Source organism: Opisthocomus hoazin, chromosome 7, assembly GCF_030867145.1.
Source record: "Opisthocomus hoazin isolate bOpiHoa1 chromosome 7, bOpiHoa1.hap1, whole genome shotgun sequence".
Classification (NCBI taxonomy): domain Eukaryota; kingdom Metazoa; phylum Chordata; class Aves; order Opisthocomiformes; family Opisthocomidae; genus Opisthocomus; species Opisthocomus hoazin.
Window position 1 is genome coordinate 69,235,598 of NC_134420.1, and position 117,098 is coordinate 69,352,695.

The following is a 117,098-nucleotide window of genomic DNA, read 5'->3' on the forward strand; positions in this document are numbered from 1 at the left end:
TTTTATCTGTATTGATGGCACCTAAAAATAAAGGAGCCCAGAGCACCTCCACCGTCCCACCCCCAGAGCCAGGACCAGCACAACCACGTGCGTGTTTCGGCTGCCAGCGGTCCCGGAGACCCCAGGCGCGGGTTAACCAGGTTCCACCGCCCGCGTTTATAGCAGCCGAGCTCTTAAACACAGATGGTGATTTGGATCCGGCAGCACAAAAGCTGCAGTTTTTTTCCACTGTGCTGTCCACCTACGCTGGATGGGAAATAAGCTCTTCAGCAGATGAGGGTTTTCACGAGATTCGTGCACAAAGCCAGGCTTGGGGCTTAGGGTTATTTTAAGTCTCCTGAAGTGGCATGGTCCGTGTCCCTTGGGAGCAATCCCGCTGTCTCCTTCCAAGTGGGGTGCAAACGCTGCTGACCCTGGCAAGCAGGGGCTCAGGCAGCTGGGACTGGTCTGCGCCCCGATGCTGCTCCTGGAGAGCTGGGGGAATTGGAGGCAAAGCCCCGCAGCTGGGTCACGGCTCTCCTCAAGGAGCACTGGGATGCAGGGAATGCCCAGGAGCTGTTCTGGAGCCAAGGGGCCAGTTTTGGGCGCACGCCTACTGGCTGTACTCACAGCCATGTTCTGGGAAGTCCATCCCCTTGCCCAGCTCCACTCGGCTGAGGCTGGTTATGGTGGTTTATCCTGCCCGCAGCATGCTGTGATTCCAGCTAAAGGGAGTATTCAGGGTGGTTTAATGCCTCTAAGAGCAGAAACGCGAAGCCCATCCCCACAGCCCAGCACACCCATCATCCACGGGAACCCTTCTAGCTGATGGCAGATGCAAGTTTGCATGGGACAGACCTTGCAGCAGCAGCAAGCAGTAGTAGGGACCAAGTGACACCCGCTCTGCCGCAAACCAGAGCCCCCCAGACCCAGCTACTGTGGCATAGCCAACCCGCAGCAACCCCCGGACCCCAGCTGTGCCGGCGCAGGTGGGCGAAGGCTCGGCGTCCCGGGGCAGAGAGACCTGATGCAACGGGGCTGGGCTGCTCCCCAGAAGGGGATGGCTCCCGCAAACCCCATTACACCGGCTGGCAGGGAGGGACCGGGGAGAGGGCGCCAGCTGGCAGCTGCCAAGGATGGAGAAATCCTCTCGGAGCATTAAAGCAGCACCCATTGGCCCAGAGGCTGTTTACAGGCATCTCGCTGCTGGCCCTGTCCGCAGGGACACACAACCGGGCAGGGCTCCCTGGGGAAAACACCCCATGGAGGGGATTTTAGAATCATAGAAACATAGAATCACAGAATCACAGAATCACAGAATGGCAGGGGTTGGAAGGGACCTCTGTGGGTCATCTAGTCCAACCCCCCTGCCGAAGCAGGGTCACCTACAGCAGGCTGCACAGGATCTTGTCCAGGCGGGTCTTGAATATCTCCAGAGAAGGAGACTCCACAACCTCCCTGGGCAGCCTGTTCCAGTGCTCCGTCACCCTCAGAGAGAAGAAGTTCCTCCTCATGTTCAGACGGAACTTCCTGTGCCTCAGTTTGTGCCCGTTGCCCCTTGTCCTGTCACTGGGCACCACTGAAAAGAGCTTGGCCCCACCCTCCTGACACCCACCCTTCAGATATTTGTAGGCATTTATAAGGTCCCCTCGCAGCCTTCTCTTCTTCAGGCTGAACAAGCCCAGTTCCCTCAACCTCTCCTCGTAGTGGAGATGCTCCAGTCCCCTCACCATCCTTGTAGCCCTAAATCATAGAATCCTTAAGGTTGGGAAAGACCTCTAAGATCATCAAGTCCAACTGTCACCACAACAGCACGCTTCTGCTAAGCCACTTCCCGAACTGCCACATCTACACGTGTTTTGAATGCCTTCAGGGATGGTGACTCCACCACCTCCCCAGGCAGCCCATTTTAAGGAAAGTCTTCAGCATTTCACGACGTGGAGCAAGGTGTGGGTGCTGCAGAGCTCACCCCAGGGTGGAAGCATGGAGCCGAGATCACTTTTGTCATTTTGGTATGAAAGTGCTTGGGATAAGCGTGGTCAGGGTACAGATCTCACCTCCGGTGGTGTAAATCAGGAGCGTATCCACTGCCGTCTGCAGGGACGTGGGAGCAGAGCAAGGCCGTGCCGTTTGTCCAGAGGTGATAAGAAGCAGGGAAGATGCTTTTCTGTACATCAGCTTGACGAACATGGTGTTGTGGTTAAGAGATGTCCAGGAGAGCCCTGCGAGGGGAAGGAAGAGAACATCCAGGATTTCCCGTTTATCAGCTGTAACCACCTCCTCCATCACCGCTGTCAGACAAGAAAGAGTTTGCAGGAAGGAGCTGTGGTCTGGGCAGGAAAGGGATTTCGTTGCCGTCACATCACACTGCGGCACATCAGGCCCCGCTGGTGGTTTGCCTGGATCGGACACGCTTTGCCCGGATCAGGCTCCCAGCCACGTGTGTTTAACTGCAGCGGCGTCGCAGCCGTGCGGATTACCCGACACGTTCACCGGATGGATATCGAACCTGGAGTCGAAACCAAAAGCCCACAAAGACAGAGCCTCTTGACACACTCCAGCTTGGCTCTGCAACCCGACTCGTTTCGTTCCTCCGGAGACAAAAGGCTCAAGCCCTGTGGCTGTTTAATTCACAGAAATAGGATCAGGACCTAAAAGTAGCCATTAACCCCCCTCCAAAAAGTCCCCGTGGATTAATTTTTGTCGCTAAACACTCTCCCCCTGCTCCCCCTTCCTCCCAGTATCCTGTTGCATGGAGAGCTCTAGCACAAAAAAATGCACAGCTGAAAATGAAGCATCCGCCCCCTGAGAAAACAAGGAAACCAGCCCAGTGGTGAGCCCTTCCCTTTGCTGCCCCATGTGCTAAATCCATTGGAGCTGCGCAGACCGAGAAACCCCAGGACTTCCCACTCTCGCGCTCTTTTATGACTGCGCATCCCCGCTACGAGCAGGCGATAAAATCCTGCAGCCGCATCAGCACAATTAGATCAATTCCACAGTTCCACATCCGCATTTAAACCTGATCAAATAACTCCTCGCCCTAAGGAACCTGGGGAATAGCTCTTTATAGGGAGAGCACGAAAGGAGCCAGAATCGAATTAAAGATTCATTCAAATTAAAAGGTTCAATTTTAAAAGAGGCAGGGCCGAGCGAGAAGGAGCTGGGGAGCGCGTTTCTTAATGAGCTCGGTGGCAGGAGTATCTTTAATAATAGATCTGACGGGGGAACCCTGTAACCCAGCAGCGCACGAGGCATTTCCCTCGGCTCGGCAATAAACGGAACGGCGTGTGTCCCCCGCGCACAGGTGGTTGTTAATGCTCCGTCTGAGCCCGAGATTAAATCTCGGTGACCGGAACAAAATCGCGGCGCTGGTCTTATGGACAGGCGTGATGATGCTGAGCCGATAGCACGGGGGAGAAAGTGCCCTAAAAAAGGGGAAGATAATGAATAGTTGTGAAAGAAAATGAGTATTTCTACAGTAGGATGAGGTGCCCGGTAACTCGGCTGTGCCCCTGCCTGGTCCTGATTTGAAAACAAAGTCAGCAGGATAAATGCTGCCTTCTTCAAAGCGTGGATGAGGACTGAAAAAAAGGGGAGGTTTTTCCCCCGGCTCTGGCCTTTACCGCTGGGGCAATCTCAAGGCAGTTACGACATGGACAGCCCTTCTCCTCCATATAAACAGATCAGGGTACACAAGGTGCTTGCTGTGATGAACCCTCAGAGCGTTAAAACCACTCGTGTATCACTTAGACACATCATTTCCCCACAATTTCATTTTCAAAATGAGGTTTCTCTAACTTTTTCTAGGTGGAGGAGCAGAAAATAAAAGGTAGTTTACAGCTATTATAATTTTTTTTTTAATGCCAAAATTGTTTCCATTTCAAGGAAAACACAAGATTTGAATAAAAGATTTAGTTTAAGTCCCTGGTGAGGGGGATGAGCTGGCAGCCTGGGCTGAGGGGGTGATACCTCTCCCTGCCCCGTTTCGGGAGCGAGCTCCCCAGCAGCCCCTCTGCCTCCCGCGAGCCCTCGCCCCCATCAACACCCCTCCTCCGGCTGCCGAGAGCAGGCGACGCCGTGTCACACAGAAAGACAAGGCAGGGAGATAGCTCTGGAGAAAAAAAACCCAAATAAATTACCCAACCGCTTGTTTCTAACCCTTGCAGGAAGCAGGGTCTGGTTTTAAAGAGCTTTGGGGCATTTCTCCGGCGCCCCAAGGCTGCCCAGAGGATGCTGCCCAGCACCCAGCATCCCTGCCGGGGACGGGGCCGGGGGGCTGCGGATGCTCACAGCTTTGTTATGGTTGTTACAGGCAACTTCAGCTCCACCACTGCAGCTCGGTTCTGCAGCTCTCCAGGCTTTTTTCAGTCAGTTGGATCAAAACTTACTGCCTGACACTGCACCCCGAAGCAGCGAGAGCTGCAGCCCGGCTCGCGGCCGTCTCCCTTTCCGGGCCGGCTGGGGAGCGCAGGAGAGGGCAGCGAGAGGAGACAGGCACTCTCTGTGAGCGGGAGGCGAGATTTATGTGAACAGTTCTGGGAAGGAGCAGAGGGAGGGCTTTGGGGCTCAAGAAAATCTACGACTGGGTTTTTTCCACAGCCGGCTCCCTCGCCGGCTGCCGGCAGCACCACCAAACTCATCATCACCCTCCTGCCACGGGCACGCAGGGGCTTTGCAGGAGGTTCCCAGGCACTGGAGAAGTGCAACAGGCTGCGGGAAAGCAAGCTGGCAGCAAGAATGGGCAAGAGCTTGGCCAGGCAGACAGGCAGGTGGCAAAATGGGAGGAAACGAAAAAGAAAAGCACTTCGTGGCCCCACATCTCCAGCTGCACATCAGTCCTTTTTTTTCTGTTCCCCTTAACTTTCTGAGTTGACTTCAATATCCTTCTCTCTTTTCTCGGCAGAGTCTGGCTCATTTTTCGCTCCCAGGGGAGAGACAGACTGCCCATGTCGGCAGCTGCCTGCAGGCAGACTGACTGCAATGTATAACACACACATATATATGCATTTATATGTATATCTATAAATAAGTGGTGCCCTGAGACCCCCTTAAGACGTGGGTATCCAAGGGCATGGTACCACATCACACCCCACCTCAAGCTTCTCCCTCGCCTGCCCCGAGCTGGAAAGCATTTCAAAGTCAGGATTAAGGTCTTCAATTGCTCCACGGCACTGGAAGACTTTCCTGCTTGCTGGGAGTGGGGTCTCCACGGCGGCACCACAGCCCTGGCATTCGCAAGCCCCACTCAGCCCAACACAGCACCTCTGTACAAACCATTTATAGCAAACACTGTGGCAACCGATTTATGAATGGGCAGGGTTTGGAAAGAGGCCCGATCTGGAGCACTGGAGTTTTGATGTTACTTTATGAATGGCAGCAAAATTGGAGCCCAGCATCTCTGTCCTGGGAATGAAGAAGTTCTACCATGGATGTGCTGTGGGTGAATTAAGCTAAGAAAAACCTTAGAGAGACACCGCACCATGCTAAAACCCGATACTTTAAAATGTTGAAACCTGGGATAGCATCAGAGTGAAGGGCTCAGGACATTCACAAAACTCTTCAAAACTAAGTGGCTTAGGTGCCACCATGCCCTTAATGAAGTGCCCCGACCCAGGACCATATTGTCACCATGTCCCACCAGTCGCTGACCACAAAGAACATCCCAAGTCACTTGCTGCCATCAAAAGCATCATGGTACGTAGTCACTGTGTTTAGCGCAGCTGTAAAGCATCGCCTGCCAGTCTTGGATGGCATCGCACCAGCTCCCGTTAACAAAACGGAGCAAGACTTTGGCTCTCATCATTGTGGGGTGAAAAACACTGGAAGCACGTTGGCCCATAGACCTGCAACGCCAGGAACAAATTGAGAAGCACGAGAAATCCTGCCCTTACACAGGGATTTTCTTATCCCAGCCTTCCACGTGTTTTTTAAGTTGTTACTTCTGGGGTGATACCCTATTTCTCGCTTGTTTTATGATATATGAGACCTGGAGGGTCACCAAGGAGCAAATGTCATAAAGTCTTTAGGATCCACCAGGATGGGGATGGAGCACCTGGGATGAATCGCCCAGGATGGCTGGGTCTCCAAAATGCCAACATCTGACCAGAGCATCAAGGAACAACTTTCCCCGCTGATGCTTCGCTTTCCCAACATGATCATCTACTGAGTTCTTGAGCTAAAGGGGATTTTTGTACTTGTCTAAGACTTCTTTGTCCTCAGCAAAGCACTGTTCAGGGCTCCGTGGTTGGGAGTACCCCATTCCCATGCGCTGAAATTGCTGCACTCTAAAACAAAGATTTTTAAAAGTTTTGGCTGCTATACGGCAAATGCCCTCAATCCCTACTTGGGGTAGGTCCCTTGGAAAGCAGTTTCTGGTGAATTTTGCTTTTTAATTAGAATGTGGCTGCATAAAATATCATAAAGAGGCTGCTGTTAAACTGTACTTTTTACAGCTGTGCCGTGGGGAAAAAGCTCTTGCTTTAAAGCAGGAGGAGGACTCAAGTGGGTAAGAAAGGCGATAGCTTCTCCGCTACTCTCCTGATGAACTCAGGGCAGCTGAGCCCGGGGGAAATGCTAAAACAGGCAGCTTGGCTCCATCGCTCTTGCCTTCACCTGCCCAAAGCCACCACCCTGCCCCCACCACGGCCATGCATTCCCCACCTTCCCCCCTGCAAAGGATCTGCCACACGCTGGCTTCCACTCAGGGATGGCTCGGGAAGGCTCGATGCAGCAACAGACGCAGGCACACGATCAATCACGTCGTCACCTCCGGTTGTGCAGCCAATGATTCCCCTTTCTCTTGCCGGTCTGCGTTTGCCAAGAGCAAATTGAAAAGTTACAAAGAAAAATAATGGAAATTATTTATTCTCATTCTGTAGAGGATCCGGGGGGTTTCAGGGACCCCCGTCCAGGTACGGCTGTGCTGCTGCTGATACCAGCCTGACTGAAGGTAGGCTTTGCCAGAAGTTACACCACTGGTGAAAGCTTCAGAAGAGCAGCCCAAGTGCATTTGTCCATCGCTGGTCACAAATGCATCTTTGGAGGTTGTGCAAAATCTCTCCCGGCATTTTTCTTTTCTTTTTTCTATACCTCATAACCACATAAAAACCCTTCTTTTGGAGGAACAGGGGTCTTTTTCTTTGTTCAGAGGTGAGGAGTGGATTGTCAGGGGACAAGGCAAGGACAACCCCTTGCAAATGACTCCCCATGAACCAAGCAAAACCTGCAGCACGATGGAGGCAGAAGTCTCCCTTTGCTGGCTCTCTTTGGAGAAATAAACGCAATAAATATGATTTATATAGCAGCTCACATGCTCTACAAAAGGCAGGCAAGACATGAGCATTTTCCCTGCTCCTGAAGGTGAGAAATCTGTTTGGTTACACTCACCCCCTTCCCGAGTTGTTGGCATATCCCAAGGAGAGCGTGATATTCCCATGTTTCATGGGAGCAGCATAATATGACAGAGACATCTAGAAATCAAGGACCAGCACAAAAGCAGAAAATACCAACCACAGCGCTGAGCCAATTAGCGAAACAAGAGAAAACCAATTCAGCCTTGGGTTTTCACTTAAAGGAAGCAATGCCTCTGCTGCAGCCTGGGAAGTTCGCAGGCATTGGCAGGTCTCTAAATTCACCTCGTGTAAACTCAGCAGAAAGATGAAAAATACATTCCTGCTCCAGGCAAAGCTGCCGAGAAGCTGCAAAGTGGCTGAAAGAGGAGTCTGCAGGCAGATTAATGCAGGGATCGATGAGCAAGCCAGAGCAGCCAACTGAACTCAGCTGGACATGTGAGTGGGTCAATAGGGATACGTGACCAGCCCCGAGCCCAGCCGGTTAGCGAGAGCCTGGGAAACGACAGGCCACCTGGGTCAAAAGCAGCACTTAGAAAACACGGCCAGAAAACGTGCCTGGAATCAAGGCTGATCGTTTCTCCTTGCTGTGTGAGGAGGAACCCACTACAAAAGGCAAAGCACCCAAATCACTGTGGTACTTGGAAGGCGCTTGCACGGCAGACAGTGGAGAGAGCACCGCAATATCCTACACAAGATGTACACGAAAGCACAAACAGAGGTTTTTGTGCCAGTAGCTCTCACCCCTGATGGAGGGATATCTTACAAGTTGGGACTTTAGTTCAATTCCTGAATTTCTACACAGGGATGTCAATGTCTGATGCCCCAAGAAGCAGCTGCATTTTGCCTTTATTAACCCATAGACAAATAAAAGGTTTTAAATCAGCTTTTACACAAAGCTCCTGTATCACTGCTTGTTGGCTGCAGAAGCCATGGCTCTTCTGAAATGTTCTTCAGCTAAAGAAGGCACCAGGAACTGGCTCTGCTGCTGCAAGAAGCTGCCCTGCTCCAGAAGCTCCTGAGAAACCTCTGCTTTCAGTGGGAGCATCAAGCCCAGCTAGCAAAAAAATAAATTATTTTCATTTACGTAGACATTTTGGCATTGCAGCCAGTCTTCTTCAGTAAGAGCAAATCTAATCCTGGTGAATTCAATGCACCTTGCTGAACAATGGGCTTCGAAACTCCTGCTGGTTCTTCTGTCCGTACACCTACCGCCCTTGAAACACAGGGATATGTGAGGTTTAAATGAGGTTGTGCTGCACAGCTAACTGCAGCCCCAGTCTGCGGAGCCCAGAGCAGCCCAGCCCGACCTGAGGGGAAGCAGGAGCACGAAACCCCGAGCTGGCATGGAGGAAGGCTCGGGCCGATCTGAGCACCCCAACGCTGGGCAAAGGGCCTGGGGAGCACCAGCATGGGAGGGCAGAGGTGACGGCAAGCGGCAGTTAAACGGGCTGAACTGGTCACCTAACCACAGCCTTGCGAGAGCCAGTATTTGTCTCTCCGCAGGTATCTGGGCTGGCAGGTAATGGCAACACAGCGCTGGCATCAGCTCTCAATAAAGCATAGTCTGCAGGAGATCCCTAATCCTTTGGTGAGCAGAGAAGTTTTCACATCTGGGGATTTGCTCTGTTTAAAGCTCTCCTAATGGTCCCCTCTGCAGACTCCAGCTGAGAGCTGGCGTCGTCCCCAGACAGCCGTCAGCTCCCGCGGCCGCAGCACCTCTCGCCAGGATGCCGGCAGCTCATCCGGGAGCTGCTCCGCCGACCTGGTCCATCACGTCTCCAATATCTTTGATCAGGAGCTCTGAAATTTAAAATACTATTTTAAAAAGTTGTTTTCAATTGGAGAAGGGTATTGCCTCTTCAAAGCCGGACTGGCCACCAGCCCTGCCGTGCAGGGCAGTATGCAGCAGCAGGGACCCACACTGTCTGGGCAGCAACGGGGGAGCCAGGATGGTTTGCTCCATCCTCTGACAAAGCACAAACCCAGGGACTTTCAGCCATTGCCCATTACCTCCGGTGGTGTCTGAGGGATGCACGGAAGGACCAGACGATGCCGGCAGGGAGGCGGGAGCAGGAGGTGGTCTCGCAGCCATTTCGCAGCTCGGCTGGAGCGGGCGGTGGTGGGGCTTTGGCACGTTCATCCTCCGGACATCGCCCATGAGGGGTGCACTGGAGCCGAGCACACCTCCCTCCTCGTCTCCCAGCACGGAGCGCTCTCAGCCACTGCCACCATCTACAGCAACCCCCTCGGCTGGGACAGCAGCAGAGGACAGGGAGTGGCAGGAGAAATGATTTTATTTCCTCTCCACTGCGAGCATCAGGGATCCGTGTGTAAACTGGCTTTGCAGCAGCAGCACCTCTAAAGAAGTGTTTCTTGGCTGAGCGAGAAAGCTTTCTGTTAAATAATAGACTTAATAAAAGACAGCTTTCAAACTGTCTGTGTCTAACTGAACGACCCAAATTCCCAATTTCTGCACACAGTCGCTGCCCTAAGACGCAGCACGTAACGCGTCTACAAACACCGGCACGCAGTCTGAGAGCTGAAACACTATACCCATCGGTTTGTCTGAGGGAGGAAGAGTTACCAGATTAAGGAGCACCAAGATTTAAGACCTGGTAGAGGATTTATCACAGAGGTTTTTGCACTCATCTGCTTTACGTACTCAACTGGGATTTACTCAGAGTTGTCACTGTTTGGGCTCTGAGGAGGAAGCGCACAGAGTCTTTCCACGTTTCTCATTCAGTGAGACATCTGAGCCTGTGCCTAAATTTACTCAAGAGAAGGGTCTCACTGAAGCTGGTACAAGTATTCATATGCTTAAATGTAGGCATGTGTTTTAAATATCTTGTGAAACTGAGGCTTGGGTGCGGTAATCCAAAATACTTTCACGTTTCTAAGCTTGTCCCCAGCCCTGCTCCTTTCAGAGCTTCTTTCAAGTTGCTCAAAACCTTTGCACAATAAAATTTTCCATTTTGTGTGGATACTGTGTCAGTTTTACTAGCAGTAGCCCAAAGAATTCAAGTACTCCCAAGGACAAAGTCACGGAAAAACAGCGTTTGACCAGGTACTTGGGCTGCATCAGAAATATCTGCGTTACCTTTACTCTTATTTATCCCTTGCTGTAAGACTTCGGCTTTGCACCCCTTAAACTATCCAATTTCTAAGCACTGTTTTCTTCAGATGTTTCATTTGCCATGCAAAAGTGAAGTATCACAGCTAAAAATTCCCATTACACCAAACACCTTTTGAAAAAAAACCCCTGAAACCACCTTTTTTTCCCTAACAAAGATACCTAGCAAGATACAGAAATAGCTGTAAAAACAACAGATGAAGCGTAGCGGCTGTCCTGCATCCATCTAGTTTTGTGTTGTGTTTCTGGTGGTGGCCACCAGCAGATGCCCACAGCACAGGAAACATCAAATCCGTGACAACTGTCTCACATTTGCTGAAAACGGTCTGAATTTCCAGCTAATGACCTCATGCAAGAACTGGCCTTCTAAGCCATCTCGCAGCTCACGAAATGCTCGTGCAGACAGGAACTGGGAAAGAATATTTTAACGCCAGTAAAGGCTTTGCAAGAGGACGGAGCTTCCTCGTGACACAACGCCCTGCCTAGAAACTCAGATCAGTTTTTCTCTGCTTCTGTTTAAGAGCAACATTCCCAGGCTGCGTTTCCAAGAGGTTTTTGGTTTTACAGCTGTCATGACAGTAATTTTCTCAGCTTTGTGAGGTTCCTTCATATCCTGTTCGAACCAGCTTATCTCTGTTTAGAAGCGATGTTCCTACACGGCGTTCTTCAGGAACAGATGTTCCAGCTGATCCCACACTGCAGCGCTCAGCGTATTACACAGCCCCGTCCTGAAACAATTAGCCTGTCACCGCTGAAAGAAACCTAATGGTTGGCTACTTGTGCACTTTTGAAATAAATTAAAAAAGAAATCAGAAGTAACCTACAATTTACGCCATTTTCCAAGTGTGCCAAGATGCTCTAAATTTACAGATCATTAAAATGGCAGCATGCCCTGGTTCCGCTGCTGGTCCCAAGGTTTGTTATCTGGAGAAACGAAGAAACAAATCTCTGGGCAAAGCTGCTGGCAAAGAGCTTCCCCAGTCCCACAAACGACCAAAAAAAAAAAAAAAAAAGAGATAATCTTTATTTACACAAATTAAAACCCAACGAATTAGCGAGGAGTGTTTAAAGTAGTGCTGTCCGTAGCTTTTAGACCACAGACTGCTGTCAACACACAAAATTTATTATGGGATACAAGGCAGTCTAATTACTAAGCCTTTAAGGGAAGATGCTCTGGAGAAGATGGCAAACACCCAGCTGAGGGCCACGTACCCGCGGCTGTGACTGCAGCCGTCTGCAGACGGCAGCTTGGGAACCCTCCGTGCAGGGTGCTAGCGCAGCCCCAGTAAATAGCGGGATGCACTAAATGGCTGTAGGGCCATAAAAGTCAATGCAGCTACACGCAGATTTATATCAGCTGAGAATCTGATCCCCTACGTTAAGCGGCAACAAAACCCACAAAAAAGGAACTTGCAGGCTGCTGTAATAAAATTATCTCCCTTTGAACTCAATGAGATTCCTCCAGCCTAGTTCCACTCGGAGAAATCGATCTCACGGTCACACAGACCCAGAGCAAGCCCAGCGAGCGCTCAGCGCAGAGCCCGTCTGCTGCCAGCACACGTCCCCTGCTTGTCCCTGTCTGCTTTGCACCTTCTCTGGTACGATTTGTAACCCTGCTTCTCGTCCTTTCCCTTTCCCTCTCTCTTCGGGGCACACACACCCGGCGACGCGGGCGGCTGAGCTGGCAGCCCTGTGGCGGACGTTCCCTGGCTGGCACAGGGTGCAGGTAACAAGGAAGACGGCCAGGACCGAGTTTCCAGCATGGAGCAGCTGCCAGGCCGCGCGTCCCCGCTGACATGCAGCCTGGCAGGGAGAGGTCCGGGCTGCCAGGAGCAGGCTGTGCAGGAAGAGCATCTCCAAGAGCAGGCTGAGAGCCCAGGCAGGAACAGCATCTCCGGTAACAGCTCAATAGCAGCAGATGGAGATAGGAGATGAGCTGAGGGTCAGGAGAGGGCTTGCAACAACCACGAGCTTCAATTAACTGAAAACAGCAGAGGCTGCGTGAAATAAAGCTCCTTCTCCTATCAGCCGACACTCAAGGCAACTGCATTTTTGACCATCAAAGCAAAATCGAAAAGCTTTGCTCTCTGCAATTGCTCACAGACCTTCGCTGGGAAGCAATCCCAACACTCAAAACTTGAGCAAGAGAAATGCTTTCTCAGGCTCCTGGAAGGACCACACGGCACAGACACACCAGAGACGTTCCCAGGTATTACACACGCGTATCAGATACGAACCTCTTCTCAGTCTCGAGCAGACAGACCTTAGAATAGGAGTAGCCGAACGGAAGGGCAGGAGCAGAACAGGGAAATGTTCTCAGGGACCCCTCCAGGTCACTGCTAATTCCACATACACATTTAGCAGCACTGAAGAAAGGCTGGGAGATGAGGTCTCCTCTCCCGGAGGCTCTTCAGCCAGCGGTGCTATTGGAAAACAGCCCTTGGTGTGGGTGCATCTCTGCCCCCTCCTGATCCCTGCCACCCAGGGGTGCTGAAGGGAAAGAGCCACCTTACCCCAAAGGAGGTGTCTCCAAGCGCAGAGCTGGCTCTTCTCCAAGAGGGCCTGCTCCAAAAACCACAGGGAGGCACAGAGGGCTAGCAGAGATGTGGACAACTTCGTTGCCAGCAAACCGAATCACTGAATCCCACCCTCAGCAGAGACACGGCGACAGGACCTTTTGCAGACACAGGAACAGTTTTGCAACGAAAAGCAAAGCACGGACCCAGCACTTCTTCCCTCTGGAATATTCCTACAAGGTTCATCACCGATTAAAGTGAGTTTGGCCCCCCCACACCCTCCAGAGCGGCCTTTCTGCCGCCGGGTGTGTGCACATACCCAGGAGTGCAGCACTCGGGGACTGAATTAGCAGGGTTATAATTCTTGGCTGTGTACTTTTAACTACAGCGAGGCACTGGCAGAGCTCAGCACACTAATTCACCTCCATGTAAACACGATTATTTTAAATGAACTCCAGACGAGGTTTAACTGTAAAAACATCTCCAGTTTTTGAAGCAATTTTTAAACGTTGAGCTTGCAGTTGTTTTCGTTACGGCAAGAACTTACCCTTTCTTCAGTTTACAAAGAATATTTTCAGAATTAATGGTGTCCTAACACCCCCCCCAACTATAACGCGAGGCTTGAACAAAAGTCACAAATCTGAAAATCAAGCTTTACTGGGATTTCACGGTCAGGATTTTCCCTTTCTTAGCTGGCTGTTCCTTTCCTTACAAGCAGGAATGCTTTCTGGTTTCAAAGCCAAGTCAAAGAAGAGAAGTGAAAACAGTAAGAGGTATTCACTTGGCCGCGTTTCTTTGAATGTTTCTGGCGCAGGGTTGCCGTTACAGCTTGCAAGGAGAAGTGGCAGAAGAACATTGTGTATACATCGTACTGGTTGTACTTTCTCTGAACAGACATGCTTCCAGGAGGCAGCAGATTAAAGGACTGGTGTTACTTCAGACAGAGAAGAATAACATCTTGCCACTTGTGTTTATTTGTAGGGACCCATGATTTATGATTTCCCAATTGTAGAGGGGCTGAGAGAAATGGATCACATGGGCTCTGTTCTGATAATCCCTGAGGAAATTCAGAGTACATCAGGCGGGGAGAGACAGGGTTTGTTCTTGCAGATGAGAGAGGCTGGGAAAAAGCAGGGAGATGCGAGATTTCCTCAAGATCCTGGAATGAAGTTCAAGGCTCCGATTTTCTGAAAAGATTGAGTGTGGGTTGTGAGAATGAAGCAATTGAGATAACAACAAAAATAGTCCAGGTAGGCAGGGAAGAACTGTCCTTTGCTCTTATTTACTGGCCCGGTGCAGAGAGAAGAAAAAAAGAGACTTCCTCCTTAAAGGATCTTTGCCTGTCAAACAGTACAACAAGCAGATGCAAAACTGTTGCTACAATCACGAAAGAGGGATCCGTCACCCTCCGACCCACGCTCCCGCTCTTTGTTTTCCATAAGGGTGCGCCTTTGTGGTGTGGTGCCCATCTCACCCCTCTGCACCCTCCTGGTTTTAGCAGGACTTGCAGAAACCAGCCAGTATTGTCCCAGTAAAGGTCTGTAAGAACCTAAACCAAACCACTGGCATTCCCTGCCCTGACAAACAACCTTATCGAAACGAGAGGAGGCAAGAGCGCGACTGCTTTTACTTATTGCAAAGACGGCTGTAGGTAATTGATCTGGGGAAACAAAGCAAAGCAAAACAACATCAGCTGTTCAAAGTTCGGCATCGAAAGAGGCAGCAGCACAGCAGCAGGGGCATGGAACGGGAAATCCTCCTCAGTCTTGAGCTGCAAAGCTTATGGGCCAGAGGAATCCCTTACTCCACGGCACCTGGCACCATACTGCCTAGAAAGCGGCATTAAGCAATCGGCTTTAACAGACCTAAGTGCTATTTAAGCAGATGCCGGGTTTCACGGCAAGTAGCGTGTTTGATCCGTGGCTCGGTGCCCGCTGCTTTGCCATAGGTGCTGATTAGGGAAAGGCAGCAGGGAAGGAGCCACGACTCCGCAGCGCGGAAAGGGAAGAGGGTATTTATGTGAGAGATGCAGGATGCTGAACGCCCTTCTCCAAGGGCACATCACGCGGGAAGAGCACAATTTCCAAGACTGTCATAATAAAAAGATTGGGAGGGGGGAAATGACAGGTTGCCACTCACCCAGCAAAATCCTGTCACTGCAAGAATCAACTCCCAGAACCTATTAAAAATAAGCTCTAAGTCATCATTTCAGTGGCAAGACTTTTATATGGTGATCAAACAGTTGGCTATCCAGGTGATAACAGGCTGCAGGGTAAATGCAACTGCACAGGTATCAAGGAACAGGCACCAAGCGGGGGGGAATTTTTCAACTGACAGTAAGAAATCGGAGCTCTGAGATTTGTTCTCAAGAAAGAGAGATTTCTTCTTCCCCTGTAGAGCAGGCAACAACCCCAGCACATCCCTGCGCAGGCCTGCAGCCCGTTCAAGGCAAAATGAAATGTTAGCAACCCTAATTCGCAGGGCTGGGAACTCCTGCCGGGAAAAGACAGAGCGAGGGAGGGCCTGAAGAGTGCGAGCTGCCGCCTCACCTGCCATGGTCATTCCTTCCTCCCAGAGCTCCCTCCTGGCAGCTGCCCGGGCCTCCAGCTCCTCAGCAAAGCAGACAGCAGTTGCAGGATTGCTACTTTCGTAGAATCATAGAAAATTACACGTTTTTTGAACACCTCCAGGGATGGGGACTCCACCACTGCCCTGGGCAGCCTGGTCCAATGCCTGACCACTCTTTCAGCAAAGAAATTTTTCTTACTATCCGATCCAAACCTCCCCTGACGCAACTTGAGGCCATTGCCTCTCGTCCTATCACTAGTTACTTGGGAGAACAGACCAACACCTGCCTCACTACAACTTCCTTTCAGGTAGCTGTAGAGAGCAATAAGGTCTCCCCTCAGCCTCCTCTTCTCCAGACTAAACAGCCCCAGTTCCCTCAGCCATTCCTCATACAACTTGTTCTCTAGACCTCTCACCAGCCTTGTTGTCCTTCTCTGGACGTGCTCCAACCCCTCAATGTACTTCTTGTAGTGAGGGACCGAAAACCGATAACAGTATTCGAGGTGCAATTTCCAGTTGGTTTTAGTTTTAGTGAAGTTCTTCACTCAGCACCCGCTCACCTCTTCAGATGAATGATTTTTGCATCTCTCTTTTTTTTCCCCCAACTATTTTTCTGAGAACTGGCCTAGAACTGCAACAGCAGCTACACGGGAAAGAACCCTACCAGCTTTTAGTTGAAGCCACTTCATGGTCTTCATGTACCTTTCAAGGTACTCAACAGCTTCAGTGCAGGGCCCACCAGTCTGGAAGAACTACGGGCCTTTGGGGTGAGGTCTGACCAGAACAACGATAGTTCTCCGCCCTAAGCAAGCTCTACAGAGGGGTGAAAAAGTACCTCTTCTCGAAATGACCTTTTCTTGGACTGGAAATATTGGGGAACGACATTCTCCGTGAACAAAGTGCCTCACAGGGTTCTGACTACACTTCTGATTTTACCTTTCTCTTACCTTCTGGTTTCTAACCTAAATATGAAGCAAAGTACAAGGAAGAAAAATAACCCCTAAACTTTAAGAGTCCACTTTCTGCACTCACTTCTCAGGCAGAAAATGAGAGCAAAAGGCCAAAGCAGGTTTCACCTTCTACCCAAAATATAACAACAGCTCTAGACATGGACACAGATGTTGTGGGTTTGTACTATTGCCATCTCAGGAGCAGGGCTCAGAGCATTGCTATGGCCATCTCACCATAGTGAGATTTCAATTTTTTTTCGAGATTTCCAACAAAACATTCTGTTGCAGTTCCCTCACCTGTCTCTGTAATGAGGTGTCAAAAGAACAACCCTGGAGAGGCAGAGAAGAGCTGCATCTGGCTGAAGAAGCCCCAAAGAAGTGACCAGAATTCCTCCTGGCTTAGCATTATCTTAATGTGTTGTAAATAACCGTATCACTGTCTTGACAGAAACAAGAAAACCCTAAAAACCACAATGCTGTGGCTCAAGGATGCCACAACACCGAGGTCTGGATAAACGATATGGCCACACTTGCAGGAACAAAGAAGAAAATCACATTCAAGACCTGGAAGGTTGGGGGAGGCATCAACACACAATCATAATAATGAATGTTTTAGAGACAACTTTTAAAGACAGGTGTCTAAATCGGGAGAGCAGCAGAAGGAGGGGAGGGGGAAAAAAAAAAAAGAGAGCTCCATAGGAACACGCCTGCCAACCAGTACAAATATTACAGTGCTTATACAATAGCTTTCAGTCCCACACACAAAACACTGCTGGACACCTACAGAAAGGATGAACTTCTCGTGTCGTATCAATTCCATAGGATGCGATCCTCTTGCCTTTCTGTCTTAAACTCTTGTGTCAAGTGTTAACAGCAAGCTGTTAAACAGCTGCAGGGTTCCAGCTCTTAAAATGGCTACGTTTCAGACTGGGATCCAGCACATTTTTGCACATCTGTAATTTTAAACATCTGAGCACTTAATTCACAGGGAGGAGGCTGGCACATACATCTTTACCCAGTCAGGACAGAAACATTATCCTGTAGCGATGTGTAAAGGACCTTGGAAGGTTAGCACGTGTTTTTAACAGCTAATTTTGACAGCTTCCATCTCCGAGCTTTGAAGGTGAATGGGAATAATACAAGACTCACTTTATCCAATTTCCCACAATTCAGATAAGATTAAGTGTGCACGTGAAATATTCTGCTTCTGCAACCCGAGGTAACTCAGCTGAACAGGGGACGGGTGACGCTGGCATCAGACAAACTCCCGACCAGCTTATGGCTGGAGTCCCGTCCCTAGCGCCTGTGCTGGCCTGGGAGCCAGGACCCCCACCCGTGCCAGGAACTGCAGGATGTCCCCGCAGATCCAACCATTCTCTTTATTGCTGCCACCCTCACCATACAGCATCTCTCTTTTTTCTTCAGGGAGGAGGAAAGGAAGAGAAAAAAACCAAAACACCTGGATTTTGAGCACCTCACTTCCAAACTGCCAGACTTTACTTACCAAAGCCAGAAAAAGATGCTCTGCAAACATAAACACTTCTGACATTTCAGTTTTGCTCTCTCCTACACTGCAAGTTCAATCCATGAACAAACACCCTTGTTCCAGTGCTTTCCTAATGTAAGACATGAGCAAGCTTCAACCAGGAATTCAGTCAGACCAAAAAATAAAGCCAGGGTTTTGGTTTCCACACTACAATCCTGAAATCCAGTAACACCCCCCTCCCCCCCCCCAACTCTCTGCTGCTGAGAAATAACTGAAAAATATAGCTGTATAGAGGAGGGGTTTTAATACTTTTCCTGGATGGAATTCTATTTGATGCTGTTAAGCTTTGATGACATACCCCAATGACTTGCTTGGAAGAAATCCATTTAGCAAGCTTGCAAATCATGCTGTTTCAGTTCTGTGAGTGCCCATGAGAAATGTGCATTTTCAATCATAAAAGCCATAGAAACAAAATGGAACTTGGAGACGCAGACAGACAAATTCCTTATCACGGCTTGGCTGTGTTCACAGAACATGTGCTTACCATTTCAAACTCCGGAAAACTATTTAGAGGAATCTGAAATACAAGACTGAATCCAAAAGTAAGAAATAGATAAATTTCTAGAAGATACATTTTTTTTTTCCATTTCAAAAGAAAAATGGAAACTCTGATTAAAACCACAGCAAACCCTCCCTCCCCTGCCCCAGCCTTTAGCTTTTCCTAGGAATATAAATACTTGTAATATGATCTATGCACCCGGTGCCAGATATACAGAGGTCCCCTTATGTTTATATGGCAGGATACTTTGTTTTGGAGAATGAAAAGCAAATAGTTTGCACTTTTTCACCTCTCCAAAATTCTTTTTGAATGGGAATAGCGGAGGTTGCAGTGGGGACACACAATTAGCACATCCCACTGCCCCAGCGTAATCCCCACCAGCTGCAGACCTTTGAAGCACAGTGCCAGGCACCCAGAAGCCTCCAAAAAGACCCATCAGTCACATCGAGTTGGGAGAGAACGTAACTCTGCAGGCAATTTTCAAAACTGTTTGAAAATGGTCTTGACTGGGAATTTGCTCACATATTTTCCTAGAAACACAGCTCACCTCTTCAGGATTCACTCAATAACGATGACAACACCTTTGACTTAAATCACAGAATCACAGAATGGGAGGGGTTGGAAGGGACCTCTGTGGGTCATCTAGTCCAAACCCCCTGCCGAAGCAGGGTCACCTACAGCAGGCTGTAGAGGACCTTGTCCAGGCGGTCTTGAATATTTCCAGAGAAGGAGACTCCACAACCTCCCTGGGCAGCCTGGGCCAGGGCTCCGTCACCCTCAGAGGGAAGAAGTTCTTCCTCATGTTCAGATGGAACTTCCTATGCTTCAGTTTGTGCCCACTGCCCCTTGTCCTGTCGCTGGGCACCACTGAAAAGAGCTTGGCCCCATCCTCCTGACCCCCACCCTGCAGATATTTATAAGCATTTATAAGGTCCCCTCTCAGCCTTCTCTTCTTCAGGCTGAACAAGCCCGGCTCCCTCAGCCTCTCCTTGTAGGAGAGATGTTCCAGTCCCCTCACCATCCTTGTAGCCCTCCGCTGGACTCTCTCCAGTAGCTCCTCATCTTTCTTGAACTGGGGAGCCCAGAACTGGATGCAGTACTCCAGATGAGGCCTCACCAGGGCAGAGTAGAGGGGAAGGAGAACCTCCCTCAACCTGCTGGCCACACTCCTCCTAATGCACCCCAGGATCCCATTGGCCTTCTTGGCAGCCAGGGCACACTGCTGGCTCATGGTTAACCTGTTGTCCACCAGGACGCCCAGGTCCCTCTCCGCAGAGCTGCTCTCCAGCAGGTCCACCCCAAGCCTGTACTGGTGCATGGGGTTGTTCCTCCCCAGGTGCAGGACCCTGCATTTGCCTTTGTTGAACCTCATCAGGTTCTTCTCTGCCCAACTTTCCAGCCTATGCAGGTCACGCTGAATGGCAGCACAGCCTTCTGGTGTATCTACCACACCTCCCAGTTTTGTGTCATCAGCAAACTTGCTGAGAGTACATTCCAACTCTTCATCCAGGTCGTTGATGAAGAAGTTAAACAAGGCTGGGCACAGTACTGACCCCTGAGGGACACCACTTGTTACCAGCCTCCAACTAGACTCAGCGCCACTGATGACAACCCTCTGAGTTCTGCCATTCAGCCAGTTCTCAATCCACTTCACCAACCACTCATCCAGCCCACACTTCCTCAGCTTCCCTAGGAGGATATCACGGGAGACTGTGTTGAAAGCCTTGCTGAAGTTGAGGTAGACAACATCCACGGCTCTCCCTTCGTCTACCCAGCCAGTCATGTCATCGTAGAAAGCTATCAGATTGGTCAGGCATGATTTCCCTTTGGTGAATCCATGCTGACTACTCCTGATAACCTTCTTTTCCTCCACTTGCTTGTTGATGACCTCCAGGATAAGCTGCTCCATCACCTTTCCCGGGATGGAGGTGAGGCTGACCGGCCTGTAGTTCCCTGGGTCCTCCTTCTTGCCCTTTTTGAAGATTGGAGTGACATTGGCCTTCCTCGGGCACCTCTCCTGTCCTCCAGGACCTCTCAGAGATGATGGAGAGTGGCTCGGCAATGACATCCGCCAGCTCCCTCAGCACTCGTGGGTGCATTCCATCAGGGCCCATGGATTTGTGGATGTCCAGATTGCTTAAGCGATCCCTCACACAGTCCTCCTCAACCAAGGGGAAGTCATCCTCTCTGTAGGTTTCCTCTCTTACCTCCGGGGCCTGGGATTCCTGAGGGCCTGCCTTGGCACTGAAGACTGAAGCAAAGAAGGCACTCAGTAGCTCTGCCTTCTCTGCATCCTCCGTCACCAGGACACCCGCCTCATTCAGCAGCGGCCCCACATTTTCCCTAGCCTTCGTTTTGCTGCTGATGTAGTTGAAGAAGCCCTTCTTGTTGTTTTTGACATCCCTTGCCAGCTTCAATTCCAGGTGGACTTTGGCCTTCCTCGTCACATCCCTGCACGCTCTGACCACGTTCCTGTACTCTTCCCAAGTGGCCTGCCCCTCTTTCCACATTCCATGGACCTTTCTCTTCCACCTGATCTCTGCTAGAAGCTCCTTGTTTAACCATGCCGGTCTCCTGCCTCCTTTGCTCGATTTCTTTCTCAGGGGGATGCACCGCTCCTGAGCATGGAGGAAGTGACATTTAAACAGCGACCAGCACTCATGGACCCCCCTGCCTTCGAGAGCCCTGGCCCACGGGACTCCTTCCAGTAGCTACTTGAAGAGGTCAAAGTTAGCCCTCCTGAGGTCCAAGGTTTTGATCCTGCTTATTGCCCTGCTTCCTTCATGCAGGATCCTGAACTCGACCATTTCATGGTCACTGCAGCCGAGTCTACCTCTGACCTTCACATCCTCCACCAGTCCCTCCTTGTTTGTTAATACAAGGTCCAGCAGAGCGCCTTTCCTTGTTGGTTCCTCCACCACTTGCATCAGAAAGTTATCATTGATGCTCTGTAGGAACCTCCTGGATTGCGCCTGCCTAGCTGTATGGTCTTCCCAGCTGATATCAGAGTGGTTGAAGTCCCCCAAGAGAACCAGGGCCTGTGACTGTGAGGCTGCTTGCAGCTGCCTGTAGAAGGCCTCATCAATTTCCTCCTCCTGGTCAGGTGGCCTGTAGTACACACCCACCATAATGTCACCCATGTGAGCCTGTCCCTTAATTCTAACCCACAAGCTCTCAACTCCTTCCTCATTTGCCCCCAGGCCAAGCTCAATGCATTCCAGTTGCTCCCTCACATATAGAGCAACTCCACCACCTCTCGTTGTTGGCCTGTCTTTAGGAACCTAAAGAGTCTGTAGCCATCTATGACAGCATGCCAGTCATGCGAGTTGTCCCACCACGTTTCTGTGATGGCGACCAAGTCGTAGCCGTCCTGCTGTATAATGGCTTCCAGCTCCTCCTGTTTATTGCCCATGCTACGTGCATTGGTATAGACACACTTGAGCTGGGCTGTCAATCTCACCCCTGACCCTGGCACACCAAGCCTGGGCTCATCCCTAGTGAGCTGGGCGATGTCCCCGTCCCCTTCCCCTTCCCCCTTCGAACCCAAATGCTTTGGTTCCCAAGAAGAGAAAAAGAAGAGAACTGGAGCAAAACGTGAGACCATCAAACCTGACACAGTTAGTTTCCCAGTACAATGAGATGACTGCCTCTCCCACGGGCCAGGGCTGTCTCATCCCTTCCCGTGCCCTCTCCTTGCCTGCATATCCATCTGCTGTCTCCTGTCTCATCCTCACTTTGTCACCTGCCTGGAGGTTTTCAGTTTGATTACTGTACTTTGTTTAGCAAAGCGCAGCCCCGATCCCGGCTGACAGCTCTGGGCACAAGAACAGTGCAGCTCATTTGCTATTTACGCTGCAACAAAGCAGACCTAAATTATGTATCAGCATCCTAAAAAACCTAGCAGATTGACAGAGCGCTTGGAACAGAGTTTCACAAAGGTTTTCTCTTGCAGGAAAGCTGGTTTAAGCAGCTCTGGGTCTCCCCACTGCATTTTGTTACCCTGTCAGTTGCTCTAGCGCAACCACCTGATGCCTTGCCGTAGCAAATCGATGCAGGGTAAAAGAACATCTCCACCAGCCCCAAAAAGGCTGCTGTTTTCTAAAGCACCAGTTGTGTCAATAGCCTGGTTTATAGCGCAGTCACGCAGACAGCAGCAGCCCAGCCTCGCAGACACTCTCCTCTGCAGGCGGCTTGTCACAGTGTAAGAACGTCTAGAAGCAGCTTTACCACTGGAGACAATGTTCGCGGCATCGTGCGCTGAAAACCAGCTCCCAGTAATGCCATCTCAGTTGTACTTCTCCTTTTCCTCCAGTGATGTTGCATTCTGCATGAGGCCTGCCATGCTTTTACCCCCCACTCAAATCTGCTATTTACACGTCTGTCACGACAGACAAGAAATCAACTCTGTAGCATGCTAAAAAGACTCCCTTTAAAGTTGAATCCTCTGGATATTACTGACCTTGAACGGTCGAAGCTCTCTTATTTTTCCATTTACCCTTGCAGATTCTGCAGCAAATCAACTGCACCTTGTGGTCAATGAGCTCAAAATAAAACCAAGAGGAACTTCTAATCTTTCTCTGTTATGGAGAGATGAAATCAGTGCAGGCTCCATAAAATAAAGAGTAATGGGAGCTGTTCACAGTTACGCGTATCTGCAACAACAAAGTGCCTCTCATAAGTGATGCAGTGAAGCCGTGCAGATGAAGATATATGCTCCAGTGTCACAACAATGTACAAGTCAACCAAAAAGAGGTACTTTTTCCTAGCTTTTGAGAGATGCCTTTATGCCCCATGTCTTTGGAAGTACCACAGTATCTCCTCTTTTCCACAGATATCCCATGAAAAGCTCAGACTGGATGAGGAACAGAGCAAAAGCTGTGTTTGCCCCTCTTGGAGAAGAGTTCCTTTCCTAGTTTTCCTACTGGAACATGCCTGAATTCCACTTTTTTATTTCATTTAGATGCTGCTTGGGGCAGATGATCCTACCCTCCTCCCCAGCCTCTGCTGGATCAACCACATCATCTTGATGGAAGCAATAAAAAATGGAGCAATCCCTGGGAGGGAGACTACAGATTATTTGGCTTCTGAAAGGTTGAGACTGCAGCAACTAGCTCTGTCTCATGAGAAGGCATTTACATTAAAAAACGTAAACAAGTAACCTTACCCACACAATCTGTCGTTCAGACATGATTCAAGATGGGAAAAATCTCTAGGGAAATAAACATCAAAATACTGAAAAATTCTTGTCATTCTAAAAAAGGAAATTCCTCATAATAACAATACTAACTCTAATGGTCTCTTTTACATACCATTTTGAATTACTGTCTTCTGGTAGTAGTCTTCTAAGGATGAACGAGGTCTGAATATATCTAGGAACACAATTTTCTAGCAAACTTTGGTTTCAAATATATTCTCCTCTGGTTACGCTTTTCAACAGTAGTGACATTATATTGAGCCAAGCATTTTTTTCCATCAGTGAGGCAGACTTTTGCCATGGGTTTTAATACCAATCACTTCCACGTTCATCTGTACAAACAATAAACAGTTAAATGGCCTTCACCTTCATTGACTTCAACTCACAACAATTCTGAAAGATTTGCATTTTATTTGCTTAAAAATATTTTACATATTCACAAACAGAATCATTTTTTGATAAATTGATAAATCATCAATTTATAATTTATCAATTTATCAATTTATAATTTATCAATTATTTATCAATCATCAATTTATAATCATAACAAAATTATAAGAGAAATAGTAGAAAAAACACAGTACTGAAAAAACACTATTTTGATGGAACACCGAGACTACCACACTAGGCAGACAAAAGTACCAATGACAAAATCTTCAGACAGCGACTGTCATAAAAAGCCGTCAGCTTCAAAACGTATCCGTCCCTGAAGAATCTATACTACTCGTGCTCTGTGTCTGGTTATCTGTATTCATGGAAGGCAGCTTCACTGACACCTTTGCCGCAGAAACATGTGAACTTAAATGTGGGGCAGCATCCTCTCCTGAAAAAGATCAAAAGCAGAGCAAACCACATTATTTGCTGTCTAGGACAAGCAACTGAACTGTACTGAAGTCACCTCTGTATCGCATCGCTCTGGGTCAACACAAAGACACAGACAACCCTAGTGTCCACATTTTTGAGGCATTTCAAAAAGTGCTGGTGTAGCCATCAGAGTTCTCTTTATCAGGCAACAAAGGGCTGACTTTCTGTGCATATACAGACTGGGTTGCATTTACAGACACCATACCTACACACACACGCACACGTGTATATACATAATCTCCAGTAGGCCCAGAATAATTTCAAGTATGCATATTGGTGTTTTCCATAGAAATGAAATGAAATCCGTAGATACTAACAGTATTTCTGAATTCCGTCTATACATGTATGCCTGTTTGCATCAAACCCTTAGAAAAATTCAGGTTGTTCAATATCACCTACATATATATCTATATAATCATGAAAAGCAAAGGAATCCAAGTTGAAGCCATTAGCTAGAAGTCCTATGGAGAAAAACACCCCACCAATGCTTCAGCTGCCCAAAAAACAAGCGAGAAGTTGCTTTAGCTCCTTCCTATCTCCAACCCATTTCCCTGACTCATTAAGGCTCCTTCTTGCTACTCCTTTTTTGTTTATCTCCCTTCTTTCATCCTCTGACAGACTCCAGAGAAAGTGTGCACAGTCCCCCCCGGAGATGTGGCTAGCAGGACTTCACAAGCCACGTTCATCTTCCAGCAAGCCTGAGGTGGCACCTTGCCACCTCCCATTCTTGCAATCTGACCCTGCAAAGCGTGGGATGTCCTAGGAGAGCGACAAGCCCCCACACAGCCCAGCCACTGCCATGCTGGCAGCCCCTGCAAGGGACAGGGATGTGTCCCTCAGAGCTTCCAGCAGCACTGGCTGTGGAGCAGCTGTGAAGGATCCCTGCAGCGCTGAAGAGCCTTCCTGTCTGGGAACCACCGGAGGGTAGAGAACAACCTGTAGCCAGACACCAGAGAGGGGAAGGGAGAAAGGTCATGGGCAGGAGTTACTATATTTAGCCAGAGGAAGCAGACGAGCCCTCAGCACAGGACAGACATAGACATGTCGGAGCAGGGCCAGAGGAGGCCACGAAAATAATCTGAGGGCTGGAACCCCTCTGCTGTGAGGAAAGGCTGGGAGAGCTGGGGCTGTTCAGCCTGGAGCAGAGAAGGCCGCGGGGAGACCTTAGAGCAGCTGCCAGTGCCTGGAGGGACCTGTGGGAGAGCTGGAGAGGGGCTTTTGACAAAGGTGTGTAGTGATAGGACAAAGTGGGATGGCTTCAAGCTGAAAGAGGGGAGACTTAGATTAGACACAAGGAAGAAATTTTTTACTCTGAGGGTGGAGAAGACCTGGCCCAGGTTGCCCAGAGAAGCTGTGGCTGCCCCCTCCCTGGCAGTGCTCAAGCCCAGGTTGGACGGGGCTTTGAGCACCCTGCTCTGGTGGAAGGGGTCCCTGTCCATGGCAGAGGGGTTGGAACGGGATGATCCATAAGGTCCCCCCAACCCAAACCATTCGATGATTCTGTGACTCGAAGATGAATCAATGCATGGAGCAGGGGCAGCAGGACATGAATCAGGCCACACAGAATGAAGGAGGACAGGAGAAATGGCATTGGATGATTGGTACAACATTCACAAAACTACAGAAAGAGTATTTTGAGATTATAGTTGTCCTTGGGACATTTAAGTGCAGCAGCTATAAGCAAAACAAACATATATGAGTCTGTACACCACAGCAAAGGCTGTCTTGGAGTTTGTTCTTATTCAAATAAGCTATAACAATTCTCCCTTCCTCTGTGATAGACTAGGTAATTACAACACTATTTTCCCAATAAAACCAAGAAGTTAAGCTTGCTTTCACCCCAGCTAATTATCTACTATGTCACTGTAGTAGTAATCTGCTTTCATCTACCTTGTAGCAAAGCACACTTCAAATGGCTAATTAAAACAACAAAAACCCACTGCTAAAATTTCATCCGGCATTTTTCATGCTAGAACAGCTGCCAACAGCCTAGGAAGTCACAGTAAAGACAGCAGTTGGAGCAGCCTGTGCCAGGCAAGCCTCCCGCCCTGCGGGATGGCAGGGCTCTGGAGAGGCAGCAAGAGCACAGGAGCATTTTCCGTGTCCCCAGGGAATCAACACGTCACCTGCCCGCCACAGCCGCTTACGCACACTTGCAAGGAGCAATGCCCCTAGTTTTACTAGACTGCCCTGGTTCGCTGGGCAGCCTTCATCACCCCCAGCCCAAAGCCCTCTGCAAAGCACAGCTGCCAAAGTCTGGGTTGGCATGGGCCTGAGCAAACCCAACACAGGAGCAGTAAGAAGACATGAGAAATCCTACATCTTCTGAACATTACTCAAAAGCACATTATGATAACACCACAAAGATGTGCAAGCAACAGACGTGTTTTGTTTTTCCAGAAGTACTTCCACGAGCTTACTCTGTAGCCATGTTCGCACGATAAAAATAGGTTATTCAGAAGGAGAACTGAAGCAAAGCAAAGCATTTACTTGGCTAGATGTGAAGCTGACACACGGTAAAGACGTGAATGCATAATGCCCGAGGAAACTTTGTAAATCATCTTAGACGCCACAGCCACTCTCCAAACACTATATGGAGTTTGATGCTTTCAAAGCTTGACTTTGTTAATAATTTCTACCGTCATGTCACACTCCATGATGTCATTGTTTCAACAGCTGTTTTCAGGTTGGGTAAAAAAAAAAAAAATAAAGAAAAAAGAAAAAAAAAAGGAGGTGAAAAAAAGAAAATTCCCCCATCCCACGGCTCTGTAGTAACTTCGCAAGTATTTGATTCTGGGTTGCTGAAAGAAAGTATCATATTAGTCTACATTCTTCCTAACACATACTCTAATATATTTTACAGATGTACTATTGTTCACTTTTATGATAGATATAACATTCTAAAAGGATAGACAAATTAAAAGAATAATTCCATCTACTTGCTCAACAGAAAAGTTACCAGGTCCTGAATTACCTAAATATCCTTAAAGGTAAGCTTAAAACTATTTGAAGTAAACATTTCCCTTTTTTTGAAGACAGAAATCTAAAGTCTCTGACTTTTAGATGCACGCAGAAAATACAGACCTGGATTTCCAGCATTTTATCTGTAAAAAAACCTAGGATATCCATATTTCAGCTACATGGGAGATGCTGCTCCATGACTGTAACTTTCCAGGATAGAAAGCTGCTAGTCCTGAAACTCTACACTGGTCCAAAGATACAACTACTAAGTTACTCTCACATGTGCTTTGTCATTATTACCTGTTGCTTAATCCAACCTCGTGCAGGCACACTGCATAAGACACATTCATATATACATACAAGGAGGGGTATGTGAATAAATACACAAATACAAGCACAGAGGTTTAAGTGCTTGTATTCCTGCTCATAGATATGTTATTTACTGATGTCTGTATCTGCCTTTCGCTGTACACCAGTGATAGCGCATGTGTAGTCCCTGGCCAGGTCCTTCTTTAACAATGTGATATTCCATTTTATTTCTTCCCCCCATCAGAGAACAGCTCATAACCAATACTAAGATGGTCTCCTCTTAAACACTGCGCTCTTCACCACCACAAATATGCAAATTGCAACGGTGCTTATAATATTTTGATATGCCACAAAAATGGAACAGAAAATTCCTCCATTTACAAAGCAGGGCAGGAAGGCAGGTAATCTTCACAGCTTTTTTCCCCTCTTTAGAGGCTCTGGAAATACTCAGCACAATTTGGTAATCATGTACTTAGATGTATTTATAAATTTTTCCTTGTTAAAATCCAATAAATGGAGCATGTGACCTGAGGTGACCTCCAGTTCTCCAAATCCATTGTCACCGTGGAACAGAACACATCCACATAAACTGTGAAACCTGACACTCCTAGTGACCGTCTAAGGGTCCCTGACTGGCAGAAACTCAGCAGTCACTGAAAACATCTAGGTGACCCACTGATGGAAAAGGTCAGATTTCGGATTATAGATTTTTCCTGTTCTTGGCAATCTATGACAAATTCATGTACGGTACTAAATTTCCAGATCTTTGTGTAACAGAAACATAAAAATTAACGGTGTGTCAACCATCCGGTGACCTGCGAAGGGAGTTTTTCTCTAAGAGGTACCGTCACACGGAGAGTACGCTGTATACGAGTGAATTGTGAATGTATGCCAAATGGAAAAGGAATTAAACACATTGAAGGGAGGTTTGGTTACTGATACCATATGGCAACAATAAGAACAAAGAAAAACGTTGAAAACTTTCTTCTAAAATTTTTCTATTTGGCAAAATCAAAAGACTAAACAAGTCTGACTTTTAAGCCAAATGAAAAACATGTGCTTTAACTCCTTCAAGTTGGTGTCCATGCATTAAATAAAACTTCTATTTTTAATCTATCCGGAGGTAAACCAGACCCATATATTGTAAGTGAATAGAGCTATCTCCAAGACAATAACCAGGGAGGGGTTTGAAGGATCAGGACCCGGGTTATTGTTCCAGTTTAAAACCAGAACCGTAATTACTGTCATTACCTACACACTACTTCCTGAAATTTAAAAACAGCCACCACCCTCAGCGACCCTCCCTCTACTCTCTAACGCAACAACTGAAGCAGCTAACTTTTAGAGGAAGAATAAACTTCCAAGCATATGTAAAAATAACTCCAGTGCAGTGCTCTCATTCCTTTAATAGCACAGGTTGACACAAATGGCTTGTTTCTACTTTTGCCAGATTCCAGCTGCTTCACTTTGTTTATTACTGACTTCAAAGTTTAAAACACTGTCCTGTCCCAACAAATAACTGCCTCCAGATGGCATTATCTCAAGAGTTCAGAGCACTGGGGATAGCACAGCACCTGCAGGTCTGTAACTCAGCATCTTAAAATCTTCAATGAAAGTGCCTTTTTTTTTTTTTTTTTTCTCCTGTGTCATTCCCCCATTTTGCTTTTTCCCTACAAAAAAAAGAAAGATGTACGTCTGGGATATAGTTACAAAGACCGTTAGCAGGGAAACAGAGTTGTCAGAAATTCTTTACAGTAATGACTGTAAATTAAAGCAGAAAAATACCTACAAGCCCAAAGGTAACAGAACCACTATCAGTAGAAACGCTTTATCTGCTCCTCTTACCTGCGAGTGAAGATGTGAGATACATATTTGTGCTGATGGGTGTCCGATCCAAGTCTCCACGGATATCTGTACGGTAGCAAAGAAACATTCAATCATCTTCACACAAGGTCGTACAGGCAAGTTACCAAGTAGAGCAACCCAAGAAGCTGTGTTTTCGGCAAAATCAAAATTATTCCAGACTTGCTGGGCTAATATATACTAATAAGAAACATCTGTATTTGGATGTAAGCAATTCTGATGGCTACCCTGAAAGGAGAAAACACACTGCAATGTCAGTCACATTACTAATTATAATTATATACAGTATTTCCAGTTCAGACTCATGTCTAGCTATACCCTGCGTATCGGCTACATAAGTCAATGCTTCTGGAATTTAATGGCTTACACAGTTGAAAGTGGGTATGGTAAGGAGCCAGTCACATGGCCTCAAGATGGTAAAGAACACAACATTCTCAGGAATAAGCAGGACCATCAACAGTTTCTCAAATAATCCAATCATTTGAGTAAAATCATTCTCCATTCATTAGAAATCATAGCTCCTCCACTCTTCCAGCCCTGGCCACCTTGAACTATATGCATGTTTATGTTGGGGTGAAGGTGTCCCTTCTCAGCTCTGCCAGGAAAGAAGCAGAAATGCTTACGCGTGTGTGCTCTTTAAGGCAGGGACTCTCTACTCCTTGTGTAAATGCTTTGCTAAGCGCAGGGACCCCGGCTACAGGTCAGACCGCTGCCTTCCACTAGGACAAAAATACAGAAAGCAAGAACAAGATGCTCTGCAAATGCACGCAGTCCTGTTTTCGTAACTCAGAACCAGACTGCCCCTAAGTTAGCCGGTTTCCTGACAAACAGAAAAGACTCTAGGCAAACTGAGGCCAAATTTCTAGGGCTGAGTTACATGAAACGAACAGATTTACAATTAAAACACTTCAGTTGTTTTACAGAAATGGACTGACATCTGTAGGAGTTGAGCCAAAAATGTCTGGATTTAAAAGCATGAGTCTACTGCCTGAGCTGAAAAAACACAGTTTCATTCTCAAAGGCTTCAGCCAACTCATAAACCTCCATAAGTGCACCACAGACACCAACGGAGACAGAAAACTCTATAGTATGAGTTCAAGTTTTGACCTAAACTTGGCAAATTCCACCTTCCCATGGTGTAATGTACTTACAGAAACTCTGTATACAAGCACACAGAAAATAAACATGCATACACACACGCGCTTTTCTCTTTTTGTTTGTTTGTTTAAACCCTAATGTATATCCTAGCTATAAATATTTCTGAAAAGAAAATAAATTCAGATCCTGAGTCAGTAAAGGAGGGTGGGACACAGGCTAAGCAGCTAACAAATATTTCAAAGCAGATTATTTGAAAATGATTTTTCCTCCTCTCGAGTCTGAGTTCAAGGTTCAGTGGTTTTCCAAAACACGCTATATTCCCACCAATAGCAGCACTAAACAGAACAAAAACTAGAAATGCATAAAATAAACTAGAACCAGATTTTTTCAAAATCCTAACACAGAGACTGGTAGGGAAGGGTAGAAAGAAAGCAGCTCTAAAATCATCTAGGAATGAGATTGCAGAGTTTACTAAATAAATATTTCCTTTTGGTGCCTCAAATCTACTCTGCTCCTTCAGATCCGGCACATTTTGCTCTGTAAGGCATCTCACTGCTTAACAAGTTCATTCCCTGGCTACAACTCTTACTGTTGTTTCCCAGCAAATCACTTCCAACAGGTGTGTAATGATCTCTCCAAATTACTACTATGATTATTAAGACTAAAAAGAAATATTAAAATTCAACTTGATTTTTCCATCTAGATGCCTGTGATTTTTGGATGTGCAATTGGCTAGAAACAGATAGTCTTCTCTTAACTTACAAGCTCTGCTGTTTCTTGACTGCAACCATTTTCTGTGGAGGACTGAGATGAGAGGTCTGTAGTAAACCTCGAAGCAGCAGCTTTTATTTCAGAGTAAAAAAGGAGAAGCAGTTGGTTCATTACTGGTCCAGAGTCTTTGAAAAACACCAGGAAAATGTTTATCTTGTGCAAGGGCTGGGGGGAGGAGCAATCTCTAAATTCACGAGAGACAACCTAGGTAAACAGCTGGTGGCATCAGGAGAATCTGACAAGTGATAATTAAAAAAACTGCATATCTAATTGTGTAATTAATATTTTATTTATGCTGTAAAACTAAATATCACCTACATACCAATCTTTTTTCTAATTTTCTGCAAAACCTAACTGGCAAATAGACAGGAAGGTAATTTTAAAAGTATGCTTATATAATATATTCAGCTCTGTTATTCACACCTTCCTGTTTGGGGATCCAAAAGACATTTTAATGCCAGCGTCTGAAGTGGAATAAATAAGCTCAAAAAGAAAATGGACTTGAATGATCGATAGCAGGAATTCACACTAAATTCTAAGATAAAGTTATACAGACTTCCCTCAGGATGCAGAATCATTCACTGCAATTCCAGTAGTAGGACTGGCTCCACTGAGACCTCGTATTTTATTAATATTAATTGCAGGAATACTGCCTCCAGCTTATCTATGTCGTACCACAGCGCTAGACATAATAGCATTCATAGCCTACATGGGGAGTGGCAAATAAAAAAATAAATCAAAGCGTCTTTTTGATTCTCAAAAGTTACATGGCTTGTTTTTATTTAAAAATAATTAAAAAATAATTTACACGAGTAATTAAAGTTGAATGAACAAATTCAATGATGTTTGAGCATAAATTAGGCTTGCAGTGGGTTTGAAAATGAACGGCTTTCCAGTCACGCTTAAAACGAAGATGGGTTTCCCAGTGAAGGGATTCCCTAAGTAAATCATGTTCTTTTGTAAGTTAGCGCACTGACCAGAATACTTGTTGGATTACTCGCAAATTTTGCTCAGATCAGTCTGGCCCACACGGCTAAATCCTCAACAGTTACTCCAACGTGCTGCTCTTACGCAGTCTTGGATGCGTGGCTGTCCGTATCACTTGGGATGCAGGTGATTCGGGGCAGATGACAATCTCGACTTCTCGGACAGGTTCCGTATGTGGCAGGTTGAGATGGAGCACGTTATCTGCACACGCTTACTAAGCACTGCACGCTACCCAGCCCTATTAACTCCTCAGCTACGTGACTATTAAAAATTTTTTTAGAAAGTAAGAGGACTGATTTCAGTGAATCAGTGTGAGAAGTCACAAGCTACTTTCTATTGCCTAAAAGTGTGATGGGAGACCCTGATGAGCTCTCCCTCAAAAAGACAAGAGGATTTCCTGGGCAAGCAGGTTATGTCCCCTCCAGCTATGGCAGCAATCTGCACCTAGATTTGAATGAAAGCTAGCGAATGGGCATCAGGAAGAAAAAAGAAAGCTTTCTGTACCACACGGCTCTTCAAGCAGCACTGCAGGGCAGGATTTTCTCACTGCAAGTCACTCTTCACATATAATAGTCACTAAACACATTCTTATAATAGAAAAAATTAAATAAGATAACTCAGCATAAAAAAACCCTGTTTTCTCCTAGATGGCCATGAATAAAATAGCTGTAGTTCTCTATTCTGACTATTTAAATATTTACCTGACCCTCTTCATTTGTTTTGATGATTTTCACTTACAAAGTCACGGGATTCTCCATATGGAAAGAGTTTGCCAAGACTCCTATTACTGTACTACAAAGATCTGGCATATTAAAATGCCTATACCTACAGCAGAATTACTCAATTTTTGTAATTACACCTTTTAAAAAGGAGATTATAAATGTTTTTCCCAGGAAAAAACAAAACAAGACAGAACAAAACCAGCCCTGTCCAGTTAGCATTTTCCAGTGATGCATTCTAATAAGCACCAGAACGTCTCTATCCACGTTTCTAGCACACATGCTGGCAAACATGTTAAAAAGACCTCCTTTAAAGACATTTGTTAAACAGCACAAGATGGCCATTAATGGTCTTACCATTTGTGCATATTAATTAACTTTGAAAAATGTATTAGGAATAAGCCATTCTAGGAAGTTTAGAGAGGCAAGCGATTTTTCTATTAGCTCAGAAAGAATATTGTAGTAATCTATGTAAGTAAGCATACATTAAAATAAGGCAAACATCACATGTCTTTAATGGAAGATCTACTGGGAGACAGCCATCCAGACCCTACTTGGCCAAGGATTGCCTAAGCCTTCTCTTTAAATGAGCACCCCACGTGACAACAAGTAACACTGCCTCTACGATTTAACGCCTGGGACCAGAGACTTGGAAGGGTCTGAGAGTAAATATATGTTTTTATCCTGTGCTATTTTAAAGTTTGTTAAAATCTAAAATGTTTAAACTTTGTGTGCTAGCGATAAGCATTCCTCCTTGTTAAAAAAACCCACACAATCCAAGAACCTTGGCCTGTTACATGGGAAAAAGTGAAAACCAAATTCCTTTGCAACACTTGGGTGAATCTGAACTCTAAATCAGTAGAATAAATGAACTGTAAACATGTACTGCTTTACATCTATGCTACATATTCAGCACACCACACCACCTTCTTAACTCTCTCTTACGCACATCCCCACTTATTTTAATGACACACACCTCCATCTCTGCTAACCACTATAAAAAGCGGGGAAAACGCTGCAGACTGCTCCCAGCAACACTGTGCCTCTTTATGATCGCACTACTGACTAACGGTTCCCCAGCAGCAACAGTGCAACCAACAACTATTGTTAGCAACCCAGAAGCTGCTCTGCACAAATAGCAGCAGTCAAGCAGTGCCTTCTGAGACACTGAACATGCTCGTTTACATTAGGGTCTCACTTGGGCAGATGTTCGTTACCTCTGAAGCTGCAGAGAACACACGCAAGTTGAAACTTTGAAGATGTTGGCTGCATTAACCGATGGTGACAACTCCTTCTGGTATCCACTGCCAACTCATTTTAGAAAGCACCGCAGCACTTTGACACTCCCTCTTCCCAGTTCAAGCTGTTGGTGCCAAAGCTGGTTTGCACTCAGTTCATCTACAGCTTTCTTCATTGCTCTGGGCCACAAGCATGATTAATACAGCTTGTAAGCAGCCTGAACGAAATTCATTTATCAGTTGTCTGGGTTTAAATATTCCTGGCCACAGTACAGGGAAAACTGCACTGGAAAGGAGCAAGCATGGAAATTCAGCGGGCATGAGTGGGAGCAGCTTCCTCGCAGAGGTGTGGGCCACTGCATGTTGCTGGGACGCGACTCGTGCAGGTGAACGGCACAGCCGCCTGGGTCTGCTCCCCGCTCCACAGCACACACTGCAACTCCTGAATATAGGAGTTGTATAGCACTCACAGGAAGAGCAATTACAGAAAGCTCCTTAAGAAAGCAGCTTTTGCAAACCCTCCATACACCTGACAATGACATAAACCCAATTATTCAGCACAATCAGAATCTGCCACAATGACACCCAGTGTGTACTGCTATGAAAAGCACACAGGCAAAAAAATCTTATCTCATGTGTCTCATGCAATTTAATGGCTCCCCAGTATTATACTTGAAGCAAATTCATTCACATTATTTACAGACACATGCACTCCCAAGTCCAGGAACGCTTACACTGCAAGTATAGGTAAATCAATCTGCTTTCTAGCTGTTTCCTGCACACGCTCACAGTGAAATTTAAAAAACTTTATCCATTATTTTCTTTCTCTCCCTCTCTTAAGTATCATGAAAGAACTGAGTCCAGAATATACTTAAAATTCAATACATATACAAGTCAGGGAATATACTTCCCCTCATCATTACTCTGTCACTAAGAGTTACTTGACTACACAGCCTACACAAGAGCAGAAGAGAATGAATGCTTAAAGATAATCTTTCTTTATACAAGACAACACTAGAATGACACTAGATTAATGTTATTTGAGGCAACTGTTTTTTCAAAATCTTGGAGGGAGAGAACACGCATGTTGCAAGGTCTCTCGGAACAGGACTGTCTCCTGCCAGGTAGGAAGCCTGCCAGAAAGCACCCTGGGTCACGCCTGGGGCCTTTCAGTGATTCCGCACTGCAAACCACAATACAGTTATACTGCCCAGGTTACAGAGTTATCCAAGCCTTTCCTGTTCCTTCAGAGGAGAAATCAACAGGTTAATGCAGCATTGTCTATTGGTCTGTATTTTTAGACAGTGAGTCGCATAGCAGCCAAGGTGTAGCATTATTCACACAACCTACGTGTACCATACACAGGAAGTTTCTTGGAAATATATTTGAAATCTGATAAAAAAAATCCTCATTAAGAATCATTTGCTTGTTTAATTTTCACTTATTGGGCTTTAATGTACCATAAAAGTAAGTAATAACAACAGCACCTTAAATAAATATTGCTTGCCTTGTACTCATTAATGTTTTAGAACACAAAACTGCCTCTAGATACAGGAAGCTGCTGGAAAATACAAAATAACTAATCATATAAACTGAGAGCTTTAAAGAATTTTTTGTTGAACATGGAGTTCAACAAAAATGTATTCTGTTCACTGTACACACGACACCAATGGGAATAAGAGCCAGTTCAAGTTCTAAGTTACCATTACTTGGGTAATAGTTTCAAGCTGCAAGGCACAGCTGTATGGGCCCAGCCAGACAGGCTATCACAGCAATGCTTTGATAGCATGGGGCCCTTAAGTGTCAGGATATAGAAAAGGCAGCAGTTGTTGGCTGTGAAAACAGTCTGATACAAACCAGATGGGGACTTACTTGATGGGCAACACAAAGGAAAACAATTGGCTCATTCAACAAAGTCAGGCCACTGCCCCAGAGAATTAACAGAAGACAATAACAGTCAACCAGAGTTGATGCAAACAAGAAACAGCCATGTGGTTACGGTTTAAGGAATTGTTTCTCCTCAGACTAAACATATAGTTTTGATTTCTAATTCTTATATTCATTAATTTCAGTCTCATTTACAAGCCCCCTCTTCCTCCAAAGTCTTCCGTATAATTCATTTATGTAGCACCAGCCTTCACACACCTACTTGAACAAGAACAAAACTGTATGACAGAGGCAGCTATATTAATCTAATGATTAATTTTTCTTTTCCTGAAGAATGCCAAGACCACAGACAACTTTCTGAACGGTGTCAGAACAACATTACGGATACACAGCACACAGTGTGTTATTAGACACATTTGCATGCATATGGCAGTATATTTACTGATTCTTTTTGATTTGAAATGCATAAAGCCCAATAGGTCACGTGCTGGGTTACCGGAGTACAGATGTCTTCCAGTTTTGTGAAGAATTCTTCTGGTTTCTTACTTAACTTTTTTCAGAAACAAACTTCAGATCAATTATGTTACCACATAACAGTTTTGTTTGTCAGGCTACAGTTAAAAATCTATTAAAATAGCTGTTACCAAGCCTTTTTTAAAGCAATCAAAAATTTAAAAATTGGCTATTTCAGAGCCATAACTTAAAAAATCCCCAACCCATTCATTTTTAGAAGCTTGTACAAGATTATGGTCCAAAATCTTAATTGCTCTTGCTGTTTTATTACAGGAAATATAAAAGTGACATGTGCAAAGGTATTTTGATTACAAATTACTTACAGAGATTGCACAATAAGTCAGACCTCTAAGGGCCTTCTGCAATTTCACTCTCAGACGAAAAACATCTGAACTTTCTTTTCATATACTTCAAAATATTCCCTCTGGCAGGCTCTGCACTGCGGTGCTCTACACGAATGCAAACGGTTGGATGGCACATTCCGAAAGGCAGTCACATACTCAGATATGTCTACAAAATGCAGTGGCACGCAGATGTCCTGGATGCCTTATAAAATCACACTGTCCCGGGACCCATCAGCTTCAGCACACCGCCACACATCCCCTGAGCGTCACTGCTTCTGGAGACTGCTTGATGTTCACGGATTTCTGAGCTAGCGGTGTTGCATGATGTAAACAAGTCCTAAAGACATTGCTCAGACCTACGATGGGTACATACGAACCCTGCTCTTCTTTATAAGCGCTTTACTTTCCACGCAGACTTGCAAGCAGCTGGGTTAAAGAACTGAAGGTATGACTCTCATTTAACAGCCCACGTTGGACAGACAGAGCAAGGGAGTTTGTCCTTAAAGAAAAAGACCTAGTGAATTTAATAAAATGTAGAGTCAGGTCCTAATTGCCATCTTACATGGTTCTAGCTTTTAGCTGCTGGGGTGCTGAAGCCTGTGAGTTTTACTTAAAAAAAGACTAAAACGCAGCCTTGGCTGCATTCAAAAGAACCACCACGTATTGTAGGTAGAAGAGTAAGGTTTTTACTGCAGTTTCCGGCCATAAGCACAGAGCCAACACTCCAACAAAGCCAGTGTGTGCTGCACGCCGTCTGTGCTAAACCATCTCTCCGGCAGAATCATGCGGCTTATTTCCAAAAGCGCAGCCAAATTCTGGAAACCTCCAATGAAGGGGTGGGTTGTCACATCGTAGCAGAGAAGATTTTGCCTGTGGTGCTGCTATTATTCATTTTTCACACCATATGTATTGAAGTCAGAACATACTTTTTACATGCAGCTGAAACTGCAGGACGAGTCTCTTCGTTAGGCCGTTTCTAGAAGGTTATGAATCTTCGGAACAGAACAGCCTTTTTATCAAGCCTTAACCTCAGAGATACTGGCTGTCACAGACTTATATTTAAAAACAGATGAGAGAGGAGCAAAACTCTCTTTAAATCCCAGGTCTGCCTGCACAGACAAACCCCAAGTGCTCTTCTAAAAATGGTTTTGGACATCGTTGGTCAGAGAACGCCTCCACAAAGGACGGCATGTGAAGGCCAGCTGGAGCAGGGGGAGGCAGGACTGCCCAGCCTCCCTGACAGCGAGGACTCCAGCAGGAAACTGCTCCCCCCTTGCTTTTCTCTCTCTCTTTTTTTTTTTTTTAATCAGGAAGGAAGCTTCATCTCCAGAAACCAGCATTCCCTGTGTAATCTCCCTGCTTGCCTGTCCCTAGGAGCGGATCCAATTACTGAAATAAGCAACATGCACTTCTAAGACATTAATCGTGTATTTACACTGTAACTCCAACTAGTAAATATTTCTCATTTATAATTTTGATTTACGTAACAGGGCACAATGGCAGCTGTTAAGTAAATAAAACTATTTTCTCCAGATCTGTAATTATGGTTTCAGGATTATAAAAACAAACTAAAAAAATCAGAAATTAAGCAACTGCCAGCAAATTCCACGCTTTTTACTTCTACGGAAGATACAATGGCCTGACAAGGACAGAAACTGCAGCTGTTACACTGCCTTTAAATAAACACAGCTCTGCCCAAGTCTTGCAATATGTACAGTGCATAAAACAAGGCCACGATATGCAACCCTGAGATTATTACTGTACTGTAGCAACCTGAGTTAGGATGGAGGGCTGCAAGCTGACCGTTTTTAAGTCTAACCTGCTCTGATTGCATAGTTTTGAGCCAAAACATAAATGTAATTCTACCAGACCCAGAAAATGTGAGATACGCATTTTCATTGTTTGCACACGGTTGAAGATTATTTTGTACTAAAACTACTTGCCTCACTGACATTGAAAGAGTCGATGAAAGTTGTGCCATACACTAACAGTTATCTTCCTATGGCCAAGCATTGGGGAAAAAAATGTGTTTTACAGAACTGTTACATTTTTTGTGTCACACTCAACAAGTCTTACTCAGGTTGTTTAGAACTGTGCTCAAAACACCAGTTCTTTCTTCTTTAAAAGCAAAACATCAGTTTTAGATTAGAGAAGAATGACAACGCAGATACAAAGGTTCTAAATCTAAATTAAGTTTTTCGAGGTGTACTTTTTTCTCCCTGAATGACAGCACTCCTGATAAAAACCAGAACACAAATAGTCCACAGACAAAAGTTAACCCATCTCCATCATTTACTACTGTTCCTTGCAAATGCAATCACCAAAAGCACATTTGCCACTGGTATTTCAGAGATGAGGATTTGTTGTGTTTTACTTTCAAAATTAGTTTTAGGGAAGAGGAAAAGTGTTTGAAGCGATTTGACATTTGCAGATGTTCTTCAACACTATTACAAAATGCAGTCCCATATGCAACCTCAGCAGTGAGCAAGAGGTCATGTATGACCACTTTAACCTTCGCTCACCAGTCCTCACCCTATTTTTAAGAAGAAAGCTACCTTGGCAGGCCACATTTCTCAAAATCAGCATGTTATCAAAGAGTAGCATTACCATTATTTATATAGTATTCTTCATTTCGAAGACATCCTAGATAACACTTGCTCCATGCTGTTGCCTTATTTGAAAGTTTTCTGGGCTCCTAGTCTTAAGAAATGAATCACATGGGCACTGGAAATGTATATTTAATTATAGGCAGCCTTTGTATCACTGTATTGAGAAGGTGGTGCTGGAAAAACCTGGCCTCTCTTCAGTGCATGAAGGAGGTCTGTTTACTCCTAAAATATCTAGAAAAATAAGCAAATAAAGTACTTGGGTAACAACATTGTTCAAGAGCATGGAAAATGCCAGTAAGTCAAGCCCTCTCACAATGTAATAAGCAGTAAAATTAAAAAAATAACATTAAAATTTGACTGTGGACACCAATCATCTAAATATGTGCATTGGTTAGTTCGGTTCTATTAATAACTTTACAGCTATGTCTCACCTCTGCTAGCAGTGCAAAAACTTACAAAGCATTAAAAAAGAAAAAAGCTTAATGGCTGAGAATGACAGCTTTTGTAAATCCCCCATCTCCTTCATAAAAGAGGTTTTGGGGGCAGACAGTCAGAATCTGTGGGTTACTCATCACTCACATTAAGCTACCTCCACTCAGCACGTACACTCTCCTCCTAGTAATTTCTCTTCTGCCCAGTCACTCTCCACACAAACAGCTGGCTCCCTCTGGTTTTTATGCAGTGCTTTAAAAAGCTGAATTGAGAGCTCTTTAAGAACAGGTAAAGCTGCAGGGAATCCAGCTGCCTCTGCCCAAGGATCACCAAAACCAACACAGCAGGGGAAGCAGAAGCTGTTCCTTCTGTTGCGTTGCTCTCAAACATGCACAAGCCACTGAATTAACATCTGCCTTCCCTGCCAAGTAGAAAAATAAAACAAACTCAGCGCATACTGAAGACAGAAAGCCTACATTTCTCCTATCGCAGTGCTATATATGTTTCTCCAAGTTGACATATGTGTTTGTAATACTCCTTGTCTTCACCTGTCACCATACAGTATCCGTACAATGTGTTGCCAGCACCCAAAGGCATCAAGACTTCCTGGTCTGATACCAATGCCTTTTATAAAAAGAAACACAACTTTCACACTACAACAGAAATGTGAGATAAGAGGCCTACTTAATCCAAGTAAGGATGGTCACCCTAAAAGATCCTGTGGTGCATCTGCCAACCGAACTAACACAGAGTCGGCAGCAGGTCCACCTGAGGGAGCTGGAATGGTTCCCGACCCCAGCTTAGCTGGCACTGATGTACCAGGCTGAAAGCGATGGGGACTGAGGAGTGTCAACACGTCTTGCTCAGGAAACTGCCTTTGCAGGCTGTAATCTCTGGCAGAGGCTGCAGCATACTCCCGAAGGTAGTAACTCCAACCAAATGCTCTGCTGAATAAGACAATGCTATTTCTTACAACACATCTTGTTATAGGGACATACTGAGGCACATCGTTTGTAACAACTAGGAATCTCAATTTAAATGCGTTTGCCATCACCGCTAGCAAATAGGCATGTGAATTAAAGTAGTACAAGACCATAAAAATCGAATGCCTCTTTACAACATTAGGACAGAAGATGATGTGTAAAGGGACTTCAGACTCAATTATATGTGTATCAATGAGTAGCAGGTTCAGGAGAGACTATTCTGATCTTTTTCCATGACCTACCACAACACACAGGCCACCAAACAGCTAAGTACGCTGACTTTCTAGATGTGCATCAGTTCTTTCTTATTAAACCATGGGCTCAGAGCTGTGGAACCACTAATTTGTGAGAAACTTCTCCCTCCAGAGAAGAGCTAACTGGAAACAGCCCTCGGGCTGATGTAAGCATTAAGTACGTGGGGAGTCTCTGTCCTTAGGTGGCTTGCCCAAGCCCATTAATTTTTTGTGTGTGTCCCCCATTTATATAAGCAATGTTTGCATGAAAGGGGAAAGCAGGTCAGCCTAGCCAGCTTGCTACCATCTGCTTTTATTCAGAGTCACTCAAGATCAGTGCCAGTGGGATCCGTGCCCATTTAGGGGGTTTATTGTGCGTGTTTATTTTTTGCTCTTTACAATGAAGGCAACAGCAATTACTGTAAGTTTGTAAAAGTGCATACAAATCACAATACACAATACAATGCTGCTTCAGTCAGATCCTAGCGTGTTTACGAATCCTGCCCAGGCTGTGAGAAAGACTGCTTTGGCACAACAATTTGGATAGACTACTGAGGAGTGTGTTAGTGTCCAGGAGATCTGAGACTGTATTTAACACTTGCTATCAAGACCATACCCTGCTTGCAATGCACAGCGACTCCAGCTGATTCACCACCCCATGAGAATCTCACACAAAAGAAAAAGCATCACATTCCAGCCCCCAGACAAGCTGACAATAGGTGGAATTATACAGCTGGAAACGGGAACTGGTAAAAGATCAAAGGCAGACTGCCAAAGGGGAAATAGCAACTTAGGGCTCCCAGCTAGTACATCCCAACTCATCAGAGGGGATACGCAGCAGCAAGAGGTGTTCTCCTCTTAATGGGAATTCTGCCTAGAATCTGCCTGGCCACTCGAGGCACAAGCTACAAAAAACCCCAACCCACACCAAAAAAAAAAAAAAAAAACAACAAAAAACAAACCCAACCAACTGTCAAAAAAACCCCTAAACTGGAAAAAAGGGGGGAAAATGGAAAATATGGAGAAATCCACGCTGCAGGGATGAGGCAATGGTGCCGCATGCAGCTTCGCAGAACTGCCTGGAAGTCTGGACTGCTTTGGTTCCAGCAGAGAGCCACCAGTGTTCTAAAAGCATTTACTAATCGATTTTTTTTTAAGAAATTTAATAAATTTGGAAGTAAAAATCCTTTACATGATTAAGATATGCTTAAGAACAGAAGATCCCCAGAAGCCTCTGCTGTCTGTGTGACGCGAAACAGACGGCTGATGCTCACCAGTCACCCATACTGGGCACCACATGATATTTTGAGGCAAAAAGAACATACAAACTCCAGAATGTACGCTGGATGCTTGATGCAGCAGTACCTTGGGTTTTCAGCTTAAAAAAAGGACTAGTCCCTCATTATTTGCACATTACAACCCCCATGTACGAGTGAAATACCAGGCTTAATTTTGTCATTGCCCTGAACTTCAGGTTTATGATACATAAAATGGACTCTGAGGGATGCCACAGGTCACTGGATTAGATCACATGCAATCCTTTAAAATCTAGGCTTGAAGAGGGAATCAGATGAGATTTCTGGATATTTACCTTGAGCCCCAGTAAATCTGAAAAAAGACAAGTAAAAATCCAAGTATTTGACAGTCTCCAGAGGAAGTAATCCTTTAAGTAGTGATCATGTCAGTTTGAGTAAGAATTTCTTTCCCTTTCCCCAGAAAAAAACCAACCGGTGCTGGAATTTCAGTGAAAATCGCTGCTGTGTACAGACCAAAGGAGGGACTTGGTACAGGAATACACCCTGAACCTCAGCAAAATACATGGACTTTAAACACAAAGATCTGACCAAATGGGAGCAAGAAGTAACTGTGAACTGCTTTCACCTGCTATAGATGCCAGCCTCACCTCCTGAACTTAAAACCTCTGAGCAGAAACACTCCTTCAATGGAAGTTATCCTGCTTTATTCTTTTTACTGCATGAAAAGTGCAAAATATCTTCCCTCCAATGACTAACCATACACACATCCAGCACGGAGCGGAAGCTGATTCTCATGTGGACTGTACAAGGGAAACTTGAACACACACAGAGCTGTGCAGATTTCACGATGGGTGTAACGCATCATCTGTACTGGCACCAAGGGAAGACTAAATGGGGAAGTTTTCTGCCTGTGCACATACCTCCCCCAGCAAAAGCCTCGGCACAAGGTCAGAGAAATGTCTTGGCAATACTGCAGCAGGGAGAGCACTGTATACCTCTGCGCCATTTAAGGAGGCATGTAGTAAGAGGAGAACTAACTCTCAGCTTCTTAGAAGAAAACTGCCAAGCGAACAAAAACCTCATGCGTACAGATCAGTAAGTAAAGGGCCAGGTAATACGGGGTGTGGCACTGGACTACAGAGGAGAATGACTTCTACCTGAGCATGCCAGTCAGTAGGATATCCTCAGACTGCAAGGCAATATAAGCCTGCTTGGCACAGTTTTCAAGTATAAACTGGGTTTTTTAGTTTTTCACTTCTCCACCTGATTACCTGGATTTCAATTAAGATGCCTGAAACAACCAAGTGACATTCAAGGAGTCTAAAAAACATACCGGGGAGATTTGTGCTTCATGTGCTCTCTGAACTTGTTAGTAGTTCCTCTTGTTCGCTCCTTTTGCACAAATAAGCAAGGGAAAGAAAGGTCTAGGAGACCGGAGGATCATCTCCCAGAAAGAGTTCTGTTGGGAATGGGTGCAAGGATGTGCACAGTCCCACGAAACCCACAGCAGTTCCTGGTGCTCAGTTTCTCAGGACCAAAACTTGAAGCAGCAGAACACACCCTCGGCAGCACAACATCATTGTCTACAACAACAACTCTACACATGACTTTGCCTTAAGCTATTAAAAATCAAAGTTCTGTTTTAACATTCTGTCTGAAAAATAACTGAAGTAACTCAGTGGGGAAAAAAAGCAATCATAGCTATAAATGGCACTTCTTAACAGATAAATAATATTTACAAAAAGTCAAAAAATTTAAAACTCCCATTCCAAGTGTACTGTAAGACAGCTCAATATTGACTTACAGTAATTCAAACTAGAAACTCTCAAGTGTGGCTACTGAGGATTTTATGTAGGGATATTATGCAAAATGCATTTTTATTACTCAGATGCATGTTTTCTAATGCATGAGCCATCACATAATTGCTCTGGCCACATGTGCAGAAAAAGCAAAGGAAAACTCTTTGAGAACTGGTGTTCTAAACCACCTGGAGTACCTAAAAGCTAATGACTGCTTACAGAAAAGACCGTTTCTGTGGGAAAAATAGCTTTGCATTTCCTTACTGGCCCGAATGTAAAATACATTAACTGAATTACGCCAATGAGCCATCTGATATCATGGAGAGGTGACTGTATAGGAAAAACAGCGTCAAAATAGACCAGAAGTAAGATTTCTCAGGAAGCACTGAAAAACTTACATAAACCTCTACAGCACATTTGCTTGTAAAATGCCCTAATTAAAGCTAAGTGATTTCATTACTTCCATTTCCAAGATCTTCTCAGAAATTAGTCAAATTCAGGAAGCAATGTAGGTTATGCAAACGATTCCTACCTCTCCTCTCAGTTTGTCGTGGTACTCTGTCTACAGTGTGAAAGAATAGTTCTGTTTTCTTCACTAGCTGCTCTTTTCAGGGTGGTATAGACTGTCTTTAGCAAAAGCCTTTAGCGAAATTCAGTCCAAAAAAAGAACCAGCAGGATATTAAGGAGACCGTAAACTTTCAGTAGAACAGTTGTTAAGAATTTGACCAAAACAGTTCCAGTTCCAAGAAAAAAAATAAAGACCTTTAGCCTTATCCTAATCTTCTTCCTTCCTTGAAGCATCTGTTAGAGATTTGCCTCATGCCACAATAGTTTTAAGAAAAAATAACCCAAAACCTAACTCAGAGCAATCCCTGGCTGAAGAAGAGAGGCCAAGAAGTTATTTAGTTATACCCATATCTTCAGTATTACAGTTTTCAATAAAGCATAATGTCAACGTTAACACAGAAGTAGCCCTTTTTCAATACCAAACAGGGACTCTGGAAGCTTTATTTTTTATACAGATTGTTTTAAAGGTTTCTTGCCTTCTTATTTATTTATTGCACAGATCATCTCCTCCCACGAGCAATTGTGCAATCTCTCTGTGGCAACAAAGCCAATTGCTTAGTGTCCCAATATTACTTTCCCATGTACTTATGGCTGCCTGAATATAATTCACTAGCTGGAGATAAAAAGGAATTACTATCATGAAGTTGTGCTCTCTAGGCCACGTTTTGAGAGTCTGTGCTGTAGAAAAATAATTAAGTGAAGATACACCTACCTCTTGGTTCTGAGCTGCTCATATTAAAGTTTAAAAACGCTCTGCAGTCAAGCATTGCCACCTGTTCTTTCATTTTAATTAAAAAATTCTGAATCATGTTAATGTAAGCCTGAAAATGCTTGTATTCTGGAAAGATGTGCATTCACCAACCATAACAATTATTATCACATTAAATTTATGAAGATATATGAAAGAATGGTACAAAGATTAAAGGGTATTATAAAGCCAAAAATATATATGCATGCATATTATATACTACAAATATATGTTTTCAAACCACTGTCTCCACTATGTCTAGAGAAGGCACACATTTCAATTAATAATACATTCAGGCTTTATTTTCAGTTGTAACTTTCAGGAGACATTACCCTTTCAGGCATGATATTGTAACAGTCCTACTGAACTTCAACTTTCATTAGAAGACATCAATCAACTTTCTTTCAGTAAAAACACATGTTCACTATAGACCACAAAAATTTCTAAAACAACAAGAGAAAGCTCTATCATATATATATTTGCCACCATAGACAGAAGAGGAATCAAATCTTGTCATGTATATATCAATTAAATTAAAAAAGGCGCTTTTTTCACATCCAACACTAAGGCCAAAACAATTTCCCTTTTCTCCAAACACCCTGAATCCACACTTCATTTCAGGGCTCCAGATTTTCTAAGCTCTAATACCAATAAACCATTTACCCTTTAAACACTGAAAAAACACCTAACTGATCCTGCCTCTGAAATGCTTCTCCGTTTTCAGGCAAGTACTCATTGTCCCTTGCTATCGCAGTAAAGGCAACCGTCTGACATGAAGTTTTTATAAATGGGGTGCTTTGAACTTACAGTAACAGATGCTCATAATTTTAAAACGTTGTATTTACTTAAACCTATGTATACTTATCATATTGCAAGTTTTCATTTTTCTTTCAAATGACTGCTATTAATTTTTACCCTCAACTTTTTGACTGATTAAGTTCACCATGGTGAAGCTTCTGGAGACAAGACCTTCTGGTTAAAACTGACAGACAGTTGTTTCCATTTGCAAATCCTATAGATTTTTATTGGCTCATTAAATATGTATACTTTGAGTGAGATTTAAATTATCCTGGTATATAAATCATCTTTTTTCCCTATGTTCTTCTCAAAGAAAATTGACTACTGCCATCTCGTGGTCAAACATCTTCCTCTGACACACAGGCATAGCTAGACTGTGCCCAAAAACCTTGTATTACAGTATAGGCAAATTATTTTTTAATATAAATATTCCAGAAAACAACAGATTAGATAAAAAAATATTTTACTCCATTTCCATCCCTCTCTAACACCCCACTCAATGATAAAGGCTGGAAGTGCTGTCTTGTCAACACTTTGAGACAGAGTCGAGGTGTAAAAGCATGAAGTGTTAGGAAGCGTATCCCCTCCTTTCCTCCTTCCCTCTGATGCTTGATAGGAAATGTTGGAGAAGACGAAGAAAAGGAAGATTCCTATAACCACTATTAAGAAAAACTGCTTTTAAAGTTGGAAACAAGTTGACCCTGCAAGGCACCTAATTTCCTTTTTGGAAATTTAAAGGTCATACTCAACTTACTGGAAATTCACTTTCCTTAAGCAATTTGCATTTTCTGAACACCAGAGGAAAACCACCATTTTTACTACTGGAAAAAAAAAACATTGCAGTATTTTCCACGAGTATTACATAAAAGAGTTAACCCCCATTTTTTAATAAATTAAGTTTTTATATCCCAATTTTAAAAACTCACATTGATAAATGTCCCTACAACAGAACACAGGCATGCACTACGGTGTGCCACTTCAGCTTTGTAAGCTTTTCTGTTAATTGTCCGCAGAAGCTTAAGTTTTAGATTATTCGTAACTTTCTTCATATATAAAATTAGGTTCCAATTCCCACAACCAGCAACATTGGTCTAGGGTTCTTCTTACCACTTATAAATAGTTGAAACAAAATAATTCCATCAGAATTATAATTTGATTATATGTTTTAAAAAAATTAAATGGAAGAAGTTCAAAGAATGATTTTTAAAAGGGCTTGAAGGAAGAATTTGTCTATGCTAGGGTGGAGCAATTATAATTGCATATTTTGTAGACACCCAGGTTTTTAGATTTCTATTCTTAGCACGCATGATTAAAACTGCTCCATATCTCACTGTACCACCTCCACAAACCCATTATCTGCTAAAAAAAATTATATCGCAGTAACACGCACAGTTTATGTTATTCCAACACTGACTTGAGCTACAATAAATAAATGGAAAAATTTCTCCTCATGCAGTATCCTTAACACTTTCAACAAACACTGTTAAGTAATCTCAAAAACCAGCATGGTTATGCATAGATAATACCCAGTGTCCTTCACAAAAGAAAAATCACTGTTACTCACTAGCTTGAAGCCCATCTCAAACCAGGCCATTTTAACACCAGAAGTACCTTTCTTTCGTATTTGCGTGATCTTAACTTTGTATTATCTTTCAGTTCTCCTCTAGTACCCTTGCATTTTCTCACATGTATGAACCACTGCCATCTATCATTACATTATGAATATTTTGTTTGCTGAACAGCATTCTATAAAGCAATTAAGATTCAGCTGACTACATAACACGCACATTGTAATGCTCTTGGCAAATAAAAATTTAAATAAATACTGAATTGCAAGGATTCTGATGACTTACACACAGATGCATTTCCAATCCTTTCAGTGCACCCCAACAATATCATAACTATGTACACAGATTTATACACACTGTATATAAACGTTTGGAAATTTCAGGAATTTGGTAGTCATGAACACAAAATTTTTTAAAAATCAGAATGCTATTATACATGAGTATAAAAAATATTTAGGAGTGACAGGCTTCACTGAAATAACTATGTTTGCTTATTGATACTGATTTACCTTCTTGTTGCATCTCTTCAGACTTCCTTCTCACATGAATAACTCGGGGTCTCACAGTCTCAACTTGTGCAGCTCCTCGGCTCTCCTCCTACATATCATACATTAAAACCATGTTACAAATCTGACTTCTGATGTAGAAGCACAGTAAAATTATGTGGAGCTTCAAGAAACATCCAAAGATGTTTTTAAAGATTCATTAAAGGATATGCACTTGTTCTTCTTCCTTTTGGGTTCACAAGAACGCAGACATGAATTAGCCTACTGCAATGCTGTTTCCTCTAGACAAACATCCTGGGAGCGGTAGGTATGGCAAAGTGCCATTTAAATCTGAAGACACATGAGACCCTCAATTTCTACTCAAAGCATGTGGCAGAAAGAACATAAGATTTCTCTGGCTTTCTTCTATACCCAGGACTTCTCCCTAGGTATTATCCTCCCAAGTAAAAAGGGAAAGTTGAAAATGGAAAGAAAAAGAAAAAATTCAGCACGCAGGTTGGAAAACCCACGCCAAGTATAAAATCTATTTGCTTCATCATGTTTTTCCACTCTTCCTGAAATTCGCTTCAGGACCTAGGTCTGCAGCAATGCACTATGCAAAAACAGTTTCTTAGAAGAAACAAACACTTTGTGTGTTAAAAAGGGAGACACCACATTTGTCAAGTACACTTGTTGTCTTATGCGTTAACTGGAGCGGGAATTGTGGCCAAGGACATTCCACTAAGTGTAGACAGGAAACATGAAAAGTCAAAAACAGAGTCATGGCGACCTACAAGGCTTAAGCATTCTCTAAGACAAATAAATTTGATTTCTTAAGTTATTCTGCTGATCTCACAGATGAATGTAACATTTTTGAGGAAGATTCTTAAAGAAGGAAGAACATGGGAAAGATCATAAATGTTTGCATATCTCACTGCATTTGGAGCCTATGGACAGAACTGCCGTATCACTTCTGTGAAAATTATTTTCCCTGAGAAGCAATGGCATGGATATTCTCTCGAAGACCTGATGACAGTATTTTACTCCTCAAAAGCTGAAGAGGAAGAAAAGGAAAGTATGGTTCAGTTCTGCAAGAGAAACCCTCCACTACTGTGGGGGCCACAAGCAGCCAAAAATATAAACGAAAAGAAGAAAATGTTTATGTCTGGCAAACAATAAGCATGGTGCCAACTACGCAATCAGGGCTTTCCATTTCTTTCAGCTAACAACTGTCTCCTACAGTAACACAAATCTCAACCATAATGATACTGCTTCTCATGTACTCAACTATCATTTAAGCCAGTGTTGCAAAAAACAGCGGGAACAAAAAGAGAACCTGTTCAGTCACTGTCTTTTCCTCAGTGGCTGCATGGCACATTTACACTCCCCAGTGAACAAAGCGTAGAGGCCTATGGTTGTCATCTCTAACAAGCACCAACAGAACCTCACCAGCACAGCAGTGAGCTTAAGCTGACAAAAGTGAATATGCACACATCTGAGATCAAGCTGGCATCTTCACAAGGCACTATGGTCATGGATAGACCAGTTAGGATTGGCACTAACTCGGGTACCTCTACACACTGTCATGTTGACCAACTCGGTTCATTGTTCCCCGCTGACAAGGTAAGAAAGAGTTGAGATGGTGTTCTGAAAGCAGGAAGCTCTCATGGAAATGTGACCGAAAGCTACCAACGTTACAGAACATTAAACGTAAGCATGAGTCCATTTGAAGTCTTTGGTCTGTTTTGGATTTTTCATAAGACAAACCAAAAACCAGTTTAAACTGAACTGAGGTGCAAACAGAAGTTGAGATAACACATAGATTCATAACCTGCAATTACATATTCCTAGAAGATTAAAAACCCATGTCTTGAAATACTGAAAAAATGAAAGGTAATGAGAATACCAAAGTGACAATCCCACTTTAAAAATGTTGATTGTATAAAAATATTCATACTTATATAAGAGCATAACGAAAATTTTTCACAACTGATTTTCTAAGATTTTAACAATGGATTTGAGACTTCAAATTATTTAGATTTATCATATTCAAAATGTTTAGCCACACAAACATGACTTTCAGTGTTCACGTCCCTCCCGATCAAAATGATTTATCTAGAATAGGAAAAGCCCAGCTTCCTCCTAGTCATCTCTGACTTCTTACAGCTGAGAGCACAGGGGCAAAGTGGCCACAAATAACAGTTCATTCCTGTATTGTTGCACAAGAATGGACAGAAGGGGTCAAACCGAAGAGGCATTCAGTCTGGCATTCTAACAGTGGCTAAAAGCATATATAAATCTCACAAAAATCCAATGCCAGAAATGGAGGAGCAGCCAAAGAATTTGGGTAGATAAGAAAATTCCTGTATGACTTAAGCCATTTGTTTTGGAGTGAGTGACTACAGAGACTTCACTTTTCGTGACTAAAAGAAGGCTTTTGCTCCTGCCCTACATGAAAAGACAATGCTCTTTCTGTTGGTCAGAATCTGATCCACACACCCGTGCCAGGGAGCAAACAAGCAGCACGTATACAGCAGCTCCATGCAACTGCCCACAGCCTCTCTCAGAAGAGGGTCCTGCTCAGATAGATTACAGAAACCACCCAAGCTTTTCCATAACAAGCCCTAACATCCAGGAGGATCATTCCCAGTTAAATCACAGCAAAGCTCTACCAAACCCAAGGCCCAGCTGGACCCCATCTGAAATACTGTGTATTTTCTCTGGCCTCTCAGCAAACACCATGAAAAGCCTAGTTTTGCTCCTAAACAGATTAGTCTTCCTGCTTTGTATGTAGCTGATACATCTTCATTTCAATGAAGGCAAAACACTGCCTGGGGATGAAAAACAAGATGTGAAACAGCTGATGTGAGTGTCAGTGACTAAGTTGGGAGAAAATCTTTTAAGAAGTTTAAAGTGATTATCGCCTTAAACATCACATAGAATGAATCATTCTGAAAGCCTGAGTATCTCTTGCACTCTTAGCTAATATTATGTTACCAGAAAATCTGCTTCCTACAGGCAGGTGACAAAGCAGATCCAGCCACAGATCTGAATACAGATGCCACCCCTAACTGAAACTAGGGGAAAGGTTCATCATTGTTACACAGTAGATAGACGCTGTCAAAACAAGCTTTCAAATCATCTGGTATGGGGATTTTTTTTTTTTTTTCAGAGAAGGATGTACAGATCCAGTAGAGAGTCTTGTGGAGCATGGCTTTGCCTCAACCTGGACAGACATTTACAGTGGTTATTGCTTACAGGTATGGTCACATCATAGAAAAGGAAAAAAATCAGCCCATGAGAAACAGTGATTTGGAGTTGTATGTGAGGAACATCCACACACAGGAAGACATAATTTTGTTTGGGGAGTAAAAAACAAACCAGAAAAAAACACTCACACAAAGCTCAGGGGCTGATTTCATTGGTTTGGAGGGAGGGTGAGATTTACGTGTCAGCAGGCAAAAAACCCCACAGGGTCAGATGCAAGAAAACGTTTCTGAAGATAACATAATATATAAACTACCTGTTTATTTTCTATGCAAGACACTGTATCAGAACACATTCCATATCTTGCATAGGTAAGACTATGTACATGAGTAATCTTACACGTGGTACATTATCATTTGCCTGTACCCAGGCAAGCAAAAATCAACCCTAACCCCATCAGCTAATTCTCCAGAGCATGAGACGCAGGTATCACTGGGTTCTTTATCACAGCTAATGGTGCTAAAAGAAGGAAACATGTTTTACCCTCTCCGTCCCTTTTACTTCTGGCTAGTGAAACAATAACAACGATACGAGCTTCACCCCAACAGAATCCAGTCTTGCCTGTGAACAGTCATTCCAAGAAATAACATGTTCCGGTGATCTCAAAGTGAAAGAGGTATGACATTTAAAATCCTCTTTGAAGATGCAACACATCACTTCAGATGACATATTTAAGAACTGTTCAGACACCAGTGGCACAATACACATCGAGGCTCAAAAACATTAAACCAAAGACAGGTTAATATAAGATACCTCAGGTTATTTTTAATATAGAACATCAGGGAAGGACAGAATGCATCCATGAACATAGCAACCATGGTAAGTATATTATTACTTTCAAACACGCTGTGAAGCTTAACATATTAAAGAGCAATCTGCTACCTCATTTTTAGCTTTTGCCACTTGCTATTTGACTTTATCTTCAGTTAGTGAGTAAACCATCATCTCTAGGCAACAGCACATACATAAAGTAGCAAGATTAACTCTATAGGTTTCAAGAAGAAATCAACAGGATCTTTCTCTACCTTCAAGTATTCTGAGGTACCTCATCGTTACCGCCTTTCCAACCCTGCCCCTACGAGGACAACTGAGGCTCCTGAAATGCTGAGTCAGTGGGTTACAACTGGTGAAGCCAAGCCTCTGTTGTTGCTTCCTCTCCCATATATCCCTCACATTATTCTTCAGTATTTGAAGCACTGTGCCCCTAAAACACTGGAATGCCCCATGTGAACTGAGTATGAATAGTATCAGAACCTGTGAGACCAGTGAAGCTGTGAGGAAGTGCAAAAAAAAGCAGAAGAGAAGGTCCGAGCTGTAGAAACTCTTTGGTCTGGACTTCTGTGATGTCAGGCACCATAGCGAAGCAGGAAAACTTCTCTTCCTAGGTTTCAGTTTGCACTTTCTGACCGGTCACAGAAAAGATCTTTTGAGTTTACCTGGGACAGATCCTCTGAGAGCGATGTCCCCCTGCAGCTTGGCTGGGCTGCTTGCAGAACAGGATCTGAAACTGGTTGCGATTCCAGTTCGGCCATAAGCATTGGACCACGACTTGTATCTCCATCTCCAAGAATTTCTGCTGAGAGAAAAAAATAATGAGAAAAAAATTCCTTGATGAGCTGGAGCAATAATCTCCCAGTCAACCCATGTGTCAGGTTGTAGAGCCTTTTAAGATTCAGCAATGGGACATGCAACATTAAAGAGAATTATTTCCTCCCTACATGGCTTACTGTATATCCCTTAAATTGTTCTTATGGGGAAAAAAGAAATAAGAAATACATGCCTGTGGAAATTGAAAAAAATAAATCAGTTTATCATCCGTAGATCTCTAACATGGCAAGCATTTACGATAGCTTCAGAGCTGTATACTTCATCATACCATTATATGCTTAATGAGCTTTATCACGTGTATTGGAAAGATATTGGAAAGACTTCTTCATGAAAATGTTTCACTGTTGTCTGAATGAAAAGAAACCTGTATGGAGTCTTTTTTAAAGGGATAATTTGCTATATAATCCAGCATTTATCATGCCTTTGCAGCCTGCAAGTGTGTAAAGTATGTTTATGAAAAATGTACTGACAGCTCACGAACTAACTTTAGCCTTCTGCTATCACACAGAGCCAAAGAATGAATTTTAGGCCTAATTACCTATAATTATTTCTTAATTAACTGTAATTATTGTTCACTTTAAGACTACATGTGCCACATTTCATTTGCATGTTGGTTTTTATATCCATGACTTTAAACACTGAAAACAAGGATTTACAAATGAAAGACTGATTATCAGGATGCTGTCATACACCTGCTTGAGCAACATCTTCTCCATCCTACAAACAGACATCATGTTTCCATCATACAAATAAAAACTGGTCACAAAACTGAAGATACCCATAGACACACAATCCCCAGAATTAGTACAGATATATCTGAGTGACTCATTCTGACAGAGAAACTGAGTACACACTGCAAGGTTATATGTACAGAGATATACACTCTGAAATGTATGAACTTGTACACCCACTGGTGCAACAATTATTTAATTTTACCCCTAAAAATCATTCTGAAATAAAATTATGGACCTGCATTGTAATTGTTGTGGCTACCAAGAAATAGCACTTTGTCCTGACTTGCAGGACATGCAATCTCACATACCAGTGGACGGACAAAAAACATCTGGAAGAAAACTGGAAACAATCACAGACCATTCCTTCCCCCTTTCCACCTCCCCACAAGAACAGGTGGTTTCCTATTCAATGCTGACTTTGCTACCAAAAGGACCTGGAAACAAGATTTTGTGTTCCTCCTTGATATGAAAACACTCTTGTCTCAAATATAGATCCTATCTTTTATACAATGACATTTCCTTTGCAATGTCAATGAACGCTGTGCTGTGTGTTCAGAGGTGGGCAGGGAGGGAAGCAAAGTTAAAAAACATTAGAATGCAAAAGAACTCAGCCTGGGATTATTACAGATTATGTAAAAGCATAGGGCATTCCCCCTCTGGTAGTCAGTCCAGGGTGTTTGCCCCCTCCGAAAAAAATGCAACAACAGAAACAATAGTACAAGATTTAGAGAGATGAGCATAAAAAAATTACTAGAGAAACACACTGTTTCTAGATCATCATCATCATATACAGGATCTGGTTTTGAAAAATGTTAGGTATTTACAGGACAAAGGGCATCCTACATTAAATTAAATAAATTTTTAAAATAGATACAGAGGAGATGCAAACATCTTATGCCAGATACAGCTAGGGATAGTCTGGCTGAGAAGGAAATACTCCTAGCAGACAGGTTCACCAATTAACGCGCATCTTCTAACTCTCTGTACGGTCCTGAGCACTGTTAGAGATTTACCGCAGATTGATCTAGATCACTAATTTATTCCTACATCACGGCGTTCCTAGTGCTGACTGTCCTCTAACAACACAGTGTTAAACAAGTGACTTCAAGAAATGTCTTAAACCAGGGAGCCTAATGTAACCAATCTTCAAACAACATTCAACAAACGACTTTCAAGTAAAATTTTGATATTATATAATGTACCAGAACTATTTTCAAGACTGCCACCTGTGTAGCTGGTCCAGAATGTTAGGTAACAGCTAGCTTAAAAAGCTTACTCTCTGTATAACCAGTTCAAATGTGAATCAGTTCAAAACCAAGCAAACTCTTATTCCTCTGAGATTATTCTTGCCACGTGTCGAACACATTCAATTTCAATCCACTTCCTACTGGTCAAAGGGTGAGATATGCTTCTCTTGTCAAATTGATAAAAGTGAAAATTAAAAGGACAGAAAACCAGCTGTTTAATCACTTTAAACAAATTTTGATGAATCAGTGCAGCCACATTTGTGTTGTAACAGCTTAATAACTATTTCAGTTTAGTGTTTAGTGTAATCATATTTAAAACCACAGTCTACAAAATGAAGAGTTTCTACATGCTTGCAGCAGCTTAATTAAGCAAGTATAGAAGTACATTTTCAGATAACAATAGAGAAACTGGGATAAAAAGATAAGGGAGAGGAAGGATGGGCCATTGGTTACAGCACTAGTTTCAAATGAAAAGAAACAAATTAATTTCCCTGCTTTACCACAGCAACCTACAATACTTTGTACAAGCCACTACGTGTGCACCTCAACTACCCATCTGGGAAAAAAAGATTTTTCATTTTGTTATAGGAATATATGGAGCTAAAATACATTACCGATCATGAGACACTGCAGACTCGAGACTCCTTGATGTAGTGATGAAAACAATGAGTAGTGCTGTGTAAGGGGACAGAGCGAAGCAGCTTGAACTGCCAGTGTTAATATCTGTCCCATGGAAACCAACTTGAAGAACAGTCAAACTTAAGTGTTTCTGAATTTTACTTGAAAGAATAAAACACATACTTTACAAGTCAACTCTTGAATGGGCAAGTGGGTACTTGGCATGAATTTTGTTCAAATTGTAAAGTACTACAGACAAAGAAGAGTGAAGACATAGCTTGAATTAAATCCAGTTCTCAGAATAGGAATGCTAATCATTTTGTTTCAGCAACTGCCTGTAAATTTTTAATACTGGATTTTGAACATACTCTCTGAAATTATTTCAGATACTGTTACAGAAGAAAACTCAGAACCCAGATAACTATCACAGAGAAGAAATAACAGTCTAACTGTACCTCCAATTTGGGCAAGCCCTGGCGATGGAGACCGGAACCCCTGGTGTGGTCTGTTCTCAGAGATCCGAGCAGTTGGATGATCCATATAAACTGAACGTCCCATTAGGATTCTTTCTGCTGCTCTGGTCAGCCTCGGTCTTTGACCTGCACTGAGCTCCCCAGCACTACCATCAGAATCCTACATAGAACAGCAACATCAGAGCAGCAGGTATCAAAAACTCCAATGTACTTCTTCCAAAACCAGGCACTGTTTTCTAATGACATTAACCCTTACAGCATACATAAACTTAAGTCTATACTATTAGCATAGAGGTATCATCTAACTGGTTTTGAAAGCAAGACCTACATTTATCACTACGGGACAGAAAAGAATCACTTACAGACCAAGAAGATCCCTTGTTTTGTTAGTGGTATCCCAACGTGATCAGAACCTTAGTTATATTTTTAGCACATCAAGTCTTTAATGTTACACACATGGCCACTGTGTAACAGTTACACACATGGCCTGAGCTTGTAGCACTGGAAGCATTTAAAAGCTATTGAGTGTCTGCTGCACAGCATGTCAGATAAAAAGTTCAATTTTTAAGTAGGTTTGGATGGCACTTAAAATAGGGATGGGTTGTCTGGATTCTGAATTTGAAAGCTGCAGAGAAACAACAGTTTGCTTCTGCAGAGGAAAACAAGTTGAATACACATACACACATGTGCACAGTATCACTCTAAGGCAATACTAGGAACATCTAGGAGAATATTCTTTCTCTTATAAATGAGAAAGTATTCTTGCACACACCTTGTCAGAATCTGGGGGGGCATTTATTAGTGTCTTGTACAGACAGACTGAGCAGTCTGTGACTACGGGAAAGGGAAAAAGCAAATTAGAGATGCATTTGTAATTGGCAGCCCTGATGAGCAAATATCACTGTAACTACAGTCAGGCTCTGAGCTGACACTGCAGAAAGCTTTTCACTAAATCCATCCACCAAAGCTGATTAAGCAAAATAAAGACAGACAAAGCAACAGTTAAGGAGGTGAGTGAAGTTACTAGTGATTTAGACTGAACTGATCAAGACAGAAGAAACTGCACATGCATCGATAAATTCACAAAAAGCAAGAACTACCGTAAATGAAGGTGTTCATGAACCATGTTTCAAGTATTCAAAGTTCACTTCCTTTAAACATTCCTCCAACTACGTCAGTTAGAGTAGATTCCCAATCCGAAATTCCACACAGAAAATACTTAGATGTGTAACAAAAAAAATGACCTTTGTCCTTTGTGATGCAGACAGCTGTATTTTTGTTAGCCTGTTTTTTCTGCCAGCTGAATATGAATATTTTGAGGTTTTGTTCCAAGATCGGTATCACCAGCATATGCAGAAGTGCATGTAAACATTTGCTGAGCCATTCTTCATAGCTCCCTAAAACACTCACATGGCTGTTAAGTGCAGTGAACTTGTACTGTTAAACCTACCACTTATATTGCCGAAGCGATGGAAAACCTCCCTGGTGTTCAAAATGACAGGGCAAATCTGGTACACTGGAATAGTCACATACACACCTTGAAAACTAGGTACATGTGATACTATGTACAGCTAAATTGCTTATAATAACACTCTGCCTTCACTGATTTTAAGAATTTTCACACAAGAACATAGCCAACAGAAGTGGGATCGCTTCTAGCAGGGCATGAAGTATATGAGAATGTTCTATAGCCAATAGGAAGGATATGCTTGAAGTATTTTATCTACTTTTGAGTAAGAAAGCATCGCTTCAAAACTACTGTATTGGCAGGAAAAGGACTGTAACTTACCTCCAAACAGTACATTCCTTCTTGTGCAGCTACAGGTGCTTGATTTAATTTGGCTAAAAGAGTCAGGACAGGATCCCTGTGATAGCTTTTATCCAGTCTTCTCACCACTTGCCCTTCACTGGGAGGATCATAATCCTAAAATAAAGAAACAAAATCCAAATAATACATAATCCTAAACCCGTTTTTTGTAGGAACTTGGATCATACTTACTTTAGTTCACAATTAAGTTTTTCTCTTTCATAAAGGAAGTTGTTAAGAGTTTCCACATCAAGAACTCGTGTCATAAAAATCTAGGCATCTAAAAATAAGCAAACTGGTGCACTGTTTTCTCCTTTACCTACAGACATGCGCAGTCTTTATCCAATACATTAGACTGCAATGCTTAGAGAAGAGCAAGGTCCTTTAGGCCTTCAAATTTCAGCGAAACAGTTAAATCCTCACACATACTGGTTGCTAGCAACGATCTGGCTACAGAGCTGCTCTCTCCAGCAAGGATTTAGCTTCCTCAGCCAGAGAGTCTAGTTTGAGGATGGAGGACTACTGGAAGGAGTTACGCTCCACCTAACAAAGAGAAGGAAGAACATCTTAGCAAGCAAGCTCTCTCATCTGATGAAGAAAACTTTAATTTAGGTTCACCTGATAACAGAGTTTAAGAGAGAAAGTGTGGCAGACAGAGGAGGTATCCAAAGTGAAGCCCACAAAGCGAACTTTCACAATCTTGATCAAGAGGGAGGGCATCCTCCTCAAGTGCCTATATGCTCAGATGGCGAAGTCTGGATAACAGATAGAAAGATCTGCAAGTTCAGGGCACGGTCTCACAACTATGACTTGTACGAGATCATGGATATTCGATGGGAAAATACACACAAGTGGAGTTTGGTCATGTATGGGCAGAAATACAAATACAAAGATGATGAGGGGACTGGAGCATCTCTCCTACGAGGAGAGGCTGAGGGAGCTGGGCTTGTTCAGCCTGAAGAAGAGAAGGCTGAGAGGGGACCTTATAAATGCTTACAAATATCTGAAGGGTGGGTGTCAGGAGGATGGGGCCAGACTCTTCTCAGTGGTGCTCAGCGACAGGACAAGGGGCAATGGGCACAAACTGAAGCAGAGGAAGTTCCGTCTGAACATGAGGAAGAACTTCTTCCCTCTGAGGGTGACGGAGCCCTGGCACAGGCTGCCCAGGGAGGTTGTGGAGTCTCCTTCTCTGGAGATATTCAAGACCTGCCTGGACAAGGTCCTATGCAACCTGCTCTAGGTGACCCTGTTTCGGCAGGAGGTTTGGACTAGATGATCCAGAGAGGTCTCTTCCGACCCCTACCATTCTGTGATTCTGTGAAATGTTTAGGAAAGATAGGCAGGGAGAAGAAAGGAGGACTCCTACTCTAGGACATTTAAACTGCATTACTGAGGTTGGAAGGGATCTCTGGAGATTGTCTAGTACAACCTGACGGCACAAGGCAGCACCCCTTCCAGTGCTTAGCCACCCCCACAGTAAAAACATTTATGATGTTTAAACAGAATTTCCTGAATTTCAAGATGTGTCCACTACTTCCTGCCTTTTCAGTGGACACCACTCAGAAGAGTCTGGCTCTGTCTTCCTTACTCCTTCCCACCAAATATTTATACACTTTGATAAGATCCTCCCCTGAGCCTTCTCTTCTCCAGGCTAAACGATCCAAGGTCTCTCAGTCTTTCCTCCTATGCCAGATGCACCAATCCCTTAACCATTTGCGTAGCCCTTTGCTGGACTTACTCCAGCAAATCCTTATCTTCCTTGTACTGGAGAGCCCATAACTGGACACAGTACTCCAATTTCTATCCCACCAGTAATGATTAAAGGGGAAGGACCACCTTCCTGATCTGCTGGCAATGCACTGCCCAATGCAGCAGAGGACAATGGTGGCCTTTGCGACAAGGGCTTATTTACTGATCCACATTCAACTTGTCCACCAGGATCCCCAGATTCTTCTCTGCAATGCCACTTTCCAGCTGGTCAGCCCCCCAGCATGTACTGGTGCAGGGAGCTGCTTCTCCTCAGGTGCAGGACATGGTATTTCCCCATGTTGAACTTAATGAGATTCCTGTCAGCCCATTTTTCCAGCCCAATGAGGTCCCTCTGAATGGTGGCACAAGCCTCTGGTGTATCAGCCAGTTTTGTATCATCTGCAAAGTTGCTGATGATGTAGTCTGTCCCATCATCTAGGTCATTACTGAGCATGTTAAACAGCACTGGTGCTAGCACTGACCCCTGGCATACATCAACAGTGATCGGTCTCCAGCTGGACTTTGTGCCACTGACCACAGCCCTTTCAAGCCCAGTAGCTCAGCCAGTTTTCAATCCTAGGTCAAATCATTCCTTGAATTCACAGACCTCCATGTGCCTATTCATGGTCTGAGTCAGGATCACAGGGGAAAGGAATGCTAGGGATGTTGTGAGCAGGGTCTCCTTCAGAGCACCTGACCAACAGAAAGTAAGAGGAGGCTTTCTACAAAACATTAACCAGGGTCTGGTGACTGCAATTCTTCATCCTCACAGCAGATTTCAACTATCTGGACATCTTCTAGAAGAGCCATACAGCATTGTGGAGGCAGTCCAGGAAATTTTTAGAAATCCCTCTGGAGTTCCCTTCCAACCCATACTAGTACAATTTCACTACCAATTTTTCTTTTTCCTTTCATAAAGAAAATAAAAAATTTTGTTTAAGTGGAGTATTACTCTACCTGATACTATCATTTATATGACAGCTATGTCCTAGCAAGAGGCATTACACAAAGTCAGAGAGGGAAAGTCCAGGCATTTGAGGAAAAGTGTTAAAAGAGAAAGGGAATGGAGAATACCTTGACCTGGGAGGCTTCCAGGACAATGGACTAAAGCAGACACCAGATAAAAAACTATACTGACATTCTAAGCAGCTTTAACTAACTCCATCCTCAGCTAACCTACTTCAATAATTTAATCACACAAGCAATTAAAAGACGGCTCAAAGCTGAAACCGCTCAGAGCATAACAATGTTCTATTCCGTTTAAGATGTCTTAAAACTAAAAATAAAGAGATGAAAAGCATATTAGCTATCTCTCACCTATATAAATCGTTCAACTTTTTCTTAATATAAATTAGCTTGTATAATGGTTTTTTCTTTCTTTGGAGCTCTGAAATTCTAACATTCTTTGTAAGTGTACACTATAAAGTGTAAATTTACAAAGTTTACAAGTCATATGCGTAAAGTACATCCAATTTATCAAGCTGGTCAAGGTAGAATACCACGCTAACTTGGGAAATATTTCCTTACCATTTCATTGGCATCATGTAAAGTAGTCGTTAAGCTCTCAGCGAGGTTTGGAAGAGACAGTCCTCCTTCTGCGAATGCTGAAAAATCTTATAAGTTACAAATATTAAAAAACATGCAAGTTATATGAAAGAAATCCAAGGTCCCATTCTTTAATAATTGAAACATTGTGCTTCAGTAAAGTTGGAAATTGCTTCTACTGGATGTGTATTGTAAAGGCGTATTTTCAGCTTCCAGGAAAATCGCTCTTATAATTTGCTTTCAATAAAAATTTAGTACTTAGTACCACATGGTACTTATGGAAGTACCATGCTGCAATTATTTTACAAGTTGATCTTATGAAAAAACGGCAGATTTAATCTTTTTTCATTAGTAAGCAGAAGTATTTTGTTCAGAGACAAGAAAATGAGCAATGAGGTCTCTTAAAAACCAAAACCATGAACTGAGAGTTAAGGACCAGGTTAATGTTTGCAGTTTTATCAGAAAATGTATGAAATGTAACTTCAGTAGACTGGAAGAGAAGTTTATATAAAAAAAAAAATTAATCCAAATTCTAATTTCCACAAAATTGTCTACTTCATTACCTCTTGCAGCCAGCATCTGTCCATAGCTGAAGAGCACCTCGCCTTCTGAGATGGGTCTGTCAGCAGTGTCTGTTTCTGTGAGGGTAAGGCTGCTTTCCTGTGTGGACTTCCCAGAACTAACTGTAGGCACAGGTGATGGAACCTGTGGATTGCAAGGAAGCGATTCAAAGGGCCTCGCTGACAACTGCTGAGATGGTAAAACCAAGGCCTCTGGTTCCTCATCATTAGCCACTGACATCTCACTACAATGTAAGAATATGCATCATGAATACCCCAAAACACATTGAACAAGATATACTAAAGTCCTAAATCAATACTGAAAAGAAATTAATTTGCAAGTAGTTTCTCAAATGAAAGAGCACAGTATTTTACAGAACAGTCTGAGAATCAACATGGTTAAATAACACTACTAAAGAAATTCCGGTTATAACTAAAAATTGCCATGCATATTCCCACAGAAGTAACAGAAAAAAATAAAACGCTAGTAATACAATATTCCATTGTCACTACATTTATTACTGGCAGGTGTAACAATACGAATTTACTAAGTACAACATTCAGCAGGACAATGAATAAGGACTGATAAATCCTGACAAAGGTCCTAATTTCACATTTTTCTCCAAAATATAAGCCAAGCAATTCAAAAAAAGAATCCTGGCTTACCTCAATGCCTCCTGACATACACATTAAGCACTTCTTTATACTGACTTTTTGAGAACATATGTAGAAAGAACATACGTATTCATTTTTTTAAGAAATAAGAAAATCTGTTCAACTCACACAGCCTTGTGACAGAATGGTTCTTCAGTTAAAGGGCTGGGTTTCTCTTCTTCCAGAGGAAGTTCTGCATCATCCCATGGGTTTGGAGGCTTTGGACTTCCTATTTTTCCAGCTTCAGAACCCGCTTCTGAGGCAGGAGGGCTTGGTGTGGTTGTTCTAGGAGGCGTATTGACAGGGGTAACCACAGGTGTGCCAATGCGACTGGTGGCAGCTGGAATCCCAACTCCTGCATGCGTGAAGTCAAATTTCAGATCAGAAAAGAAAGCAGGAAATAAATCTCAGACAGGCAACTAGTAAATTCTACCAAGCACTTGTAGTTTTCGTGATACCTTTTGATAGTTATGGAGACAAGACTAGATTAAGGCTAGTTTCTTTCAAGTACAGTGCTGGCACCTGAAGGAGCTAGAATAAAACCTCATTTGCTTACTTTCTTTAATAAGGGAGACTGTTCTGCATTTTAAAAACTAAGATGCTTTACTTAGAGAGTGTAAGTTTGGGTTAATTAACATTAGAAACACAGGAAGGAGCAAAAGACGAGTATTTTTCTGATGTGAAAAACTGCGGAGGGGCTTGGAGGGGTGGGAATCACACAGACCATAGAAATGTGCATTAAGTTTGAAAACAGAACTCTTACCAAATAAAGGATGTTTGCTTTTTATATGAATTAGCCCATAATTTCTGTACTACATGAGTTCCCACTTGAATTATAGCCTCAAGAATATTTATACTGAGAGATAACATGTCTTTGAAGAAGAAAATTAAAGGCAGTAGATTAAAGCATATTTGCTACTTCCAAACTTCAATTACTATTTTCACTACCTGTTTCTTTAAGTTTTTCATGTTTGCGAACATCCCCGCTCGTTTCTGTAAGAGATAGACAAGACTCTGGAGTTTTGACCGGAGGCAATTCTTTTTCTGAAGGTGGTGTTTCTGGTGGTGTGGCCTGCGGTGTTGGCAATGGAGTAGGCACAAGAGACTCCTGAGGGAAAAAAAACAAACATAACCACAGTTATTATCTCAATGCAAAATTCCTATCTTCCAGGTATCCCCAGAGATAGCTGAGGAAGAGAGAGAAAGGCAGGTTATCACAGAACAGGAACAGTTGTTGCTTAGACACACACTTCATGGATCTAACTCCTCCTTCTAAACATAAAGTTGTACCAGGCTAAATGGTATGCCTGGACAAAATAAGTTAAAAACCAGTAAATTATGCATTAGAGTGATGACATTTCGAAATCATTATGTATAGAATAGAACAGACTATTTCGGTTGGATGAGGAGCTACAACGATCATCTAGTCCAACTGCCTGAGCAATTCAGGGCTGACCGAAAGTTAAAGTATGTGATTAAAGGCATTTTCCAAATGCCTCTTAACCTCTGCCAGGCTTGGGGCATCGACCACCTCTCTAGGAAGCCCCTTCCAGTGTTGCACCACCCTCTCGGTAAAGAAATGCTTCCTAATATCCAGTCTATGAATTATATGATTATACGAATTTTAATAAAGCATTTGATATAATGTTAAGCAAGAAAATATTTTGTGACATGGATAAAATTGAGTCAGTATGATAACTTTACGGGAAGAGAATCAGCTAAAGAGAAGACTACAAACAAAGCAACAGCCAAGACAGTAAAGCACTAAAATAAGCACAAACATAGTTGTGATGTTCCTTAAAAAAATGACAGTAATGGAGATAAATCTGACAAGCAAGTATGATGACTGTCATTTAGTCTGCTATGGAGGAATATGATGGACCTTTCCATGTTTTTTTCCTGCCCTGTTCTCTCATATTTCATAAAGAAAACAAGATAATGGTGCTAAAGGAAGGCTTCCAGACTAGTTTCTGAAGAATAAATCCTCAGACTGATGATTTTTATTCAGAACTCTTACAGGAAGCTGAGTATGCTAACACATTTGGCAGTTCACAGACAACTGCGTGACATCCTGAACACCAAAGAACACAGTAACGGGGCAGCTGAAGCTCTAGACAGGAAACTTCATGGTACGAAAGGGTAGATCAAGAATGCATAAACTACATATTCAAGAACTTCTGCTATAAGCTGCGCAGAAATGGAAAAAGGAGATGAAAAAAACTTTACGAATGTACAAGTTATCCAAAGGATAATTATTAGCCACAAATGTGGACAGACATTAAAAAAACGTAATTGGCTACCTGAGATTCCAATAAAGGCGGGAGAGTACCACTACTATAGCACAAAGCACTGAGGAAACCTCATCTTGCATACTACATTATTATTAAACATGTCTAGTAGCATATTACTGTTACCCGTGGTCAAGACCAGTCTAAACTGGAGAACACAGAAGTGCTGCCTATCAGCAAGAGTCAAAGAATGGTACACATGCGGCCAATTGGTTTACTTAGCCTAACCAAACAAAGGCCAAAAGGGACAGAACTAATCTCCTGAAGTGCGCAAATGTATATATATAGTAAGTAGAAAACAACCATTTCAGCCCAAGGACATTTCAGTGTAGGCTGGTACAGGAACAAGAAGGCTTAAGGGGGCCATTAGTAAATGTAGAATGGTTGTTACAAGAGGTTTCTAAGTACCAGAAGAACAAGCTACAAAGAACAGTCCTGTTTAACGTCACCCCCTCCTTCACCTGTAATGGAGTGAGGAAGAGCTCCTTAAATGCAGGACGGCTGTATTTAAGCCTACAGCAGTGCAATGATTACTTTTGACTACAGATTAATCTGTTGGTAGCTTACAGCAGGCACTAGGTGGTATTTCAGTCTATATGCACTGCAGCTGAAAGAATAATGGATCTCGCTTTCAACAAAGCTTTGAATAGTTAGATTTCTAAGAGCAGCAATTTCCACATTCATCCCAAAGACATTATACAACACCAGATCATAGCACAGCCATGTTGTTATCAAAAGAAGAGCCAGATGTCATTTGATTATCAAAGGGAACAGAGAAAATTATCCTGCATTGCAGGAAGCTCTGCTAATCATTTAAGCATTTACTGAAAACTACTGCACCCAAAACTTAGAAAGAATTAATGCTCATTTTTACAGATATTAAAGAGTGGCTGCAAGCCTATAAGACCAAAAATAATATTGCTTTCAGCTTCTGCTTCCTCTTATAAGAATAGATTAGTTTCTTCATATTTCATTTCTTTCCAGGAAAGTAGCATAGCTATTTTTGTTGAAAATAACATGAGCTATATTTTGACAACATGAAATTAAGTACCAAGTCTTTCTCTTAGAAATCAGTTTCGTGCTCAGCCTTAAAGTAAATAAATAAATATAGCATGTTGCACACAGCACAAAAGGAATTGATTTTTTTCCCTTTTCGAATTTTTTTTTAAGTGAAATAGGTTTAATCTTGTTTCTTGCTGGGGTGTAATAAGAAATAATAAAAAAATGCAAATCACACACATTCAGTTCATCAGTCTTTTTCTGTCATCTTTGTCTTGCACATAGTTGAACCATCATGCCATGAAGAAATCATCCCTTAGAGCTTCAGTAGGAAAGCTTGAATAAAATGGACTCTTACCATCACAATCGTTGCACTTGGAAGAACATTTGTAGCAGGAACTGCTTGCTGAGCCTGCTTGTTACCCAGCATGGTCGCAACTGTCTCACTGAGAGCTTCATTTACAAAATGACTTATCAGTTCTGAGTCCACAGGCACGCCAGCATTGATAAAGAGTTGAAATCCTCCACCACCTGCAACTTCAACTGCAAACGAAGAAACACAAAGCACACATCCAGGTGTCACTTCTCAAAGTGCATGTACTGTACTGCAGCCGCTCATTTTACTCTCCGTGAACTGTTCAACATTCCTTTGCAAAAAGTGATATTTTTATTTTACAGATAAAGAAACAACAGCAGAGAAGCAATTCAGGATCATAAAAGAAAGCAGCAGCAAAGGGCAGTGACATCACAGGAGAAATGCACGTCTCTCATTCTCATACATTTATAAGGGAGGCAATTTTTGACCTATCTATTATGAAAAGAAAGACAAACAAACATTACAGGCTTAGCAAAATGCCAAATCTGATTTAGATGGCATATAACAGAAGTTGATTTGCACAGTGGTGTGTTTTATGTGTTCTTTTTCTTTTTTTAGGTAATTTATTTCAATGGCCTTATAATGCTTGCTCTGTCTCAACATAAATTAAAGCATGCACTTTTGCATTTTATAGTTTCACCGGTTCAGCATTATCCACTCATAGGCTCAGGTACCAGCTACCTACACAGTGTGTTAAAATTAGCTGACAATTGAGATAATCCATCTGCTGAGAACAATAACTCCTACTTACCGATGTCAGAGGTTACAGTCTCACTGTCTTCACTCTCTGAGGTGCTAACACTGGGCACTGTTTCTCTCTGAACGGGGTACATCCCACTGATAATTTTTGCCATTATTTCTTGTTCCACCCTAGCAGAATAAAAATGGTTTAACTCTCAGGAAACACCAAGACACCTAAAAGTGTACAAAAGAGCATTCTTGACATAAAATGCAAGGCAGCTCAAAGAAAAGAGAAGGGGAGGGAAGGGAGGAGAAGAAAGGGAAGGTATTCTTATGGAGTAATTCCTTCTTCCATACATATTTTCTCACCACTTTGTTATATTGCAACTCACCAATTTATCAACCTGTTTTCTATAGTTTCTCTCCTTTGAATCAGTTCATCCAAAACATCAGCAGACTGCTGAGGAGCAGAAACCACTGGAGGAAATAAAGGACCATTGTATTTTGGCGAGGCAACTTTAAACTGTCCATTAAGCTCCAGAAGTGGCTCACAGAACTCTGGAATTTCATCCCTCTCCTCGTCCTGATCCTAATAAATAAGCAGTAAATTAAGTTATGGTGCATTTCTGGAAGGCAGTGTCATTGAGGTAACCATCAGAGTTTTTAATCTGAGAAACATCTGTAGATGTGTCACAGCACACAATCCGCATTCTCCCTTCTTAGTATGTTGTAGTTAATTGATACAATTCTAAGCTTAGCAAATCATAAATCTGTAGAGGTATAAGGCAATGGGCACTGCTAAGTAAAACACGATTTGGCTCATATTTCCTGCCTGTGCTGCACAGGGCAGGGAGCCAATGGTAATGCTAAAACTTGAGAAATTTACTTGTGACACAAGTTGTGTTTTTTTAATATATAGTCGAGAAGTGGTACTCCTTTAAAAAAAAAAAGTTAGCAGAGTTTCTACACTTACTTGTTGGGTTAGGTTTTGTTGGTTTGGTTTGGTTTTTCTTCTTTGGTTTTTGGGTTGGTCTTTTTTTGGTTTGGTTTTTTTTTTTTTTTTAGAAATTAAACTTTTACTTTAAAGTCTCCTGTCCAAAAACATACATTCTCAAAAGTTAATGAGCATGCAGTCAGTCAAAATTCTAATAAAGTTCCCATCACTGAAGACCAGACATTAATAGTTTACACATATGTTACATGTATGTTTACACTTTCACTAACTTCAGCTGCTGAAAGTTAAAGGGTATTTCTGGGTAACCAATTCACAAGATCCTCACAGATACTTTGAATTTAACCATGATGTGCTATTTATAAAAACTATACGAGTTACTCCGGGTGTGTTATAATGTCTGACTGTTTCCAAAGCTGCCACCCTCCTTTTCCCCCCTGAGCATACACACAGCATTAAGTCCCTACAAGTAGTCACCAACCCATATCATAATGTAACACTTTAGAAATGTCTCCTGATAAATGAAAACCTGCATCCTTCACTCATAATATTAAAAACAAATGTCTCTAATAGTAACATGATTCTCTAAGAAGAAAATTTGGCATGCCAGAAAGAGATTAAGAGCTGAGCCCTAAATTACCAGTGAGAAGCATGTGATGTTGCACAAAGGAGCTCACTGTAAATCTACATTTACTAAGATTAATCACCAACATAGTGAAAGGAGAAAAAAGTCATATTTTCCCTTATATAAGTTAAATTTACTTTTAACCCATAAAATAAAAAAAAACCCTACATATTTTCTACAAATAAAAGAACAAATCACTAAAACCAGAAAGAACAGAGACAGGGGTTGGAAAAAAAAAAAGGCAGAAAAGACAGTAACATTTTCCTGTCTCCTTCCCCAACCCAGCATTAATACTTCTCTCCCACGTTAAAAGGAGGTTTTAAAACTAAAAAGTCATATAGGTCCATGATGCTTATTACAACAAAACAACTACTGAGGAGCAGGATCGTTCTAGATCTTTAAATAGTAATAATTCTTCAAAGCAAAGCTGTAACTTACAAAGCCGGGAAAACAGAGTATGTATATTTGGGTGACAAAGACAGATCTCTAAACCATTCTAGGCACAGAAATACAACAGTGAAGTTAAACTCAGAATGGCACTGGATGCCTTGCAAGCTGATAAGCAGTTCATTCTCTTAGGATGTATGTATTCATAACCATTATTCATTCTGACAGCAAAAGTAAAGATGTCTTTGTCCAGTGTTTCATTATACATTTTCTTCTGACTGCATTACTCCATAAATTTTCTTTGATGTTGCCTATTTAATATAATCTTTTCTGAAAGTATGGAAAATACAAACATCTGGATTAAATAAACCAAGCACACACAATAAATCTTACATGGATCTGGTAACTTCTGACAGACTTTTGCAGTTCTCCTGCATTTCTAAATTATGTGCAAAATTATTTTATATTTAATAGTGCACAAATCCAAAAGAAAATTATTTTCATTTTGGGGTGATATATTACCTCTGCTGAAATAAAAAAATAATATAGCAGTCAGTATTCAATTACACAGATTTAACTTGCACATGTATCTCTTTGTAGACCACTCCTGAAAAATCTGCAGTCAATTCTGCATTTTACCTCCCTGGAGACTGTTGAAAATATCTATCACGACTCCCAATCAAAAAATGGCATAAATTAGAAAATCTCTCAGATATGACTGGAACATTAATCAGTGTACTTTACTATAAAGTAGCAGGCTGAAATTCTATTTCCCAAATTACTTTCAGATAATTAAAAGAATGTTTGAAATTATTAGGTGGTGTAGATTAATTTTGTTCCATTACCAAACGTGTATATGCATAGCTTTTCATGGATTTCTCCTTGACAGATTTCTAACGCCATTTTCACAGGCAAGGTCAGGCTGCACTGCAGGTGCCACCTGTGATCTTCTGTCTGAAGAGTTACACATGGGAAAAAATCACTGCACCAAAGAGCATGTATAGGAGACCAGGGCTGAGGAAAACACGTTTACCCTGATCTCTGCAGGTTATGTATTTTGCAGTGGTATTCAAAACGGAAGCAAAAATTCTGAGAAACAAGTCCCCACCTTGCAATTAGGGCATGTTCAGAGAGAGCAAAAAGCGTCTCTAATCTTAAATCCTAGTAAGTTTAGTAAAGGTATTGCAGGATGCTGCTGCTCGTAAGAGTTGGAGAGTAGGCTCAATACATCCGAGAGTCCACGCAGGGCTCATGTTAGCTGAGCTAGCTTCTCACTCTGGAGTAAGGCAGGGTCCATGCAAGGGCTGGCCTTACGAAACCTCTTCTGTGCAGAAAGCCTGAACCTACTTTGTCGTAGGTGCAACCATTGATCGAAAACAAAGAAGTGTGTAAACCAAAGCTGTAACAGCTTTTTCTGCTTTATTCCCCATGTGAATTTTCTTATTGTGAAATAAGACCACCTAATTCAACTATTTTAGAAGATGGAGCTCCGGATCTTTAAACACTAGACATCAAGGGTGCAATGGGAGAACAAGGTGTATCACCTCTTCCTACGGCAGGGCTTGGGTTTCACAAGTTGGGGCACGTTGCATTAGTCCACAAAACTGTGAAAACAAATTCCTGTTAGGTTATGTGACAAAAGGTTTGTCTCCAGCCACACAAAGGAGCACAGAGGAACGACGATGGGTGGGAGAGTAACTTAACACGACAACCAAGCACCCCGACACGGCTACTCCCAGGGCTATCACAGGAGAGGGCTCAGCCCCAGTGTCCAGGAGCAAAAGCCAGAAAGATGAGCCCATGGAAAGCGTCCCCGTAGCACCTTTCTTAAGGTTGGGCAGGTGCACCTGGGTGAGGTAACGACACGATGACTTATCAGGGGATGCAGGGAAGAGTATTTTGGGATGGTAACTTTTCATGTGGTGTTTACGGGGAGGAACCAGAGGTGTGGAAAGGGAAGAACCAAGGTTTGGAGAGGTCCAGGTGTGGGAAAATAGGCAGGTGAGGGGACAAAAGTAAACAAGTGGCTGGTCAGCACGCTCGCTTGGCCTTGTCCTACGCCTGATCAGGGCAGTCTGTCCTGTCTCCTCAATAAACTCCATTTCCAACTATCTTCCTGAGCAAGGGGCTTTTGGGGGATTGCACATCCAGGTGCCAGAGCTGGGGAGGGCAAGGACCCAGGGCCAGCTACCAGGCAGACTGAGTGTCTAACGCCAGATACTGGAGGGATCCACGCTGTGTGTGCCAGGCTAAATACACACATAAGCACACACATATCTGTATGTACACACACACGAGCACACGCGTATTCCAGACCTCCATCCTGAACTGCCAGAGAGGGAAGAGGATCAGCACGTTGGTGCTGTTTGAGTGCTGACCCGCGCAGCCACTCGTGTACACGTATGTATGTGTGCGTGGCACACGCGTGTGTGTGTGTGTGCGCGCCTCTTGGCAATACACGCTCAGCCTCGCTAAGCCTTGCCTCTGTTGGACTACCAACGCTAACAACCAGCTATTCAACTCCTATGTATCTCTTAAATACACATCTTCCAGTAGAAAAGGTAAAGCAAATGCCTGGGCCAGGGTCCTGAAGCCTTTTTGCAATATCCACCAAGGAAGAAACAAATTTTTTCTTAAAAAAAGAGTATTTCACACAAATACTTCTCCTTTTCGGTTCTAACAGAATTCAGTTTTCATAATAAAAGCGGAGCAGAGGGATGAGAACAATAAGCTATTTTCCTGTATAGCATTCTATGCACATTTTTTCACTAATCTGAAGCCTCTTTTATAACAATAACTTTGCTTTCTTTTGATGTCTTAAATACCCTTGCCACTCCAGAGGCTGATTTTATGCTTCCACATTGTGTTTGTCTTGCACATTTTTAAGAACACTGTCAGTGTGGTCACAGGCCAAACATAAGTTTCACTTGGAACATTTTTGGTATTGTGGTTAAAAGATATCGCATTGCCAAAAACAAAAGATAAAAGCAATCCAGGAGAAAAATAAAAAAAGAAAAATTTAATAACTATTATTCACATATAAAAGATTTAACATTGCAGCATTTTTTTGTGAGTTCATAAACTGCTTTCTTAAATAGCTTTCCTACTTATTTTTATAAAATAAAGCTTGCTTGTGAAAACAGAAGAAAGCTGTCCAAATAGATTTAACTCCTCCCCTCCAGTAACATAAGGTAATTTTGAAACTAAAAATGAATAAAGCATTTCCACACTTTTGATAGGTAAACCACCCCTTTAGGTGTGTTTTAACTAACTGATAATGTTAAATGATGAGCTCACTTTAAAAATAAAACTACTATACTGACCTGGAGGCTACAGAGTTAATATTTAATGTACACTTTAATCCTGGGATCAGGAGCACACAGAACACGTAAAAAGAATACATTTTGGGTAGATTTTGATAGGCACACAGCAAGTCTAGCTCACTGGAAAGAAGGGTGAGGAAAAAGCACTTCAAGAGAAATACTAGCCAACAACAGGATTTTCAAGCTCCTGGTATTTAGTGAGCCCTACATGCAGCAGAAGGTGGAAGCTGCCACCTTCCACAGAGGCAAGATAATCCCCACCAGAGGGGTGGCACCATCTTGCTCCTTTCAGAGGCAGCCTTTCCCAGCTACCACCGTGTTTCTGCTTGTGCGCGTCATCCGGAGAAGTGAAATACAGCCTGGATCACCAACCTTGAGCGCTTGTCAGCCCCCAATTTACTGACAAGAGGGCAGCAAAGGGCTTGCTACTTAAAAAAAATTAAACTGTAAAAGAGTATCTCCAGTAAACCCATGTTATCACAATCCAGTAACAAAAAGTGTTGTTAAATGTGCATGCACATTAGTTAGGCATTGAGCAAAATAAAATCTTGTCAACTCTTAGTGGAATCCATGAGATGAGTAGCACATGTTGCACGCATACACTTGCGTACACTGCTTGCCTTTCCTTTTTCTTTCAGTTACATAATTTTTGACTGAAACAAAATATTTTCCTAAAGCGTTTTAGGACCTCAAAACCAACTACAAATTGCTCTATACTAAAATTTTCTAAAAGGGAACACTCAGAAAATACTTTTCACATTTTAAAATGTAGGTCACCTTACTTAAAATCTGGAAAAGCATGTGACATATGCATTACATTCAGAGTTTGAAATTCTGACGTTTAAGTGCTATTATCACTGCTGATTTTAGAGGACTACTTTTATTTCTAGTGGATTGTAACACATCCATATAAAAGCTAATTTTAGGTTTTTATTATAATTCTTCAAAGGTCCTTTGCTTACTAACATGCAGTAACTTCTAATATTGTTTATAATTCCATATTGCTCACAATGCCTATTTTTAAAATTCCTAGTAAAGCAAACTAATTTTCTACATTGTGTTTTCAGTTATGACAGAATAATATAAAACAAACATAAAAATGTTTAAAAGGAAAAGGGACCTTTGCAATATAGTTACCTGCATGACATCTGTAACATCAATGAAATTAGTCCCTGGAAACTTTATGTCTTCCTCCCCACTGTGTACATCTTCTGGAATCTTGTAAAGACAGATTGAAATTGTTAGGTATTTCATATTGGGGGGTAAAAATGCGTTAACAGACAAACTTCATGACAAGAATGCAATTAAATCAGCACTCATTGTCAATAGCCCAAATCCAGAAAAAATGCTTTACCCATCTTAAAAGTTAGGAGGAATTTCTTAGCATAGCATAAAGAGAGATAATTAGAACTCCTTCTTGTATGCTGACAGCTAAAACCTGCTATTTCCAAATCTAACGGAATACCTCACCATCAAAATTTCTAGGGCAATACCTGTAACACTTATTAAAAAATCAGTAAGACAAAATATTGTAAAACATAGTACACGAGAGCCTAGAAGTGTTTTAAGCAATATACTTATGTGCAATTTCTACAGTGTTATTTAATAAAAATATTTTTTAATTTAAATAATTATTAAATAATAATCACTACTTTAGTCCACAGTCTCTGTCTCATTCAGTGAATACCTTGACCACAGGACTCTGGAGGACCTAACTCCTTGAGTCAGAATAGCAGCTAACGCACAGGAAAAACAGAAGGTACAATAACAATACAAAAATAACCATTGCATCACCGTGCCTTCACACTGTCCAGTCTGTGCAACGCACAAGACAGAAGTCCAGTGGAAGAAACAATATGCCATCCTGTAAACATGTGCCCTAGTTTACAACCTTCTCATACAGCATGCAGCCATTAACCTTTTAGTTCCACAAAAACTTTCATTACTGCTTAGATTAAAAACACTTCTGAGAAGTTATACGGAAAGAGAATAGAGTAGACAGGCCAGCTCCACCCACACCAGGGTCCCAGTGAACAGCTACACAGAGATGCTACTAACCACTCCAGCACAGCCAAGGAGCGGACGGAGGAATGAAGAACATCCTCAGTCTTCATGCCAGAACACTGAAGCCAGTATAAACAAGACAGACATGGGCCAATAAGGGATTACAACTCAAGAGGACAGAGAAACACTGTTTTTCTTAGAGTTTTGCCATGGTGATTATTTAATCTTGGAAGAACAGTGTCGTGCTACAATTTTTCATTTTCTTAAACAAACACCTCCTATTATAAATCCTTCAGAACAATTACTCTGTTTTTCCTGGAACTGCCTAATTTCTCTAACTAAAACAAGATAATGAGATAACTTCATAGTAATTTAACGTATTTTCTTTTTCAACAAATTTGAATTCACAGACACTCAGACCAATCAATACCTGTATTACAGCATCAGCAGCAGGAAGTGCAGGCTCAGAGCCTGGAAGAACATCGTTTACACTCACACTGTCACTTGAAATACTGTCAATATCTACATTTGGTAACACCTAGGACAGAAAAAAAGCACCAATCTGAAAATCTATGTATTAGCTCGGCTACTAGCATTAAACTTCTTAGATTCTCTCTTCCACTTGCTACTGAGCCACTAAACTTTCAGTGACCTTCTTTTCTCATACCTGTATCTGGTAACAACTTGGTTCTGAAAAACAAAATACTGTAACGTACAAAAACTAACCCCAGAAACATTCACCTCTTTTCTTGCTGTACCTGAGTTCTCCTGTCCTCTAATTCCCTGATACTTTGTCTTGCATGTGACAAAAGGTGAGTATACCTCTAACTATTTATATAGCAGAAGTGTGTTTGACTTGCAATTCGCTTACACTATGTTGGTCTACAAGCCACTGTGTAGGCTGGTTATTGGCTTCACATCATCATACATCTGGTATAGTAAAATAAAGGGATAACTGTATTACAACGGAGTTTGTAATAAAGGCATGGCCATTACAGCATCAAAATACGTTGTGGGTTTTTTTTAAGAACAAAGATTTAAATGCTTGCTTAATTCTTTTGGCAGGGGGGATCACCTTAAACATTTAAGAACTGGGTGAAATAACAGCAAAATGCATGTGGGTGGACTACAGTGATATAGCAAACTACATACTACTCTACCTGATTTAACTTTGAATTCCATGAATCATTTGTATCTGAAAGGTGTGCATAGGAGTGTGTATATTCTCAATAATTTGAATCCAAAATAATGAATGTGTAAGAAACATTAACTTCCTTGACAACAGACTCATGTAAAAAATTTTAAAAAAACAAAACAACCCACCAAGTAAGGACTGCAATGGTTGATTAATCAGGAGTGAAATCCTTGGGTTGACTATCACGCTTGAAACAGAAATCTTAATGGCCAAAGCAGTCATCCAAGAAACCTGACTCTTCTATTAATACTTTTTTTATTCCAAGTTTGTTGTGGCTCAAAAATCTTATTTTTTTCAGAGAAAGAAAACGTAACATACAACTATTTTACAAACACCCCACATAGGTGACTTTTGGAAGAAATAGCTTTCTATTTTGGTCAAATAATAAAGGAAATTGTTAAAATATGAATAAAAATATTAGCATAGCATAACAACTTCTTGGTCTCTCCACTCTATATGTTTCTAATGTTTACTGTAAACCATCTACTGATGTCGAAGTTACTGATGGATGAGACTGTCTTTAGTTAGCATTTATTAAAATAAACAAACAAATAATCATCACTCTTGATGCGTACCTGCACAGACAGTTGAGGTGGATCCTTCTTCTCTGATCTCATCTCTATTACAGCTATGTTTGGTTTCTTAATCTCAACCGGTGGTTTTCGTGGCACTTGAGGAAGAGAGGTTGTAACTGTAACAGGGTGCGGTTTACCTATCACTACACCCGCAGGCTGCAGCGAGATGTCACTAATTTGGGTTTGACCTAAGGACAGTTTAAAAACAATCAAAGGTATGTATAAATCTCAGAAGTCAGTAAATTAATAAATTAATTAACATTAAATTCTGGGTGTCTGTGTTTCACGTAAGACAGAGTGAGATCATGTGCACAATTACCGGCCAATTAAAAAGTCCCCTATTAACACTAGCTAAAGTATAGTGCTTCACCAGGTAATTTTAAGGCTTTCCTGGCAGACACTGTAAAATCAACACTGCCATTTTTTTAAATTATTCACTTTTCTTGACTACAGTGACACCTACTGCTGAAAACGAGAATAACTACTTTGTGTTTGCCCTTCAAAAAATACATACCCTGCTTCCCCCTCCTCACATTTTCTTAATCACATTGAAAATACTATTACACTTAGTATAGCATCCCACAAATTTTTGTTTGAGACACCCTTTTTTTAAACTAATTATCTTCTTTAAATGCCAATATAATCCTAAACCTTCCTGAAACAAGGCCTACATAAAGGCTTTATTGAAGGTCCAAAAATACAGAAGCCATGACAATGAATTTAGTGTGTTTGGCATAATCCTACTGAAATTGTTTATCCAAAGTCATCGTAAATGTTGAATCCAAGGGCAAATGATTCAGTTCCTGCCTACATGGATACCAAACTTAAAGCCAGAACAAGAACCCTAGAAATTTAAAGTGTACCAAAGAAGGTATGTACAGCTAAGCAAATAATTGCTCTGCCAGGGTGTCACCAGACATCCAACACGAAGAATCAGGAGACGATTTTAAACTGTTCCCCCATGTAGATTTCCTACAAGAAGGGCAGCTGAAAATCTCATGGGTCAGGGCAAATCACTGACTTAAGAAGATGGAAGTAGTATTTCCATGAAGTAGCAGTAATTAACCTTCACACATCTTTCTACAGGTTATTTGCTCCTACCTAGTGGAATAGCCATAGGAATTAGGTGACCCTCAAGTGGACCGCAGACAGCAGGCACATCTCGACTTGGACTAAAAAGATACTGATTTTCTTGGGCAAGTGCATATAAAGGATGCTGTTTCCTAGGGCTGGTTACCACCATCTGTGTGCGAGAACAAGTCTGGGTTCTTGCTGACTTTACCTTTGTACCTGAAACAAGAGCAGATAAACTGCATGTCACCAACACATGTACAAACCCAGTAACATCACACACTCTACTAGTTTAAGCCCTTCTACTGAAATAATTATAAATTTTTGCGGTGGGATAGAGGGAATGAGGGAGGGAGACTGGAAGGGCAGAATCTAAAAGTGCTAAGTTAGACGTCTCAGTATTGACAGCAATGAAGGAGTTAAACTACAATTTTTGAGCGTCTGAATCTAGCAAATAAAGGCACAGAAACGTGAAGAAAAGGACACAAGGATGGGAGTAGGTTGGAATGAAACGCATGGTTTAGCAGCTAAAAAGAAACCCATGATTCAGGTCTCAAATACATCAATAGGAGAACACGCAGGCCTGGCATAAAAAATAGGATATAGAATATAGACAAACTTTCATCCGATGTTCATCTGATCAACTGCCTCAACTTTATAAACATGCAGTTTGTCTCCAGCCTGCATGGACAGGTACTCAAAGGAACAGGTATCACCTACAAATTCCTGGTTTAACAACTCACTGCTACTGGGAAATAAAGCCATAACTAATCACCGTAAGTCTTGCAACGTCGAGGAAGCACTGATTTTTTTGGTCTAATTTTGAAAATGTATTGTTAAATTGCCACCCAGGAGTAATTCATACGGAACAATGCCTAAGCATTTAGTAGAGGATAGTATTTATCGCAATGTTGCATTTCTCACTACACAGTCAGGCAAGGTCTTATTCAACCTGTATTGTTTGCCAACAATGGATATTATTAAGGAAATTCTTAACTTTAATCTAACTGGAGAAAAACTGCCTGAAAAATCCCAAAAAAAGGAGTCAACACTCATGAATCAAGCAGAAGTGCTTCTACTGCTATTTTGTATGTGTTAGAAAAATGAACCTGGAAAGAATCACACTGATAACCAACCCTGTATCTTCACTACAGCCAAAAAATGTCATTTTACTCCTCTGTTGTTTCTAATCACCCTTCCTGTATCAACGGTCAGTTAATCCGTGGCAACAAGCACTTTTTAGCACTGTTCACATTTAATAGCTTCCTAAATAACTGAAGAATAGAAGTCAATGATTATAAAATTTAGGGATAATAAAGATTGATAATAAGACTTCTAACAAATGCTGACATGCAAGTAAGGCAATTCACTCAAGAAGTGGTATTTTTGTACACACAAATTATGGGTTACAAGCCTAGAAAAACAACAGCACATCATAACTCTTCAATGAGAAAACACAGGTCGGAAAGAAGTGTCTCTGCAAAAGGCTTTAAGGTCATGCTGGATAAGCAATGCCATGAGAAATCACAATACAATGCTATGGGAAAAGGGATAAATGTAATCCTCAGATGTCTCAACAAGATGTCAGTAAGGTGGAGCAGGAGAAGACTTCCACATATGACAATATTGCATTCAGCACTAATCCTGTATGTCCGTAAATATTAAAATAGACTGGACACTAAAAGGCTTTTTTCCTTTTTTTAAGGAAAATCACCTGGAAACTGACGTAGCTGTAAACTGAAGCCAAAAACTCACTATAAATCAGATACTAAATTTGAAGTGTCCTGTTTACTTTTGAACCGTGAGGTATCTGGCCATGGGAAGAAATAATTAAGGGCAGAATTTCTGACATCTTCAAATGATGAGCATGTGCCTTTCTGCAAAGCATAGATCAGCCAGAAAAACTGTTCTTTAGTCAAAGACAAATTACTGGACTTGGTAACATAAATAGATACAGCTCAGTGGCTTGTGATTTAGAAGGGGTCATACCACATGATCTAGCAGTCCCTCTTGGCCTTGAACTTTTGAGTAAAAGCAGAAATTGGCAACATATCTGTAATACCGCCAACTTGTAAAAACAAGGTTCTCACAGTAAGAATGATTAAGTACTGTATACACACAGCACCTCATTTTAATTGCTTTCAACTTTTCATTTCCCCCTGAAAAGTTTATTTGCACTGGGCAGAAACTAGACATTTAATTAAACTTAGCTTCAAAAAACTGGTGTTGTACATATATTTATCAGTTTGAATTATGCTAGAAAACAACTTCAATTTTTTTTTTACAAATGCTCTCTTACTTATAAAAGTGTTAGTTGGATCTTTTTCCTAACTTCCCATAAGAAACCAAGCATTAGTCACTACAGTTTATTTGCAAAGAAAATGGTTGAAAGAGTTATAAAATGACTGAAAAGAGACTCTCCAGATGGCCATTTCAGTCTTAAATAAACATCCTTATTCTAACACTAATTTAAAACAAGCTCAGTGTGGACTGCTCTAACAAAATAGAGCCATTTAATAAGCCTGGATTTTCCAGCCAATCAAACCCAAGGCCAACGACTTCCAACAATTTTTAAGCCTTTATCACCTGGCACATCAAGGCTAGGAGGGGATTCTGTGGGTATAGATCCATGAAGAAAAGAACTAACCATGCCTAATGAGAGCAACATTTCTTTCTTTTTTTAAGAACCTGGTGCTTTAAAGTGCTAATTCGACTTTGTTTCATTTTATTTACACTCCTACTACAGAGGAGTACAGATCTGTTTCTAATTTTCTTCTAGCTTTCCTGCCTTAACAGCATCTTTCAGAATAGCACCCCTCAAAAACATTTAACTATTTTGTCTTCATGAGACCCAGGTGAAACACAGAAGTACTGCTTTTCCATTTTATTGGCATGATGTAGGAAAGCACAAAAATTAAGCAGCTGGACCAAACGTGTCGTAAGAGTCAAAGTAATGCCAGTATCAAACAAAGGCTGACCTCAGTCTAAAGCCATAAAATCAGAAAACGTGGAAATGGTACACATATTAATAGGAGTGCTATTCTTGTAAGTGACATCCAGAAAAATCTGTATTCTTCCTTTCTTCCCTTAGATAAGAATACAAGGGAGTGTCTTATTTTACTTACTGTCAAGATAGAGACAAAAAACATAACTTTCTGTAACTGCATTCTAATGTGAAATAGAGAAACAAATTTTATGGTGGCTTTATTATTGCAAACACACATGTTGCTGTACTGCTGTAGTATGACTTAATGACTTGGAAGAGAATCACTCCGGGTAAAGGCTATCCAGAGTTCATTCTGTTTTCAAGCAAAGAGCTTTTAAACTGTATTTGTCACACGCAGAAGTTCTGGAAGACTGAATGCAGCACAAATCCGGTACAGTGTTCTCCTTCACCTCTCTCTGCCTCCAACAGAAAACGAGCTAAAGCACAGGAGAAGTTTATCACAACTGCATGCAACCTGTACCTTTACATTTCACTTACACTACTGAATCAAACACATTACCAGCAGAAAACTGGTAGTATCAAATGACCAAATGACCTACTTATTATAATTAGACTGGGGTGGGGGGCACTTTTTTATTCCTCTTTACAAGGCATTGTTCCTGGAGTGATGAAATCGGCCTCCCTGGAAAGGTTGTGACCTTCCATAAAGGATAAGAGCCCGATAAATATAGAAGAAAAATGTTATTTAGGACTCAGCAAAAGCAGAACTGCTGATGAAATATTTTTAAAGAAGTGTCTGTTCTCAATCCAAATCTTAGAGGTCACTGTATCTTGTTATTGCTACACTAAGTGCTTACTAGCACAAATTTTATTCAAAAAAATCTGTACAGAATAAACTAACTTACAGGTGTGCAGCACAGCCAGTAGTCTATAAAGAGTGACAGATCATGCTGGTCAAATGGGTATGCCGGCATTTTTCACAAAATAAAAGAAGTGTTTCAAGAGAGGCCAAATAAAATATATTAGCAACAAGACTAGTAGTTTTCATATGCCAAATTCTCACCTTTTAAAAATAAAGTAAGTTTAGAAAAGTCTTGCAGATTTTTGCTGGGACTATAACCCACATTCTCCAGGCAGGTTATGAGAACTGCAAATACTTTTTACCAGCAACACTTTTTCTTCATCGATCACAACTGGGCTCCAGAGCACAGGTAAGAAAAGTGCCAGGAAAAGGCATAAAGACTACACTAAGCTTAACAACAGATTCTTGTACTGTTTGGAGGATTTGCCACTGTGGATGTGACTCATAATGCCAAAAAAAACCCCAAACCCACAGCAGTGCTTGGCTTCAAAGACATATGTATGTTTTATAGCATACATTTTAATGGTCTAAAAACATGGTCTCATCAAGTGACTGCCTTCTCATGTTAATCTCTTATATTTCATACAGAATATAGTGACAGCTACAATAAAAACTTGGACACTATTTTTTAAACATGACAGTTAAGATTGCATCAAGTATATTTTCCCTGCATGGGTAACAACAGCAGAAGTGCAAGAAGCATAGAGGTCAGCCAACTAATATTTTTCCATTGATGCTCATCCTATTAACTCGGCTGTGCCCACTATCACTTTAACAGCCTTACACTTTAAACACTCTTTTTCTCCATCATTATCCTTTGTCATGTAATTTGCTCACTCTCTCCCTCAGTGAGAAGAAAAAGAAGCCCTTCCTGTCATTTTAACCTGCACTGCACTGCAGCTTTCTCCTCTTGGATTTTCCAGTTCTCACGACGTGTTGTTGGTTTCTTGCACTGTTCTTCACTTCCTTACAATGTGTAAAACAACTTCTAATAAAAGCAACTGGTATCTTGCCTAAACTTTTTGCTGCACAGATACGGGAAAGGATGAGCAGTTCTCCTATAGCTTCCATCACAATGGAAACAGCAAAGTGCAACCACCATGTAAATTTCCCCGACTAAACTTCACCCTTCACGGTAAGCATGTCTAGTTATTAAAAGTAATAGTAGTCACATCTAAATCTCCCCATAATCCTATGCAATAGTTTTTCTGGCAGATCATTTAAGGATTAATCTTAGTCTCTGTATTAAGAATCAGTAAGTTTTGAAAAGATAACTAGGAAACAAAACAGATCCAATTAAAACAGACAAATCTAAAATACACTATTTCAAACTGTTAATGAGCTGTGAAAGACAACAAAAATTACCAAGAAAATTCCAAGAACAAAACAACTGTAAGAAAATTCAGAGCAAAAGGCCACTGAAACAGAGAAAAATAGGAACTTCTGTTCTTCTGCAAACCCATTTCAAATACAATCCTACACTTTCCATACCTCCAGCATAAACACCTAGGCAAACACTGAACTGGTCTATTCTTAAAAATACTAATTTTTAAAACATAAATACAACAAAGACTGTGCCTTTGAACAGCACTTTTTTCAAGCCATACAAGTTCCACAAAGCTGGACATCAGTGTATGTTTTAATCCTGACTGAGAACATCTTTCCATGGTTTTCACAGACATCACAGCAGTGCCACATACACACACACTGCTTATTTCACATAAATATGCCAGTTCGTACTTTTCTTTTTTCTTCCTTTTATTTTACTCCTCTTTGAGTCATTACTTTGAAAGAGTTACCGCTACTGACAGGGTGGACTGATTTAAAACTAGATTGTGTTACAAACTTAGTTTACTTCAGAACAGAGAAAATAATCCATTTTGATCAAGGTTCGTCTTCGTATCTTATAATTATTTCCTTAAAGGTGGTCATCTGCATTCATATGATTTTCAATGAATAGATTAATTTTACTAGAGCAAACATTACTTTCTACTAACTCAGATAAGTGTAGATAAACTTTATCTTACATCAGATATCATCTAGTTTCACTTTTCAGTTATTTTTACACATTTTTAATAGGTCTAAAAATTAGAATCTTCTGATGTTAATACAATGCCTACAAAACTAATGAATGAATGATTAATCAACTAATAACCTTTATCAATCAATTAATTAACACTAACAAGTCAGTACAAAAAAGTCATACTCCACATTTAACCCTGACCTGACCAGCAAAAGAAGGGTTACCTCCATTTAGTGAACTGAAGCAACGCTTCTGACTAATGTCTTTGAACATTTTCAAGTTAATAGTTGTCATCTTCACACTTATCAATTTAAATTTTCATATTCAGATTCATGTATTAGAGGTTGGTAAACAAATATCAAGATTCCTCAGTTTTTCAAATCTCAGCAGATTTCTGAACTCTGAATGAATCAATCATTTAAATGACAGAACTGGATAAACCTGACATGAAGAATACATCTCGGTAACCTTTATCAAAAGCTGAGTTAGTTTTTTAACACACTAAGCTTCCAGGTGCTTATGTCATTACTTCCAGCAATTGAAATTAAATACTTCAGCTCTTTAAGACTTGGGCAACAATAAATATATACTCATATGTTTATTAAATTTAGAAAGAAGTATGAATTTGACAATCTACAATAAATGAGACAACACTAAGTACATCTGAAAACCTACTGGTATTTTTTAGTTTTGAGAAGAGCATCTTTTAACCCTACTGCAGTTGCTTAAGCTTTAAACTGAAAAGCAGATGAACTACAATTAAATAGTTTAATTTAAACAAGGAATTTCTAATAGAAAAACTGTGAAGGAACACCTTGTTCCCAAGAATTACTTACCTCTAACACACTCTATCACCTTGGGTCTTTGAAGTTTAGATTTGGGAGAAGGAGAGTTGAATCTCAGATATGGTGCTTTTTTAAGCGTGCTGCGATGGCCCATGTAAATTGGTTTCCCATAAACCTGGCACAGATAGTCTTCGTTTTGTACCACTGCACTTCCAGTCACAGCTCCCTGACACACACACAAAATAAAAAGTAGTTTACAATTCTTCATGTATGAAAATTTAAACACATCAGTAGTGTCGCAAAAGTCTACAGGAAGAAAAAGTAAGAAGTTCTGCAACAAACAGTACAGATTGCAAGCACACTCGAAAACTTATGCATACAGAATACACAGAAGCAGCTTACTAGCAGCTGAATAAAATAGCAGGTACTGGGTAAGACAAATTCCTAACACGACAATGAAGTCTACCTTGCTATGCACACTCAGCTGAGGCTTCTACAGCACATGAAAACATGAACAATCCTGACAACAGAAATTCACAGGACAGGGCTATCACTCTCCTGTAAAATTATTATGGTTACACATACAAACAATTTTTCACATGACTACAGCAACCTGAAGCATAGCAGTCATTACTAAAAAAGAAACCAATTACTCGGGAACTCACATCTACTCTTTTTTCTTTCCTCTGTAAACTTTCAGAAGAAAAGTAAGTTCTAAACCTCTGTTTGCTTGTGTTATCTTCTGCTTGCTTCTGCAATGGCTTAGCTGCAGATAAAGGCTTCTTTGTCGAGCATCCTTGGATTTTTTGACTTTTTGCTTTAATTTCTTTATTGGTCTTCATAGCCTTGATGTTTTGGGCTCTCTTGATCCATGGGACCTTTTGATCATATTTCACTTGTTCCGAATCATTTCTTGCCATTTCAGTCTAAAGATAAAACATAAACGTAATAAAAGCAGATTTTATCTTCAAGGTTATCAGAAGAGTCTGTGGATAACTTTGAAGTTCTGAGAAATGGCCTGTTTTTCATGTTAGCCAGCAACTGTGACCAGTAATTTTCATTAAGCAATGGAAGTTTTAAAATAGAGGTATTTTATTATAGCATATTACATGCTAGTAATAATAAAGTTTTCTCATGTTTTCAAATTGTGAGTGAATCATGTTTAACTACTGACATGAAAGAACAATTTAAGGTGGAAAAATACAATGTAAAAACCTGAACTCATTTTCCCCATCCATACCTGGATTTCTACACTGATTGCCTTAATCCACTCATCCACAGTCTTTCTGATACGAATCTCTTCCAATACATCACTGAAATAGAAGACAGAACTGTTTTAGGTCAGTGCCTCTTAAATTACACAATTGGTTCCTGGGAAAGTAGTGACCTATAAAGACTATAAAAACAGAAACCCGTAACAGAGAGACAGTAAGATTACGTACACCTATAGTCTCCAAAAGGCATCGAGCATATCCTATCCACGTCTCCCAAACCTAAATCTGTTCTTATGCAATGCCACCTGCAGCACCCCCGCTACGTACTAACATTATTACAAACACCTACAAATAAGCGGCAGACCAAAAGCAGATGACAAAAATTACCACTTCCTCTAACAGATAATGATAGCAGATATCATGCTTGAAAAAAACCCTTTACATTAAGAGAATAGTTACCTTTCAAGACTCAGTTGTATTTTAACAGGAAAACTTTTGTTACGATTCATGAAGGATTATTTAACACAAGTAATGATGCAAAAGTTCGAACGCCAAAGATCTGCTGTAGAACAACTAATTCTGTAACTGTTACAGGCTTATGAAGCCTCTTCTATTCCAAATGATGAAACTGCTCTTTAATTTTCCTATTAATGCAAGTTTGTCTACAAAAAGCTAAATGCTTCCTTGTAGTGGCAGCAGAGCAGTCTATCCAGATGATACAGTCTCAGAATTCAGATTTACCAAGAAGTAACAGGTACTGGTCAAAAAATTTAATCCATACCAGGAAGATCAAAAAAGATATTTCAAATGCAAGAGAATCATCTAATGAGTCAATAAATGCTTTTTTGGGGGAACTGCACTTGTTCTTCAATACATGGAATTAAAAAAATTGAGAGAGAGGTGATAAAAGGTGAGCACATACAACACAGAAAGCGCTGAATAGGGTCTAACCTGTTTGTAGTCAAGGCGTTAATCAAAGCATACATGGTATCCCCATCTTTTGCGCGAGTAACAGCTTCCAAATTTTCTTCAAGAACTTTTTTATTGTTTTGAACTCCTCTTAAAATCCTTTCAGCATCCCTCAGTATAGATTTTTGCACTTTAGCATTTTGAAGGATGGATGGTTTATTGAGCTGATGATGTATTTGAAGATCAGATGCAACTGTAGGGGTTTTTGACTAAAATTGAACGAGAACCACTAGCTTTTAATTAGAGATTGTAATTTCAATTCTCTACACACTGATCAGAATTCCTATTAATCTATTATCAAACCAAGGCCCAGCATATGAAACACCATCCACATGTACCATCATCAACTTCAATTACTCAAGAACATTCAGTATGTTGCAAACATATTTAAAAGTCAAGCAAATGGAAAGACATCCAAAAGATCTCAAATGCTAACTGATGTAATGTTATGAGAAGCAAAGCTAATGAAGCAAATAAGCAAGTGAAAAAATGGCAATTAGATACATGAAGTAGGTATTACACGCAAATCTCTCCACGTAACAGTATTTAAGCATAGTTAAATGCATAATAAAAAACAAAGTCCTCTAAATATTTGCACTCACTTAGTTTAGATCTGTCCCAAGAAACACCAAGCAATATACTTTTTTAACATGAATAAAATAAACCCTTCAACAGCACCATGATCCTCTCCTCCTTCCACTGATTTTCACTTTTCATAAGTAACAATGAAGCAACTATTCGCCTTGTACTTTGCAGAACCCTTTCACAGAGATAAAAATCGAGCATATATTAGCTGCTAAATACAAAAGGAAGGGACACAAGAACTCAGGAAACAAGGAGCCATACAACTACAGTTCTCACATTCCTTCTCACACTCCTGATAAAACCCAGAGGTCCCTAAGTAGAGTGCTTCATTTTCAAGAAAGGAAACAAAATATTTAAAAAGTGATGAATGTACATAAAGAAAAACAAACCCCCAAATAAAAACAAAATACTCAAACCTGAGTAGACTATGAAAGTATCAACTGAATGAACAGAAAAAAATCTCACAGATCACAAATCAGATTTGGCTTTAAGGCTACTCTTATCAAATCAGAATTAAATGAAAGTTTATGTTCTAACAGGTGCACTGCCAAAGCACAAAGGACATAACAAAAAAGAAATCAACGCGCTGATCCCATGATCTTGGTTTTGCCTGGTAAGCAAAGGACAATATACCAAATTATCTACCAATTTCATATAGGTTTTCATTTTTAAATTAAACTTTTTGACAAATACTAGCTCAGTAAGACAGGTGAAATTTGTGAGAAAATCTAAGAAATAGAGACACATGATCAACTGTAAAATGATGTAGTTTTTCCAGTTAGACCCAGATCATGAAATGGTAATTATATTAGCAGTCCACACCATGTCTGTTTGAGGCAGCAGCTTTCTGCCTGACATTTGTATTATTCCCTCAAGTTAGCTCACTAAGATTGACAAAGACAAGTCAAAGAGCAAGTTAAAACTTACTTCAAGTAACGTAATCTGTACATAATAGGAACTTTTTTAAAAAAAATAGAGGTATGCAATAGTTACTGTAGTGTTATCTCACTACAAGCATATCTGAAACCGTTCGAGTATTACAGTATTAAAAAAAAATAAAAAACATAAAAATTCAAGGTATACCTTAATAAGATCATTCATGCCTGACTTCCATGAATTTGCTTCCTAAAAAACAGAAGAAGAGCTGTTGAAACTTATCTAAAGACAGATCTGTCAAGGTAAAATCTAGAGTAGGTATCTGATCAATTTAACTGGGCACAAGGAACTCCTTGTGAACCGCTAAAGCTGACTGCACACTTCTTTTGGACTAGAGCACCACCTTCTGTTCCATTTGAACCGACCTCAGCGAATTCAGGCCTTTCATTTGTCATACAACAAAGCTAGCAGTCATTTACCCCAAGCATTTATTTTCTCACTCTACAAATCTCTCAAGCAGTGATGAGAAGTCAATAGCTAAGTATCTAATTGACTCAACTCCACACTTGCTAAAGTCATCATCTCTGTATTCCTGTTGACCTTTTTCATAAGGAAAAGCAGAGACTTGAAACCATATGATTTATGTCAGCTGTGCCTTTTCCACCTGCCATTCCTTCTTGCATCTTGTCCGGTTCTATTGCCTATGCTAAGGTATGTTACTCGATGAAGTTTTTAGCTATAGTGGTCAGAGCTATCATGTTCCAAGCCAATTCACAGACGTGGGGATATTCAGTCTTTCTTCTTTCCCACCGGTTATGCTTACAACAACAGAGGACCACAGCAGACAGTCTAAACGATCAGGTATACCTTGCTTCCACATGGAAACAGGTTAACAAACAGATAAAGCCTCAGTTTTCAAAAGTCAGACCCAAGGTACATGTTGCCAGCACAGAACCATTCTAGTACCATAGGTACAAAACCATTAGCGTGAGAAACACTACAATGATGTATACCAGGTCATTCTTTAGAAACAGCATTCTTCACAAAAAGAAATGGCAAAATGAGAAAGGAAGTAGCTTAAGTCACCCCCAAAGTTAACTGCAGATAAACAGAACATTGCTCTCTCCAAAATGGGAATGTTACATCAACTCTGTAGCCCTAGTACCACAGGAAGAGAGCATGCATAAAACAGGCACTGAAAATATCTGAAACCTTAAAACAAATAAACACTTTTTTTTTTAACCTGTCTTATATTTGTAGAGTGGCAGTAAGAGCCTATACAGTCTAGTCCATTGCATACTCACTGAAACATCACTCAGATTCAAAGCCCTTCTAAACACAAGGACTGCAACATTTCAAGTCATTGTAAACAAACATCAGTCTTTTGACAGAGGTAGAAGCAAGGACAACATTTTTACCGATACCAGACCTCCAAGTTTTTCTCCACACTTTTTGTTCCCGTTATTATTCAAAATCTTGGTCATTCTGATAACACAGACTTTACCTGTAGCATGTCATGCATTTCTCTTCTCAACTGGCCAAGATCTTGAAGTAAATCTTCTGCTTTTTTCACTGTTTTCTCAATTGAACTGCGATTTTGGAAGGAGCTTTCAAAAGCAGGGAATGAGTCAGCATGCAAAGCAGTATGCCTGATGGGAGAAACACTCTTGATTAACAGTCTCGTGGCTCCTCATGTGGCCCAAGAAAGTAGCCAACTTTGAAACTAAGCATGAATTTAAAATGCAAGAATACCAAACCTTTACACATAAAATAGAATTTGCTTTTTCATCTGAGGTTACAGACAGGTTATTGGTTTACCTCTGTTTACCACTTAACACCACCTTGAGCTGTATCCTTATATTTTAAATAGCGAAAGTACATCTAAAATTCAGATCTAACGGAGCAACATTTAAACTTCAGATACCTTTCCATTTGAAGCAATTAATATTTTTGTCCATACTACCATAAATAAGACAGTATATATGTAGCTGTTTATCACTGTATTAGTGAGTATGACATTCAAGTATTGCCCAAGGAAAATATGTTTGAGACTGGATGGCTAGAAACATTTCCTCACTCACTCTAAAGCTTAGAAATTGTTAGGCGGATGCTGCACCTTCCCCACAAAGTGCCCTCACACAGCTCCCACGAGCACGCAGCTTGGAGGCTCACTGACAAGGGCAATTCCACTTTAACACAATGCTTGCAGAGTTGACTTCCTGACACTACTCCACAAGCTGCTGCAACGGAAGAAATACACTCAGGAGACAGAAAAGCACTCCAAGTGTCACCCACTGACCTCTGAGAAAGGTGTTACACACTAACCTTAGCAATGGGATTTCATTTACCTTCAGCAGGACAGAAATGCAGAAGTAGCACAGAAATACCTGTGCTCCAGGCTTTTACTTCAAGCACAACTCTGTCAGAGTCAAGGACCATGCCAGCAACTGTTACACCATCAATCTCTTAAGACATCTTTCTTAATTTCATTAAAACAAACAAAAAATCATCCTCAGTTTTGGATTGTTAGATCTATTTACCTGTCTCTCTCAGAATGCCAGCTCATTTTATTACTGTTTAATGCTGCTTTCTTGGAAGGCTCAATTTGCCTCAGTGGCATTTCTTGAGAATTCACAATATGCTCAAGGAATCTCCCTTCACCTAAGGCAGAAAAAAGACAGTTAAGCTTGTTCAATATATTTAATACTTTCTTTTCCTTTCCAGATATTTCACCATTATTCACTCACCAAGGACAGTAAAAATAATTTTCAGATTTTAAAAGATGGATTTACTTAGATAAGACAAGTCACATAAAACCACGCACACGAATCTATGACTGCTTTACACCAGCAAAGTCAGAAAACAGATGAATGAAACTGTGACGGCGATTAACTGAGTCACAGAGAAACATTCTGGCCATAATGTCACAGATTAGTTTTTTTTTCCTTTGTCTCGTTTCATTTATTCCCAGATCCATGGAACAACAGGAATACATGACAGCTTTGCTAAAAAAATAGAAGATAGAGCAGATAGAAGCAGCAGCGTGAAAAGGACCTGATGAAGACACAAATGGGCATTTCGTCTGTGATAGAGTACAGTGGCTGGATCTTTTAAACATTCTTCCTCAACCTCAGATCCTCAAGCAATTCTAAACACAACCAGCTAAAAAAAAGATGCTTTATTTTTTTATTAAATCTTCAAAACTGAGTTTTATGCCATTAAATTGATAAAAAGCAGTAAAACAAAATTACTTCCTTTGCTTTACACATACTATTTTCACTATGACGGCCTAGAGACCCTGTGAATGCACGCTTTTGTGAAAAAAATTCAATTCAACCAATGATAATGACTAAGTCATTGAGCAGATCCCAAGTTTTTCAATATTCTGTATAATCTTCCTTTAACCTGACAATGAAAGGTTACTCAATTTTTCATCTGAGAAAATATTTCAGTGAGCAATCATGTCAAGACGCTTTAGGTTAGATCAGTACTGTCATTAAGTTAGTCAGGAGTGATTTATTCACAAGATTAACCCTTCCCAAATGTACTTCCAAATATTCTGAATATACGTATTTAATTGCCAGCAACCCAACAGCTCAGAATAGGTGAGGACCACACAAAGTAATCCCCAGGCTACACTATTCCTGCCAGTGGAGGGCAGGAGTGTCTTACTCATAATACCTTCATTTGTGGATTTGGGAATATTTTCCTTTTCTGTTACAAGGTTTTCTTTCTTTGAGATTGTCACACTTTTTGGCACAGGTTCTGGAGCACATCTCCGAGGAACTGGTGTCTTCAGAGGAGACTTTTGTGTATGAACGTCACAACTTTGAAACTGTCTTGAATAAGCTTCAGGGAAAAAAAACACCAGCATTTAAATAATGTTAACAATTTTCTTCACAGGAAAAAAATCTAGGAAAAAATAATGCCAACATTATGAATTTTTCACAAAAATTCAAAACATTACAGAACTAATTAAAAAAGTAGACAGAAGATAATTTCATACTTACAAGTGCTATTATAAAGAGATCAAAAAAAGCCCCAACAATAGTATGAGCTGGTTCATTACAAGCTTCCCCATAGACTATTTCTCAGTAAGATTATTTTAGATGATGTCTAGGCCTCTCTTGGCACAGACTAAGTACTTAGTAAACATCAAACTCTCACTTTAAACTGAAACATTTTTAGAATAAGTGGTATATGTTACGTATTATATTAGGCAATAAAATCAATTATACAGAAGAAGTGTTTACTACTCTTTACTGATGTGATGTACAATCCACTGTTAATAAAAACAAAATTAATGCATAACTAACACTGGAAGTAAGATATTAAGAATTTGTCTTCACCTTGGGCATGTGCACCACTGGCAGGAAATACACCTCTCTGACATGAAGATACTTCGTTAGTTAGCAGTCGCTGTTCCGGCTTCTCAGATTGTTTTGACATGAGACCGGAGGCAGGTCCGTGAATTTGCTGTAAGCCACCCGCGTTGACTGCAGAGCTAATGAGATGAGACTAAGAGACAAAATTACAAAGTGTTTCTGAGATACGCATCAGTCTCCCAAATAAAACTCTAAACAGGAATACTTGCCATGTAATCATATTAATAGCATTTTGACATGCTATTTGAGAGAAAAGTAATTTACAACGACTTCAGAACACACACGTGCTTGGACACTATTCTGCCTTCAAAAAACATGCAGGACTCTCCAAAGAAACAATTTATAACTGTTCTTAGGTCTTTAATCTGACTGGCTACGTATTAAATGAAAGTTTCTTCAATTAACAAAGGTCGAAACAATTTCTTAGTGGGAATGAGAACATTCCACCATTTTTGCATTTACTTTCCAAAGACACAAAAACTGGGGGGGGGAGGGGAGCAGATATCTAGGACAGAACCAGAAATAAAACTTTTCCCAAAAACCTCTAAGGTCATGTGCTTGCGACTGGATATTTTGTTCTTTCTAATACTAAGATATAATCCAAATTACTATAACATTAACATTGAAATACAGAAGAAATTATTAAGCTAAAGCTTCTGCATTATTACTTAGATACCTGAATACTCATTTGTTGCTCCTGTAACTTTTCCAAATGCTGAATCCGCTGCACCATGAAAGCATTCATTTGTTTTTCAAGCTCACTGACTCTTTCATGACAGTGGGGCTTCTCACGTTGACTCTTTGCACTTGTTTGCTGTTCAGCAACACGCTGCAGTTGTCTGTCTGTCTCCTGTAGTTTATGAAGTAATGCTGAAACAGAGTTAACTTTTGCTTCCAAATCATTTTGAACCTGAGAGGGAAAAAAAAAAGTAAAAAAAAAAAAAACCCAAACAAGAAGAGAAAAAGCCTTACTGCAAAAGAGGTGCAAGCACGAACAGAACAAAACTTTCTTCCCATCATCATGGAAGGCTTTGCTTCCCAAAAAACACAAAAATTCTAGTTAGCCCTAATGTTTGGTGGTTTAGTAATACTATGAAATTCTTCTAAAAGATAAATCAATTGATCTCTGTTCATTTGTCCGTTTAGCCAAATCCAGAGTAGTTCTCTCTGGTATATTGGCCAGTAAGCCTGCAATTACTAACACACAGAAAACAGTACGCAGACACATTCAATCTCTCTGGCTCTACTACCAACAATTTCCAGCTTGCTAGGAACATCTACTATCTTCAGTGGACCAAGAACTAATATTACCACAAGCTACTTACTTTAAGAAGCGGAGCTGTAGTAGCAATGGCAGCAGCAGTTGCTGCTGCTATGGTTGTTGCAGAATCAACTTCCCTGTGTGCTGACCTGGCGTCATGACAAACACTTTCCTTGTTTTCTGCAGAGGCGTTTCCTAAGAGCTGTACCTTCACCTCCTTAAGCACAGGAGTATTTTGAGTTCTATAAAAACAAACAAGGGCCCGTAAATAGCACTGCTTTCTCCATATCCCCTCCGAGCAAATTATTTCCCTCATGTAGCACTGATATCACTACTTATATTTCTTCCTGAAGCTCTTGACACCAAAGAAATAATTTTATTCTCGTCTTTTAGCATTACACGAGAAATTTCTCAGGATTATGTTACAGATTCTAATATAAAAGGCATTTCCCTGTGATGAATGCAACCACAACAAAGAATATGTTTGCAGGTTGTATTTTGCAAAGTTCAATGTACTAGTAGCAAAGTCCAACTACACTTCCGATCTTCAAGACTTCCAGCCTATGGGTAAACAGCATGTGTCCTTATCTGTCTTTAAAAAAACTATATGGCTTTGGCATAAAATGAACTATCTATCAGAGCAGATCTTGCCTGGTGCTTGTATCGTGAAATCATTAATTCAATTAGTCTAAAGGCATTATCAAAAATATGCAAAATACACAAGATACTCCAGTGAGCTCTGAAAATACCTCACAGACAGAAAACGAATACTAACAGAGAACAATAAGGAATACTTTTTCCTTACCAGCTATGGATTTTGGCAGAAACTGAAGAAATAGTATACCCGTACAGAAACAGAACAGCTGAGACACTAACACCACCATATACTTACTTTTGCTTTAACACCGCTCTCAAAGCCTCTTTCTGCCCAGTAGCATATTGAGAAATTACAACATCATCTGTGGGGAAGGACATAAAATATACTTTGTCGGGTTAACTGACACAACACATCAATTGCAGGGGTAAACACAAAGCATCACTTCAATAACATGCACAATTTTGCTGTGAAGAATCTGTTCCCTCCACAAACCACATTATCTACTGCAATAACAAATTGCTTCTCTTCACTAAGTAACAGACTTAAATCATGATGAGAGTAAGAGTAGACTTCATTTAACACAATTTTATCTGGTATTGAATGTCGGTATCAATAAGATCTATTTTGGTATGCTGTGAAAACGATACTCCTTATCTTCATAACATCTGGGAGAAATGCCATATAAATGGCAACTTGAGCTCAGACAACCCATTCAACAAACCCCTGCAAATTCTAACTTGAAAAAAAAGGAATTAAAAAAAATAGAACTGTGATATGAGTATTTCCATGCAGTCATCATAAATTACAACAGATTTTCTTAACAGCTTCAAATTATGCTAAAAGGATTGCAGGTTCTCCTTCATCCACTGTTTGCTGAGCAGAGGAAACAACCCAAGACGTGGCAGGTGCGGTGTTTCTCTGCTGCCGATTACACACAGCTAGTACACACACGCTGATAAGCCAGCTAGCTGCCGCCTCTGTGAGCATGACAGAGGAAACTAAAGTGTTGGTTTGGGGCCTTACATCGGGTTATTGATTTGTGTTTGTTTCCTCTACACAGCCACAGATATCCAGGAAACATGCAAAAAGTGTATCTTCATTAAAGAGTCTTCACTTCCCCAAATCTGACTGAGACTGACTGGCAGATTCAGAAGTTACAGGAAAAGACACTGACCATGTGATTTCTTGGGTTCTTACGGATTAAAAATACATTTTCTATTGTGAAGATTGACTGCAAAAAAACATACATTTGTAGCACAATTACAACAGGAAAATGCATGCAAACAAGGTGTGTTCCCCCCAGATTCTCTCTTCAGAATTCAATTAGCAAAAAGACTCTCAGCATTCTGGTGCACTGGCAGAAGTCCCTCTCGGTTAATCACAAGAGCTACGTAAACTACTGTAATGCCAGCAAGACTGAAGTAAAATTTGCAAAATTTAAGAACGTAAATCACAATTCACATCTTTTTATCAAAGAAACCAATGAATATTTTCAATGAAAAATTTCTGTTGAAGAAAAATATCTAAGATAAAATTAAAACTCCCTTTTCCTCCAATCAGCTTTGTTACAAACACAAGGGCTGTGGCAGTACATCAGTGTATCTTACCTTTAGGTATTCCACTATCTTCCAGTAGCAGCGAAGGATCTTCTTGTACTGCAGCTTCTCTAGGATCATCCTTCACAACAGGAAGAGAAGAAAAGCATACATCAAAGCCTCTGGTATCAGCAGCCAAAATTTTAGAAGCTGATATAATTGCTGAATACACAAATGACAGCATCTCCACACATGAACACAAGGTCTTGGAAAAAAACACATTAAGACCTCTACCACAGAATCATCTGGACTTTGTAGTCAAGAACTCACATGACATTTTCAAGACAAAAAAAAAACTTAGAAACTGGGCTCCCCACTTCAAGAAAGATGAAGAGCTACTGGAGAGAGTCCAGCGGAGGGCTACGAGGATGATGAGGGGACTGGAACATCTCCCCTACAAGGAGAGGTTGAGGGAACTGGGCTTGTTCAGCCTGGAGAAGAGAAGGCTGCGAGGGGACCTTATAAATGCTTATAAATATCTGAAGGGTGGGTGTCAGGAGGATGGGGCCAAGCTCTTTTCAGTGGTGCCCAGTGACAGGACAAGGGGCAATGGGCACAAACTGAGGCACAGGACGTTCCGTCTGAACATGAGGAAGAACTTCTTCCCTCTGAGGGTGACGGAGCACTGGAACAGGCTGCCCAGGGAGGCTGTGGAGTCTCCTTCTCTGGAGATATTCAAGACCCGCCTGGACAAGGTCCTGTGCAGCCTGCTCTGGGTGACCCTGCTTCGGCAGGAGGGTTGGACTGGGTGACCCACCGAGGTCCCTTCCAACCCCTACTATTCTGTGATTCTGTGATTCTGTGAAACACAATTCAAACTAAAACTGAGTATTCTAATTAAGTGTATTCTCCTTATTTTTGGCTAAAGGAGTAGCGAAACTACACATTTAACTGTTACGTGTGCTTAATTTTTTATACAAGTTACTAATCTCAAACAATTCAGGATTACGCATACACAGAGAATTAAGCACACGTAACACTGCAGAACAGAAGGGACGCAGCTGAATTTTCTTTAAGTGTAATCCACGAACAATCAAAGTCTGTAAGGAGTCACAGGAGCGAGTAAGGAAGGTAAAAATCTCTTAAATCTTAAGATACTAAATCTCAACCATATTTGATGGTGGAGTACTCCACCACCATTTTGAGACTTTTGTTCAGCTCCCTAGATCTACTTTGAGCCATGCAGAGACTTTGCTGCAACACTTTCACAGCACAGGTTAATTTTATCCTCGTGCGTCCTCATCACAGTACGGACACCCTAGAGAGAAGTCACCACTGTATGTAACATGCAACAAATCGCAAGGAAATAAACATTTTCATTGTAAATATTAAACAGTTCCATATAAATGGACCTCCATTTCATTATCTGTGACACAAAGAGAAAAAAACAATCTACAGAAAGTTTAGGTTTTTCTACTAAAAATCATGCCATGTGTAACCACCTTTTCAAAGGAAGAATTATGCTAAAATATAAAAACATACCTTGGTATCTACTATGTAACAGGTAAACAAGGCCCCTCCAAACACTTCAGCATTAATATCACATTAGCAGCAACTCCAAGAGGAAAGCAGTTGCACAGTTATTGTGCAGAACCTGAGCCAAAGATTTGCTAAGCTTTTACAGCTACAACTTTTTGAGAAAAACGCTGTTCTCTTAGTCTGCGATTGCAGGAAGGAACAGTAACTTTTCTTACCATTTGTGATAAAAACATGGGCTCTGTAGAATTTTCTACTAAAAGTGGATGTTCTGGATGTCCTTTAGTACTCGTGACTCCTAAAATAAAAGCAGTTTTACTGTGGTCATAATGATTTTTTATGCATTTTCGGTATACCTTGACCAACCCAAACCTCAGTCCTTCCTCCGCCTGTATCTCTGATACATTACCGAAACGTAATGACTTCCATAACACAAATGACCAGAGCCATTAGCCTGAAACTTACAAACGTTAATGAAATCTGTGAGCCTGGATTATAGACTTGTTTTACAACATATGAAGAAGTCACTGAAAAATGGAGCATCTGAAAAAATCGACAATGTCTAGCTCAAATTCAAATCTAAAGATCACACGAATATCGAAAGTTACTTGTCTAGACAGACAATTACATGATAACAGAAGGAGACTGAGGCCAGTACACATTTTAGTTATGTCAGAGACTAGTCTGTCTTCCTAACACTATAAAAATAACATTTTTAAGGTCATTTGCACCCTGACCCCAAAAAGCCTAAAACCCCCTCCCCAGACTCCAAAGACTATAATTGATATACATTTTAAAGAAATAAAAAGAACATTCTGACTAGAAAAGTAGCACAGACCGTGTCAGTTTTGACAAGTACATGGTACATCACTACAGTCTCATTCTATTAAAAAAGATTTGAAATTATTTACATAATACTACCACAAATAGTTTTTTTTTTTTTAAGTTACAGAAAAGGATGTAATTATTTTTCCCCATTTGTTTACTCATCTATGTGAGCTTCATTGGTACAGGTAGTACCAGTACGTGTTGTTTGTGTCAAGCAGGTGGGGTTTAGGAAAGGCAGGGTTTGTTTGCTTGCTTTTCAAGATTACAAGGGAAGAAAAATAATTTTAACAAGTAAAACTCAAAGTTATGGCAATTACCAGGGAAATCTGATTTTTCTTAGGAGTTGCTGAATAGTTGTTTAACTGACCAGCTCTGAAACTCGTATTGTTACATGAAACCTACAAAAACTCTGCTAATACAAAAGACTAGAGCTGAATGGCTTTCTTGGAATGCCTGCTTCCAACATTCACTATTATTATCTTTCAAGTGTCCAATAAACACTTCTTTAAAGAGGCAAGTTTGTACGGCTATAGCTTGAACATCTGCTAGCTCAAGCTCCCCAGAAACAATAATCTTTAAAGAAGCAGAGAAAGAGAAGTGTTTAAAAGACTTTTGATCTCTCTTCCAGTATAAAACCACAAAATAATTCACAAAATTCCATGAAAACACAAAGATAGCCCAAATGTGGGGGGACGGACACTACTCGGAGCTGCCTGTTGGCAGGAGCAAGATTCTGCTAGGCACAGATTTGCTTGCTGACTACACTCTGGGCATGAAATTGAAGAGCTACATGTGGTGTCTAAAAAGCTGAGCTACAAACTGCGTTAAAAACTGCGACAGACTGGGAAGCCATCAGTTTTCTCAACTTTCTTTAGGTCCCTGCACGTGTACGCTGTTTCGTCCCCCCGCGCTGCCTAAAAACCTTCCTGCCTGGTGTGTCTGTGAAGCGTCACGATGACAGTCGTGATTTTTCTGACGATAACTGCCTAATTTAATTGTGCTGGGGATCTCGAGCCAGGGCTGGAGTTCTGCCAGCGGAGCTCCGGCTGCCCGCCTCTCCCCGCACAGCTCACTCGGTATGCTGAAGTCTGGGAAAACAAAGAAATACTTTTTTTTTTTTGATGGCATCGGCAGTGCCAGAACACAAAAATACTTCTTTGTAAGCCTGCGACGTGCCTGTCACCACTACCGAGCGGTTTTACCTCAGCCCCGGTCCGAGCACCCACCCGCGCACGGAGCCCCCGCCGCCGGCCGGGCTGAAGGGAGGCGGCGGGGGCCGGCTCCAGCCAGAGGAGAAAACGCTTCAGGCAGCTTCTCCACAGCGATCGTCACTTTCTTCCTGCGGCCACCGGCTCCCCTCACGGCGTCGCCGGGCTTCTCCCTGCGGGGAGCAGCGGAGCGAAGGAGCGCGTCGCCGGGCGCGGGACTGCCCGGGGAGCCCCGGCTGAGGCGGGAGCTGCTTTCCGCTTCCATGAGGACCTCATCGCCGCGCCCCGACAAGACCCCGTCCCTGCGGGCTCCCTGACGGGCGGAGAATCCCTCACCCTCCCTCGCCGTGCCCCGGAAGGAGCCCCGCGGCCGAGCCCCGGCCGCTTCCGGCAGCGCGGCGCGGCGGGAGGAGCGGGAACCACCGGTAAGCGCGCGCGCTCTCGCTGATTCGCCGCGTGGCGAATCGGCGGGGCCGGTGCGGGCGTTGCCGCGGCCGGGTCGTGTCGTGTCCGTCCTCCCCCACCCCTCACCGCGGGGTCCGGCGGGGAGCGGGCAGCCCGGCCGTGCCTGAGCGGGCCCTGCGGCGGGGAGGCGCGGCGCGGCGGGACGCGGGTTGCGAGGGCGGCGGGCCGGGCTCCGCCGTCAGGTGAGGCCGCTGCCGGGGGGGGGACGGAGAACGGCCCGCGGGTGAGGAAAAACCCGGCCCTGTTGGGGCATTTTCCCCGTGCCGTGGCGTCTTCTCCGCCTCTCGGCTGGAGGGGAGGGGGCGGGCGCCGGGTCTGCTGGGCCACAGCTTGGCGTGGCGAGCGTCTGCCCAGGCGGGGAAAGTCAAGGTGCCCTTGGAAGCAAGGACCGGACCATGTAGTGAAAAAACCCCTCCCGAAAGCAACATCAAGGTGAAACTGTTTCATCTCCAGCTGTGGCTTCGCTCTCGCTGGGTCACGCGTCTCGGCCAGGCCTCGCCTAACCCGGACAGGAGGCTCCTGATGGAGAAATTGGTGTTTTCCCCCTCGTTGCGTGTGGTCAGCCTTCCTGGCGAGGCTCTCGGCCTGCCTGGTCTCAGACATCTCCCCGCACCTTTGGCCTCAGGAGACTTCCACCATTTGACTTCTTGTTTCTTCAGAGCAGGGTCTAGCCCGCAGCTGCGAGATCATGAGCTATAACAGCCTGTGCTCCAGGTACATCTCGCTATCCAGCCGCCCTCTGACCAGTCCCTTTCTCAGCTCGCCGTCAGCCTCTGAAGGCTGGCCGTGGCGTGCGGGGCGAGAGGAAAGCTGCTTTGTCTCACTGCATCGCACACACCAGCCCAGGAGCAGACAGCAGTCCAGGAGAGCGGCTGGACCCGCTGCGGGCACGGGGAGAGCCGGGCTCTGCCTCCCCAGCGCGTCCGTCGCCGGTGCCTCGCTGGGCTGGCGCGGGACGGAGGGTTGTCCAGCCACACAGCACCGTGAGTTCGGTGTTAAGTTGCCTCTTGGCCTGAATTTTACGTGATTAGTTTAGCAGCCTGCTGGTTTCATAGGTATTTGTCGTTTCATTAGTTTCAGTAAAAGAGCTCTTTAAATCAATGGGGTTTTTTTCACTCTGATGGCAATCAAGTTCTAGCCTAGTAATTCCCAACTATAAAAAAACGCACTTTCTCTACAGGCTGTGCGTGCTTTGTCTTGACACGTTTCTTTGACTTGATCTTTTTACTCTTCTTTGTCCGTTTTGCATGCATGCAGAAACACTTGGGTGGTGTTCTGTGTGTACAATTGGAAGCAAATGTTTAAAAAAAAAATTGCAGCCTTGTATGCGTAGAGTAGGTCATACCTTCACCTAATTCAGATTGTTAATCGGGATAACAAGTGTGATGGATTCATGGTGTCTATCCACAGACCCTTCCCGCAGTAAAATGTAGCTCCTTGCACAAAGGTTGGAAAAAAACCAAAACCCCAAAACACAGGGCTTGTTTAGTTTCCATGGGAAAGGATACTGTTGACTCAAGATTAGGTAATAAGACGCTCATGTTGATTACATCAGCGGGAAAGAAACATCCTCACTGTAGCTTGCAGTGCACGTTTCACCTGTGGGAACTCCAGGCTGTTAAATGGAGGCAGGCATTTCAGCCACCCAGCAGTACAGTAATAATAATCAAAAGCTCTGTTCCAGTAACTAGTGCTTAGGAGTTGCGCTCATGAGCCCTTGGCTTCTGAAGGTCTGGAGATCCAGCTGGGGCAGCTGTGTTCCCACACGTGAGAAGCTCTGGAGGAGTTCTGACCTCTGCAGTTCCGGCTCCTGTTCCTCCTGCTGTGGAAACAGATAGATGACTGACCCAGGTTAGCTAGGAATCCTTAACCTAATCACCGTTTTTATTTAATAAACTGGCTTTACCTTTTTAAAAAAAGCTGTCACGCTGTAGTGATGTCATGTTTCCATGGCAATGGCAGTGGCAGCCACAGCAGAAGGAAATATTAGAGGCATTTTCCAGATTCTAAAAGAGGGCTGGGAGCTGGGATGGGTCTTACGTAGAGAACAGGTCCGAATAGGCTAAAGCCTTTACTATCTTCAGGAAGAGGATGGAAAACCCATTGCACCCATGAGAAATCAAAGCCTAAAGTTATCCTTAACTGCTAATTTTGCTCAGAGAGGCTTATCTTAAAAGAATGTTTCTTTAGAACATCAGAGGATATTTGGAAGAGCTGCAGGGCCTTTCACCAAGGGAGACCTCACAACTTTTGCTACTTTTCTGGTGAATGAGCACATCCCCACCACGTGGCCCTTGTTGCAGAGGTTTATTCAGAGATGCCTGCTTCCTTCAGTGTGACGTGTGTAGAAACGCAATGCCAAATTTTCAAATCACGTTTAGCCCAGAGGAGAGTAATCCAGGTTGCGTAGGCTTAAACCTGAAGCGTGCTGGAGCTGTTTGTGCAGCGATGCAAGAAGGTGTGTGGTGTGTTAGTCGAGGCACCAAGCCCTGTAATGGGCTCTTTCTTGCCTTTTTTTGGGCTTGTTTCGCAGACTGGAGGGAAGGGGGACAAACTTGAAATGATACATTTAACATATGTTAAGAATAAATCAGATATGCACATTTCTGGGAATGTTCAGTAGCGCAATTTTAGATGTTAAGGCAACTGCCTGTAATTTATGGCTACTGAAGAGGTGCAGTAGAGCCGTGTAATTTCACTGCCCGCTGTGTCAAAAGTGTAAAATACCTGTAGAGGGACAAGTGCTTCAGGTACTGCAAATCAGATAGTGCCATTGTGCTGCTTTAAATCTGTTTTAAAGCTAATTGCCAAGTGCGAGAGCTTTGTGGAACTGCAGTTCAGTAAAACTGTAACTTTAAGCTTGCCAAACGAGTCACAGGAGAACAAAAGATCAGGTTTGTTATAAACGAGTGTAATGAAGCAATACTGAGCGTGAGAAAACGGCACTGACAGTTTGAAGCTTTCAGCCTTCTGTGCTTGGGAGAGGACAGAAGTCTTTCCTGTTCTCTGCGGCTTCTAACTCTCTGTTTAATAATCTACTTAATCGGAATTTATAGAATTGTAACTGATTTTTCCTCTTAATGGGCTGAGAAATGAGAGAGTGGAGTTGCCATCCATTTTCACTAATTGTCCCAGATGACAGTCGTGTCCGCTTCTCCTCAAAAAAGTTAGAGGTTTGCATTAACCTGAGTAACGCCTTATTTCTTCTGAGCAACCGTATTCTGTAGGTTCTGTATAGAGTAACCAGTGTGACCTGTCAGCCCTCGAGGAGCTCTTGGTCATGTGGGTATGTGTCTTGAATCCAAGAATCGGATGTGCTCTTTACCTCCAGCCCCTGAACTGGCATCCTGTGTAGTGATAAAGTGTAATGTTAAGAGGCAGATGTCAAAATCGCTCTGCTGCTAGGAGGGGGTGTAGGGAGAGTGCAGGCTTGTGAGAGCTCCATAGTGCTATTTTTAGTTGCTTAGCTTTCTTTCTGTTGTAGAAATAATTATTAATGTCTTTTTGTTCTTGTTCAGAAGGCTTGCTTACCCTCTCCCTCCCCCCTGCTGAGAGACTGGAACAGTTTAAACTTTCTACAACATGAATGTCTTGCTCAGAATTTGGCAAAGCATAATACAAGGTTAATCCTAAGTAGCCCTTGCTAAAGGGCTAAATGAGCTGTTCTCACAAAGTGATTACACTTCAGTGCTAATTTTTCTTCCGCAAGTTGATGTGAATTAAACTGAAGGGTCTTGCTCTCGTCAGTGTGTAATATTAGCTTGCGTTATCATCTGTGATAGATCTTAGATTAATATGTAAATTAAGGGAAGACTAGCTTTCCGTATTCTTCTATGAAACCTGCAGGGATGCTTTAAAGCCTTGTTTACTGTGTTGGATTAGTTCTGTGAGTCTTCCTGGAAGATGCTTCCTTAAATTCTTGGATCCCTGCCTGTTCATTCTTCCCTCTCTCTTTGTCTATTTCTCTTCCTTTAAGGCCATTCTTATGTTTTGTTGCATTTAATTCACTATATTCAATGTCCAGAACATTTGCTCTAGTTTACGTGTTTGGTGAGAATGCAGCTACGTAGAAACCAGGTGTCTGCTTCTCTGATGCAAGCTGGCTTATGCTGTGTCTGTTCAGAGTGGCTACCATTTTATGCTTGCCTTTTTTCCTTACTATTTTTGTAGGTGACATCTAAAGTCACTGAAACTATAAGGCTAGAAAATGTTATTGCTTGCTTCTCCCCCCATTCCTGCGCTGCTTTTACTTTGTGAGTTTGAAAGCATTTATAAAATACCTTTTTTTTAAAAAAAGTTACTTTAACTGTTTGAACTGCTTAAAAAGTGTTTAAAGGACAGCAGTTAACAGGTGGCGCTGGGAAGGCTTCATACCTGAAATTAGCTTGGATGCTTTTCTAACTGAATAAATTCCAAATAGGTGACTTTCCTTCAAGTGGATGGCTTGAAAGTTTGGTAGCAAAGTTGCATTTAAACACACTTCAAGGACGTATAAACTTCAATTCTGTGGTAAAATGCTGTAGTTCATATGTATGCTTTTTTGTGTGAAACTCAACTTTTATCTTCAGAATAGGTGACTGAATCACAGGCCGTGGAATATGGCTGGACAAATACCGGAAGCTGATCAGATCAAGCAGGTAAGATGCTGTATTCATGAGCGGTGGCTTTGAATATCTTATGTTACTTTGTCTAGTAATATGTCTTTTTCTAAGACTAGTTGTGTAGCAACCAAACTTTAAACATTTGACCATGGACAGACACAGTATAGTATCTGATTTTAGTACTAGGAGCGTTTGGTGCTGAGATCTTCTGACTGAGAGTAAATTTTAATAGTGACTTGTCCTTTAAATGTTAGTGTCACCAGATGGCCTGTGGAGCTCTGTGTAAGAAAAATTAATGTAATTTTTTTAATATTCATTGCACAATTTTTATTTATAGTTCAAGGAGTTTCTTGGAACATACAATAAACTTACAGAAAACTGTTTCCTGGATTGCATAAAGGATTTCACTAGCAGAGAGGTTAAACCAGAAGAGGTAGGTAAATGCTTTTAATGACCCTTTGGTAGAATTGCTGTGTAGCATTCAAATTTCAAAAGCAACTTAGAATGTTTTGATCTTTCATCTAGCTAAAAAAATAGTTAGCAGTCTTTAGTGGAGTACTGGTGTCTGGCATGTAGCTTCCAAGTGAGAAAGGAAGCGATTTAGTGGAAGGAAAGGAAATAGCTTGTGTATAGTTTTGCTTCTCCAAATATGTCCAAAGGTGATGACAAATACTTCTTTGCACCTAACAGTCTGTCTATAAAAAGAAACCAACCAACCAAAGCAAGCCAAGCGCTTTTGATGTATTAGATCGTCAGCTACAGACAAACTGTGGGCTATGACCTCTGGAGGTTTTGTCATTATTGTCTTTTCAGTGTGTATGCACAGAGGGAACCTTCCTCACCTCGCTGTGAGTATTGGCTGCTTATTGCAGTTCTGTGTATTTCATTCTCTGAGCTATCAGTGGAGGTTCTTGTGCCTCAGCTTTTGATGGGTGGTATCTTTATGGACATAGAAGCTGCCCACCTTCAGCCTGCATCTCGTTCTTTGAAGGCAGAGTCCTCCTGAAATACTTGTTTACCTACCCACGTTCCCTGCGTTGCAGTGAGTCATAGAAACATAGGCCTCCAAAGCTCTGGCTGTTAAATCCACTTCTCTGCATTGCAGGGAGCTTCATCACGTGGAGCAAAAATCTGCAAAAAAAAGATTAAGCTCTAGATAAGATTAGTTGCATGTTTTTTGCCTCTCCTTTCCTGTTGAGAGGCTGTTTCAGAATCTCGTCATTTGGTTGGTTAAAAGTCTAATAACCTTTGCTTCACTCTGCTGGCAGGGGAAAAAAAAACGGACGTTTTAAACTAACCATAGTTTTTGAGCATTTTCTGCCTCCTCAGAGTTTACCTCCCTGCCACAGGCAAAAATCATGTCTCCTTTCAGCTTTTGTTCTGCTGTACTAAACAAAGCTCTCTTCGCTTCCCAAGGCAGGTTCCTTGTTTCCCTTATCTTCTCTGCATCTGCTTTAGTAGAATTTTTATTGACTACATGAGGTCAGAATTATTCTGGATAAGGTCTTGTTACTGTCTTTTATCAACTCATTTTGAATTGCTTGAACACTACAAGGAATGTCAGTTAACAGAACTGACAGAAGTGTGAGTGGCACAACCTCTTTACCTTTCTGGGATGGTATCTGATTTCCAGCAGAGGATTATACTTTTTTCTTCTGCTACCCAAAGTGTCACTGGAATTTCTTTAAAAATAATGGTTTATATAGTCTTTCATTAAAGACCTGGGATCCAGTACCGAAGAATGCTCACTGGGGGAGAATTAAGATTATTTAGATACAAAAAAAATTCTCAGATTCTGATTTGCTTTTTCTTTTTTTGCTTCTGTGATCTGCCAAGGGGCCAGGTCCAGCAGTACAGGAGCCATCTGTTAACGATGGAGGCTAGGAATAAATTTTCTTACAGGAAGTTTTGTCCATAATTATCCATTATGGGGTTTCTTGCAGAGCATCTGGCTCTAGGCCCTGCTGGAAACAGGACACAGGTGTAGATGGACCACTGGTCTGATCTGGTATGGAAATTCCTACGTTCCTATTTAAAGTTGTAGTTTCTTCTTAAAAAATCAACGTGAATACTTCCATGAATCTCCTTGGAGATTCTGCATTTGAAAAAAAACAGCTTCTGACCTCTTTCTCTACAGCAAGTCTGCACTGCAAGTCTAAACTTCCCTGGGCAGGGCACCTATCGCAAATACCACACCCTCTGGGAGAAGCGGCTTGGGGTAGTTCCAGAATTTGTTTCCTACTCAGACTTAACTGCTGCTTAACAGGTTTTGCTGTAGCTGATGCCAGGTCGAGAGAGACGGGCAGGTGGTGGGTGTTGGCCATAGCTGCGTGGGTTTTTGTCTTCTTCATTTTCAGCCCCTCTGCTTTTCGCGTCCCTTTATACTGAGCATAAGCAAAGCAATTTCTGGTTTTCTAGTAATCATGCAAAGTGGTCATCTTTCCAGCTAAATTTGTTAGCTTTTACAGTGATAGCAAGGTTTAGAACCACAATACAGAATATCCGATCGGTAGAACTGTTGCTCAAAAATAATCTCGTACCTTTTTTTTCCTACACTTAAAGAAAAAAAAAACAACCCCCAACCTCTAAATTAAAAAATAATACCATGTGTAGAATAGGCCCTGGTATTTTCTTCCCTGCCCAGCTGACTGATAGAACTTCAGAGGGTACTCTGGTTGCTTTTGTGAAGGTTAACCAAGCAGGTACAAGACTGATAGAGCTGATAGGAACAAGGTCAAAAAAAAGGTTAAACTGAGATAGCACACAGCAGACCATATTTGTCTGTCAAAAATAGTATGTGATTGTAAATGGAATTAAAAAAAAGAAGATACTAATTTAACAGATTTAGTATTTATTGCAAAATAAAATGCTTTATGTACTTCAGTTTTGCAAGAGGAGCCCAAGGATGAAATGGTAATATCTCCTAGATCTTAGATGTTTTCCATGAAGACTTGCACATGAGAATGAATATTAAAAGATGTTTCAGACAACACTCAAAAACTGAAGTTCACGTTTTCCACTGCACAGAAAGGCTGTGCACGATCAGGCCCTCATCTTGAGGCTTAACACAGAACATGAGATGCAGTCGCCTGATCGTTTATCCCTGTATATGATTGTATTTTGGGTCCTGTTGGGGAAGTTTTAATCACTATTTGAAGCCCTCTGTTTCCCTCTTCCTCTAGATGACGTGCTCAGACCACTGCCTGCAGAAGTATTTAAAAATGACACAAAGGATCTCGATGAGATTTCAGGAGTACCATATTCAGCAGAACGAAGCTCTGGCAGCTAAAGCAGGACTGCTTGGCCAACCTCGTTAGACAAGAGCACTCTGTTCACAGTTTACAAGCAGTGCCAATGTTCACTGAGCAAGAACGCATTTTGGATTTTCTACTGTCGGGATGTATGCCCAGCATCTCAGAGGAGAGTTCTAGATGCTGTTCAGACAGTGGAAGCCATGAAAGGTTGAACAAGAAGTTAGTCGTGGTGGACTGGCAATGGAGTCTCTTTCTGAGGCCCTTTTCACTCTAGAATGGAGTAATATTGATACAAACTTCTACAGGCCCACAGAGTGATATGTTTGAATTTCAGGGGGGTGGGAGGGTTATACTTCCTTTCTGCTAGGACTGGTTCAGATGAAAAAGAAGTGTAATATGGGAAATAAACTTTTTTATTTAATTAAAACAAATGAGAACTGTACACTTGTATGTATGTTCTTTGCAAAGATACATTTTTAGGACACTGCTTGAGAGCGGTGTTTTGTTTGCTATGGTCTCATTCCTCCTCAGCAACTACAGAGTTCTGTTCATTCATTGCTGCCTTAATTTAACAGAATTAGTGCCCTTTTTTCAGCAGCTGGGGATCTGTGACTGTTAGTGCTCGTAATTTGGGAAGAACTTCCTGTTGAGCCACCCTTATGGAGCCTCGCAATCTTTCTGACTCCTGGCATGCTGGATGGTGATAAGAGCATCAAGGGTGGCTGTAAATGGCAGACAGGCGCTGTCACTAATGAGCTCAGGTAGGCAGGGATGCTCTGCCAGCTTACCCCCAGGTTATGTTTGCCTCATGTTTCACCAAGTCATTTACAAGGGACACGAGTGTGTCATTAGCAGCGCTCCTGCCCAAGGCAACTTCTAGGCACGACTTGTTTCCCTCGGGGAACCTCGGGGTCCTCCAAACCCAGCTTCCTTGCCTCGTGCAAGCCCAATGCACTCCCAGGCACTGAGCTTGCTGGCAGTTTTCTCCTTTAATTGCGTGAATGCCAACAGAAAGTACAAGGTATGCGCAGAACGGTGGGGTTTTTGCTGCTGGATGAGTACAGAGAGGTTTGTGGAAGCTGGGTGTTCTTATGTTGTGGTTTTGGTTTAGAAAAAACACCAGTCCTTTGAAAGGATCTTTATAGCTGAAATCCTGCAGTCTGATTGTTAGTGCAGTAGAACGATAGCTAACAGGCATATTTTACTTTAGTTCTAACTAATAAAATACAGTAAGAAAAGGAGCTGAACATCAGGATTACCATATCGATTTTGAGATTTCCAGCGATGAAGACTGAAACAAAGCTGCTTGATGTCAGCTGTTGTTGGGTAGAAAGGCAACAATAAGGAACAGAAATGGCAGGAAGCCTGCAGACATGCTTTTTTTTGTTGTTACCTCCTCTGTAGCTTTTGATTTCCAGCGGCAGTTTGAAAGAATGATTTCCTGCCTGTGTGGTTTTTTTTTTCCCTTGACTACTCAAACTCTCAGCTGTCCAGGCTGTGGATTACTAGGCCCTGACTGCAGCGCAGTACACCTGCCATTTGTGCTGGACGCTGCTCTGCCTGCTGCTGTTTAAAGCTGCCACAGCACTCCACAGAAATCTGTTCCTATGCCTTTCAAAGTTGGAAGAAACTAGTATGTTCCCCACAGTCTCATTTACATCTGTTTTGTACTAGCCGTATCACGGCTCTTTCCTACGTAGCCCGTGCCTTGTTACCTTGGAGATGGCTAAGAGCTAACTAAAATAGTAAAGGCTAAAAAAGAGCCCAAATAAGGCAGCAAGTCTCTAATGTCCTGTTTTTTCAGAGGAATAACGGGGTGATAATGTCTAGATTGTTTGCTGCAACTAAGCGAATTAGAAATAATATATCCATAGCAAAGATTTAAGGCTTTCTTTAAAGCAGTCTTTTTGTTAGACATTTGAAGGCAATGCATGATTGAAATTATCTCATTTTCCATTGCATCTTAGTGTGCAAAGAGAACAGTTCCTCAGAAAAGTGACTAAAGAGTTTAAGTGGTGGGATTCGAGGATGTTCACGTCTCCTGGGCAAAGCTCCTTGGGGCTGAAATGGAGGGGGTGGGGGGGATTGTTAAAAAAAATAACCAGTTTTCCCTTGTGTTTCAGTGTTTGGGGATTTGGGGATAGGAAGATGTTTAAATATTTGTTAAGACAGATTTCTTGTACTAAAGGTTAAGCAGGTGTTAGAGGGACTTAGTTAATAAATTACTCACTTTCAGGTTCCTCAGTTTCCTTTTACTCCAGTTTTAAAGCTGTCTTAACCCACTGTCATCCAGGGAAAACATCTATTCCAATCTAATTAGATGTCACATCTGCCCTGCCTCTCCCCATGCTGGCTAAACAAACAGGTGGGGCGAAAAGCATCACGGAAGGCTGAGCATCGGGTGGATAGCTGCCACCCTGCCACGCAGCTGGCCAGACAAAAACCTCTGACTGCCACAGCAGCAGCTGCAGTTTGTTCACTGACATGACATTTTAGAACGTACCCTCAGCAAGTTTGCTGATGACACCAAACTGGGAGGTGTGGTAGATACACCAGAAGGCTGTGCTGCCATTCAGCGTGACCTGGATAGGCTGGAAAGCTGGGCAGAGAGGAACCTGATGAGGTTCAACAAGGGCAAGTGCAGGGTCCTGCACCTGGGGAGGAACAACCTCATGCACCAGTACAGGCTTGGGGTGGACCTGCTGGAGAGCAGCTCTGCGGAGAGGGACCTGGGTGTCCTGGTGGACGACAGGTTAACCATGAGCCAGCAGTGTGCCCTGGCTGCCAAGAAAGCCAATGGGATCCTGGGATGAATCAAGAAGAGTGTGGCCAGCAGGACGAGGGAGGTTCTCCTTCCCCTCTACTCTGCCCTGGTGAGGCCTCATCTGGAGTACTGTGTCCAGTTCTGGGCTCCCCAGTTCAAGAAAGATGAGGAGCTACTGGAGAGAGTCCAGCGGAGGGCTACGAGGATGATGAGGGGACTGGAACATCTCCCCTACCAGGAGAGGTTGAGGGAACTGCGCTTGTTCAGCCTGAAGAAGAGAAGGCTGCGAGGGGACCTTATAAATGCTTATAAATATCTGCAGGGTGGGTGTCAGGAGGATGGGGCCAAGCTCTTTTCAGTGGTGCCCAGCGACAGGACAAGGGGCAATGGGCACAAACTGAAGCACAGGAAGTTCCGTCTGAACATGAGGAAGAACTTCTTCCCTCTGAGGGTGACGGAGCACTGGAACAGGCTGCCCGGGGAGGTTGTGGAGTCTCCTTCTCTGGAGATATTCAAGACCCACCTGGACAAGGTCCTGTGCAGCCTGCTGTAGGTGACTCTGCTTCAGCAGGAGGGTTGGACTAGATGACCCACAGAGGTCCCTTCCAACCCCTACTATTCTGTGATTCTGTGATTCTGTGCCTGTTAATTATGATTATTTCAAAGCTAACTAGAGTGGAAAATAAGTTGCAATGCTACTGCGCAAAGAGGCAGCTAAGGATGGAGTCAGTGGCTCGCTCTGTTGGATAACCAGTTTTGTCCTAGCTCTACTTTGCTCAAAAAATGTTGCGATATTTCTGCATCTTTCAATCCAGGTGGCTGATGGAAGATGATACATACATATTTTAGCTTGGAAATAAAGTGAATCTGTGTAACTAAAGCAGCCAGGTGGTGCAGAAAGAGGCAGTGAAAGCTTTTTCTTAAAAGTTTAACTTGCGTTGCTGAGCTTTTACTTCCCTTGGTGAATTACCAGGTCCTGATGGCTGGCTCAAATCGTGTTATTTAGCAAACAGCACCCTGTAAGATTCTGCTAACAGGACCTGTGGGTTGAGAATGATCCACGGCGACAAGGTGTTTCAGCACCTCTCGCGCTCGTTTTATCAGCGGGTCTTGGCAAAGTGCTGCAGCCGGTCTTTCCTCCTTGGAGCACGATCTCCCAGCACTGAATTCTCAACAACACGCACTGCAAATGCAAGAATCAGTATTTCTGCAGTGCCACGAAGGATGCCCACTGTGAAGTCTAGGAATGTCTACAAAGGAAGGCCAGGCTACACGTTTGCTCTCCCAGCAGAGTATTCTAACCTCCATGACACAGAATCACAGAATGTTCGTTCGGGGTCGGAAGGGACCTCTGTGGGTCGCCCAGTCCAACCCCCTGCCGAAGCAGGGTCACCCAGAGCAGGCTGCACAGCACCGCGTCCAGGCGGGGCTGGAATATCTCCAGAGAAGGAGACTCCACAGCCTCCCTGGGCAGCCTGTTCCAGGGCTCCGTCACCCTCAGAGTGAAAAGCAGCTTAATCTGGAGTGTTCTCTACCTCTCCGCTTGAATAGCTTCAAGGTTGCCTGGCATCATGAAATGTGCAGCCAAAATCAGAATAAAAATGAAAATACAGCTTAGTCTCGGCTCCTAACTGAAGGGCAACTGCTTAAGATGAGGTGTGTGGAGAGTAGGTGAATCACCTTGATGAGGCATATTAGGTTAGGTGCAGGAATGAGACCAGTTCTGATGGAAGGACGAGCAAAGGGTGAAAAAGGGAGTGCTGCTGAGGACGGAGTACTGAGAAAGCTGTGAAAAAAGTAAGCCAGCATGGAGGTGGGAGGGGAGAGAAGGCAACAGGAGCGCAGCCTGCCAGAAACTGGCTTGATGAGACTGGGGTAGTGGACAGACACTCATTTGGAGGCGATGTTCATTGCAGCAGAGACAGGGACACGGATCCTTCCTTCTGAAGTGAGTGTCTGAGCTAAAAGCCTGGAAAAGCATGCAATTACTAGTCAGCCCACAGAAAATGGAACAATTTCAACAGGCAGGGTCCAATGAGAGCCTTGCTCCAGAATGCCCCGTACATCAGCGGTACTGGCAGAGTGACCAGATCAATCATCTGGAAGATTATAATAGAGGTTCCCTGAATTCTCTCAAGGATAGAAGCAAAGTCCTAATTTCTGTAACACCCTGCGGAGAGCTTCAGCTACTGAGCTCTCTGTTGGAAGGCAGGGAACAGACGCAGCTGCAATCTTCTGTTAAGGAAAGCCTGGGTTAAATACCTAATGCCCAGAGGTGGATTGTGGCTGTGACTTCAGCGCACGAAGGCGTTCCTCTGCACTCCTACATACCTGCCTCTGAGAACTGGAGTTCCAGCAACAGCTTTTTTTTCAGCACTTTCTGTTAGCTAGGTTAGGAAGTCAGCACGCAGCGTTTGAGGAATCTATTTCAAATCTCGGGAAGTCCATTAAGCTCAGCTCCAAGCATGAGTCTGGCCCAAACTCTAAAACCTGTAAAAGCAATTAGAGTTTGTGACACCTAAACTTGGATCGCGCTTCCACCTTGAGTTTCAAGAAGACAGCATTAAAAGTACTCTTTAAATAAAAGTTACAATTCTGCTAAATATTGGAATTTTTTAAAATTATGTTTTACCTTAACTTCATGCTCCTTAATGTTTTGGTGCTAGGTCCTTTCTGTAAACACAGCAGGGAGCACTGAAACTTTAATAATTCAGGACTACAATGATGGCCAATTCTGTTTTCCCAGGCTTTCTCACATACAGAAACAGATGTAACTGCAAGACATATGAAAGACCTCAAATCACTCTTTAAAAAAACCACAGCATCTACACTGTCACGATACGTGAAGGGACCATGGCTAGTTTTATTCTGTAACTCACTTTAATCTGAGGGAAAGCGAGAGGACTGCTGAGGAGCTGGACTCGCTGTGTAAATATTTAAGGTCATATACTTGACATACCACCATTTGTTTATGTAACATGAAGGGGAGCTTATCTAAATTTCAAATAATCAAAGCAGAAATCCAGTTGGTGGCCATTTCTGTCTGTCACAGACCCTGCCCTTCCTAGGAGACAGAACCGGGGTCCCTCTTCCCCTCTTCCTGCCCGAGCAGACGTTGAATTTCTGTGCGCCCTGCCCTGGTGAGGCCCCATCTGCAGTACTCTGTCCAGTTCTGGGCTCCCCAGTTCAAGAAAGATGAGGAGCTACTGGAGAGAGTCCAGCAGACGGCTATGAGGATGGTGAGGGGACTGGAGCATCTCTCCTACTAGGAGAAGCTGAGGGAGCTGGGCTTGTTCAGTCTGAAGAAGAGAAGGCTGAGAGGGGACCTTGTAAATGCTTATAAATATCTGCAGGGTGGGTGTCAGGAGGATGGGGCCAAGCTCTTTTCAGTGGTGCCCAGTGACAGGACAAGGGGCAATGGGCACAAACTGAGGCACAGGAAGTTCCGTCTGAACATGAGGAAGAACTTCTTCCCTCTGAGGGTGACAGAGCCCTGGCACAGGCTGCCCAGGGAGGTTGTGGAGTCTCCTTCTCTGGAGATGTTCAAACCCCGCCTGAACGCAGTCCTGTGCAGCCTGCTGTAGGTGACCCTGCTTCAGCAGGGGGTTGGACTGGGTGACCCACAGAGGTCCCTTCCAACCCCTGCCATTCTGTGATTCTGTGCCCCAGGGACCTGCCAGGACTGTGCGGGTCATGGCTGAGGAGGGGGTTTCAGGCCTCCTTCGCAGCCAGGCGCGCTCAAAGCACCTCATCGGTGGGAGAGGCACGATGGCCACCTCTCCTGCCATCTGGCTGCCGCGGGGCATGCCGAGCTCGCTGGAGAGAGTGCCTCTGTGCCCCAGGGAGGACACGGAGACCTCAGCAATGGTGGCAGGGCCTGAGGAGAGCTGTGGACTCTAGTCCGGCCGCCTCCTCCCCCCGGGCCTGCTGGCTCTTCAGCCCTTCGCGGGGATCCTGTCCACCGGCCCCAGCCTCTCAGCCGCTGGCTCTGAGCTCCCGCTCCTCCATTCTGGGGCTGGGCTGGGGCCATGCGGGGGGAGCCAGGGAGGAAAGAAAAAACCCCACGGGTTTCTCACAGTTTTTATTGCCTTCAGGGCACGCAGGGAGGGTGTCTCGGGGGGAAGCCGAGAGCTGCGGCTGGCCGCAGGTGACAAAGGTGAGGGGTGCGGCCATGGCAGGAGAGGCACCCGCGGCTGCGGAGGCGGAAAGGCAGCAGAGCTGGAACCACCACCACGACAGGGCCCTGGACAAAATGAAGAAGAATGAAGAGTGCAGGAAACCACAATTATAAGCGACCCGAGCTAGCGCAGGCAACCAGGGACGTCCCTATAAACAGCCGTACTCAGCGGGGAAGCTGCAGGGATGGCACACGGTACTCACACTCTGCTGCCCACCCTGGGGCGAGCATGGCTTTGGGTTTTTTCCCTCTTCAATTTTTTTTTTTTCTTTTTAAATAGCTTTAAACTTTACCCATTCCTAAGGGAAGTTTTGCAGGAAATGAATGAGCATCAAGAGACACGGTTTTAGGCTGTGCATAGATGTAAACAAGTGGCTTGTTAAAAAGAAAACAAACCCCACACCTACTTGTGCAAGATAACAAAGTATTTCATACAAATTCTGCACCTTACCCCTCCTTAGGTAACCGGCATAGCAGGCAGGATCATGGCAAACTGGGTCAAGCTGTACCCAAATGCAGGGTTAGAGGAGGAGCAGTTCAGAACCAGCTGAAGGCACTGACAGGGCTGGAATGGAAATGTTGCTGGGCTGCTCCGAGGAGCAGGGAAAGAGAGCGGCATCGCCAGTAACGCGTAACTCCGTCCCTCACCCACGAGGCGCAGAGGGAGAGGTCAGCAAACACGCTACTGATACAGCCTGCAGGTTTCCACAGCTGAAATGGAGCTCTGGTGCTGATTTTCTTTGCTGGCAAAGAATGAAACAGAGAAAACGAGATTCACAGTGCTTCTGGGGTTGCTTCATGAGTGAGCTGTACTGGTGAATTCAAGCCAAGTGTCACAAAACAAAGACAGTTTTTTACCTTTGGAAACTACTGGTATAGGATAAGCAGCAACATAAGGGTACTAACGGATAGAAGTAACAGGGAGTCACAGACCTGAGGCAGAATCAAGCAGCACAGCCCTGCTCCAAAAGTAGGATTTCTCTGAAAATGGGAAGCAGCAGGAACAGCAACATAAATAGGGCTGAGATAATTCAAAACAAAGAGGAAGCCAGGAAAGCCCTATTCTTAGAAAGGGTGAGAAACAGTCTGCTTTCGCAATTAAGATTGCCTTACCTTTCAGTTTTCCTTAAATGACAGTGCAGTGAGTGTTTGTCATTGGGCTATGACTAATCACAAAATCCACCACTCAACTGCATTAAAACACATATTCAGACCAATAACACTGTAACATGAAAAATTATTTTACATATTCCTCCAGAGCAGCACATGAGACTAGTAATGCTTGTGGAATTCGGGGAACTCACAGATTTCCAAAGCAAACAAAAAAAAACCCCAATAAATACCGGCTACTTAGTGGTAACTAATAAAGGTGAAAAATTTTAAACTCTCCCAGCGACCTCTTAAAAAAAAAATCACCCTATTTGGTGGAAGATAGTATGGTAGAATGATAGATTTTCTCAAAAATTGAGGGCAATAGCTTGATAAATAGCATAAGCTAATTATAAAATGTCTTTTTCCTAAGCCCTGGAATTACAGTGAGTCGGTCTCTGGCAACATCCCTGTTGGTTCCACTGCTTTGTTCCTCCTGACATCTCCAGAGGTAGTCTTTATCCTACACATTGTAGCAAATAATAAAATCCAAGTACAAAGAAGTAAAAATAACCCAAGATTTTAGCGCACAAGATCTGCAGAACACAAGGGCACAGCGAAGTAAACAGCTCGACATACTTTTGTTAACACATTCATCTTTTGTTTCAGCTTGTAAATCTGTCTCCCAGCTCATGTCAGATTTGTTTCAAGCAATCAAACCAAACGTGCTCTTTTCTTAAAAAGAGCACCACAGCATTTCTTAGACTTACTGCTGTAAAAGAATTCCAGTAAATGCAGCCCAGAAAACCCATTTGGCTGCCTCAGCTAGCCATGAATATTTTAAACAGGGAAAAGAAGAACATTTTATAAGAATATTCATTTTTTTCATGTGAAATTCCATCTGGTTGACAAACCTATCTGGAGAGAGAAGGCTCTCTCAGGCATGGACAGTCTGACTGAGACACAGGAGTCAACAATCCTAAGACTCAGATTCTCTTTCCAGCTCCCCATCAAAGCCATCCTGTGGTATTTTGGTAGCCACTACTATGTGGCTCCCTAGACGTAAAAGGAGAATATGCATCCATTTTAAAAGTGCCTTCCTAGATTATTCTAATACTGCACCTTTAAAACAAATTAGATTCAAGGGGAACTTTTGCACAATACCATAAACAGTGATTTAATCACTTTTACTCTTCTACTGCTGTCCTTCAAATTAAAGGTCTTTGCCGCTCCCTGTGAAGGTCAGACACATTATGTTTGTTGAAGATACACACTTTTATTTGCCCTGGTTATGCTTTTCTTTCGCTACTAATTACTCCTGTCAATCTGTTTCAACTCTATTGAAATAATGGCTTCTTATCATTGTCCCAAAACCTCAGCTTCTCCTGCCTGATCCATTCAAACTGATTAAGCAAGAGAAGGTTTCTCAAACAGAAGCAATCTGATGGAGGAGCCAGAAACAAGCGGAGATTTTAACCGGGTGGTGCTAAACTTGGAGAGAAAAGAAAAACTCCTTAGTATACACATAGCTGGTATATTTTATGGAAAGAAAGTAAAAACTAAAACAAGTAGGGAAATGAATCTTTTCATACCTTATGTCCTTGCATGCAAATGTTTCAAGTTTTTTCCAA

The 117,098-nt window shown here is 42.3% G+C and overlaps 2 protein-coding genes across 22 annotated transcripts; one reads left to right on the plus strand and one right to left on the minus strand.

The window, feature by feature from the left end:
* Nucleotides 1-23,966: 23,966 nt before the first annotated feature.
* KIAA0586 (KIAA0586 ortholog) lies at nucleotides 23,967-99,490 on the minus strand. Of its 11 annotated transcripts, none has more exons than XM_075426979.1 (32): nucleotides 99,136-99,489; nucleotides 97,300-97,379; nucleotides 95,618-95,687; nucleotides 94,305-94,371; nucleotides 93,477-93,654; nucleotides 92,828-93,061; nucleotides 92,116-92,284; nucleotides 91,448-91,615; nucleotides 90,307-90,427; nucleotides 89,271-89,415; nucleotides 87,974-88,015; nucleotides 86,288-86,514; nucleotides 85,363-85,435; nucleotides 84,788-85,048; nucleotides 84,174-84,348; nucleotides 77,536-77,724; nucleotides 76,435-76,622; nucleotides 75,095-75,202; nucleotides 73,798-73,878; nucleotides 67,766-67,962; nucleotides 67,444-67,562; nucleotides 66,675-66,859; nucleotides 63,978-64,137; nucleotides 63,159-63,384; nucleotides 62,379-62,620; nucleotides 61,798-61,865; nucleotides 58,504-58,638; nucleotides 56,697-56,874; nucleotides 53,471-53,610; nucleotides 48,792-48,879; nucleotides 29,714-29,779; nucleotides 23,968-24,557 (listed from the first exon to the last, which is right to left on the minus strand). In XM_075426979.1, exons 1-32 carry the CDS (start codon nucleotides 99,380-99,382, stop codon nucleotides 24,424-24,426), a joined length of 4,761 nt encoding a protein of 1,586 aa, XP_075283094.1. In that variant the 5' UTR covers nucleotides 99,383-99,489; the 3' UTR covers nucleotides 23,968-24,423. The 11 variants fall into 11 exon arrangements, with proteins under 11 accessions (XP_075283095.1, XP_075283094.1, XP_075283092.1 ...); XM_075426977.1 differs by having other exon boundaries at nucleotides 61,798-61,874; XM_075426975.1 differs by having other exon boundaries at nucleotides 61,798-61,883.
* Nucleotides 99,104-107,879, plus strand: TIMM9 (translocase of inner mitochondrial membrane 9). Of its 11 annotated transcripts, none has more exons than XM_075426989.1 (5): nucleotides 99,597-99,764; nucleotides 100,036-100,296; nucleotides 104,151-104,219; nucleotides 104,521-104,616; nucleotides 107,366-107,879. In XM_075426989.1, the coding sequence occupies exons 3-5, from the start codon at nucleotides 104,181-104,183 to the stop codon at nucleotides 107,498-107,500; spliced, it is 270 nt and encodes an 89-aa protein (XP_075283104.1). In that variant the 5' UTR covers nucleotides 99,597-99,764; nucleotides 100,036-100,296; nucleotides 104,151-104,180; the 3' UTR covers nucleotides 107,501-107,879. The 11 variants fall into 11 exon arrangements, with proteins under 11 accessions (XP_075283101.1, XP_075283104.1, XP_075283111.1 ...); XM_075426996.1 differs by having other exon boundaries at nucleotides 104,156-104,219; XM_075426986.1 differs by lacking the exons at nucleotides 99,597-99,764; nucleotides 100,036-100,296 and adding an exon at nucleotides 99,104-99,542.
* The last annotated feature ends 9,219 nt before the right edge of the window (nucleotides 107,880-117,098 follow it).

Coding starts and splice junctions, on each gene's coding strand:
- KIAA0586 (XM_075426975.1), bottom strand. CDS start 99,382: ATGGAAGCGGAAAGCAGCTCCCGCCTCAGCCGGGGCTCCCCGGGCAGT. Junction 92,285..92,827: donor AGCAACAAATGAGTATTCAG/GTATCTAAGTAA, acceptor TTTGTCTCTTAG/TCTCATCTCATTAGCTCTGC. Junction 75,203..76,434: donor CACCTCAACTGTCTGTGCAG/GTACGCATCAAG, acceptor TTTCTGTCCTAG/GTGTTACCAAATGTAGATAT.
- TIMM9 (XM_075426986.1), top strand. CDS start 104,181: ATGGCTGGACAAATACCGGAAGCTGATCAGATCAAGCAG. Junction 104,220..104,520: donor AAGCTGATCAGATCAAGCAG/GTAAGATGCTGT, acceptor TTTTATTTATAG/TTCAAGGAGTTTCTTGGAAC. Junction 104,617..107,365: donor GAGAGGTTAAACCAGAAGAG/GTAGGTAAATGC, acceptor CTCTTCCTCTAG/ATGACGTGCTCAGACCACTG.